Raw genomic sequence first — 144179 nt, forward strand, 5'->3', positions numbered from 1 at the left:
CCCAAGTTAGGTTATCGGGTTAACCTAAGCTAGGGGAAGAATGTCAAGGAATGTTCGAGGAAGAACATTGGAATTCTTTTTGATGTGTGTCAAAAAGGGAGAGAATTATTGGAGAACCCAAGTTAGGTTATCGGGTTAACCTAAGGGGAGAATGTCCAGAGAATGTTCAAGGAAAGAACATTGGACATTGGAAGATGCCTAACTTGATTATGGGTTTTGTCAAACATCAAAAAGGGGGAGATTGTTGGTGCAACCTTAGGTCAAGGTTGACCTGGTTGACCCGACTCGAGGTGACTTGACTCGAGTTGTATTTTGATGTTTGACTTGGGAAGATTGTCGGTGCAACCTTAGGTCAAAGTTGACCTAGTTGTGTTGCATGTTGATGTTTGACACTCGTGAGAGAGTTCTATTTTTGATGTGAGACAAGAATAGATGTTTGGGAGATTATTGGTGCAACCGTAGGTCAAGGTTGACCTGGTTGACCTGATTCGGGAAAAAGTCCAAGTATGGAGACTTGGCACGGAGAAGTCCAAGCAGGGAGCTTGGCACGAGGAAAAGACCTAACTGGGATGTTAGGCAGTGTGGAAAAGTCCTGGTGAGTGAAGCCAGGCAGTGGAAAGTCCTAACTGGGATGTTAGGCAGTTGGAAAGTCCTGGTGAGTGAAGTCAGGCAGTGAGAAAGTCCTAACTGGGATGTTAGGCAGTGTGGAAATCCTGGTGAGGCCGGTGGAAAGTCCCGTGAGTGAAGCCGCAAGGAAAATCCAGATAGATCAAGGATGATCGGACATCCGTGTTGAGGAAAGTCCAAGTAGGTCAAAGGATTGGGACACTTGGCGAGGAATTCTAGCAGGTCACCGGATGCTAGGGATGAGATACCAATAGGTCGAGGTTGATCGGATATTGGTGTGGAAGGCGGGGGAATTGGTTTGGACAAAAGAGTGCTGGATCGATCGATGGATCGATCCGTCATCTGATCGTGGGGACCGATCAAGGAAGTCTGATCGGTCCCGGACCGATCAGAGGTCGATCAGTGAGAACAGAGAGGTGGAACTCCTGATCGGTCGTAGAGACCGATCAATATCATATCGGTCTCCACGATCGATCAGAGACGCAGCCACCTCTCTGTAGGAGAGGTGGGATCGGTCCGGGGACCGATCAGACTGGGGCCTGATCGGTCTCTCGGACCGATCAGGATAGCTCCAGACCGATCAGGGCGATGCCTGATCGGTCTGTTGCCTGATCGGTCTGGCCCTAGCCGTTGAGAGACAACGGCTATGCTATTTTTGGCTCCTGTGTTTCTGGCCTTTTTGCTTGCAGGTTCGCAGGTTCGCAGGTTTTATAAGGGTTCGAGTGACTCTACAGAAGAACTAACACTCTCTCTGAACCTTCTTCTTCTTTCTGCTGCTGAGCTCTGCTGAGTTCTTGAAGCGTTGAAGCTTCGCGTGAGCTTCCCTTTGGCTGGGTCACCTGCTGTTGTAGGCGCTTGGAGCTGCTGCTTCTTCCAGTCGAAGAGAAGGCAAGCAAGAGTTTTCTTACTGTTGTATTTCTTGCTGTCTTTCCTTGTATTTCTGTACTCTCCTTACTTGCTGTTGCAAGAGTGTGTTGTGACGAGGTTTCTCCACCCAGAAGGAGATTATATTAGCCGGTTCTCCGGGGACTCATCCACCGACGGATTGACTGGACTCGTCCACCTTACGGACACGCCGAGGAGTAGGAGCCCTAATCTCCGAACCTCGTTACATCCTTGTGTTAAGGTTTGGTTTTCTTCTCTTTCGTTTCTTTGTATTTTCCGCTGCGCTAACACGTTTTGTAGAAAGAAACGACGATTTGGGGTCGGCTATTCACACCCCCCTCTCTAGCCGAGTACGAACGATCCTAACAAATTGGATGGCTGACGTCATGGTCCATGCGCCCGGAACTACCTATATAAGCAGTCTTCCACTAGGAGCACAAGACACAACTTCTCTCTGCAACTGCTTTCGTATGCGTTGCTCCAAAGACGCTCCTGTGACGCTATGAAGCTTCTCCGACAACCTGCGACTCAGTTTTTAATTTTCTTGTTGTCAGTAACTTTATTTTATAGTTCTTGTACTTATTGTGTAACTCTTTTGTGAATTATTAGTGGATTTCCCAAAGAAAGGACTCTCACGTACGGACCTTGGAGTAGGAGTCGACAAAGGCTTGGAACCAAATAAAACTTGGTGTGTTAACGTTGTTTTCGTTATTATTTTCCGCTGCGTACTTTGACTCGATAACGATTTTTTAACGATCGCTATTCACCCTCCCCCCCCCCCCCCCCCCCCTAGCGTTCTTTTCAATCCAACAGTGTGGACATATGAGAATGGACAAAATAAGAAATTAGAGCATTAGAGAGAGTCAGAGTTACATCTATTGAGGGAAAACTTTCAGAGACACGTTTAAGATGGGGGCATGTACTTAGACGATCAATAAATACTCAAACTAAACGATGTAAGACTACAACAAATATACATATCAAATAAGAAAGACCAAAAAGGACTTGATTAGCAATAATAAAATAAGATAAAATTTATTTAAGTATAGATGTTGATATAGTAAGAAATAGAGCTCAATGACGTAAAAAGATACATATAGTCAACCCCACCTCATGGATAAAGCTTGATTATTGTTGTTATTGAATACATTTACTATCAAATAGTTCCTCATTTGCTGCATGTTTGGTGATGTGGATGTCTCCCAAATTTGAACATTTGTTCATGTTATTTTCAAATTCTTGTTCTTTTGTCTTCTAGTGTGAGCAGGGTGGAGACACATGGTTCATGAATTCATTCGAGCAGCCACTAGGTTTCATCCTTGCAGATAGTGGTTTTGACGGTTGGGTCGGGAATGTTCACGGCACAAGATGGAGCCAAGGTCATACCAGTTTATCTGTTCATGAGAAGGTTCGTCTCCTATTTTTCATTTTCAATAACTTAATAATACATAGTTGAAGGGGAGCATTGACGCAATGATAAAATTATTACCGTGTGACCTTGAGGTTACGGATTCGAATCGTAGAAGCAACCTCTTACAATATAAGATAAAATTACATAGAATAGACCAACCCTTCCTCGAGATCCTATATTGACAGAAGTTTTATGTATCAGACCTTGATAATATATAATTATGTTCTCTTGTACCCTTTATATGAGTATTTTGATCCAAATGTTATGTAATCCTTTGACTATTTTTCTAGGCATTTTGGGATTGGAGTTGGCAAGAATGAGTGCAGTACAAGTAGCAAACTATATATATCCTCTGTTAAAAATTCTGAAGTTTTCTACCTAGGCCATTCATCTCATTAACCATTTACTTCCTCCAGTAGGATGTTTCAAATGTTTATTAGTCGACGAAAGAGGCAACGACTCGTAAATTGCATTGTTCTACAATTGACAGGGAACTATTGTGGGTTTAGCTGCCTTCACGGTGCCGGATTTTGTTAAGATGGTTGAGGCTGCTGCTCTTCATTGTCCAATTTCATATTTAGATCATATCACTTCAAGCTTTGTCCTTTGAGCAGTGTCTCGTCATCTCGATCAGGTAACCTTGTGAATCCAGAGCCTTTGAGGGAAGCATGGAATGCATTCAATTTGAACTGTTCCTTTGTTTCTACATTGTAGATGCTTCTAAGCATGGGCATTCACCAACTAAATTCCCGAAGGTAGAGTTTTGATTCGTCGTATTCTTTTGTGTCAAAAAACGAGTAATTTTTATTGTATCTTTTTTTTTTTTAAGTTCCTGAGGATTCTTAGTGGTTGGAACTTCCGTTATCTAATTCTGTATTTCCATCTCAACAAATTATTTTTTTTCCTCCCAGGTTGTAATGTCTTTTTATGGGATCGCAGATATGTCTATTAGCTCACTCATTTATAAGAAATGTTGGCCACGTGTATTGCAAACATTTGGTGGCCTCAATAACAGGTTGGCTACTTAAATTCACCAATAGGAATCACATAGAAGAAATTGGTTGTGTCAGCATATAATAAATGGAAAAGAAGAAACTAGGAAAAGTTAAATGCATGGTTATCGAGAGAAATTGTTCGAAAATGCATAAGTAGGAAGCAACAAGAAGCAGCATACAGTTTACAGTTAATATCTTTACACACAGTTTACAGTTAATATCCTTACAATTTGTTATATCGAATATACTTATACCTAACTTTACAAAGGGTCAAACAACCCCCATGCACTACAAAAAAACATATATTTGGGGACAAATATTTGGAACGAAAATTATTCGTCCCAAAATTGCGACAAATTTTGGGTCGAAAAAAAATTTCGACCCAAATAACCAACGAAAATTGCAACAAAAAAGTTTTGTTTCAAATTTGCAACAATAGAACATTTCGTTGCTAAATTCGTCGCCAAATCTGGAACGAATTCAGAATTCGTCCCAGATTTTGGGACAAATACTGGATTCGTCCCAAATTCTGGGACGAATCCAGGATTCGTCCCAAAATCTGGGACGAATCCAGGATTTGTTCCAAAAATGACATTATTTTTAAAAAAAGACAATCAAATATCGAAGGCTTATATCTTGACCTAGAGACATCGAAATTTGATAAAACAAGTTTCTATGCATTCGTATCATTAATTTGATCGTAAATATGTCACCATCCATATTTTTTAAATAATATTTTAAGTAATTCAAATTTATAATACCAAATTAGGTCAAATTGGAATTAAAAAATGCCAAAAATAAATATATTTGGTAATAAATATTTTTATGGATATATTTACAATTAGGACAATGATACGAACACATAGAAATTTATTTCATCAAATTCCGATGTCTCTAGGTCAAGATATAAGCTTTCGGTCTTTGATTTAATGTAATTTAAATTAAATTTAGTTTTGGGACGAATCCAGGATTCGTCCCAAAAATTTAATTATCTTAAAAAAAAAAAAATGGGACGCCTCATATACGGACCTAGAGACATCGGAATTTAATGAAATAAATTTCTATGCGTTCATATCATTGTCCCGATCGTAAATATATACATAAAAATATTTTTTAACAAATATATTTATTTTTGGAATTTTTAATTCTAATTTTACCTAATTTGGTATACAAAATTTAAATAAATTAAATTATTAATTAAAAATTATGGATGGTGACATATTTATGATCAGGGCAATGATATGAAATTTATTTCATCAAATTCCGATGTCTCTAGGTCAAGATATAAGCTTTTGGTCTTTGATTTAATTTATTTTAAATTAATTTAAGTTTTGGGACGAATCCAGAGATTCGTCCCAAATATAACTAAATTTAAAAAAAAAAATATTTGTTCCTAAAAACCTAGATCTAATTTGAAATACAATTCTTTTTCCATTCTCTGGGTAAATACATTATACAAAATATTTTTTAACAAATATATTTATTTTTGGAATTTTTAATTCTAATTTGACCTAATTTGATATGAAAAATTTAAATAAATTAAATTATTAATTAAAAATATGGATGGTGACATATTAACGATACGAACGCATAGAAACTTGTTTCATCAAATTCCGATGTCTTTAGGTCAAGATATAAGCTTTCGGTCTTTGATTTAATTTATTTTAAATTAATTTAAGTTTTGGGACGAATCCTGGATTCGTCCCAAAATTTGGGACGAATCCAGGAATTCGTCCCAAAGTTTGGGACGAATCTCTGGATTCGTCCCAAAATTTGGGAAGAATCCAGAGATTCGTCCCAAAAATTTAAATATCTTTAAAAAAAAATAAAATGGGACGCCTTATATACGGACCTAGAGACATCAGAATTTGATGAAATAAATTTCTATGCGTTCGTATCATTGTCCTTATCGTAAATATATCCATAAAAATACTTTTTACCAAATATATTTATTTTTGGAATTTTTTAATTCCAATTTGACCTAATTTGGTATTAAAAATTTGAATCACTTAAAATAATATTTAAAAAATATGGATGGTGACATATTTACGATCAAGGCAACGATACGAACGCATAGAAACTTTTTTCATCAAATTCCGATGTCTCTAGGTCCATATTTAAGTTTTCAGACACTAATTTACAACCGTTCATTGCACAACACCTTTTTAGTTAATAGCAACCTATATATGTATTAAAAAATATCTACCTAGAGACATCGGAATTTGATGAAACAAATTTCTATGCGTTTGTATCGTTATCCTGATCGTAAATATATACATAAAATTTTTTTTTCACAAATATATTTATTTTTGGAATTTTTTTTTCCAATTTAACCTAATTTGGTATGAAAAATTTAAATAAATTAAATTATTAATTAAAAAATATGGATGGTGACATATTTACGATCAGGGCAACGATACGAACGCATAGAAACTTGTTTCATCAAATTCCGATGTCTCTAGGTCAAGATTTAAGCTTTCGGTCTTTGATTTAATTTATTTTAAATTAATTTAAGTTTTGGGACGAATCCTGGATTCGTCCCAAAATTTGGGACGAATCCAGGAATTCGTCCCAAAGTTTGGGACGAATATCTGGATTCGTCCCAAATTTTGGGACGAATCCAGAGATTCGTCCCAAAAATTTAATTATCTTAAAAAAAATAAAATAAAATGGGACGCCTCATATACGGACCTAGAGACATCGGAATTTGATGAAATAAATTTCTATGCGTTCGTATCGTTGTCCTGATCGTAAATATATCCATAAAAATATTTTTTACCAAATATATTTATTTTTGGAATTTTTTAATTCCAATTTGACCTAATTTGGTATTAAAAATTTGAATCACTTAAAATAATATTTAAAAAATATGGATGGTGACATATTTACGATCAAGGCAACGATACGAACGCATAGAAACTTTTTTCATCAAATTCCGATGTCTCTAGGTCCATATTTAAGTTTTCAGACACTAATTTACAACCGTTCACTGCACAACACCTTTTTAGTTAATAGCAACCTATATATGTATTAAAAAATATCTACCTAGAGACATCGGAATTTGATGAAACAAATTTCTATGCGTTTGTATCGTTGTCCTGATCATAAATATATACATAAAAAAATTTTTTCACAAATATATTTATTTTTGGAATTTTTTATTCCAATTTGACCTAATTTGGTATGAAAAATTTAAATAAATTAAATTATTAATTAAAAAATATGGATGGTGACATATTTACGATCAGGGCAACGATACGAATGCATAGAAACTTGTTTCATCAAATTCCGATGTCTCTAGGTCAAGATTTAAGCTTTCGGTCTTTGATTTAATTTATTTTAAATTAATTTAAGTTTTGGGACGAATCCTGGATTCGTCCCAAAATTTGGGACGAATCCAGGAATTCGTCCCAAAGTTTGGGACGAATATCTGGATTCGTCCCAAATTTTGGGAAGAATCAGATTCGTCCCAAAAATTTAATTATCTTAAAAAATAAAATAAAATGGGACGCCTTATATACCTAGAGACATGAATTTGATGAAATAAATTTCTATGCGTTCGTATCGTTGTCCTGATCGTAAATATATCCATAAAAATATTTTTTACCAAATATATTTATTTTTGGAATTTTTTAATTCCAATTTGACCTAATTTGGTATTAAAAATTTGAATCACTTAAAATAATATTTAAAAAATATGGATGGTGACATATTTACGATCAAGGCAACGATACGAACGCATAGAAACTTTTTTCATCAAATTCCGATGTCTCTAGGTCCATATTTAAGTTTTCAGACACTAATTTACAACCGTTCACTGCACAACACCTTTTTAGTTAATAGCAACCTATATATGTATTAAAAAATATCTACCTAGAGACATCGGAATTTGATGAAACAAATTTCTATGCGTTTGTATCGTTGTCCTGATCGTAAATATATACATAAAATTTTTTTTTCACAAATATATTTATTTTTGGAATTTTTTATTCCAATTTGACCTAATTTGGTATGAAAAATTTAAATAAATTAAATTATTAATTAAAAAATATGGATGGTGACATATTTACGATCAGAGCAACGATACGAACGCATAGAAACTTGTTTCATCAAATTCCGATGTCTCTAGGTCAAGATTTAAGCTTTCGGTCTTTGATTTAATTTATTTTAAATTAATTTAAGTTTTGGGACGAATCCTGGATTCGTCCCAAAATTTGGGACGAATCCAGGAATTCGTCCCAAAGTTTGGGACGAATATCGGATTCGTCCCCAAATCTGGGAATCGAGATTCGTCCCAAAATTTAATTATCTTAAAAAATAAAATAAAATGGGACGCCTAATATGGACCTAGAGACATGAATTTGATGAAATAAATTTCTATGCGTTCATATCGTTGTCGATCAAATATATCCATAAAAATATTTTTACCAAATATATTTATTTTGGAATTTTTTAATTCCAATTTGACCTAATTTGGTATTAAAAATTTGAATCACTTAAAATAATATTTAAAAAATATGGATGGTGACATATTTACGATCAAGGCAATGATACGAACGCATAGAAACTTTTTTCATCAAATTCCGATGTCTCTAGGTCCATATTTAAGTTTTCAGACACTAATTTACAACCGTTCACTGCACAACACCTTTTTAGTTAATAGCAACCTATATATGTATTAAAAAATATCTACCTAGAGACATCGGAATTTGATGAAACAAATTTCTATGCGTTTGTATCGTTGTCCTGATCGTAAATATATACATAAAATTTTTTTTTCACAAATATATTTATTTTTGGAATTTTTTATTCCAATTTGACCTAATTTGGTATGAAAAATTTAAATAAATTAAATTATTAATTAAAAAATATGGATGGTGACATATTTACGATCAGGGCAACGATACGAACGCATAGAAACTTGTTTCATCAAATTCTGATGTCTCTAGGTCAAGATTTAAGCTTTCGGTCTTTGATTTAATTTATTTTAAATTAATTTAAGTTTTGGGACGAATCCAGGAATTCGTTCCAAAATTTGGGACGAATCCAGGAATTCGTCCCAAAGTTTGGGACGAATATCTGGATTCGTCCCAAATTTTGGGACGAATCCAGAGATTCGTCCCAAAAATTTAATTATCTTAAAAAAAATAAAATAAAATGGGACGCCTCATATACGGACCTAGAGACATCGGAATTTGATGAAATAAATTTCTATGCGTTCGTATCGTTGTCCTGATCGTAAATATATCCATAAAAATATTTTTTACCAAATATATTTATTTTTGGAATTTTTTAATTCCAATTTGACCTAATTTGGTATTAAAAATTTGAATCACTTAAAATAATATTTAAAAAATATGGATGGTGACATATTTACGATCAAGGCAACGATACGAACGCATAGAAACTTTTTTCATCAAATTCCGATGTCTCTAGGTCCATATTTAAGTTTTCAGACACTAATTTACAACCGTTCACTGCACAACACCTTTTTAGTTAATAGCAACCTATATATGTATTAAAAAATATCTACCTAGAGACATCGGAATTTGATGAAACAAATTTCTATGCGTTTGTATCGTTGTCCTGATCGTAAATATATACATAAAATTTTTTTTTTCACAAATATATTTATTTTTGGAATTTTTTATTCCAATTTGACCTAATTTGGTATGAAAAATTTAAATAAATTAAATTATTAATTAAAAAATATGGATGGTGACATATTTACGATCAGGGCAACGATACGAACGCATAGAAACTTGTTTCATCAAATTCCGATGTCTCTAGGTCAAGATTTAAGCTTTCGGTCTTTGATTTAATTTATTTTAAATTAATTTAAGTTTTGGGACGAATCCTGGATTCGTCCCAAAATTTGGGACGAATCCAGGAATTCGTCCCAAAGTTTGGGACGAATATCTGGATTCGTCCCAAATTTTGGGACGAATCCAGAGATTCGTCCCAAAAATTTAATTATCTTAAAAAAAATAAAATAAAATGGGACGCCTCATATACGGACCTAGAGACATCGGAATTTGATGAAATAAATTTCTATGCGTTCGTATCATTGTCCTGATCGTAAATATATCCATAAAAATATTTTTTACCAAATATATTTATTTTTGAAAATTTTTAATTCCAATTTGACCTAATTTGGTATTAAAAATTTGAATAAATTAAATTATTAATTAAAAATTATGGATGGTGACATATTTATGATCAGGGCAATGATACGAACGCATAGAAATTTGTTTCATCAAATTCCGATGTATCTAGGTCAAGATATAAGCTTTCGGTCTTTGATTTAATTTATTTTAAATTAATTTAAGTTTTGGGACGAATCCTGGATTCGTCCCAAAGTTTGGGACGAATCTTGGATTCGTCCCAAAATTTGGGACGAATCCAGAAATTTGTCCCAAATATAGGGACGAAATTGGGAACAAAAAATATTTGTTCCTAAAAACCCTAGATCTAATTCCCAACCCGATTCTTTTTCCCTTCTCTCTTTTCTTTCCTCTCTCTCCCCCGTTCCCCCTTCTTCCCATCTGCGATTTCCAGGTTTCGGCCACATCTCCGACCGACGACGGCGTGATCTACGACGATCGGCGGTGGAAGGTTTTCGTTTGGTAAGCAAAACGCTCTCGGATCTCTCTCTCTCGCCGTCGCGGGACTCCCTGCCGGCGCGGGCTGGCCGCGGGCAGGCGCTGCCTGGCCGCGGGCTGGCCGCAGCCAGGCGCTGCCTGCCGCCGCCAGGCGCTGGCCAGCGGCGGCAGCCACTGCCTGGCCTCCGGCAGGGGCTGCCTTGCCTCCGGCAGCCTCTGCCTTGCCTCCGGTAGCCTCTGCCTGGCCTCCGGCAGTCCGCTGCCTGGCCGGCGTGTGGCTGCCCGCTGCTAGGCGATGGCTGGACGGCGTATGGCTGCCGCTGTGCACCATTTTGGCAGTTGGCTGGACTGTTTATGCCTGTCGCCGTGCACCATTTTATCAGTTGTTTAAGTTAATATTCAAAAATTACTGTCTGAATTGATAATGTTCTTTTGTGCAGGTCTCATTTTGGCGTGATCTCAGTGTAGTTGAAGACCTGTATTTGTTGACTTCTTTTCGGTATTCTTAAGTTCGTTATTATGCATTTACTTTGTATATAAAGTTAGCTTTAAATAATTTTATTATAGTTGATTAATTGCGTTCCGTCTTTTTAATTAGCTGTTGTTTTTTGTTTTGTCTTCAATGATAAGATTTATGTATAGTAACTTTTAATAATGTTTAACTAAACAGTTGAATTCAGGTAAAATGCAGAATGAGCGAAGTTGGATGTATAACAAAAATTTGCCTAATCGTCAGGGGTTAACTCCTGAGTTTATCACTGGGGGTTAACTCCCGAGACGCTTGGTGCAAGTTCTAGTTTTCCTCCAACAAGTGAACAAATGTTTGCCACTAATACATTGCCGTTGGAGGAGCCTGATGTACCAGGTCTGGATGAAATATATTACAAATTTCAAAAAGTATTGAGTGCTGCAAATGAACCATTATATTCCGGTTGTGACAGTCAGACTAAATTATCTCTCACATCCAGATTATTAAATATAAAGGCAGATCATAATATGTCGCAAGATTGTTTTAATGATGTTGTTCAAGCGTTTGACGATACATTGCCACGTGATCACAGTTTGCCTCTTGATTTTTACAGTATGAAAAAACTGGTGAAAGATTTAGGTCTTCCAGTTGAAAGAATTGATGTTTGCAGAGATGGTTGTATGCTATATTGGGGAGATGATGCAGAAGAGGTTTGTAAATTACGTAATCAAGATAGGTATAAGACAACCAGAGTCAACAACGACGTAAAGCACACAATTATTTTATTTACCTTTAACTCCTAGGTTACAAAGATTGTATGCATCAAAGGCAATCGCGGAACACATGACTTGGCATGCAACTCATCAAATGTAAGAGGGTTTAATGTGTCATCCATCGATGCGGATGCTTGGAAAAATTTTGATAGAACATATCCAGTTTTGCAAAGGAGACTAGAAATATTAGATTATGTCTATGTGTTGATGGATTTGCTCCGTTTGGTAAATCAGAAGAAATTATTCTTGTTGGCCAGATTATTTTAACGCCGTATAATCTTCCGCCTGGGATGTGCATGAAAACACCTTATATGTTTTTAACATTGGTTGTACCAGGTCCGCAAAATCCAAAAAAGTTAATAGATATTTATATGCAACCTCTGATAGCAGAACTTAAACAACTATGGGATGAAGGTGTTCCTACATACGATGTTCATTCTAACCAGATGTTTATACTGAAGGCTGCTCTTCTTTGGACCATAAATGACTTTCCAACTTATGGTATGCTATCAGGTTGGAGTACTGCTGGGATCTTGGGATGCCCAATATGTATGGAGAGATCAAAGTCATTCAGATTGAAACACGGAAAGAAACCAAGTTATTTTGATTGTCATAGGCAATTCTTACCAACAAATCATAAGTTCAGAAAGAATAAAGATGAATTCACTAAAAATAGGATCGAAAGAACACACTTCCGCCATTGAGATTGACTGGTCAAGATATTTGGTACAGAGTGCATCACTTTCCCTCTGTTATTGAACAACCATATGGTACAAATTATGAATATGGGAGTACACATAAATGGACTAAACGAAGTATATTTTGGGATTTACCGTATTGGTTTAGTCATTTGATACATCATAATCTCGATATAATGCATATTGAGAAGAATGTTTTTGATAATCTGATAAATACTGTGATGGATATCACCGGAAAAACAAAAGACAATCTCAATGCAAGAAAAGATATGCGACTCATATGTAAAAGACTCACTCTTGATGTCGATGAAAATAGTAGAGGACCAAAGCCAAAGGCAATTTATACATTAAATAAGGATCAAAGACGTGTCCTATGTGAATGGTTGAAATCTTTGAAATTTCCAGATGGGTATGTCTCTAATCTTGGAAGATGTGTTGATATGAAAGAATGGAAGTTAATTGGTATGAAAAGTCATGATTGTCATATCATAATGCAAAGACTGATTCCTATTGCTTTTAAGGAACTCTTACCACAATTTGTATGGGGAGCGATTACGGAGTTAAGTATTTTCCTACATGATATTTGCTCAACAGTTTTGAAACGTTCACACATGGAGAAGTTAGAGAGAGATATTCCAATCATTTTGTGCAATTTGGAAAGAATATTTCCACCCTCTTTTTTTGACTCCATGGAGCATCTTTTGGTTCACTTGCCATATGAGGCCAAAGTTGGAGGACCCGTTCATTTTCGGTGGATGTATCCATTTGAAAGGTAGAGTGTGTTATTTGTATAATTCGAATGTTTGAATGAAAAAAAAATATTTCTACTCCTGGATTATTTATATATATATATATATATATATTTAATATAATTTTATATATCTTCAACATATTCTTATATCATTTGAAGAAAAAGGTGAAAAATAAAACACGAGTTGAAGCCTCTATTGTTAATGTATACATTGTGGAGGAAGTCACCACTTTTGCATCATATTATTTTGAACCTCATGTTCAATGCAAAAGGCGAAGAGCGGGCAGAAATGATGAGGGTCCTATTGATCCAAATGTTACCTCATTTTCAATTTTTAACTACCTTGGTCGACCAAGTGGACCATGTAAACAAAGATACTTAACTGGTAAAGAATGGCGAGCAGCCCAAACATATATTTTACTAAATTGTCCAGAAGTATCATCATATTACGAGTAAGTATATATTTTTATTTTTATTTCTTTATTTTTTCAATTATTTGTGTAACAATATGTTTTTTTGAGTAGGATATTTACCAACTTATATTCTGAATTATCGGCACAAGAGTTCGATCGATTTTGTGAAGAAGAATTTGCTGCATGGTTCAAATCATATGTAAGTAAAAAATCTATATTTGTGTGATACATATGCATACTTTTAACAATTTGTGTTTTGACCTTAGGTTCAAGCTAATCAATCTCACCTTGAACAAGAATGGCTAATCCATCTGTCATGGGGTCCAAATTCATGCGTACGCACTTGGCCAGCATATTTCATAAATGGATATAATTTTCATACTCAAGACTATGGAATGGGCAAGAATACCATGAATAGTGGGGTGTGCGTATCGTCATCCAATGAAGGAGGTCCAAGTAATGATTTTTATGGTTTGTTGGATGAAATTATAGAAGTAGAATACCCAGAACCACAAATGCAAGTTATATTATTTATGTGTCGCTGGTTTGACCCTGTTAGAGGGATGAAAGTGCATCCACATTATAATTTAGTTGAAATAAATCATAAGAGATTTTATAAGAGATATGAACCATTTGTGTTGGCACAACAAGCAATTCAAGTATTCTATTCTTCATATCCGAGTTTGAAACGCGATAAGATTGATTGGTGGGCTGTTTGTAAAACTAAAGCACGAAAAAAAATTGAGGCACGTTGGGAAAACATTGCATATCAACAAGAGGAAGTTTCAAACACCTTTCAGACTGAGGAATATATTATTCCAACTTTACGAGATCCCAACGGTGTAGTAATCAACGTAGATAGAAGTGAAATTGATGATGATGATGAGGAGGAGGAGGAAGAGGAAGAGGAAGAGGAAGAGGAAGAGGAAGAGGAGGATGAGGATGATAATGACAATGATGACTTTGATTTTTGATGATGGGTAAGTTTTGTTAGCTTATTTAAAGAAATTTCCCATATTTTATTGTATATACTGTCTCTTTTATAATTTGATTTACTTTATCTGTTAACACATTGTATTTATTCCTACAGGTCATCAGAGGTCACATTTCATAAATTTCCCCTCCATCCTTTTCCATAATCTTTACATAAAAATGGTAAGTTTTTAATTATCCTTTGTTATGTATTAGATCTGTAATTAACTTTATTAAATTGTTGAAATTTCCAGCATATATTTCGACGTGGTGGACGTAGACGGCGACCACAGGACCAGACACATCCATCACCTGCCAGTGAACCTAATCCACCCCCTACTCAAGCAGGCCCATCCCATGTGTCTTCTCCACCGGCATCATATTCTCCTGCCAGTGTACCTATGCCACCCCTTCATCAGCCGGGCCCTTCTCATGTACCTTCTGCACCGGTTTCATATTCGCCGCCACAAGTACCTTACCCAGAACAGTTACCTGTCCACTCAGATCCTCTTGACTCAGCAAGAAATTCATTTGCCGAGTTTAGGAATGATAGAGCCCCTTTAGTCCCCATCGGTGATTCGTAAGTACTATAAAATATTTTATTTGTTAGATCTATCTTAATTATATAATATCATTATTTTGTAATTTAATGCAGCTTTGAAAATCCGGTACAAGTTGTTCGAGAAATAAATAGGATCGTGAACAACCATTGGGGAGGGGATTCTTTGACATATTCAAGCACTCCACCAGCCACAAAACAACTTTGGTGGAGCGAGTTCAAAGTAAATTTTCTTAACTTTACTTCAATTTTACAGTGATTATATAATAAAATAAATTTCTATTTCAGCGCTTAAATAATTGGGACCCGAATGACGAAATGGAGATACGAAGAATATTTAAAAAGAAATGTGGCGATCACATTAGACATGTATTAAGTCACGCAAAGAGTCGGCGGAAAAAACCAAACTTCATCACTGAAGAAAATTGGGAGAGGATCACTCTATTTTGGGCAACGGAGGAAAGTAAACAAAGGAGTGACCTGAATAGAATGAATCAATCTCACAATTCTGGTGACTCAAGTGCTATATATGCGAGAGGCTCCATCAACATAGATGAGCATAGACGGAGAATGGTAATAGTTTCACTCTTTCACAAATTTTTAATATATATCAAATTATTTCGTTATTTGAAATAATGTTTTTTTAGACCAAGGAGACAGGGAAGGAGCCTTCTTTCATTGATGCTTTCACTCGCACTTTTAAAAAAAAAGATAACACATGGAGTGGGGCGAGAGCAAAAGCAGTCAAGGTTGGAATTAATTTTTATTTTACCTTAATATATGGTTTAAATTTAATTATTTACCTACCATTATTGTCTTAATATTATATGTGTTTCTATTATATCTAATCAATATCGTATGTGTTTTACAAAACAGGAAAAATATGATCAACTCGAGCTAGCTCAAACATGCTCCAAGTGGCATCGATAGTCGGGTCCGAGGAGTCCGTTGGCAATAATTTGAGTTTATGGTTAGAGGCCATGGAGGACCAAAAGGGGAAGGATATTGGGGATGGGTTCCTTGAGTAGAACCCAAAGATTAGTTGGAACTTCTTCCTCCACATCAGCACTACGACCCAAGTAAATACCTTGGTGATGAGGTTAGTCATCCGAAGGAAATAATTTGCAAAGAGACCAAGAAAGGGTGCAAAGAGACCTAGAACGGGCTAATTTGGAGAAAGATATTAGAGAAATGTGCCGACAACAAGAATTTATTATGCAACACCTTCAGTTGAGCTCCGCTCAATGTCAGAATCCTCCCAATGATGACGATGATGATGCCTACGATGATAACGATGATGGCGGTGATGATTTTTGATAATTTTAATAATGTATGATGATTTTTTTTTCTTATGTTTACTGCTTTACACATTAATCAATGGTTTTTTAACTTTTCAACTCTGCCATTTGTAGGTTAAGTCTGTTGTCTTCTTGCACTGTTCCACTGTCAATGTATGAGATGACTTATCTTTGACGTAGACTAATCTATATGATTCTTAGTTGTGTACCAGTAACAAAATTAAAGCATAATTAGGCAATATGAATGAAGTCTCTAATACTCTGACTTTATTTTTTTCCTGATTTGATAATGTTGTTTGTGCAGGTCTCAAGTTGGTCTGATCTCAGTGTAGTTGAAGACAGCTGTATTTGTTCACCTCTTTTCGGTATTCCTAAGTTCTTTAATATGCATTGACTGATCTATATATAAAGTTAGCTTTAAATAATTATGTTATAGTTGTTTAATTATATAAAGTTAACTTTAAATAATTATGTTAAAATTAACTTTAAATAGTTGTTTAATTGTGTTCATTCTTTTTGATAAGTTACTCTTTCTTGTTTTGTCTTCAATGATAATGATGCATAAAAGTTCTGAATTTGATCTATGTATAATTTCAAAACTATATAGATACATAAAAGTTTTATATTTCATCTAGAATTACATTACACTATTCTAAAATTCTTTACTAGATAACGATGCATCCTCCTACCTTAATATTTTGTAAAGAGTTGTTAAAAATGTGCTAAAGTTATTCATATGAAATTGTCAACTAGTTAACACAATGAAATGAACAATTATTTTAAACATCCTTTAGTTTACATTAAATATCAACCAAAGACAAACCTATAAATTCAGCAAATTAAAATGAAAAATAAAGTTAACTAAGTGAGAAAATTTAAACCCTAATATCATACTTCACAATATCTCTCTCTTTTTCTCTATATGATGTGTCAATTATATTAGGTTGTATCGTAGTTACGATACATGTACTTAGCTTCAAAATAATTCTTATAATTTTCTTTACCGTTGTTATGACATAGATGATTCATATCGTTGGTAAATATGACTTTTATTATATTTAGGGCTTTTATTAGAATGTTTAAGCAATTTCATATTTATGTTTTGTTTCCAATTATTCTTTTTACATGGTCATATCGTATAATATTTACAATCTTTCTTGTTAGACATGATCTAGTTTATTTGTTTGTTGTTATGTAGGCAAAAGAGATTTGATGGGGATCAAAGATTTTGTGGCTCATGAAGATGACTATATGTATTCTTAGTGTTGTTGGTTGGATGATGGATTTATAAAACATTGGGTTGTTGAACTTTGTATCATATTTTCTAGTAGCTTGAACAAGATGGATATTGTAAACTTTGTTTCAAACTTTATACTTCTTGAATTATGAGTTGATCGATGTGTTGAATGTTAAATTTGTATGTGTTGAATGTTAAATTAGGATGTGTTGAATGCATATTATTTGTTATTTGAATTTGGTTTGTATGTATTTGGATTGTATTGCAGAAAGAGATTGAAGCTGGAAAAAATTATTTGAAATAGGGACGAATTTGGCAATGAAAATTATTTGTCCCAATTCTATCGTAATTTGGGACAAAATTATTTTCGTCCCAGAATTCGTTCCAGATTTTGGGACGAATCCACAAAATTCGTCCCAAATTTCGTCCCAGAATCTGGGACGGATTGTGGATTCGTCCCAAAATTCGTCCCAGATTCTGGGACGAATTTTGGGACGAATCCACAAATTTCGTCCCAAATTTCGTCCCAGAATTTGGGACGAATTCTGGGATGAAAATTTATCTGGTGTGCAATGAACTTGGCAAGTTTTTGTTGCGAAATTCGTTGCCAGTTTTGCAACAAATTTATTATTCGTTGCAAAATTAGGAACAAAGATGGCAACAAAAATAATTTTGTCATCGAATTTGTCCCCAAATTCGTTGCAATATTAGGGACAAACTTGGCAACAAAATATAATTTGTCACCGAATTCGTCCCCAAATTTGTTGCAAAAATCAAGACAATTTTGGCGGATAATTTATGTAAATTCGTCCCTAAATTTGTTCCTAGGTTTGCAACAAAAACAGTTTTCGTTGCAAATTTCTATACTTTTTTGCAACGAATTTGGGGACGAAAATTTTTTTCGTCCCCAAATTCGTCCCCAAATTTGCAACAATCCATAATTCGTTCCAAAAGTTGGCATCAACCATTTTGGGACGAAAAAATTTTCGTCCCAAATTTTGTCGCAAAAATTTTTGCAACGAATTTTTTTTCAAAATTCGTCCCCAATTTTGTCCCGAAATCCTTTATTTTTTGTAGTGATGAGTTTGGCTCTGCTACTGCCTGTAGAATAGGATCTTCACGCTCTCCATTTGGTTCGATCTGTTCAAGCTATGAAGACTCCCTGTTTCGCGCTAATGGTTAAATTTGCTCCTATTTTGCAGGCGATATTTGCTGCTTCAACTTGTCCTGCATGGACTCTTACTTGGAGTTTGAACCTAATCCATCTTCAACAAAGACAACTATGGCCACATCGACTTCATCCTAAGCGTGAAGACGGAAGATGATGTCTATGGAGAACTCATACGGTTCTTAAAATCGTGGAAACTTTATAGGAGTTATTGAAAGGCAACGGACGATACATGGTGACAAAAAATCACAAGTATTATCAGTAAATATGTGTATGTAAATTTATGTGGTTGATCATATTAGATTAAATTGCTACAAAAGGATGGTAAGATGTGTATTTGTATAAGCTTGTCCATAAAATGTGATTATGAGTGTAATTGTACATAACTATTCTAACAACTCGGTCTAATGAAGTGCGGAGTGATCAACAAGGTGGATGACTCAAATGAGGTGTAACTCTTGATATACATTTAGAATGATGAGTAGGAATGAGTTGAATAACATGGACTACATCTCCATTGATGGCGTCTACCTTGCTACGGTCTTCATTGGATGTTGTCAAAGCTTAACGCCTTGATTGTTGTCCCTTGCTCTCTTGAGTAATCCTTCCGCGAGAAGCTTATTTAGTTGGAAATGCTTAAATCCAAATTATAGTAACTTATCCATAACTTACTGTTATTGGGAACTCACGAGAGTGTTAATCTCCCCGCTTAAGACTTGATGTTCCATAACAACCTAAAGTTTAACTCGTAACTTTAAATAATTCCTATTTGATGGTATATAAGGTGAAATAGTGGTTATACCATCATCTAGACTACATTTAGAATTAAATCTTTTTGCTATCATTTTTCATAACTCACTTGATCATAAGAGCTTATCCATTCACTTGTAGACTTAGACCATTAATCTAAAATACCCTCAAATTAATAGTAGCTCATTTGTCTAATTTATATCAACTCACTTAATAAAAAAATAAATTATAATTTATTTTGCTTACTAGGAATCCTTCTTTTCAAATTGTTTTGACAATTGTAAAATTGTCAAAACACTTTATAATAATAAAAAGATTTCATTTTAGCAATTAGCATGCTTAAGGGTGAAATAAGTACTGCTAGTTGTTAATACATACACACACACTGACCTGCTGTCAAGCCAGTGTCCTCAACCAGCCAAGTAAGCGAAGAAGAGCAGCATCCAGCACTGGAGATCTTTTCTCAAGACCTGGCATGATACATCAAAATTAGCTGATATAGATGCCCGCATCTAGGACCAACGAAAGAAATACAATCAATCTTACGAGAACCTCCTATGTTCTATGAGGAGCTTATCGCTTTGCATGTAACTTAATGGAAGAATAAGATTTATATAGTCAATCCTAAATAATTAGGGCAAACACGGCTTGATGATGACTACGACAATGACGATAGACAAGGACATCCATACAAGTACTTAAAGAATTATAATGATCATTTTGTTGTTCACATTTCTAATCATTGCAAGATGGTGAAATGTGAAATTCCTGCTTACCTATATCAGCAGCAACTCTGTGAGCGCACATGATTCCAGAAAAGGCAACAGCGATAACTCCTTGTCCAGGAAAACAGCTATCGCCAACACAGTAGAGACCGTCGATTGCCTGTAAATCCAACACTCTTACTTTAGCAAATCGATACTCTATTAACAAAATAACCAATCTGAAAATGTCAAAAGGTGACTTCTCGCATACAGTAGTGTTGAAGGGCATCCCAAGTAATCCTTTTGGAATATGGCGTGGCATTGGCCCATATGTACCACTGTCTCGAGCAAGAAATCTTCTGTGGGTCTTTGGAGTACCCACCTGCCATGAGAATAGAAAGAGATTCTAATTGAGAAGTTGAAAAAAAAAGAATCTGTGGCACAACAAGCATAGGTATGAGTAACCTATCACTGATCAGATGTTTGCAAGAAGCTCATTGAATACTTGGAAATAGTCGATCAAAGGTCCACCTGTGTCAGCTTTTAGAATGGGAACTGATGTGGATTAATGGACTGGGCCATTTGTCGAAAGACACGTGTAACAAAGCACAAAGAATCAATGGGAACAAGAGTCTATCTAAAAAATCATCCTAGAGCTTAACCGTCAATTGAGGGAACAGAAAACAGCTAGACATGTCAGCCGACACCTAGTATAAGGTTCTTGGATGTGGACCTTACTCCTATGACCTATAAAAGGCTAAGGACTCTGACCATGAGCGGCATCCTGGACAACACGCAAGACGATTAAGTTTCTCTCCAACTCGGACTTTCTCTAACCTCACTTCACACCACCGTGAATATGTAACTCATTTAGCCCCACTTCATCCCCTTCATCAAGTCATTTACACCAAACTTCATCACCGTCTAAACTTTTCACCTCATCCAAACCTTCACCATTCTCAAACAATTCAGCTGAACTCCTGAGCACATTGGACAGATTAAACAAACGCCTCCCTTTCATTCATTTACCTTGACCAAAGTCCTTCCAGTTAGGTCAAGCCTGCTCGACTTCAATCTTAACTCGTCCAAACTCAACCGACTAGACCTCCCTTGGCCACATTCCTGAATAGATGTCCGAGCCAATCTCTGAAATTTGGTGTGTTTGCTGTTTGAAAGGAGGGAATGGGCTTCCAGAGGAACGATAAATGTTTTTCCATCTACATGCTTTCAGTTGGATGAATCAGTAGCAGTTTCAGTGTACGGTACAAACATCATCTGAATTAGCAACGAAATGATAGGACATCTATAGGATGGTGTTCATACGCTAAGTACATGCCAAATCCACAAAACAAAATGCAGTCCACGAACAGATGCCTTATACCTCTTTAAGCACTATAGAGTTTTTGAGACCAGGGAAGAGTTTATTTTCAAGCCTTGATATAATTTCATCAGCCACAAGTTCTTTTTTCTTTTCATAGTCCTTTGAATTGAGGCCCTGGAAAATAGTACATGTTTTTATTCCAAAAATTACAATGAATCGCCAGGCCACTAAACAAGACTAAATTTTACAAACAAATGACTGAATCACGTACCTTCCAGTCATCCATGGAAGATGTGGTAAAAATGTGGAGAATGTGATGTCCCTCTGGGGCCAAAGATGAATCAAGAACAGTAGGAATGCTCAAAAATATGCTTCCATAAGGCCTCTCTAAATTTGCCCAATCATCCTGCATTCTTGATAATCGCCAAAATATGAGCACCGGCAGCATCTTAAATGGTAGTATTTTATCCAAAAATTTGAAACAGAAAAGCATTAATTACCTCAAGAATGAAATGATGGCAATCTGTTTCAGGAGGCAAAACTGTAGCTTTGACTCCCATGTGAATGGAAAGAAAAGACGGTGCCTTGACATAAACTCTTTGAAAGTTTTTCTCCTCTTCCGGTATTTCATCCGTTTTCACAAGTTTACCTATAAATCAAAGGAGTAAGGAGTGCTAAATTAAAGTTTGAGCTTGGAGCATACAAAGGTTGACGATGTCAGATCGTAGGCACTAGGTAGAATTCAGAAGAAATCTTGTCAATACACAGGGATAAAGAACATATACCAATTGATGAATGCAAAGCACCACAAGAAATAAATCTAGAAAATTGACAAAAAAGTGTAAAAGAAGAAAGAATTACAATATTGTAAATTCTATTTTGTGGAAGAAACAGAAAACTAATGATGAAGCAGATACTTGATTTATGTTATACTAGATGGGTTTAAAAGGCGACTGCAGAAGACATGGCCCATTGTCATTATTAGCATAATTTGGATAGAACGAAAGATAATGAATGCTATAATTCCATCGATTATTTGCCACATTTCTTCTTGCCTCATTATAACCTTTCATTGGAAGTTCATATCAGCATTACCATTGCCTTTCTGAAAAAGAAAATAAAAATTAAATATTTTTACACCTAATATGATTCAGTTGTCTTGAGAAATAGGCACGTCATGGATGGAAAAATCAACTATTTAATATGTTCCTGACAGTATTAAAGTAAGCAAAGGAATAATGTTCAAGATTTACATCTGGTGATAACTAAAGAAAGTTAGATGGATCATCACCCATTAAGATTCCACTGTCTGATTAATTTTTTTTTATTTATTTATCAAAGCAATGGTTCATTTCTGTCCGTCTGATTATTCTAAGTAGTAACCAAAGTTTTGATGACTTGCTCTTTAATTATTAGATTATGACAGTGATCCAAGTAAACTCGGAATCAAGGATACCACCAGGTACAAATGCAAATTGCAGGTATGAATTGAGGTTGGAAGTTGAAAGTATTAGTTCAACTCAACCATTTTACAATAGAAGGAACTTACCGAAGGTATCCCATCTTGTTGCATTTGAGATAACTGTAGTAGCGAAAAATTCCCTTCCATCTGAGAGCCTCACTCCCACCTAATACAAACCGACAACACAAATCTGTGAAGTTGAGATAGCCTATCTCATACAGCAAAGTCATTGACTATGGAGCCTCATTAGTCATTACTCACAGCCTTTCCATCTTTCAGTATTATATTGGTCACATTTGCCTTGTAAAGTATGTTGCTTCCCTTAGTAACTAGCCCATCTGCCAAAGCCCTAGCAATACCACCAACACCGCCGACTGGATAATTAATCCCTCCAAAGTGTCTGTCGCACAAGACCTTGCATGGCAAATGAAAAATAACAGTGGCCAATAAAGAAAACTATGACGATTACATGCAATTATCTTCAAATGAAACATACCATGCTGGCATTGATCATTGGTGTCTGCAACGCATTTACTGTACTCACAATGAAACACTGCAAACACGCCACAAAGGATTTTGGTCTTCAAATGAAGTTCACAGAGTTTTATGAGATGTAGCTTATATTGAAACTGAAAAGAACAAAGGTTAACTTTGCACCTCAGCGTCAATGAATGATAATAACTGAGAATCCTTTATATATTTCCGAGCGATATCCCCCGCATTTTGTGGCAAGTAATAAGCTGGGAAAAAAATGAAGCCACTTTAAAATAAATGTAGAGACACATGCTTTGGTGTCCATCACATAGAATACATTGAAATCTTCACGTAAACATTATGCTTTGTTCTACTTATTCACAAGCATAAGGGAATATGATTACCAAGAGTCAAGCATTCGACTGGCTTCTTGAAGAACTGTCCAAAGAGATATATAGGCTCTTCCAGTGACTTCAGTTCCAATGAATTCAGTGCATTGAAGATCTATCCACGAATACGATTAAACATGATTATAGTGGCCAATAGAAGAATCAATCTGTCAAATAAAGAACTATAAACTACCTTCCAGCACTCATCGTAAAACTTATTTATTCCCACTTTTTCATGCGGGAATTTACTGATTAGTTCCTCGATGAAGTCATTATACTCACGATGCACACGAACAGACAGTTCACCAGGAAGGTGGAAGTGAACGGTGGTAGGATCAGGTATGACCTGCATCTTATGACCAACTGCTGCTAATGCTCGTGTGATTAGGTTCAGGTTGCCCTACAAGTGAACGTAACCAAAATGTGAAAGTTTGAAAAGATGATCGTAATTGAAAGAATTTAGCTTTGATAGAACAAATATTTCCATTGAAACCGAACTAATTAGTTAAAAAATTCTGACTTTTTTTTTTACCTCTTAAGAGTGCACAGAGATCTCACCTTATCGCTAAAACCAAACATCACGGACGAACCGACGTCGAAAGTAAATTCATCCCTCTCGTAGTACCCAGAGCTTCCCCCAGGGATGACATACTTCTCCAGAACCAGAACCCTAGCTCCCTTGGCCGCCAGCTGCGTCGCCGCCACGAGCCCGCCGATCCCGGACCCGATCACAATCGCGTCGTACTCCTCTCCCGCCTCTCCCTTCTCGCTCGCACCTCTCTGGATCGCCCTCTCGGGGCTCAGGACGGCGACTGGGGGCATCCGAAGGATCCCGGACGCTGACCTCAAGGCCCGGCTTGAGCTCCGCCTAGATGCTAAAGGGAGCAAAGCTAGAATTCGCCTCCGGAGGGGGAACCCATCGGTGTTGACGGCCGGACAGGTGGCTGCGACAAGCAGCGGCGGGGCCAAACGGAGCATGGCGGAGCGGAACGCGACGCGGGCCTCACGGGAGAGAATCCGAGGAGGGATCGATAGAATTTGCTAGAGGATTGGGAAGGAGTGCCGGTAAAGTACTACATGGCGGAATCTCGGGAAGGCATGGCCAGGGATTTTGCGATGGGAACCAGACAAGGCGAAGTGGGGCGGAAAGTGTAGTGGAGAAGAGCCCGATAGGGTTTAAATATTTGGTGGAAGGGACGAGTTTGGAACATTAAAAAAAGTTAAAAACTTTCAACGCCATTGCCGGGGATCGAACCCGGGTCACCCGCGTGACAGGCGGGAATACTTACCACTATACTACAACGACTCGATTGATTTACTATAACACAAACATTATTATATATACATATATACACCACTGACAAACATAGCTCAGAGTACTCTGTTCATATTTTCGCCCTCTGCGATTTCGAGCTCTCTCCATGACACACAACTTCATCTTCCCCAAAGAGTACTGAACCAATCAAGGGCACTTGCGTTGGCCTCCATGGGTGGTCATCTGTCCATAGCAAGGGCAGCTGTCGTAGTTCCCGTACGTCCCCGGCGGCACGCAGCTGCACCGCGTACAGCACGTCCCGCACGCCCTCTTGCACAGGTTCGGCCTCGACGACAACTTGCACCTCTCTCCGCACAGCCCCACGCAGTCTATCATCCATCAACTAGGTAGTCAAGCACAAATCACTTCACACATTAAAATAACAATGAATTCAGTTACCAATGGCCGTGTAGGCGAACAGAGCTCTCCCTGTCCTTCCGTTCGATATTCCTGGTTCCGCCGCAAAACAGACACACAGCAGCAAGGAGGCGAGAAGAGGAGAAAGCAGCAGAAGCAGCAGCCGCCTCGGAGCCATGACTTGAGCAGGTATGTGTGCAGCAGCAGCAGCAGCAGCAAGCAAGACACGGCCGATTTATAGGAGGTGGCAATCGAGTCGGTGGAGTTTCAGATTGTAAATACACGTGTGGTGAAGCAGGTTGATGCATGGAAGTGAGGGATAAGGATGAAGCAGTCTGGAGTGAATTCGATCGTGAATTGAATAATGTCGATAATTGAGCGACGATGGAGGACAGCTAAGGGGAGAGGGGGATTGTTCGACGCTTTCTCTTCTTTGGAGGCATCATCCATCATTGATAGATTCGGTGACCGACTCCCAACTTTTATCCTGCGAAAGAGAACAGGGCGACGCACCTTGACTTCATTGGCCAAGGCCGAATTAAAGTCGGCCCAACCTTTGGTACTAAATAGGACCGGCCTGATTAGGGTGACCTGTAGGACTGACTCGGCCTGTCAAGAGGTAACCCGCCCAGCCTAAAATATTAATACTATTAAAATACTAATATTTAAACTTTATTTTTATAATTTAAAATTAATGAACATGGAAAATAATTTTAATCAAAATTATTTTTTTTATAATCTACATTTTCAATTCTTTAAATCAATTAATCCGGATTGGTTTGGTCCTTTTATGGATAAATCTAACAAAAAAAAAAAATACTCGCAGGCACAACTTCTCTGGTAGGAGTCACCCGGTCTCACCTGAATAATATATTATTTTGTATATTTTTTTCAAATAGAAAATGTATATATTTCATCAGTTAAGTGTTTTTATTATCCATGAAATATCTTACCGTTGCAAGCCGCAGGGATAAATTATTGTTTGCTCACGGCATTCAGCATAATAAAAAAAAATGATAATATTAATTAATCTCATTGATTATTTCTGGGGTGATCGGTCTAGTCTTATGGAAGTTTTCTATCGATCATCAGGATAAATCGGGAAATACACGTGACGACTAATCCAGAAACCCAACATCCTTTGATTATACCCCCCATTTGACATTAAGCATAATAAGCTTATCATGATATTTGACTAATGCTACATCATTGAACAACATATTTAATTAAATTTATACGACTTTAGTGCAGTTTTAATCAAAGTTCTATCACTTTAATAAAATTAAGGTAGAGTGTGGACGATATAGATTTTGAATAGAAGACTTTTAGTAAATTTTGAAAACGAAAACTTTTTTTAATAAAAAATGGACGCCTTTTAATTTTGTCCATTTAATAATTATTTTCGAACTAATTGGATATGGTATAAAAAACATGATCAATTTCTAGTTAATAGAATCATAGAATATTAGACTTTTTGACCGCCTATCACAGAGATTCGATAGAAAATTTTTTAAAGCTCAACTATTTCAAATTTGGTGCTATTAGTTCAACATTTGTTTATATAAAAAAAAAAGATAAGTAGTAGTATCTTATGCATAATAGTCTTGACCATTTAATTCTTGGTTCGTGCAGGATTGAGTCAAATAAAAAAAATAGGAAGGGTCATCCCTTCATTTCTAACATTTATTTTAAGAAAAAAATCCGGCGTCTTAAATTTTATAAATTATTAAAGAGCATCTATTGTTTAAAAATAAACAATAAAAGGACATTCTTTTAATAATTTTATTTCAAAAATACTCTTTGAACCAGTACTATTATAATAGCTATCGAAGGTTGCTATAATGTGCATAAGTCTATCAAGTAGTTATTCTAATGTCTTTAAGTGAGTTTATGATTTAAAAGTCATGATTTATATCGTATAAAATATACCTAATAGCTACTACAAAACATTTAGGGTGAATTTTGAATTTACACTGTGTAAAAATTATCGAGTAGTTGCTATTATATGTAAAAATTACTGAATAATTACTACAATGTGTTTATTGTGAGTTTAGAATTTAGGATTTAAAATTTAGAATTTATGATCTCTAAACCCAATTATATCAAAATAATATTTGTCAATTTAATCAAAATTATTTAAATTTTATTAAAATCATTTTAAAATATTTTAAATCACTTAAAAATAGTTGTACAAGCTATTTTATAACTGTTATAGTCTTAAATCCTAAACTCATCTTAAATACATTGTAACAGTTACTATGTATCTTCTACATATTGTAATAGTTACTCAATAACTTTTACACGTAATAGTTATTTGGTAGCTTCTATATATTGTAATAGTTATTCAATAACTTCTACACGATATAAATACTAAATGCTTAATTTATCCTAAACACATTACAATGGCTACTAGTAATGTAGGAAATGGGAAAGTGGGAAACGTGAAAACATGACCCACATTTCCCACTACTTATAATGGCAAGTCCATTATGCCCCTGGGTTATTTCCCTATATAAAGTGGAACATCCAATGATCATTCAAGAAAAGAAAAAAAAAAGAACGAAGAAGAAAACGAAGGCAATGAGAGCTAGAGAAGGACATCTGAGGCGGTGGAATTTGGTTCGTGAAATCGTGGAGGGCTTTCCGATCCTGTGATCGCTCTTCCGACAACGAGTTTCGTCATTGCCGATTGTGGATCTGCGGGAGATCGCTATAAGTTTTTACTGCTTTAATTTATCATCTTTCATGCATTTAGAATAATCAACAAGTAGTTTATAATAACAACTACTAGATAACTTCTTAAACAAATTGTAACAGCAAGTTATATCAGTTAACTAATAGATGAAGATGTATTTTTTAGAATAAAATTACTAATTGGAATAGCCATTTATTTTTTCTTAAAAGACACTCATTGAATATATTTTTTTCTTAACCTAGGACGTTCTCTTAGTCTACCCTCCCCTCCATGTCTTGTATTAGGCATTCTTTTCTATATCAAAGGCTACAAGGGACAGAGCTAAAGGGGAGCGATGGCGGTGGTCACCTCCCTCAATTTTTAAATATAAAAAATGTACGAGGTATAAAAATAGAGGATAAAGAGATGTAAATGGGAGACAACAATAATGATCGCCTATCTTCAATATAAACACATATATTTTATTCCCTCGATATAAAATTCCTAGCTCCAGACTAACGGTAGGTGTTGTTTGATAAAAGAATAACAATTTGCCCATCTAGATTGCGACTTATTCTTTGTTAAACGTAATGGTGTTGATTGTCCCAATGGTGTAAGACAAGCAATGCAAGGAGAATCGTGATATTTCCACGAAATCCAGTTTCCATCCGCTAAAGTAAACATGTTTGCTTCTCTCCGTTCCCTTCGTTTCATCTTCTTCTCCGAGAAGTCCACGTACGTGTCGTGGAACCTCATCCGTATCTGACAATTAAATAGATTTGATCAAAATGATTAGATTAGTTCTAATCAGTCTGACTTAAACCAATGGACATTGGTTTGATCAAACGGACCTGAGTTTGATCAATAAAGTTTGAAATTAGTAGAAATGGACTTAGATCAAACAGTAACAGAACATAGGTACAAAAATCTCTGTCCAATTAGATTAGTTCTAATTAAGGACAATGAACCAAGTTGAGGATTTGGATTCCTATTCATCCGATCCGATGGGTCAGTCGACTTAGACTCCTGAAAATCGAGAAGATTTATTTTTCTCGATTTATTATGTTGGTACTATACTTGTATAAATTGAAATAAATTGATTTTGTACTGGTTAGTCGATTTTGTACTGACTTATTTAATTTCAATTTTTCATATGGCTAGTCACGATTTACGACAACATGATCTTTGGGAGGAGATTAAGGAGCTTGATTTCGACCCGGTTCTAGGACTCGGATGGCTTATTGGTCGGCTCGATCGGTTGTTCTAGAAACTTGAGCGAGAAGAGTTTTCAGTCCAAGACGCACACAGAAGATGGGCTCTAGTCTATTCACTGCCACAAAATCTCAGACAGATAGCATTCCAACTATGGGATGATTATGATGGGAACATCTCGTATTCAGAGATGTGCAGTCAATTTCATTTTAATTGGAGTCCTGAAGATCCAGAGGAGGATCCAGATGAATCTGAGGAGGATTCAGAAGATCCTAAAGATCCAATAGAGAATCCTGAAGCTGTCCTGCCTGAGCTTACCCCAAATGAGTCCAGGCTGAAAGGGATAATATTGGCCACTACACTAGTGTCTACCCTAGTTGGGGTGGTAGTAGCCTATCTAATTTACTAGAGTTATGTTATTGTCGTTATGTATGAACAATATTTAGTCCATTTTCATTCATGTCAATTAGTTATATGTTAACATTATGCAGTATAATTTTATGTTAATGGTATGTTCATTTATTTATGTTGTTTACTTGACATGATGCATGATTAGTTCATGATGTATTAAATGATTAATTCATTTAATTAAAGAAATCATGATATATTAAATGATTAGTTTATTTAATTAAAGAATTCATGATATTAAAAATGATCAGTTCATTTGTTGGGATGTATGTAATAGAATTGATTAATATTAATTTGATTGATCATACGAATGATGAGTGAAAACATAGTTATCACTTGATTTTGTAAACCAACTCAAAGTAATATTGAGTCAATCATAAATTGCATGCATATGATTTACACTGAATACTAAATAATATGTTTATTTATGATAGATTATGACAACAAAAAACATAATAGCTAAACTCAACAAAGGTGAAAAACTTAATGGAGATAACTATAAGATCTGACACCTCATGATACAGTATGTACTTAAGGAACAAGAAGTTCTATAGACTATAAATCAGGTTATGGAAGAACCTGTAGATGGTCCTACTGCACAACACAGATGAGATCTTGATGCCTATAAGGCATGGAAGAAAAAGGACTCCACTACAAAAAGCATATTGATTAGTTTAATGGTAGACGACCTAGCTTTTGAGTATAAGTCATATCTTACGGCTCATGCAGTCTGGGCAGCCCTTAAAGAAAAATACAATGGAGCAAGTCTGAGCAAGCTTCGACAGCTGACAATCAAATTTGACAGCTACAAAAAGTGTCCAAATGTATCAATGGTTCAACACCTCAGAGAGATGTCGAACATGATTCGGGAGCTTAAAACTACTGGTCATGAGTTGACTGATGAACAACATATTCAAGCAGTTATTCGTTTACTTCCAGATTCTTAGGAGATCATGAAGCAGACCCTAACTCACAGTGAGAGTATCAAAACTTTCATTGATGTCTCACGCCATGTAGAATTGGAGGTGTAGAATTAGAGGCGGAGAGAGTTGAATCCGCAAGGATTTCTGGACAAGCCTATGTGGCTATAGGTTCTGCTGGATCATCTGGATCCAAGAAAAAGAAGTGGTTCAAGAAAGGGAAGGGAAAGAAGAGGCAAGTTGCTGCTGTGGGACAGAGCCCAATCAAGAAGATAGTAAAGAAGACTGGAAAGAAACCTAAAAATAAGTTGACTTGTTTTAACTATGGCAAGAAGGGTTACTTCGCTCAGGAGTGCACTAAGCCGAAAAAGGTAAATCCAAGTGTGTCTTCTTTTCAAGAGCATTTTGTTGCTAGTTCAGTGTTGTTAGCTGATTCTTATCCTTTGTGGATTATAGATTTGGGAGCAACCAACCATGTAGCTCAGGAATGAGTTACATTTGTTGAGTACCGTCGAGTACCAACTGACAACAAGTGGATCTATGTGGGAAACAATGCAAGTGTTGAATTCAAAGGAGTCGACACTTGCAAACTCAACCTCCGTGGTGGTAGAGTTTTGTTTCTACATGATGTCTTATATGCTCATGAAATTCGACGGAATCTTATTTCCGTTATATGTCTTCTTGATTTAGGGTATTGTATTAATTTTTACAGTCGATCTGTTGAACTTAAGATTGACTCAGTGTCAATCGGACATGGTTTTTTAACAAATAGTTTTATGGTTCTTGATGTAGAACCAGATGCCAATTATGCTATTGACGGTTGTTTTTCAAACATTGTTCTAACTAGTGATGCAGATATAATTGATGAGCTTTGGCATGCTAGATTAGGACACATAGGACAGGAACGTATGAATCGGTTGGCTAAAGAGGGTCTATTAGGCACTCGGGTTAAAATTCAATTGTTTATATGTGAGCATTGTCTTGCTGGAAAAGCAACTAGGAAACCATTTGGTAAAGCTATTAGATCTGAATCAACATTGCAGTTAATTCATTCGGATATTTGTGGTTCAATGAATGTGAATGCTAGATATGGAACTTCCTATTTCATTACATTTATTGATGATTTCTCTAGGTTCGGTCATGTGTATTTGATTTCTCATAAATCTAAAGCATTAGATTGTTTCATTCGTTATATGAACGAAGTTGAGAATCAAACAGAACATAAAGTTAAGACTTTACGCACTGACCGTGGAGGGGAGTATTTGTCTGATATGTTCAAAACAATATGTAATGATAGAGGGATTATTAGACAACTGACAATCCCTGGAACTCCATAGCAAAATGGGGTAGTTGAAAGAAAAAATAAGACTCTTCTTGAAATGGTTAGGTCTATAATGGCGCAAGCTAATTTGCCAATCTCTTATTGGGGAGATGCATTACTAACTACAGCCTATATACTTAACAAAGTGCTTTCAAAGTCAGTTCCATCTACCCCATATGAACGTTGGACAGGTAAAAAAAATCAAATTTGAGTAATCTGAGACTGACTCGGGTTGTCGAGAGGTAACCCGCCCAGCCTAAAATATTAATACTATTAAAATACTAATATTTAAACTTTATTTTTATAATTTAAAATTAATGAACATGGAAAATAATTTTAATCAAAATTATTTTTTTTATAATCTAGATTTTCAATTCTTTAAATCAATTAATCCGGATTGGTTTGGTCCTTTTATGAATAAATCTAACAAAAAAAAAATACTCGCAGGCACAACTTCTCCGGTGGGAGTCATCCGATCTCATTATTATTTTGTATAATTTTTTTTCAAATAGAAAATGTACATATTTCATCAGTTAAGTGTTTTTATTATCCATCAAATATCTTACCGTTGCAAGCCGCCGGGGTAAATTATTGTTTGCTCACGACATTAAGCATAATAAGCTTATCCTGATATTTGACTAATGCTACATCATTGAACAACATATTTAATTAAATTTATACGACTTTAGTGCAGTTTTAATCAAAGTTCTATCACTTTAATAAAATTAAGGTAGAGTGTGGAAGATTTAGATTTTGAATAGAAGGCTTTTAGTAAATTTTGAAAACGAAAACTTTTTTTAATAAAAAAATGGACGCCTTTTAATTTTGTCCATTTAATAGATTATTTTCGAACTAACTGGATATGGTATAAAAAACATGATGAATTTTTAGTTAATAGAAATTTTTTCTCTAAATTGAATATATAATCATAGAATATTAGACTTTTTGACCGCCTATCACAGAGATGTCGATAGAAAATTTTTTAAAGCTGAACTATTTCAAATTTGGTGTTATTAGTTCAACATTTGTTTATATAAAAAAAAGATAAGTAATAGTATCTTATGCATAATAGTCTTGACCATTTAATTTTGGGTTCGTGCAGGATTGAGTCAACCCAGACAGTTTCGGGTACCCCGGAGCCAAAAGTCAACTCAGTTGATTTTTGGTCCGTGCTATTTTCTTCGGTTCAACTCGCCTCTGGTCCGGGTCTTTCTGCTCCGGCTCCACATTACTTGGGTGATCTCTGACATCCGGAATAGGGCTCACCCAAACCCAACTTCCGGTCTTCTCGAGCGGGCTTCCCTCCGGCTTCTCGTCCCTCGGAATCGCCACGTGTTTCCTTCTCGTCCGCCGGCGTACTCATCCGTAGTCTTCGTCCCTCGGACGCACCGCGTGCCGTCCTTCTCGCTAGCTGCGTCTCTTGCTCCGCGAGCAATTTTCCGCTCCGGCTTTCGTCCCTCGGAACCACTGCACGCTTCCTTCTCGTCCACCGATGTACTCTTCCGCAGCATCTCGTCCCTCGGACTGCCGTCCTTCTCGCTAGCTGCGTCTTCCGCTCGACTACCTGTGTTCCTAAGCTCCTGCACACTTAGACACAAGGTTAAAACAAACAGGACCTACCTTAACTTGTTGATCACACCAAAATAACCTTGGGGTTCCAACACAGTTTGTGTCGATCGAGCAACGATGGTGAGCAAAAACATGAACTGAGCATGCTGGGCAGGGCGGCAAGTGAACAGTAAGTGTCGATCGAGCAACGATGGCGAGCGAAAATGCGAACTGAGCATGCCGGGCAGGACGACAAGTGAACAGTAAGTGTCGATCGAGCAACGATGGTGAGCGAAAACGCGAACTGAGCATGCCGGGCAAGGCGGCAAGTGAACCAAATGTGATGAGTGCCAGGTAGAGTTGTGAGCGAGTGATGAGCACCGACCGAAAGGTCGTTGGACGTGAGAGCATGCTCACTTATAACTCGTACTGAGGCAAGAGTCTGGAACCCGACCTGCCGGTCGTTGGACATGAGAGCATGCTCACTTATAACTTGCATTGAGGTGAGAGTCTAGAGGCGTGAGAGCATGCTCACTTATAACTCGCACTGGGGCGAGAGTCTGGGATCCGACCTACCGGTCGTTGGGCGTGAGAGCATGCTCACTTATAACTCGCACTGAAGCGAGAGTCTGGAGGCGTGAGAGCATGCTCGCTTATAACTCGCACTAGGGCAAGAGTCTGGAGGGCAAATATCGTCAAGTGACTCAAATATCGTCAAGTGACTCAAATATCGTCAAGTGACGATGCCAAGCAAGTGACTCAAATATCGTCAAGTGACGAGAAATAATGCGAAGCGCATACCGAGCAAGCGATCGATCAGATGCTGAGGGAGACCAAGTGATATCGGAAAGACGCTTGAGTGGCATTGAGCAGGGTGATCGGGTGATTATGCAAATGACAAGTGTAAAACCAAGTGTCGACCGGGGCGACAAAGCGATGAGTGAGACACGAGCAGCGAGTGCATGATAAGGCTACGAACGAGACGTGGGCGACGAGTGCAAAGCTAAACGGCGAGTCAGGAACTATGAATGTTGACCAAGCTAAGAGTGTCGAATAGAATGGCAACCGACTTAGAATTTGATCGAATGTTGAATGGTACCCGGGCGATAGGGAGACTGTCGTGCGGGCCGGAAGACGATGGGCGAACGATGTCAAGCGTGCAACAAAGAAAATGTTGTCCGAGCGACAGTAAATCGCGACCAGGCAATAGAAAGAGTGATGGACGAGGGCAGCCGTGAGTGCGACCGAAAAAATACCGACCGAGCAACGATAAATCGCGACCGAGCAAATAGAGAGAAGGATGAACTAGCAAAGTCATGAGCGCGACCGAGAAAATGCTGACCGAGCGACCGTAAATCGCGACCGAGTAATAAAGAGAATGATTGACGAGCGAAAGTCGTGAGCTCGACCGAGAAAGTACTGATCGAGCGACAATAAATCGCGACCTGGCAATAAAGAGAGTGATGGACTAGCAAAGCTATGATCGTGACCGAGCAACAATAAATCGTGATCGGGAAATCGAAAAATGTCGATCCGGAAATAGAGAGAATGCCTACCGAGCATAATAAGAACGGGCGAGCGATGTCTAGTGCACAACCGAGAAAGCCTTTAAGCGATAGGTTGATCGGCGTAAAGCGAGTAGCCGAGTGGTACCAATGAGGGCTTGACCAAGCAACAGCGATGAGCGAAACGTGAATGACGAGCGTTGGGCAGAGTGGCAAGCGTGGCGAGTATGATGAGTGCCAGGCAGAGCGGCAAGTGAGCGGTGAGTGACGACCAAGCAACAGCAGTGAGCAAAAACACGAACTGAGAGTGCCAGGCAGGGCGGCAAGTGAACAGTAATTGTCGATCGAGCAACGACGGTGAGCGAAAACGCGAACTGAGAATACCGGGCAGGGCGGCAAGTGAACAGTAAGTATCGATCGAGCAACGACAGTGAGCGAAAACGCGAACTGAGAATGCCGGGCAGGGCGGCAAGTGAACAGTAAGTGCCGATTGAGCAACGATGGTGAGCGAAAACGCGAACTGAGCATTCCGGGTAGGGCGGCAAATGAACAGTAAGTGCCGATTGAGCAATGATGGTGAGCGAAAACGCGAACTGAGAATGCCGGGGCAGGGCGGCCAATGAATAGTAAGTGTCGATTGAGCTATGATGGTGAGCGAAAACGCGAACTGAGCATGCCGGGCAGGGCGGCAAGTGAATAGTATGTTGGTTAGTCCTAGGAAAATCGTACCGGTTCCACTGTACAAAAATTTTGTACAAGTGTCGAACCTTTCCTTAAATAACCTATTGTGTTCTTTAGAAGTTAAATTAGGAATCGCAAACGAAACTTAACATTATTGATTCCAAATTTAACTTATCTGTTCTTAATGGTTTAGACTTGGATCGCAAACGGAACTTAACACTATTGATCCAAATCCACCTACGTTATAAATTCAATTAAATATTAGTTTCTAAAATTGGCTTCCAGGACTGCATGGCGAGGCATACGACCTTCTTGGGTATGGGAGCATCTATCACCGCCTAGACAAAGCCTTTTAAGGAAAGTTAATATTTAATTTTCTTATATAACTCTAAATTTAACCAAAAAGAACAATCGAATCAGAAATTTGAAAAATAAAGAAAAACACAAACACGAATTACTAATTCGAAAAACTAGATCTATTGCCTCTTGTGTTTAGATTTCATACAAAGAAAAAAACCAGCATGATGCGGAAAACAGTTGCTAATTATACCTTTTCTTTGCAAGCTAATGACCTCAAGATCTTCTGCCGTATTCCTTGTATCGCCTTGGACATTGTGTGGGCGACGATCCTCCAAGATGAACACCACCCAAAGTCTTCTTCCTCCTCCTCTAGAATTCGGCCACCAACACCACCAAGGAGCAAAAGAGAGCAAAGGGAAAAGAGAGGGAGAGAGGAGCCGACCACTTGAGGATCACCAAGCAAGAGAATAAGAATTGATCTCTCATGAGGCCTCTTTACCCCTTCTTTTATATTACTTGTCCAAGGCAAATAAGGGAAGAATTTTTACAAAAATTAAAATCTTCCTCTAGTTCTTCCTTTTCCCTTTTATTTTTCCTTTTCTTTTCTCTTGATTGAATCAATCACCAAATCAATGATTGGCTTGATTTAATCTTGGCCGGCCCCTTGCTTGGGCACAAGCAAGGGTGGCCGGTCAATTATAGGAAGGAATAAATTTTTTTTTTAATAAAATTTCACAAGAAGAAATTCTCTTATAAAATTTTACAAGCTCTCTTTCCTAAAATGGATGTTAAAAAGGAAAGTTTTAAAAAATTAAAACCATGTTTTAAAATTTAAAACTTCTCTTCTAAAAATTTTCTTTTTTAACATGGTTACAAAAAATAGAAAATTTTAATTTTAAAACTTCTCTTCCTTTTTTCTAAGACCATGAGGATGGTTAAAAAGGGGAAGTTTTAAAACTTTTAAAACTCTCTATTAAACTATGTGGTCTAATTCAAATAAGGAAAGTTTTTAAAATTAAAATCTGTCTTTTAAAACTTATAGTTTTCTACAAAGAGAAGATTTTAAAAATTCAAAACGCCCCTCCTTGTTTGAATTAATGTGGTCGGCCCAAGCAAGGGACCGACCCCTTAAGAGGATATGGTGGCCGGCCCTTGGCTTGGTCACCAAGCCTTGGGCCGGCCCTCTCTTGGACATCAAGATAGGCTTTTAATGAGTGGTTTATAAGGCACTAATGAGGCTACGGCAGGGACCTAGAGGAGAAATTGGTTTTGGTCTTCCGATGAGCTTGAGTATCCCGTGTTCGCCCCGAACACACAACTCAAGTTCATCAACAATAACTCATTTCACTAGAGAGTTATTGTTGCACAATCGCACCAATCTCAAATTACATTATGAGCTCCTTCTTACCATGAGTGTATTAGTCTCCCTGTGTTTAAGATAACGAATGTCTACTAATTAAGAAAGTTACTGATAACTTAATTAATATCTAGCTCCAAGAGTAGTATCACTCAACTTCATTGTCATGTCGGACTAAGTCCACATGCAGGGTTTAACATGACAATCCTTATGAGCTCCTTTTGGGGGCATTCTCAACCTAGATAACTAGGGCACAGTTTCCTTCTATAATCAACAACACACACTATAAGTAATATCATTTCCCAACTTATCGGGCCTATTGATTTATCAAGCTAAATCTCACCCTTTGATAAGTTAAAGAAATAGATACCAAATATATATGCTTGTTATTATATTAAGATTAAGAGTACATACTTTCATAATAACTAAGGTCTAGTTCTTTTATTAAGTCAGTATAAAAAGAACTTACCTAAAATGGTCCTACTCAATACACTTAGAGTGTACTAGTGTAATTTATTAGTCAAGATAAACTAATACATAATTACACTACGACTATACCAATGGTTTGTTCCTTTCCATCTTAGTCGTGAGCAACTGTTTATAATTTATAAAGAGCTGATAACATAATTTTCTGTGTGTGACACTACACACCATGTTATCTACTTTATAAATTAATTGAACAACTATATTCAACAAATAAATATAGACATTTGACCAATGTGATTCTATTATTTCAAAAATAAATGTTTACAAAAGATAGACTTTTAGTATACACTCTAACACAGTAAGTGCCGATCGAGCAACGATGGTGAGCGAAAACGCGAACTGAGAATGTCGAGCAGGGCGGCCAATGAACAGTAAGTGCCGATCGAGCAACGATGGTGAGCAAAAACGTGAACTGAGCATGCCGGGCAGGGCGGCCAGTGAACAGTAAGTGTCGATCGAGCAACGATGGTGAGTGAAAACGTGAATTGAGCATGCCGAGCAGGGCGGCCAGTGAACAGTAAGTGTCGATCGAGCAATGATGGTGAGCGAAAGCGTGAACTGATCATGCCGGGCAGGGCGACGAGTGAACAGTAAGTGCCGATCAAGCAACGATGGTGAGCGAAACCGTGAACTGAGCATGTCGGGCAGGGCGGCAAGTCAACCAAGTGTGATGAGTGTCAGGTAGAGCTGTGAGCGAGCGATGAGCACCGACCGAAAGGTCGTTGGGCGTGAGAGCATGCTTACTTATAACTCGTACTGAGGTGAGAGTCTGGAACCCGACCCGTCGGTCGTTGGGCGTGAGAGCATGCTCACTTATAACTCGCACTGAGGCGAGAGTTTGGAGACGTGAGAGCATGCTCACTTATAACTGGCACTGGGGCGAGAGTTTGGGACCCGACCTGCCGGTCGTTGGGCGTGAGAGCATGCTCACTTATAACTCGCACTAAGGCGAGAGTCTGGAGGCGTGAGAGCATGCTCACTTATAACTCGCACTGGGGCAAGTGTTTGGGACCCTACCTACCGGTCGTTGGGCGTGAGAGCATGCTCACTTATAACTCGCACTAAGACGAGAGTCTGGAGGCATGAGAGCATGCTCACTTATAACTCGCACTGAGGCGAGAGTTTGGAGGTGTGAGAGCATGCTCACTTATAACTCACACTGGGGCGAGAGTCTGGGACCCGACCTGCCGGTCGTTGGGCATGAGAGCATGCTCACTTATAACTCGCACTGAGACGAGAGTCTGGAGGTGTTAGAGCATTCTCACTTATAACTCGCACTGAGGCGAGAGTTTGGGACCCGACAAAGAGGTGTTCTGGAGACCTGACCAGGAAATGATCTGGAAGCCTGACCAGGAAATGATCTGGAAGCCTGACCAAGAAATGCTCTGGAGGCCTAACCAAGAAATGCTCTGGAGGCCTGACCAGGAAATGCTCTGGAGGCCTAACCAAGAAATGCTCTGGAGGCCTGACCAGGAAATGTTCTGGAGGTCTGACCAAGAAATGCTCGGGTGGCCTGACCAGGAAATGTTCTGGAAGCCTGACCAAGAAATGCTCTGGTGACCTAACTAAGAAATGCTTGGAGGTCTGACCAGGAAATGATCTGGAAGCCTGACCAAGAAATGCTTTGGAGGCCTGACCAAGAAATGCTTTGGAGGCCTGACCAGGAAATGTTCTGGAAGCCTGACCAAGAAATGCTCTGGAGGCCTAACTAAGAAATGCTCTGGAGGCCTAACCAGGAAATGTTCTGGAGGCATGACCAAGAAATGCTCGGGAGGCCTGACCAGGAAATGTTCTGGAGGCCTGACCAAGAAATGCTCGAGAGGCCTGACCAGGAAATGTTCTGGAGGTCTGACCCAGAATTGATCTGGAGGTCTGACCCAGAATTGATCTGGAGGTTTGAACAAGACTTGATCTGGAGTCCTGACCAGGGATTAGTCTGGAAGCTCAGCCGAGAGTTGGTCTGGAAGCTTGACCGAGAGATCGTTAGCGATACTCCGATCCGAAACCGGTGGTGATACTCTAGTCCGGGACCAGTGGCGATAACTCGACCCCGACCGGGGGAGGATAAGCCTTGAAATCCATAGAAGCGGAGCCCATAGTAATATGAGATAACAGAGCCTTTATCATACCTGATGGCGAAGTGATGTCAATCGGCTGACTCGAATCCCAAATGTTCGTACAGCTAGTAAGAGAAATAGTGTTGATCCCTTGACTCCCAAATATCCGTGGAGTCAAGGAGAAGAATAAGCTGAGCCCCGACCGTCAAAGGGAGTGAAGTTCATAGCCATATAAGGGAGCAGAGTCCGTAACAATAGAAGCAGAGCACCGCGGGTGAAGGGAATAGAGCTTGTAAATGTAAAAGAACGCAAAACAAGTGGAGAATACAGAGCATATAGTAATAATAGAGTGAAGTGCCTATAGCAGTAAAAGAATGCAGAACCCCATGGTGAAGGATGCAGAGCCTATAGCAGTAAGAGGATGCAGACCCTCATGGTGAAGGGTGCAGAACCTGTAGTTCACCTGATCAGTTCACCCGATCGGGGAGTTGGGCCCTTGGTCCCTGATTGGAGAGTAAGACCCCTAGCATGTAATCAAAGAGTGAGACCCCTAGATCCTGATCGGGAAGTCGTACTACGAGTCAATGATCGGGGAGCTGTGTCCCTAATGTAAGAGTGGGGAGCTGTGCCCCTAGTGTATGAGTGGGGAGCTGGGCCCCAAGTGTCCGATCAAAAATCGAAGACTCTACTCTTTGATCAAGGAACTAGGATCATACTCTCTTATCAGGGCAGTATAACAGATCCTATAACCGTAAAAAGAGAGCAGCGCCCGTAGCGTACCTGACCGAGGAGTCCCGCCAATCGGTTGAGGGTTGGTCTCGATCCCTTGACTCCCAAATACCCATGGAGTCAGGGAAAAAATGTAATGGAAAAACTAACCTGTCGATCAACTGCTGCTCCAACTCAATTCCTCGACTCCCGAATACCCGTGGAGTGAGAGTAGAAGATAATATGTTCGTCGAGATCCTCCGAGACTTTGATAATGGCAGAGAACTTCTCAACGTCGTCCATCTTCATGTTCCAGAACAGGTGAAGGAGATTCCCACAGACGGCGCCAAATTTCATCTTGTCCGAAATCTGAGTCGGATGGACCGTCGGGTGAGGTGGATGGAATGTTGACTGAGTTGCGACGTCTCGGAGGGGGGGGGGGGTGTGCTGAGATGACTTTTGTATTGACCAAGTCTTCAGAAGTCCTCTGGTCAACGCTACCTGCAGCCAACGACCGAGTCCCCCCGGTCCCTGGTACCCCGAGGCTCGAGGCGGATCCAACGAACATATGAGTAACAGACTAATAATATAATAATGAAATAAATAAGGGGTGAGTACGGAGAACGTACCCTAGCCCAGGGGGCACCCTTGGATGGGACGCTGGTCGAGTTATTGTGTCCCGGAAGAATAGATGGATAAGCCGAATGAAGAGCTGGATCTGATGAAGCGGAGCTGGACGTGACACGAAACCGAAAGACGAGCTACAGGTCGGGATAAAACACCGACATGCAGGCCGGGAGGTACTAGCGGCACGCAGGCCGAGATACAAATATCGGCACACAGGTCGGGATAAAAATATCGACGCGCAGGCCGGGACATAAAACATCACACATGTCGAGTTGAAACATAATGACAGTGAGGGCCAGGGGGCCCGATCAACATCGAAGGCATATGACAATGCGGTTCGAGAGCGGGATCGTCGTCGGGCCTAAAGAAAAGGACCCTAGATGATCGAATCTGGCTGTAAGGCTGCCGATAGCGGTAATGACGCTGTGAGGTCAGTCAAGACTGCTGGTCGGCCAACAGTTGTCGTCGACGGCCTGGCAGTGGACATAAGTGAGGTGGTGACCTCGGAGGACAGCGTTAGACACTAGCTGTGGTCGGCGGAGAATGGCGTTGGGCTGCCAGTGGGCGTCGGAAGCGGCTGCGGACCCCGGCATACCGAGGATGGTCGGTGGCCTGTTGAGGTGTACGCCGGGGACGACATGGGCGACGACGAGTGGTAGGGAGAAGGGAGAGCGTAGAGGTGGTGTCAACATCCTAGAGAGGGAGCAGGGGGAGCCACGGGCGACCAACGTACATGAGGGAAGGAGGCGGCCGGAGGTGGTCGTCGGCGGCGGCGAGTCGGAGGCAGCGAAGGTGGCCTCTCCCACAAGGTCTTCGCGGTGACGGCCGATGAGAGGAGGAAAGGGAGGAGAGAGGAGGGAGAGACCGTGTGGCGACGGCAGCAAGAAGAAGAGGGAGAGGAACGAAAACGGCGGCCAGAGGTCGGCGTCAGGCCGACTTCCACGAGGAAAGGGAAGAAGGCCCCTTTTCTTTTTTTGTTGGCGGCGGCGTAGAAAAATCCAAAAAAAAACTCTTCCTCCTTGATGAACAGTGCCATAACAAAATCCCAAAACCCCTTCAAATGTGAAAAGACCAAATTACCCCTCCTTCCTCCTTTAATTCCTTCACTACCCTATATCCATATCCGTATCATCTTATATTAGACATTCTTTTCTATATCAAAGGCTACAAGGGACGGAGCTAAAGGGGGTGATGGCGGCGATCACCCCCTTAATTTTTAAATATAAAAAATATATGAGATATAAAAATAAAGGATAAAAGAGATGTAAATGAAAGATAATGATAATGATCGTCTATCTTTAATATAAACACATATATTTTATTATCTCGATATAAAATTTCTAACTCCAGACTAACAGTAGGTGTTGTTTGATAAAGAATAACAATTTGCCCAACTCGATTGCGACTTATTCTTTGTTAAACGCAATGGCGTTGATTGCCCCAATGGTGTAAGACCAGCAATGCAAGGAGAACCGTGATATTTCCACGAAATCCAGTTTCCATCCGCTAAAGTAAACATGTCTGTTTCTCTCCGTTCCCTTCGTTTCATCTTCTTCTCCGGGAAGTCCACGTACGCGTCGTGGAACCTCATCCGTATCTGACAATTAAATAGTTTTTTATGTAAAAAAATAAAAGAAATATATTCTTCCCTTGTGAAGCGATTCCCCGTTCACTTCTTTCTCTATAATTGAACTGCGAATGGGTTAAACACCATTTTGGTCGCCGTTGCCGCCGCAGCCAGCCGCAGCAGCAGCAGCAAAGAAAGGTGAGCGGCTATGGATCAGTTGGCCCCGACCTCCGCCAACAGCAGCCCTCTGACGCCCCTCGGCTTTCTCGAGCGCACCGCTACCGTCTACGGCGACCGCCGCTCCGTCGTCTACAACCGCACCGTCTACACCTGGTCGGACACGCACCGCCGCTGCCTCCGCCTCGCCTCCGCCCTGAGCTCCCTCGGCATCTCCCGCGGCGATGTGGTACGCGCGATCGCCGCCGTCACCGAAAGTTTCCCCCTTTTTCGCGTTTTTGTTCTCAAAATCTGATCTTGCTTTGCTTTCGGCCGTAAAAATTTGATCTTGGACCGTTAGGTGTCTGTGCTCTCGCCCAACGTGCCGGCGATGTACGAGATGCACTTTGGAGTGCCGATGAGCGGCGCCGTGCTCAACACCGTCAACCTCCGGCTCGACGCCCGCACCATCTCCATCCTCCTTCGCCACAGCGAATCCAAGCTCGTCTTTGTCGACGTGGCGTCCGTTCCCCTTCTCGATGAGGCCTTCCGCCTCTTCCCCGCCACCGTTCCCTGCCCTCGCGTCGTCGTCATCGAGGACGCCTACGAGGAACTGCCGCCGGCTCCGAGTTCCGCACTCACCTACGAAAAGCTCATCGAGATGGGGGACCCGGAATTCCGGTGGGTTGGACCACAGAGCGAGTGGGATCCGATGGTCCTCAACTACACCTCCGGCACCACATCCTCCCCCAAGGGCGTCGTCCACTGCCACCGCGGTCTCTTCCTTGTCGTTCTCAGCTCCCTCATGGATTGGTCCGTTCCCCTAAATCCCACCTACCTGTGGACCCTCCCCATGTTCCACGCCAACGGCTGGAGCTTCCCCTGGGGAGTCGCCGCCGCCGGCGGTACAAACATCTGCCTCCGCCGTTTCGACGCCGCCGCCGTCTACGCCGCCATCGAGACGCACCGCGTGACCCACCTCTGCGGCGCGCCCGTGGTTCTCAACATGATAGCCAACGCCACCGATTCCGCCCGCCGCCCACTACCGGGTCCAGTCCACATCCTCACCGCCGGGGCGCCGCCGCCAGCGGCGGTGCTGCACCGCACCGAGGCCATCGGCTTCACGGTCAGCCACGGGTACGGCCTCACCGAGACCGCGGGGCTGGTGGTGTCCTGCGCGTGGAAGGGTGGGCCGTGGGACCGCCTCCCGGCGTCGGAGCGCGCGCGGCTCAAAGCCCGGCAGGGCGTGCGCACGCTCCCTATGGCAGCCGTCGACGTCATCGACGACGCCACGGGGCAGAGCGTGAACAGGGACGGGGAGACCATGGGCGAGGTCGTGCTCCGCGGCGGCTGCCTTATGCTTGGCTACCTCAAGGACCCAGAGACCACGGCAAAGGCTATGCGCGCCGACGGGTGGTTCTACACCGGCGACGTCGGGGTGATGCACGCCGACGGCTATCTGGAGATCAAGGACCGGTCAAAGGACGTGATCATCAGCGGCGGAGAGAACTTGAGCAGCGTCGAGGTGGAGTCCATCCTCTACGGCCACCCAGCGGTGAACGAGGCGGCGGTGGTGGCGCGGCCGGACGACTTCTGGGGCGAGACGCCATGTGCGTTCGTGAGCCTGAAGGAAGGGGCAACCGTCGCGTCGCCACCGCCCACGGAGGCGGAGCTCATCGCTTGGTGCCGCGAGAGGATGCCGCGGTACATGGTCCCGAAGACGGTGGTGTTCACGGCAGACCTGCCGAAGACGTCCACAGGGAAGATCCAGAAGTTCGTACTCCGGGAGATGGCCAAGAAGATGGGCGCCGCCTCGTCGGCTCGGCCGAGCCGCATGTAGGCGGGTGGGTCCACTCGGGCCGGGCCGGGTCCTTAGGAAAAACTCATTATTGGTGATAATAATAATCATTCATGACGATGACTCAGCTGTGGGGATAAAAACTTGCGATTTGATATCTGGATTATCATTAAAAAAAAATTGTGATTTGTCTCAATTTTTTTTTAAACTTCAATGAATTTTCATGAATTAACCGGTAATTTTTTAAGAAAATTTTTGTAGAACCGATGACTTTTAAAATTAATCAGCATATTATTTCACTCTTCTTGCTTCTTCAAAAGCTCAGATATAAGCATGTAAGATCAGAGTTGGAAGATCTTCATTACCCGTTCATGTGATGATCTATTGCCTGTAGCACACGATAAATGTCGATTATTCTAGGATGTGAATTCACTCCTATAACAAATTCATGTACAGTTCCATCCAGCTCGAACCAACTCCATCCGCATCGATTTTGAACTCCTCTTTCTTTCATGATCTTTCGAATCTCCTGCACTTCCCTCCACTTACTAGCAGAGGCAAGCATGCTCGATAGCTGCACGAACGCTCCGCTGTGATAAGGTTCCAACTCCAGTATCTTTCGAGCAATGACATCTCCAAGTTCGACATAGCCATGTCGTCTACAAGAGCTCAACAGGGCGCCCCAAGTGGCCGCGTCGGGATCGTGAGGGGAGTCCCTTACAAGCTGAAATGCCTCGGATATGAGCCCTGCCCTGCCCAACAAGTGCACCATGCAACACAGATGCTCAGGACTAGGACTTATTCGATACAACTTGGTCATCTTTTCGAAGTAGTGTTTCCCTACTTCTAACCATCCAACATGCGCACAAGCCGATAGAACCCCGGTGAATGTCGTGCTAGTCGGTTTCATGCCTACCTTCAGCATCTCGGAGAAGAGCTCCAGGCACTCAGCTGCTTGCCCATGAATGGCCAACCCCATGATCATCACATTCCAAGAGACCTCACTCTTTTGCACAATCCTACCAAACAAAGCACAAGCAGAACTGATACAACCGCACTTGGCATACATATCTACCAGCGCAGTGCTCAGAACAGTATCGACACAAAGCTTAGTCTCGTCCAAGTTCATGTGGATTTTTCGCCCCAAATCGAGAGCACCGAGATGAGCACAAGCCGCAACCGTGCAGGTGATTGCAGCTGCATTTGGCACTACACGGCCGTGGTCGATCATCTCAGTATACGCATTCAAAACCTCCCTGAAGCAGTCGTTCTGCAGATACCCATTAATTAGCGAGCTCCAGGACACTTCGTTCTTGTTCGGTATTCGATGGAAAAGCCTCTTTGCCGTCTCCATGTCGCCGTTCCTTGCAAATCCAGCAACCATGGAGTTATATGATACTACATCTTTCTGCGGCAATCCGTCGAACAATTCCCAAGCGTCGCTGACGCTCCCACACTTGCCGTGCATGTCGATTAACGCATTAACCACGTAAGAGTTGTCCATGGCCCCGAGCTTGCAAGCTAATCCCTCTGCCATCCTCGCTAAACTTGCGCTGCCAAACTGGGAAAAAGCAGTGCATACAGCAACGATGCTGAACTCATCAGGCCTCACATCTGATTCCATCATTCGCAAGAACAAGTCCAATGCTGCCTCAGCACAGCCGCTGCGAGCGTAACCATTGATGAGCTCGGTCCAAGCAATGCAATCTCTGTCAGGCAATTCATCGAACACTTCATGAGCGGCTCCTACAAGCTCACAGGCAACGTACCCATGGATCAACGAGTTGAGCACAAGCGAATCATATCGAAAACCGAGTGCGAGAGACTGCGCGTGGATTCCCATCACCAAGCCCGGAGCTTTGAGGTGCGAACACGCTTTCAGAACGAGAGAGAAGGTGACGCCGCTGGGCGTGGCACCGCATTGCAGCAGTTGCTTGTAAAGGCCGAAACTGGTGCCGCTTTCCTTGGATCTGGAAGCGGACTGCGATCGGAGAAGCTTGTGGCAAACATGGAGGATCACGCTTGAGGTGCGCTTGTCTCCGGAGAGCCCCTGGGCGATGACCTGGGCGTGGATTTGGTCGAGATGGGACGCTTTGGAGCAGGTGTCGAGCCAGGAGAAGCACTGGCTCAATGCCCTGCAACTCATCATCAATCGCTTCGAAAGCTAATGACGGCGTTGAAGCTTTTCCTCCACTTCTTATTTATCCTGTTAATATGTAACCAAAACAGTAAATTGTATAAAAATCTAAATCTGTTTGAAAGAATCTAGTTGGATTTTGTAGGGCGATGAAAAATTCTTTTATCAGGAGACAGTGACCAAAGATCTTTCTTCCACGGCAATCCTACATTATATCGAATAGGAGAGCAAAAAGCAAAGGATCCAAGTAAAAAAAAATGGCCTCTGTTCCACTATCTCACGCAAATCTTCTTCCTCCTCCATCGAAGGCGATTAAGAAGAATTACTACGAGGGCAATCTGTCGAACAGGTCGCGGACAAGACACAGAGCAGCTGCCTCTTGTTCTTCGACGAATGTTTCTTGGGCGAGTGAGTTGGACCTGTACGAGCTTCTCGGGGTGAAGAGCTCGTCGGACCAGGCGGAGATAAAGAAGGCGTACCGAGCGCTCCAGAAGCGGTGCCACCCGGACATCGCCGGACCGGCCGGCCACGACATGGCCATCCTCCTCAACGATGTCTACTCTGTCCTCTCCGACCCCGTGGCTCGCTATGGCTACGACAAGGTACCAGTTCTAGCTCTTCACGTCCATGGTTTTGGAGCGCTGACGGATGATCGTATCAAAACGCAGGAGCAAGCGAAAATCTCAGAGTTCCAGGGCTACACCGGGAAGCCAATTTACTCGACTTGGTTTGGGTCTGAGAACGAGCAGCGCGCCGTCTTCGTGGACGAGCTCAAGTGCGTCGGCTGCTTGAAATGCGCGCTGTTCGCCAAGAAGACCTTCGCCGTCGAGTCGGCGTTCGGACGAGCTCGAGTGGTGGCGCAGTGGGCAGATCCCGAAGACAAGATCCTCGACGCCATCCAGACCTGCCCTGTCGATTGCATATCGTAACACTTTCCCAAATCTCAAACCCAATGGATTTGGAGTTGGATTAAGAGAAATGACGTTTGATTGCTTGCTTGCCGTGCACAGGATCGTTGAGAGATCGAACCTCGCAGCTCTGGAATTCCTGATGTCGAAGCAGCCCAGAGGAACAGTGAGGATATCAGGCGCAAGAGCTTCCAACATTTTTGCTGCGGTGACCAAATTCCAGAACAGATACCGAGAAATCCAAGAAAGAACATCCACGAAACAGTCAAAGGTACGCCATTTTTTTTTTGATAAAACTTTGAAAATTAAGACAATCGACTCAGCTATGTCGATTCTCTTTGAAATTTAGGATTCGGATCTACGAAGAGAATCCAGGTTTTCGGCCTTTCAAGGGATACGATCGATCTCTTCGAAGTGGTGGTACTGGCGACCTCCTGGTGCAGAAACATCCGAGGAAGAGACCTCCATAGTCCTCAGCTCTGCCAACTCCACAATCACCGACGTAGAAAGACTTCGAAAAGCTGCTGCGAGGTACAAAAACAAGACAATCGAGCGACTCGAGGGAGAGGATTCAACTACCTCAGAACGCAGCGATGAGTACTGGAAACCCATGACCTTTCTCCCGCCGCCAAGTGGCCCCGAAACGCCAAATTCAACCTGGAAGCCACCGTCCGATGCAGTCTTCGAGAAGGAGGAGGAGGAGGAGAACACTGCTGGGGGTGGTGGAAACACAGTCGATCTGAGGACACCGTTGGTGATGGCAGCGATCTCTGCGGCATCTGTAGCATTCAGAGGAAGAGAGGTGGTGGAAACGCAGGGCGGTGGTGTGCTTCAAGAACACATAGCCGGTAGCATGGCCTTGGAGGTTGTTAATAGCTTCGAGTTGCAGATTGCGTTGGCCGGAGCAACTTGGTTTGTCATCGGAATGGGAGTTCATCTGATGGTCGATGCTATCGTAAACAAAAAGGATTTAGAAGATGAAAAAGCTTGATTGTAAAAAATTTAAGAAAAAAACACAGATTGCTACACTCTAGTAACAGATAATCTTATTGATTATAGACAGAGAAACACCATGTTTGCATGAATTGGTCTTGGAGTTTAGGGCATCTGCCCTATGTCAAGTAAACACCTTATACATCTCACAATTTTCATTATATATAATTATCTTGTCTAACTCTTTTCGTCCTCTCAGATAGATCTAGTGGCTAGCGCATGAAATATTATCATAATAAGATATGAGGTTCGGATCTCGACAAAATCGAGACAAATACCTCTCTTATGTGCTAGTCACTATTCCAAATGCTAATAGCCGCCCGTGATTTACCTCCTCCGTATTGACCTTGGGACGAATTGGCGGGAGCGCTGGGCGAGCGTATTCATTTTTTTTTTTTTGCCACAATGTCAAACTCTTTTCTATTTGACATTATATACTATTAAATTTTTATAAAATTTAAATTTATAAAAAAGACATAAATTATAATAATATATAAAGATAAATTTAAACATATCTACACCGGGTCATGTCTCTGTTTAATTTTTCCAACCATTTTCTTATGTAAATGAAGTTATCTTGGTATCAACTCATTAATATTCTTCGTAAGAATTTCATAATCCTTATGAAAGATCTCGGCTTCCCGCAAATTTATTTTTTATATTTGATATTCTTTAATATCTTGTTTGATGTGGATACGGTTTAGGGCAGAGGAGAGATTAGTGGAAAAGTGAGGGCAATTTGGTAAAACATGCAAAGGGGAGGCTTCGTTCGTGTGTTGTTTTCCGCCGCCAAGGGAGTTCTTCCTCTCTCTTGCGCTCCTCGTCGGCGCCGGTTGCCGGTTGCCGGTCGGCAGGCTGACACCTCTTTCCTCTCCCTCTTCTCCTTGACGCCAAACATAGCCTTCCTTTCTTTTCCCGCTGGACACCGCACCGCCAATAGGAACTAGGCATCTTCCTTCCTCTCCCTCTCACGCTCTTCGCTGACGCCCACTCCGACGCCGACCACCACCTCGGTTCCTCTCATTCTCCTCCTCTCGCCGCGTCCGCCACGACCAGGAGGAGGGGAAGCTTAGTGTTTCCTCACGATGCCACCGTCGGACAAACTCGGCACCGCCCTCCCAGCCACCTGAGCCCACCTGCCGGCACCGGCAGCCGCCCCCTTTTCCTCTCCACGCCACCATCACACGCCGGAAAGAGCTGCCACCACTGGACCGACCTCGCTGCCCCCGAGCGCTTCTCGCCGGAGCTGGCTCAGAGCCGTCCCTCTCTCTCTCCCCTTCTTCTCGTCGGAGCTGCTGCAAAGATGTCCTCCTTCCTCTCGCGGGAGCCGCCTCAGAGCCATCCCCTTCTCCTCCTCTCGCCGGCGACTTCTCTAGCGGCCGCCTTTGCCAGGGAGGCTGACATCGCCTCCCTCTCCTTACACGTGACGGCACAGCATACATTTCTCTGTTCCGATGTCCACAGCCCTTCGCAGCAGCCTTTACACGCTATCGGCAGTGCATGCGCCGACTCCGTTCCGGTTATGATTTTGTGTCGTTGTATGCCGACCCATGTGTCGATCCAATTGGTGTGTTGTGTTCCGGCCTTTGTGTTGTCATTGTGTTCCAGCTTACGATCCACGGTCGTATGTCGGACAGTGTGTTCTGGGTCTAGTCTTCTTGTTGTTTTATCCCGGTCTGTGTGCCAGTGTTTTATCCCGGTCTGTGTACTGGTATTTTATTTCTGCTTGCGTGCCGGTGTTTTATCCCGACCTGTAGCTCGACTTCCAGCTCCATAATGCATCCGACTCCGCTTCGTCAGATCCAACCCTTTATCCGAATCGGGCATCATCTACTCTTCCCAGTCGCGACCACTCGAGCAGCGTCCCTTCCGAGGGCGCCCCTATGGGCCAGGGTACGTTCTCCGTTCATATTCTATACATATTTCATTATTTTATGGCTTAGTCTTGTACTCATATATTCGTTGGATCTGCCTCGAGCATCGGGGTATCGGGGGCCGGGTCAACCCGGTCGTTGGCTGTAGGTAGCGTTGACCAGAGGACTTTTGAAGACTTGGTCAATATAGAAGCCATCTCAGCACACTTCCCTCCGGGACACCGCGACTCGGTCAACATTCCATCCACCTCACCCGACGGTCCATCCGACTCAGCTTCCGGACGAGATCAAATTTGGTGCCGTCTGTGGGAATCTCCTTCACCCGTTCTGGAACGTGAAGATGGACGACGTTGGGAGGTTCTCTGCCATTATCAAAGTCTCGAAGGATCCTGACGAACGTATTATCTTCTACACTCACTCCATGGGTATTCGGGAGGCCAAGAATTGAGTTGGAGCATCAGCTGGCCGACAGGTTAGTTTTTCCATTACAATTTTTCCCTGACTCCACGGGTATTCAGGAGTCAAGGGATCGAGACCAACCCTCAATTGGTTGGCGCGACTCCTCGATCATGTACGCTATGGGCTCTTCTCTCTTTTTACGGTTATAGGATCTGTTATACTGCCCTGATAAGAGAGTAAGATCCTAGTTTCTTGATCAAAGACTAGGGTCTTCGATTTTTGATCGGACACTAAGGGCCCAGCTCCCCGCTCATACACTTGGGACACAGCTCCCCGCTCATACACTTGGGACACAGCTCCCCGCTCATACACTTGGGACACAACTCCATGCCCATACACTTGGGACACAACTCCCCACTCATGCACTAGGGACACAGCTCCCCGATCATTGACTCGCAGTATAACTTCTCGATCAAGATCTAAGGGCCTCGCTCTTTTATTACAGGCTAGGGGCCTTACTCTTTAATCAGGGACCAGGGGCTCAGCTCCCCGATCAAGTGTGTTATAGGCTCTGCATCCTCTTATTACTACAGGCTCTACACCCTTCACCATGGAGCTCAGCATTCTCTTACTGCTATAGGCACTCTATTATTATTATATAGTCTGCATCCTCCACCGGTTTTGCATCCTCTTACCTCTACAGGCTCTGCTACCTATACCTGCGGTGTTCTGCTTCCTTCTATGGTTACGGACTCTGCTCCCTCATATTGCTATGGGCTTCACTCCCTTTGACAGCCGGGGCTCAGATTATTCTTCTCCCTGACTCCGCGGACATTTGGGAGTCAAGAGATCGACACTATTTCTCTTACTAGCTGTACGGGCATTTGGGATTCGAGCTAGTCGGTTAACATCACTTCGTCATCATGTATGATAAAGGCTCTGTCCTCTCATATTGCTATGGGCTCCGCTTCTATGAATTTCAAGGTTTATCCTCCCCCGGACGGGGTCGAGTTATCGCCACTGGTCTCTGACCAGAGTATCACCACCGGTCTCGGATCGAAGTATCGCTAACGATCTCTCGGTCGAGCTTCTAGACCAACGCTCGGTCGAGTTTCCAGACCAATTCCTAGTCAGACCTCTAGATCAAGTCTGGGTTAGACCTCTAGATCAATTCTTGGCCAGACCTCCAGATCAAGTTTGGGTTAGACCTCCAGATCAATTCTTAGTCAGACCTCCAGATCAATTCCTAGTCAGATCTCCAGAACATTTCCTGGTCAGGCCTCCAGAGCATTTATTGGTCAGGCCTCCAGAACATTTCCTGGTCAGGCCTCCAGAGCATTTCTTGATCAGGCCTCCAGAACACCTCCCCGGTCGGGATTCCAGACTCTCTCCCTAGTGCGAGTTATAAGTGAGCATGCTCTCACGCCCAACGACCGGTAGGTCAGGTCCCAGACTCTCGCCCCAGTGCGAGTTATAAGTGAGCATGATCTCACGCTTCCAGATTCTCGCCTTAGTGCGAGTTATAAGTGAGCATGATCTCACGCTTCCAGATTCTCGCCTTAGTGCGAGTTATAAGTGAGCATGCTCTTACGGCCAACGACCGGTAGGTCGGGTCCCAGACTCTCGTCCCAGTGCGAGTTATAAGTGAGCATGCTCTCACGCCTCCAGACTCTCGCCTCAGTGCGAGTTATAAGTGAGCATGCTCTCACACCCAACGACCGTTAGGTCGGGTCCCAGACTCTTGCCTCAGTGTGAGTTATAAGTGAGCATGCTCTCACGCTTCCAGACTCTCACCTCAGTGCGAGTTATAAGTGAGCATGCTCTCACGCCCAACGACCGGCAGGTTGGGTCCCAGACTCTCACCCCAGTGCGAGTTATAAGTGAGCATGCTCTCACGCTTCCAGACTCTCGCTTCAGTGCGAGTTATAAGTGAGCATGCTCTCACGCCCAATGACCGGCAGATCGGGTCCTAGACTCTCGCCCCAGTGCGAGTTATAAGTGAGCATGCTCTCACGCCCAACAACCTCTCGGTCGGCACTGACTCACTCACCGCTTTGCCCGGCACGCATCACACTTGATTCACTTGCCACTCTGCCCGGCACTCTCAGCTCACGTTTTCGCTCACTGCTGTTGCTCGGTCGGCACTCACTCCTCACTCGCCGTTTTACCCGGCACTCATTACGCTTGATTCACTTGCCGCTCTGCCCGACACTCTAAGTTCACGTTTTCGCTCACCGCTGTTGCTTGGTCGGCACTCACCGCTCACTTACAGCTCTGTCTGACACTCATCACACTTGATCCACTTGTCGCTTGGACCGGCATTCTCAGTTCGCGTTTTTGCTCACCACTTTTGCTCGGTCGGCACTTACTGCTCACTTGTCGTTCTGCCCAGCACTCATCATTCGTATTTCGATCACTGTTGTTGTTAGCTGCTGCTCGTTCGATACCCACTTTCCTCCTTGCTTAGAATTCACATAACCGCCTGATTGTTCTACTCCCGTTCGCGCTCCATCCACATGCTCTACTCACGCTTGCGCCTGACTCACATGCTTTGCTCTCGGTCGCTTTCGGTCTCTCGGGATATGCACCTGGCTTGGCTCACAGAGCCTTCGCTCCCATTCGCGCTCGATCCACGGGCTCTTCCCCTATTTTCATTTGGTCTCAGGCTCTATGTCTACCCAGCGCACAGACTTTGCACCCACTTGACATTTTTTCAATCACACGACCGACCTTCTCTTGTCAACAGACCAGTATTGCTTGGCCATCTGCTCGAGCGTTCGTTTTGTAGCACTCGGCATTGTTCGATTGCCTGGTCGCGATTTATTGATGCTTGGTCGCACTCACGACTTTGTGCGTCCATCATTCTCTTTATTACCCGATCATGATTTACGATCGTTTGGTCAGCGCTCGCTCGGTCGCGCTCACGACTTTGTGCGTCCATCATTCTCTTTATTGCCTGGTCATGATTTACGGTCGTTCGATCAGCACTCGCTCGGTCACGCTCATGACTTTGCGCGTCCATCATTCTCTTTATTGCCTGGTCATGATTTATGATCGCTCGGTCGACACTCGCTCAGTTGCGCTCACGACTCTGCGCGTCCATCATTCTCTTTATTGCCCGGTCATCATTTACGGTCGTTCGGTCAGGGTTCGCTCGGTCGCGCTCACGACTTTGGGCGTCCATCCTTCTCTTTGTGGCCCGATTATGATTTACGACCGCTCGGTCAGCACTTTCTCGGTCGCGTGCACGGCTTTGCTAGTTCATCCTTCTCTCCATTTGTCTGGTCGCGATTTATCGTCGCTCGGTATGCATTTTTTCGAGCGTGCTCACGGCTTGGCTCATCCATCACTCTCTCCATTTGCCAGGTCACAATTTATCGCCGCTAGGTCGGTATTCTCTCGGTCGACATTTTCTCGGTCGCGTTTACGGCTCTGCTCGCCCATCATTCTCTTTATTGCTCGGTTGCGATTTATTGACGCTCGGGCAGTATTTTTCTCGGTCGTGTTCACGGCTCTGCTCTCCCATCGTTCTCTTTATTGCGTGGTCACGAGTTATTGACGCTCGGTCAGTATTATTCTCGGTCGCGTTCACGGCTCTGCACGTCCATCATTCTCTCTATTGCTCGGTCATGATTTATTATCTCTCGGTCGATATTTTTTAGGTCGCCTAGTATTGATTTATTGTCGCCCAATCGTTTTACTCAGCATCTCTCGACCGTCTGCTCGATATCGCTCGACATTCGCCAGATCGCTCTTTTGACACTTGCTTGATATGTCTTTTGTCGCTCGGTCGGCGCTTATTCTTTTCGTCGCTCTGCCAGGTACCCGTCGTCCACAGCTACTCGTTCGACGTTATGTGACTGACCCGCGATATGACTCTGCATTCGGTAGTGATTCTGTATTTCATTTGGATGGGTCTAGTCAATTGGACTTGCGCCTCCTTCGACTAGACTTGAGGGGGAGGCTTGTGATGTGGATACGGTTTAAGGCAGAGGAGAGATTAGTGGAAAAGTGAGGGGCAATTTGGTAAAAGCATGGGGTAGGGTTTTAAGAAGAGGACACTGTAGCATGCAAAGGGGGGGGGGGGGGCTTCGTTCGTGTGTTGTTTTCCGCCACCAAGGGAGATCATCTTCTTCCTCTCTCTCGCGCTCCTCGCCGACGCCGGTTGCCAGTCGGCAGGCCGACACCTCTTTCCTCTCCCTCTTCTCCTTGACGCCAGCCATAGCCTTCCTTTCTTCTCCCGCTGGACACCACGCCGCCAACAGGAACTAGGTGTCTTCCTTCCTCTCCCTCTCACGCTCTTCGCCGGCGCCCACTCCGACGCCGGCCACCACCTCGGTTCCTCTCATTCTCCTCCTCTCGTTGCGTCCGCCACGACCAGGAGGAGGGGAAGCTTAGTGCTTCCTCATGATGCCGCCGTCGGACGAACTCGGCGCCGCCCTCCCAGCCACCTGAGCCCACCTGCCGGCATCGGCAGCCGCCCCCTTTTCCTCTCCACGCCACCATCACACGCCAGAAAGAGTTGCCACCACTGGGCCGACCTCGCTGCCCCCGAGCGCTTCTCGCCGGAGCTGGCTCAGAGCCGTCCCTCTCTCTCTCCCCTTCTTCTCGTCGGAGGTGTTGCAAAGATGTCCTCCTTCCTCTCGCGGAGCCGCCTCAGAGCCATCCCCTTCTCCTCCTCTCGCCGGCGACTTCTCTAGCGACCGCCTTTGCCAGGGAGGCTGACGTCGCCTCCCTCTCCTTATACGTGACGTCACAACATACATTTCTCTGTTTCGATGTCCACAGCCCTTCGCAGCAGCCTTTACACGCTACTGCTAGTCCATGCGCCGACTCAGTTCCGGTTCTGATTTTGTGTTGTTGTATGCCGACCCATGTGTTGATCCAATTGGTGTGTTGTGTTCCAGCCTTTGTGTTGTCATTGTGTTCCAGCTTGTAATCCGTGGTCGTATGTCGGACGGTGTGTTCTGGGTCTAGTCTTCTTGTTGTTTTATCCCGGTCTGCGTGCTGGTGTTTTATCCCGGTCTGTGTGCTAGTATTCTATCCCGGTCTGTGTGCTAGTATTCTATCCCGGCTTACATGCCGATGTTTTATCCCGGCCTGCATGCCGGTGTTTTATCCCGACTTGCAGCTCGACTTCCAGCTCCATGACGCATCCGACTCCGCTTCGTCAGATCCAGGCCTTTATCCGAATCGAGCATCATCTACTCTTCCCAGTCGCTACCACTCGAGCAACGTCCCTTTCGAGGGTGCCCCCTGGGGCGAGCGTACGTTCTCCGTTCATATTCTATGCATATTTCATTATTTTATGGCTTAGTCTTGTACTCATATATTCGTTGGATCTGTCTCGAGCATCGGGGTATCGGGGGTTGGATCAACCCGGTCGCTGGCTGCAGGTAGCGTTGACCAGAGGACTTTTGAAGACTTGGTCAATATAGAAGCCATCTCAGCACACTCCCCTCCGGGACACCGCGACTCGGTCAACATTCCATCCACCTCACCCGACGGTCCATCCGACTTAGCTTCCGGACGGGATCATTGTTATTCTTTATCGATACTTTGTTCCATTGTGTCGTCTTCTCTGACTTTGAATTTGCCTTTCCTCTTTGCTTCCTTTTGTCTTATCGGACGAATGTGGACTTCAGAATCATCCAAATCAATAGTTGTATGATGTTGAAGTGTTACTCCCGATTCAGATGTCCTTGTTTTCTTATTAGAGTAATGAGCAACTGATTGTGAAGTGTATTTCTCAGACTTTTTGAGAACCCTCCATACATGCATATACTTAAAATCCTTGTTATTGTTGTTGGCTTTCCACATATTCAATGCATTCTCTAATACATTCTCGTCACTCTAATCACTTGGACGATGAGTATAAAATTATTATAGATGGCAGAAAATTCATTTATCATCCGTGTAAACCTTTAATAATGTGATGTCAGTCGCTGATAGCTTCTCGTCATAGATCCAATGGGGCGATGTTTGTTATAATAATCAACTATACATTTCCAAAAAGCTTGATCCTTCTAATCATTACCAATGAGTGCATTGGTGTTGATAGTTGCTAATGATTTCACAAGGAGCACGTCTTCATTGAGAGATCAAAATATGTTGTGGCAATTTCCCTTGGTCAAGTTTGACCAGTTTGACTAAGCTTGAGTTGAGTTAAGCTTGAGTCGGGATTTGAGTTTTGATGTTTGACAATATATGGAGATTGTTAGGGCAATCGTCCGGTTGTGGAGATGGTCAAAGGGTTGACCAGGTTGATGAAAATACAAGTCAAGTAGGTCAGGGATGACAGGAGACTTGACTGGATAAGTCCTAACTGGAGGTTAGGCGTCTGTAAGTCCTAACTGGAGGTTAGGCGTCCGTAAGTCCTAAACTAGAGGTTAGGCAGTGGTGAAGTCCTAACTGGAGTTTAGGCAGTGGTGGAAGTCCTAACTGGAGGTTAGGCAAAGGAGAAAGTCCTGGTGAGGAGCCAGACAATTGGGAAGTCCTAGTGAGAAGCCAGGCAATTAGAAATTCCAAGTGTGATCTTGGCAAGGGAGAAAGTCCTAGTGAGGAGCCAGACATTTGGAAAGTCCAAGTGTGATCTTGGCAAGGGAGAAAGTCTTGGTAAGGAGCCAGGCAATTGGGAAGTCCAAGAGTGATCTTGGCAAAGGTTGTAAGTCCAAGCATGTGGTCTTGGCAAGGTAAGTCCTAGTGTGACTTGGCAAGGATAATTCGATAACTAGGATGAGGCCGAAGGAAGCTCTTGAAGGCAAGGCGTGAAGGATGGGGAGATATCTGAGGGACGCAAGCCTCATGGAGGAGGCTAGAAGGCTAGTTCGAGGTTGGTCAAGTGCGGTGGTATAATCCGACAACTAGGATGAGACCGAAGGAATCTCATGAAGGCAAGACGTGAAGGATGGGAGATATCCGAGGGATGTAAAGTTGATGGAGGAGTCTAGAAGGCTATAGGTTGGTCGAGTATGGCCAAATGCTAGGCATGGAGACCCAACAGGTCATGGTTGACCAAGAGTTGGGTTGGAGACTTTGGACTTGAGTTTGAGTCAAGCCTAGGTTGGTTAATTGATCTAGCGATCGATTGAACCAGGGTCCAATCGATCAGCCGATCGATTGGAGTGTGCTGCGATTATGGGAAGGCCCAATTGATCGGTCGATCGATTGGGATGTGAAATCGCGAGCACAAGGGCTTTCCCAATCGATCGGACGATCGATTGGGAGCTGCCAATCGATCGGTCGATCGATTGGGTAGCAGAAGCTCTCGAGTGGACGCGAGAGCATAGAAAGACTCTGAATCCATCGGGCGATCGATTCAGGCAGTCCCAATCGATCGATCGATCGATTGGGAAGTGACCGTTGCACAGGAAACGAGCGATGGACGGTTGGGATGGAGTAGTGCTGACATGTCAATCGATTGGGGATGGATTGGATCGATTGGAAGCACTGTTTAAAGTCTGTGCGATCTTGTCCTATGAGCTCACAGCAATTTTTCGGCGATCTTCTCCGAGCTTCTCCGCCAGTTCTTGAAGGCTCTTGGGGTGCATCCCCAAGGTTCAAGAGGCAATAACAATCAACAAGTAAGCAAGAAGAAGGGTGTATTTTAGTTGTATTTTTGTATCTTCTTATTGTGTGAGTGTTGTAGTGTTGTGTGTGTTTGTATGAGGCTTCTCCGCCTCCTGCTGCGACTGAGAAGGAGTTGTTTACTAGTGGAGAGTGCTCGAGTGTGTGGATCCTTAGATTAGTCACCTCTTCTTGAGATGAATACCAAGTAAATCCGAGTGTTAGCATTGTGGTTGTTTTTGTCTTTGTATTCCGCTGCACATCATCAAGACGAAGCAAACGACGCAAGGAGCACGACGAAACGCTATTCACCCCCCTCTAGCGGGCATATCGGTCCCAACAAAATCTTCATTTCAATTCATTTTCTCCGATTCAACTTCATGCTCTTCTTGTGATGAGTGTGGTGACCACTGAGTTACTAAAACAGATGGTAGTGTTCGAGATTCTTTGTAGTTGATAGATAGATCAATAGTAGTCATTCTTAGGGGTGATCGCAGATCGGGTTGGTTCGATTATTAGGATAAAAAACTATCCAGCCCTACTAGATCAGATAATATAATATCAGGACCTACATCTGGTCTTATATCCGACGGTTATTATATATCAGATATCCGATGGGTTATCAATCATTTGAATATCCGACCCTGTACCAATGAAATATAAAATATAAATATAAAACAAAAAAAAAAATTTTAAAACGATAATAGACATTATTCATTACTCGTTGTAGCAGCTAATCGTCAGTAGCTACTACAACGTGTAGCAGTTTATCGACAGTAACTACTATAACGTGTAACAACTTATTGACAGTAGTTGCTACAAGTAGGGGTGATCACGGATCGGGTTGATTCGGTTATTGGGATAAAAAACTATCCGACCCTACTATATCGGATAATGCAATATCAGGACCCTACATCCGACATGATATCAGGCGATTTTTTTTTTCAGTTTGATTCGGGTCGGTATAAACGGGTTGGTCAGTTTGGCGGATTGACTGCTCACCCCTAGTCCTTCTTGATTCATTTCAAAGTATGACTGCTGGTTGAGTAGGAGAAAATACGTAAGAATAAGACATCCCAAGTTGGTTACTCATGGCTGACTAATTTTAGAGTTGATACATACCAAAGCTTTGGGAATTTGGAGGATATTATGGAATATATGAAATATTTAAAAAATTTGGAGGGTATTATGTGAGAGAAAGAAAATATGAGGATATTAGATATTTGGAGAAATGCAAGTATAAATGAAAGGAAGAAATAATAAATAGAGAGCAAAGATAACGATGAGAAGAATGAAACAAATGAAATCGATCGTTTATTTATAGATTTTTTTAAAAATTAAAAAAATTAAATTTTAACGGTTGAACAACGTCTAAAAATTAACCGTTGTTCAACGACAGACAATGGCTAAAAATTAGCCGTTGTTCGACGACAGACAACGGCTAATTTTTATTAGTCGTATGTTCTCTATTTTTTTTTACAAATATCAAAAATATTTTAATATAAAAAAATATAAATAGATTGAAGAAGCGGATCCGTAACCATAAAGCCGTTTTTAAAATTAAACCGAAAAACCTTCCTCCACTATGAGACTCCACTACGAGAGGGAGGTTTTTCGGCCTTGCCAGCTTACCGGAGTTTTTAGTATGGATGCTCTTAATTACAAACAAAAAGAATTCTTGTTTTTTTTCTTCTTAAGACCAGGTAATGCCTGGAAAGTTTATATTCAAAGACACTAGTTTTCATTTGCTTTCGAGAGAACTTCTTGGAGGTTATAGAACAATCAGCATCATTGTGCACCAAATTGGATGACCGCTTGTTGCTCCGGAGTATTCAATTAGCTCCTTTTCCGAGACAGTAAATTAATAATCTATTTATCTATTTTCATGAGTATAAAAAAGAACACGTATCAAGAAACTTTCTCTATGAATCTTTTCATTTAACCTGAACAACAAGAATCTTAAGATCTCTTCCTGCATAAATTTACAAACTGAAACAATTTCTAGCAGCATTAGATTTCAGGAAAAGAACACTTGATCAGATATTTAACAGCAAGATAGTCTCTTTTCCCTTGTTCCACCTTCCAAGTAAAGGAAGAACAGCACGGAGAGGTCAGACCAAACAATAAAAAAACACAGAAGAAAATGTCTGCAAAATCAATGCAATCTGTCAACATGACACCCCTTATATACACTTGCTGTAAAAGCTTCATAATTCTGAACTTTGTTTGTCATCAAAGAAAATCAATTAAGTTGAGCATACAAGTAATACCAAGGCTTGTAATAGCTGCTCTTTTTCCTAACTCCTAAAACCACTAACCAAGCAATCAATGATCAGCTCTGAGACTACGCTAGTAAAAACGATAGCAGGCTTCTGCTTATTTGAGTAGACGATAGCAATGCAAAACATGAAATTGGCACCTTCTTCTTGCTCAGTTGGCACGCACTGTTGCTATCGATCAGTTGGAGGAAATGGATATCTCGGCTGAAGGGTTTGGCTGACCGTCGGCGCGGCTGCAATTGGTACCCGAGTAGCCGATGAGGCTCCACCGCTTGCACTGGTGATATCGTGGATGCTGGTCCTTCGCCGTTCTTTGTTCGACGAATTCAACCGATTGAAGAACTTCTGTGCGTGGCTTGCAACCTGTGTAGGAGTCCTGGATATGACAAAGTTGCGCGAAATGCTCCTCCAATCTCCTTTGCCAAAAGTTTCGAGTCCAAGAAGAAACAATCTGCAGGACATACGATAAAAGAAGCTATCGCTTAACCTCTTCATTGATGGAAAGATTTGAGTAGGAATTCACCTGTGCTCCTCCTCAGTCCATGTGATTCCTTTCCGGCGTTCTTGATCTTTAAATGCTCTGCGACGACGAATCCAAGAATCGCCATGCGACTGCCCCACATGTTGGTCCGGCGAATATGGGTAGCAAGGGAGAGGAACTAGGCCAGCTTCAATATTCTGGACGTCGTGTAGTAAAATCTGATAGTGGTGTATCAACTCATCGTTGGTTTTGCCAGGCACAGCCATGGCAATTCTCTTCAACTGGTCGCTGCAACCCTCGGGCAAAGTCGCCAAGGCATTCTCAAATGCCTTGTCCTGCTCCCTAGTCCATGAAAGACTATATCTTTCATTTTCGGCCATAATCGTCGCTGACTTTCGAATTTAATGCATCAATAACATCAATAAGAACACAGAGGGAAACGAAGAAGATGCATTCAGATGAACAACTAATACCAGTACAAACTACATAGAGTAATCAATCTGTTCTTGCGTACCAGAAAACTGCGATTGCGGCGGAGAGAGAGAGAGAGAGAGAGAGAGAGAGAGAGAGAGAGAGAGAGGCGATTGTCTGGAAGCCTCGGTGAAGAAGGACAAAACCCAACGGTGGAGAGTTCCTTCGCGTCTTATGGGAGAGCGCGTCTTATGGGAGAGCGCTAGTTGTCGCCGAAAAGGAGAAAAACCCTATTTTTAATACTCCAATCCCTCGCCCCAACCGGTTCGGCCGGCTTGAACCGCAAATATTTTCTTTTTAGGAAAAAAAACAAACCCTACACCGAATACAGAAAGCACTCAAGACTCGGTCTTGGAACAAGCAACAAAAGCAATCAGCGATTTGAATATACTCCAAATCTTGCTCACTGAATCACTGCGATTCATTGAAACCGAGGCCGCGGCCTAGGCCATGGCTTTGTCCATAGCTTTTTGTCTCTTCCCTTTGCTTTAGGGGATTCGCATAGGAATTGAATCACTGTCCGCCATTGCTGCGGCTTGAGCAAAGGACAAAGAGGAATTCCATCTTGTGCCAAAAACCATAATTCAGTGATCTCGGAAGAACTCGTGATGTATCTACAATGTTCATTGCGATTGATTCGAAGACGTTCTGAAAGTAGTGTTTAGCACGTGTTTGGTCCGAAGCCTACGAAGCCGTTTGCGGCGTCGAAGGTGATCTGGATTCCCTCCTGCTGTATGTTTCCCATGATCGACAGCCCCGACGTCGACGGCGCGAAGGCGAAGCAGAACCTCCCGGCGTCGTCCACTGGGATCAGGAAGTTCCGCGCCGGCAGCGTCAGTATCGCCCCCCCGGCGAAGTAGAAGGACACGGTCGGGACCCGCACGCTCTCGTACCCGCTCAGGTCGTAGCACGTGTCGAAGATTGAGGTCGCCGGCGCCCGTGGTAGCCCCGCCGTGGCGCTGGCGAAGGCGTCCCGCAGCGTGGCGTAGGCCGTGGGCGGCAGGCGGGTGACTGCTGTTCCGGTGTCCATCACGACCCCGCCCTCGCCCTCTTCGGAGAGACGGAAGACGTCCTCCCGCACCGGCAGCCGCCAGCCACCGACGCCGAGGCCGACGAGGCGAACGTAGTAGAAGCTCGGCGCACGGAGGTTGCGGGTTAGGGGGACCCAAACGGCCCCCACCGGCACGGCTGACGTCCGGCCGAAGATTAATGACCCGGCGGCGGCGCCGCCGCCGCCACGGCTGGAGAGGCAGTAGCTGAAGGCGCCGCCAGCCTGGCCGCCGAGCTGGCCGACGAAGGACATCGGCCCCCAGCCAAGCCCCAGCAAGCCGGCGGCGCCGACGAAGAGGCCGCGGTTACTGTGGCCACACCCGATGGCCACGTCACGCACCGCGACGTTGCCGAACGTCAGCGTCTCCAGGGCGAGGGTGCCCCTCGTGTAGGACCCGTCGCTGTAGGACACCTCATAGCGGCAGTCGCCGGCGTAGCAGCCGGAGTCACCGGAGACGAGGAAGCCGCAGATGGGGGAGCTGCAGGCGACCCTCGCGAAGGAGGCTGACTCTGCAGGGTCGAACACCGGGTCGGACTGAGCGTAGCATTGCGCGCAGGGGCGGCATTGGATCCACACGATGTCGCTACCGGAGTCGACCACCATGTACTGGTCCCGTGGCGGGACGCCGACGCCGACCCGGACAAAAAACTCACCGCTCCCCTGCTCAAGACCGGAGACCACCTCCGAGCCGAAGTCGTCAACATGGTATCCTCCGAGACGTCGATAGAGGAAGGCAAGGCGGAGGGCGTCTCGCTGCAAGCGGTGGTCTAGGCGGTGGCGCCGATCAGAGAAGTTGCGGCCGGAGAATGCGTCTCGGTGAAGCAAGTCCAGCGAAAGCTTACCGTTGTTGGCCGGGTTGGGAAGGCGGTGGTGGTGCCCGGCGGCGGCGAGGTCTCGGAGATGAACGAGATGGAATTCAGTGGCGCCGGCGATGAAGAGACCCAAGTGAAGTAATACTAAAAACAGAGGCGTAGCAGAGGACGCGACCATGGCTGTGCTCAGTGGCGCAGTGAAGACAGAAACAGAGGCAGAAGCTGAATTTATTATTGCTGGCGTGCTTCTGTAACCTAATATTTCTGCACGACTTCCATTTAAAATAATATTTCGATCGAAATCCAACATTTGAATCATCGTTGTGGACTTGTAGCTTTCAGTGACCTACTTTCCAGCAAAAGACAGAGGGAGAACGAGCTCTTCGTTCGAAGCAGATTACAACTTGGATTGGAGATGGTAAAAGATGATTTAAACCTGAAAACAATGAATCACTAAATCAAATGAACTAATCGGTGGAGAAGGCGCCAAAGGAGTTGAAATATAAAAAGAGGGGACAGATTGAGCGAAGCAGAGGACCACTCTACAACCTACTTTGGATTCATGCTGAACTAGTGCACTTGCGTGTGTGTTTGTGCAAGGCCTTGTTCTTAATGGCTTCACACTCAGCATGCTCTAAACAGACAAAGCAATGCCATAAAGATGACCAAGAAACAGATTTTCTTCTGATTTATCGCTTAAAAGAAAGAACTTGCCTTTTTACCATTCCCTTCAAATGAGTGTTCCTTTTGTTTAAGTATTTTGCAGAGATGATGTAGCCATTAAAATAACTCAAGCTTTTAGGTAATTGAGTGACCTTCTTAGTTGAAAAGCCTAGCTAGTTCACAGATCAGTGAAGTGTATATGATGCATCCACTTGTTTGTCCTGTTCATCTTTTTGTTTGTCTAGAATTTGGTCAAAAAGTTGCAAGTTGAAAGTATGAGAAGTTGTTCAGAATGCAACAAGAAATCAACTGTTGAATTTTATTTCTTTGTTAGATTATTAGATGATGGACTTAACACACGATCTTTATCATTAAGAATTAAATCTGATATTTTTTGATTGGATGTGCTTACATGTTAGGTTATACACACACCATCTTTGTCATTAAGGATTAAACCCAATATATGTTTAATTATGAATTTGATTTAATGGACGCGGAGTATGTGTGTAAAAACTAGTTAATCCATTTTTTATTATTATGAATTGGTCTGATAATGAAAATGAGTTCTAAGGTTCTGACCTCTAACTCTGAGATCATCCACCTCCCACTATGAATTGGCAAGGCCAAAAACTCTCAGGGAGGTTTTTCGATTTAATTAAAAAAGCGACTTTATGATTATGGAGTTGTTTCTTCACTTTTGTATGTTAAAATACTTTTTTAATATTTATTTAAAAAACGGACAACGGCTAATAAAATTAGTCGTTGTAAGTCGTTGAACAACGGCTAAAAAGTCATTGTTTAACGGTTAAATTTAATTTTTTTAATTAAAAAAATTCTAAATATATGATCAATTTTATTTTTTTCATTCATCTCATCGTTATCTTCAATTTCTACTTCTTATTCCTAACTCTCTATTTCTTTCAACCACAAAAATATCTTGATTTATTCCAAATGGTTGAAAATCTAGATTAATCCATGCTCCATGAATTCTGGAGAAATGAATTGATGGAAGATGTGGAGGATATAGATGAAGAAAGAATGCTTTGGCTATATGAGCAGCGACAAACAGTACGTTAAAGAGCTCAAAGTTCTTCCGATAGAATACAAAGGAGAAGATATTTGAATCAGGATTGTGAAGTTGGACATACTCGTCTTTTCAATGATTTCTTCTCTATGATCCAATATATCCTGATGATATATTATGACGTTGATTCCAAATGTAAAAAGAGTTATTCGTTCGTATAGTCGATGCTCTGAAAAATTATTCAGAATATTTTTAATGGAAGGTCGATGCAACGGGAAAAAAGATTTGTCGCCACTTCAGAAATGTACAGTGACTATCCGTCAATTGGCGTATGGAGCCCTACTGATCATTATAATGAGTACCTACGGATTGCTGAAACAACTGTCATCTAATGTTTATTCAACTTCTATCGCTGTGTAATTGAAGTATTCAAGGCCTAATATTTGAGAAAACCTAATGCTACTGATATCCAATACTAGCTTGAAATGCATGAATAGAAATACAGCTTCCTTGGCATGTTGGGTAGTCATGATTGTATACATTGAAAATGGAAAAATTATCCCGTCACTTAGAAATGCCAGTTTACTTGAGGAGATCATGACGTTCCAACAATTGTACTTAAAAGCCGTTGCATCTTTGGACTTGTGGATATTGCACGTCTTTTTTGGGATTTTAGGGTCACGTAATGATATCAATGTGGTTAATCACCTTTATCTAACAATGTCTTACAAGTAAATGCACCGAGGTAATTTTACGATTAATAATACACAATATATAAAAGGATACTATCTGACCAATGGAATCTATCCATAATGGATTACTTTCGTCAAGAGTTTTCCGTGTTCCCAGGATCCCAAGAGAAAAATGTTTAAGGAACGACAGGAGACCACGGGAAAGGATGTCGAGAGGGAATTTGGGATGCTCCAATCGCGATGGGCAATGATAAGAGGTCTAGGATGATTTTGGTACAAGGATAATTTGAAAGGCATCATGTATACCTGTATTATTTTGTACAACATGATTATTGAGAATGAGGGAGATACAGTAATCAATTGGTCAGACGATGAAGGAGATCCTCCATCACAAATATTTCAAGACTCCACCCAAGAATTCCAAAAATACATCCGAAGAAATTATGAGCTACGTGACAATCAACTACGTCATCAACTTCGAGCCGACTTGATTGAGTATATCTAATTACACGATACAATTGTAATCAGTAAAAAATAATTTATTAATTGTGATATATGTATTATAATATTTATGTATTTTTTAATTATTAATGTTATTTCATGTTAGTAATTTATGAATTTAAAATTTATAAAAATTTAATTATATAAAATGTAAATATGAAGAAGAGATAAGAAATATATAGAATGAAAAGTGTGAGACCCATACAGGAGTTGTTGAGAGATTTTTTAATAGTGTAGAGATGTGTGAGATTTTTTTACTTTTGATGTGGCGTGGATGTGGTAATGAAAGAGCTCTCCAAGAGCTCAAACTATTGTGGATGCTTATGCTCTTACAGAAGATAAACCTCGTTGGGGTTTCTTTTTGGTGACCATCAGGTTGATCTAAAAACATTGAGAAGATGACAATGAACATTAATTCAAAATGCCCCCACCAAAGTTTTTTATGGTGATTTTTTTCTTGACCTTGTAATTGATCCTATTGTATATTGTAATATGATATTTCTTGAAATCGGAGAATATGGTGTGCTATTTAGGTGGCGTCAAGGTTGACCATGGGAAGACTCCTAGCAAGAAGAACTTGGTGCAACGATCAAGCCTGCATATCAAAGAGGAGACTTAGAAGGAGAAATCGTCAATAACCAGGTTAGGGAGGAATCCCCAACGTAGACACTCCGACACTCAAATTAGGCACAGGGTGGAGGAAGAGAAAATGAAGACAGGGATAATGAACACTAAGATCTGAGAGCCTAGCGTTATGTAGCGTAGCTGTACCTTTAAGAGAAGACCCCTTATATAGTGCTAGTTTTTCTCTGTGCACGAACGTCGATGCATTTCCAAAAAAAGACCTTCCTAAAATTGACCCACAATTTCTATATTTTGTAGGGTAGAAGTTTCCGCTGTATGGATTACACAAAGAATATTCCCTTGATTCTTTGACAACAGTTACACAAAATACTAAAAAGGAATATTAGGCCTTTGAGTTGATGGACCATTAATACACTTTGATGGTAGGTCGACCGAGTTCTCTCTAACATCCGGTCGGACCTCGTTCTCATACGAGGTTGGGTCAGCTAAAGAATGTTGATCATTTTGGGGGCTCGGCCTCTTTGAGGGTTCGACATCCGCTCAGACAAGGAGTCCGGTCGAGCCAAATGTCTAGCATATTCTGTCAGGCCGAGACGATTTGGTTCTAAATTGAACTAAGACGGCTCAAGATTTCATTGAACTGGGGGAACTCAGGATCCGATCGAACAAAAGGTCTGATCGGTTGGGTGTCCAGTATATTAAGTGAGGCCGAGAGGACTCGATTCTGACTTGAACAAAGACGGCTTAGGATTCCGTCGAACCAGGGGGACTCAGGATCCGATCAGACAAATGGTCTGATTAGTTGGACTATTCGATCGAGCCCTACGATTGTATGCTAGCTCAGAGTATCGACCCTCCTTGACTTTGACTACCACATCAACTAGCTTTCTTGACTTCGATTCCAACTTAGGAGATCCTACCTTATTTTTCGTATCATAGTAAAAGATGATTACGCTCATCTCAAGTGGCCTTCAAAATCCGTTCCTATGTTGTATGAAGGAAGATAATTTATAATCGATCGTCAAATTAATTAAAGGGCGGAAGGGAAGGTTTTTTTTGGTTCCATTAGCCACTGAGATAAAGGGCAAGTGTTTCATGCCTAGTAGTCAACATCCTCCATTTGCCATCCCACTAGAAGATATGTTATAATTGATAAATGAACCATGAGTATTTGGAAACTACTAGAACATTGTTGCCGATGGTGTGTCTGAATCTTTTATGATTCATATGCAATAGCCCAATTCATTTTAGATTCTCCATCACTTACTTTATCCTCCTTTGTTAGGAGATATCATTGCCTTTGTTTTTTTATTATTGTTTTTATTACTAATAATAGGTATTCTTGCCTTCAAGCCTATTAATCATAGGATGATCGATCTGGGCTCATAAAAAATTTTCATCAGCCATCAATTTGAAAATACTCGTAACGGGTGATTTAACAATCCAATATCTTAAGTTTGTCATCTCACTACGGTACATCATAGTTGAAAATTAAATATTTTGAAGACTACATGAGCACCCTATCATTGTATCATAAACCATGGATACTATTATCGATGACTTAAGCAGCGTCAAATGTTGAAATTGTTAGGACACAAGCGAACAAAGAAAAAACAGGGCGAGGACAAGATCAAGTGGACGAAGAAAACTCATGAAAGTGGAGATGTCACTGAGGATAAGAGACTGGGATTAAGTGGGCAAAGCATAACTCAATAATTGAGCCATTATGAGCATAATAGCTTCATTTATGTTAATTTAAAGAACCTATTAATTAGGTTAATCTTGTAAAAAGAGGATTGAGTGATTGTGATTTTGTTTAGAAGCATGCATCATGTGCTATTATAATAATAAGTCATCTTTTTGATGAATCTTGGAGTATCTCTTGGATAGAAAAAGTTGACGGCGAGAAGGTTCATAAATGTTATCGTGTTTGATATGAGATGATTTATAATACTAAAGGGAATGTTTTTTTTCTATTTATTTTTAAAATTAAGGTAAAAAAAGAGAAGGGTTTAGGTGGATGTGCCCAAAAGAAATACCATTTGTTACGGTGAAAGTTGGATGTTGGTTATGTCGAGTGCTCATTGTTGGTCCTGAGTCCAACGAATAGGTTCCTTTCTAAGGACACAATGTCATCAGAGGGTGTCAATCTTGCTCCGACATGGCCCTTCGATAATTAAATGAGACTTTGTGAAAGAGGGAAATAGAAATGTTGTAGAACAAAAGAGATTAGAACAATTATATTTGAATCTTCTTTTATAACTTTCACCCGTTGATATCTCTTTTGCAAGAGTAGCCTACCTTTATTAATGACCACTTTCTCATAAATATAAATAATTGCTTCGTCATTCGTTTTATCAAGCCTATGTATATATAATATCAAAATAATATATGAAAACTATTATAATAAAAATGATAATAATAGATATAGTTTACGACGTCAATTATTATAGAAACAATAATAAATATGATTGTACCAATCCATACATAATAAGTTATCATCAATTATCTTATATTGTTATTGATCCTGCTCCAAAAAACTTGAGGATGACTTTGCTAGTGCACTTGGATAGAGAGCTGACATGACTGTAACGATATATGAAGAAATAATGATGGAGAGAAAGAAAAAGAGGACATAAAAAGTAGGCATGGTATTTTAATTTTCGGATTCCTTTTTCTTTTCTTATTACTATCCTTTTATACAATTTTTTTTATGGACTTTTCATTTTCCTCCTTGCTCAATGAGGCTACATTTAATACAATTGAGTTAATAAACTGATGATTGATACATTAATTACAAAGAATCTTCGTTTTATCTTCCTCGAGCTTTGAATGCAGCCTCATTAATGAGATCATCCTAACTAAAGTAAACTACTAGTTTAGTTCCCCTGATAGTTCCTATTTTCCACGCATTTATGTATCTATGATGAGCATTTAATAAGGGTGACATTAAGTGTTTAATAATACGGACAGCTTAAATGTCCATTGAAGTGTTCCTCCCGAGTGGTAACTCAGTAGTTCATACACCTGAGCGGTTATGTACTTAAGTGGAGATATTGTTTGCTATAAGCTATAAAAGGTACCCGAGCGGTAGCCCGGAGGGTTGCCCGAGCAACGACTATAACCGATTAGGAAGGTTTAGGAACCGTACGGGTTGGCCAGGCGAGTGAGTTCCTGTTCCCGATCAGCTTGGTCATACCCCAACCGACATAGAGATTTGTGCATTTATGAGTCGTGGTGCCCGTTAATGATGCATGCTATCTTCGATGACGTGTACCCATCGTTGAATCAATAGCATAACGGGCCGCCTCGTATTTGAGTTTTTGGTCATATTGCTTGTTACATCAAGTGATGTAATCGACTAATGCACCTGCCACTCGGTGATCGTGCTAGATCTAACGGTTCAAACTAAATCTCCCTTTCATACCATCTTAGATTGAACAGCTATTATAGAGGACTTAAAGGTATATTAGGGGTTTTTCCTTCTTCCTCCAACGCCCACCTTTGCATGTCTTTGCTTGAATTTCCATCGCACTCAACTTCTCTTTGCCTTCTGCCTTGTGCATTTTGTGCATCCTCCCTCTCATGTAAGTCCTCTTTTCTATTTGCACTTTTCTACCTACCTCCTAGGATTTAGATTCCTCCTCATCCCCTCTCTATAATTCTCATAGCTTATGCTCCTTGGTATGAAACCATTCACTCGACTTTCACTGGAGAGCTTATAAAAGAACTTAGGATGGACTACGGTATCTCAGATGATCATACAATCCAAATACCCAAGAGAGATCAAGCGCCTTCGATGCGGCCTCTTGATTTTACCACTTTTTTTCACAGCCAAATCAAGAGTGGTCTTTGATTCCCTGTTCTTGAGTTCTTCGGGGGTATTTGTACCTATTTTGGGATTTTTCTATACCAACTAGTACCGAATTCCATTAGGATCCTGTGTGGGGTGGTTGTCGTTTTCTGCTTATATAATATTCCTCTTACCCCCATTTTCTTTCACTACTTCTTTCATCCCAAGAGGGTCAAGCTAAGAGCCTTTCACTTCATGTCCCGAGTGGGATGCAAGTTTTTGGAAGACAACCCTATTGGTGCAAGAAGCATAAGACGATCAAACTTGTGTTTTGATTATGGTAAAGGGTTCAAAGTTAAGTTGACTTGTTATCTAACTGTTTGTGCAATAGGACCGACAAGAGGAGTGGAAGGGGGGGGTGAATTACCTGTAAGAAAATTATAGTCTTTCTCGATCTTTTAACCCAGATTAGTAGCACAATTAAATTAACGAAATTAAACAACTAAAAATTAAAAGAGGTGGAAGAATTACTTGGTTACAACCTAGGTGGCTGTTAATCCAAGGCAAATGAAAGTACTGACAAAATCTCCTTTGTTGAAGGCAGAGAAGCCTCTTACACTCTTTGAATGCTTAGAAATAAGATAGGAAATGAATATTAGAGTTGTTGAATATTTTCTAGCTCTAAGGGTCTTTTTATAGCCCCTGGAAAACTCTATCTATAGCTTGAAAGCGCCTTCAAGATGATCCAAGGTGTCTTTGTTGGTAGTTTTGAGAGCATGAAAACTAAAACGAAGTAATTAAAATAATAATGCGGAAACCATAAACACTCACATTGATCTCCCGAAGAACCGCAACTGAAGACGCCGATCAATGAAGAGATTGCCGCTGTCGGAAGCATGATCATGGAGTTGCCGGAAAGCGCTTCAAGGTTCACGAGCCAAATCCCGATCTACAGATGTTCTCCCTTTGCTCACACACGATTACCTCCGCTGCTCCTCTGATCACCTCGATCGCTTGCTCGCTGTTCACCTTCGCATCAACCTCTTCCTCTCTCTGATTGCCTTGGACGCCTCTTATAAGAAGGCTGAGGAAGACGAAGGGGAAAGGACGCCCCTTCATCTCCTTGGCGTTTCCAGCAAACTGCCGTTTGCGGCAGCGAAAGGGACGAACCCTTTCGTCTCTTGTGTAACGCACAACAGTCTTTCATTAGATAAGTTTTATCCGTTGAGGATAAATCTCTATCTGCGGTTAATGACTACTGGAAGGCGCCTTTTATAGCTGGAAGGCACCTTTGCACTATTCATCAAAGGCACCTTCTAAGCCATAAAAGGCGCCTTCCAAGAGGTAGATCAGCTCCTTAGTAGCTGATCTCTTCACATAGGTGAATTTCGACTAACTGGAGTTGAGCTCACTCGAATCCAACTCTGACCTTCTCCTCAAGTAGACTTCCTCTCCAGCTTCTCATCCCTTGAATGCCGCACACGTCCTTCTCATCCACCGGTGTGCTCTTCCGTAGTATCTCGTCCTTCAGATGTAACGAGCTCGTCGACTCCTTTCCATGCCATCTTTTTCGTTAGCTACGTCTTCCGCTCAACTCTTTGTTCTTAAGCTCCTGCACAGACACAAGGATCAAATACAATATGACCTAACTTAATTTAGTTGACCACATCAAAACTACCATGGGGTACTTACAATCTCCCCATTTTTGATATGTATCAACCCAAGTTAATGTTAGGGTTAAACAAAAGGTAATAACATGATAAATGAATTAAGGAATATCACAATTAGAGTAAAATATTGCAATGAATTAAGTAAGTCAATAAAATTACAAAATCAGTACAAAGAAAAATGTCTTACTACTCCCTCTTAACTTGTATTTATTTCTTCCCCTTTGATCACATAAAAACTTAGAAAAAATAAAATTAATTGTTATAAAAATTTGTAATATTTTTCTAGGGATACATAACAAGAATTATCAGTAAGATAATATATTTTTTTAAAAAATAAATTTCAAAATAGTTTATTTTTTTAATTAATCTTCTATTTCGATAAAAATAATTTAAAAATTAGTTATCTATTTCAAAAAATCTTGAAAATCTTTGTCAAATTTAAACAGAGTGATCTAATATGTAGAAAAAATTTTATAGAAAAAAATTAGTTTAATGAATAGAATTGATTTATTTTATTAGAACAACCAATCTTGTGAAGTTAAATCTTAAAATATTTTTTCAAATCTGAAAATTCGTCTAAAATTTATGGATATGAAAAACAGATTGTTGAATACTAGAAAAATTAAAGATCCCAAATATCTATTTTTCTGAATTTTTAATATTAAAAATTAACTTTTTAGAAAATAATTAGTAATAATTCAAATAAAATTTAAAAATGTTCAAAATTTTTTATTATGATAGAACATATTTAGTTTTATCACGGAAAGACATAATTTTGTTAAAATAAGTCTATAGAGACATATTATGACAGAGAAAGCTCTTATTCAATGAGCATCGACGGAGGGAGAGAATCTTCGGAAGAAAGTAATTCAACAGGAGGAGAACCAACGGCCGACGAGCTAAGTCAAGTATGACCTCCACCTTCTAAACAATTGGTTCAATCAATCGAAAAATTACTTTAAGATTTTTGTGAATTAAAAATTGAATCATCGAAAGAGTTTTTCGGATTAGAAAATCAACTGTCGAACACTTCTTGCAAATTAGAAATATTATCGAAAGAATTTTTCGAATTACAAAATGTTTTGACGAAAGATTCTTGTAAACTAGAAATATTATCGAAAGAGTTTCTCAAATTGCAAAAAGCTTTGACGAAAGATTCTTACGAATTACAAATTATTTTGTCAAAAGAATATTGTAAATCAGAAATATTGGCAAAAGATTTTTGTAAATTACAAAATATTTTGACAAAAGAATTTTGCAAGTTAGAAATATTGCCGAAAGAACTTTATTAAGTTAGAATTTATACTATCAAAATATTTTTATGAATTAAGAATTCAAAATACAATAGAAATGACATGTTACAATTTGTACAAATTTCTACATGTTCAAATTTTCTTGCTTCAAAGTTAAGAAATTATGATAAATTAAAATGGAAATTTAAAATTTTCTGATAAAAGCATTAGAATAAAATAAATAAATAAATGCATAGAAATTTTTTTAATGTTATCAATTTTCTTAAATTTTCTTGCATAAAGTTTTGGGCTTAGAAAGATTTTTTCTTGATGGCGAAAACTAAGAAATTTTTTCAAAAGTTTTTTTTGACTTAGAAATTTTTTCTTGAATTGGAAATATTTTTTTTTTCTTGAAAATCATTGAAATAGACTTTCATAATTTTTCTAAGTGTCAACCCTTAGATTCTTTGTGTACCCCATTTTTTATGTGATCAAAGGGGGAGAAGAAAGTATAAGTTTAGGGGGAGGTAGAAATTTTTTGAAATTTAATTTTTCTATCTTGTTACACATTATTTCAATATAAATTGTTTAATTTTCATGTCTATTTTGACCCTATCTTAACTTGGGTTGATCACATCAAAAAGGGGGAGATTGTTGGAACCCCAAGGTTGTTTTGGTGTGATCAACAAGTTAAGTTAGGTCCTGTGGGTTTCTAACCTTGTGTCTAAGTGTGTAGGAGCTTAGAAGCACAAGTACTTGAGCGGAAGACAAAGCTAGCGAGAAGGACGGCACGCGGTGCGTTCGAGGGATGAGGTGCTGCGGAAGAGTACACCGGCGGACGAGAAGGAAGCGTGCGGTGGTTCCGAGGGACGAGAAGCCGGAGCGGAAGATTGCTCGGGGAGCAAGAGACGTAGCTAGCGAGAAGGTCGGCACGGGGTGCGACCGAGGGACGAAGACTGCGGATGAGTACACTGGTGGATGAGAAGGAAGCACGCGGCGATTCCAAGGGACGAGAAGCCGGAGGGAAGCCTGCTCGAGAAGATTGAAAGTTGGGTTCGGGTGAGCCCTATTCCGGATGGCAGAGATCACCCAAGCGAGTGGATCCGGAGCAGAAGACCCGGACGGAAGCGGGACTGAACCAGAGAAGAGGTCCCGAACAAAAAGTCAACTACTGTTGACATTTTGCTCCGGGGCGCCCGAAACCATTCCGGGCGCCCGGAGCAGTCCAGGGCTCTCGGAATGCTTCCGGGCGCCCGAACCCGACTTTTGACCAAGATCGAGATTTGACTCGATCTGATCATTGGGGGATAAAGTTTATCCCCCCAGGGCGCCCGGAACCCTTCGGTGCCCCCGACCAAGGCTATAAATATAGCCTTGGTCCAGAAGCTTTTCAACGAACTCACGAATTGTAATTCCAACGCTTGTACGCTTTAGTTTAGAGTTAAGCTTCTGTTTTTGCGCTTCAACATTGTAAGAGGCTTCTCCATTTAAAGGAGTATTCAGTACTACATTTGCCTTGGATTAACAACCTCCCCGATTGTAACCAAGTAAATATTGTGTGCCTCGTTTTTATGATTTACTTTCTGCTTACTTTATGTTATAAGTGTTAGCTTAAAGAGTTCGAGAAGGGTTGTCTTTCTGTTTATTTTTGCAGGATATCCAACCCCCTTCCAAGACGGTCGCAACGGTCCTACAGGTCCGACCTAGAGTTTCAGCGAAACTCAAAGTCAAGAATGGGCAATCCGAAGGCTATCAAAAGTTAATTTTTATACTATTTTCCTATTATTCTAGTTATGTTTTGTAGGAAGACTAACATTTTGCATGTTAGTATTTTACCTTAATCGGTCAACCTAACATTGGGATCAGTCGACCAAACCCAGTGATCAGATCAGCTCATGGCTAGTCTCGACTAAGGGATCGAAGATCGAACATCGGGTTCAGACGACTGAATAGTGGATAAGTAGCGAACTGATCTAACCAAGTTGATCAGATCAGATAAGCCAAGGATCATCGGCAGATCGGTCGACGGAACGAAGACTCATCTGAAGTGGCAGCATCTGGACGGGAAGCTGGGCTAATTCAAGTAAGATCAATCGATTGATCAGGGGGATTGGTCGACTGATCAGTGTCGAGTCAAACACTGATCCTGAGATTAGTGGATCTGGATCAAGTATAACTCGGTTATAAAAGGAGGTCTCGACCAACACTTCGGGATAACACATTTAGAACATCTACTACTCCTACGCGTTGTTCCAAAGATAATTCTACGAATCCGTAACGCAACTCCGACGATCGAAAGCACGCCTCTCTGAATTCTAAAGTTGTTGGTATAAGTGTTCATAGTACTTCAATAATTTTGTCATTGTATTTCATCTCTATATTTTAATTTATGGATTGATAGTGAATTGCATAAAGTAAACACTCAATGAGTATAAGCCTTGGAGTAGGAGTTGTCACAAGCTCTGAATCAAGTAAAACCAACTTATGTCGTTTTGTTTATTTCTTTATTTTCGCTGCATACTCTCGAAAAATTTTACGAAAAGCTTGAAAATCACGAGCGCTATTCACCCTCCCCCCCTCCTAGCGCTTTCGATCCTACAAACCTGTCATCCCATAAAGGTTGAAAAAGTAAGTTTTTCTATTTGAAGTCGTTGGTGCCCTTCACGTTCCTGACCGATTGGATAGGAGAGCTTCTAGATCCACCGCCGCTCAAGAAGTACAAAAAGAAGCCCGAGTATCTGCAAGCCTTAGAGATACTCATCGTCATGTGCTTCAATTGCATCGCTATCCTTCAAAATGAGGGCCTTCTATATCGGGCCCGTTTAAGCCCTATCATCGTCAAGCTGGAAAAGTTACTCGGTAAGTCCTTCCTTTTCTTCTTCTTCTGTGAGAGCTGACTTACCTTTATTGCTTATTAGCAGAGGACACTATGTTGGGTGCTTCATTGAGCAAACTTCTGAAGATGAATCGAGCAACCTTTCAGGCTTTGGCCACTCGTGAAATTTCTTTAAATGTCGCCGGGGCAGCTTCTATCGAAGCTGATATGCCCCCCTAGAGTCTTTAGGTGCCGAGATAGAAATAAGTTCCTCCAGTCGAGTGATGCCAGCAACTAAAGGAGCATCCAGAGCGACCTCTACTACTATAGCAGCCGAGCAGGTTAACGATCCTGCTACCACTGAGGATATGTCTACTACACCGGTCGAGGAGGTGACCAATAAATCGATCGAGGAGACAACCAATGACCCGATTGAGGAAGAAGAACTCAAGCTGCCAACATCTCCTTTATGGATAAGGAGGCGTAAATGCCCCAAACCGCCTATACCAGCAGGCCTTTTGCCTGAAAGACCCATCTCTCACCCAAGAACAGGAGTTCTAATAACTAAGTCTCCAAGAGTGAAGCTAGTAGGTTCCCCATTTGCCTTTAAAACAACATCGAGCATTCTGATGGCTCCTACTAGAGGGGAATCTACACTCGAATTGGAGGCTTCCATGGGTTTTACCTTCCCTCATATTCCTCCCAGTCCCAGCCAATCAGAGGAGACCACCCGCCAAGCTGGCTTACTACAACTAATAAAGTCCAATGATTATGCTAAGTCACTAAATAGTTTAGACGTGTTGGAAGTTAGCCGATGCACCAACACCTCTATGCTTAAGGTATGTACTTTTATGCTTGCTACCTTTGCCTTACCACTAGAGAAATTAGATTTATATAGAAATTTTTTATGTAGCTATGGACGAAGCATATGCATGTCCATTATCGAATCCCCACTCTGGTGAAGTAGATCGGGCAACTACTACAACAGGTCTTCGATATGTAGGTGTGTATATCAGAGGCAAAAGAGGCTAAAGCAGAAGTTACTCGGTCTAAGGAGGAAAGCTTCCTTCAAGTAAAGTTGGCAGCTAGTTTGCGCAAAGAATTGGAACTCTCCGAGGCACAAGTATCCTCTATCCAAACTAACCTGAATAAAGCCATACAACAATAAAAATCTTCACAGCCCTAGGTCAACTCATTGGAAGTCATTCGAAATGAAATTACCTCCTGTCTCACAGCACAGGAGATTTGACTTACTGCTCTGAGTCAACAAGTCGCGAATCTTCAAGGCTAACATACACAAGATAAGGGAGAGACTGCCACCTTTCGTGAGCAGACAACTATCACTATCCAAAGCGAGATGAAGGCAGTGACACAACTTGAGGAAAGTCAACTCAAGCTTACTTCGTATAAAGCTCAAGAGGAGGTGAGTCGAGCGGCTTTCAAGGCAAATTTCTTAAAGTCTAAAGAATACTCTCACCTACTAGCTACTCAAGTTTTTAAGAGGTTGAAGTAAGGTTTTGAAGGAGCTTCTCAACAATTCACCCAAGCGGGACTGGTCCCCCAGGCACCAATTCAGATTTCTTACATATACAAAAAGTGTGGGATGAATTACCCGATTCTGAGAAGACTTTGTAAGGTAAGATATGGGTAGCCTCTTTGATCTTGTTTAGTCACTGCCAATCACTAATATTTTTGGGATCTGCTGAACTTTTTTGTAAATATAGATTCCTGCCTTGCTGCTGTCTGTAAACTTGTGATTCTCTATTTTTACATGTGTTAAATAACGCCTGACCAGTAAGTTGATTATAATTGTCCTCCCAAGAACATAATACTTAAGGCAATTCTATGATATAATTTGTATAACTTTAATTAGCTTTCGCTCGGGAAGATTGAACCCTCACTATAAGGAGGATGACTTTCGTTAGCTTGTGCTCGGGAAGGTTAAGCCCTCTCTTTAGGAGGATAACTTTGGTTAGTTTCTGCTCAGGAAGGTTGAACCCTCTCTTTAGGAGAATAACTTTCATTAGGTTCAGCTCGGGAAAGTTGAACCATCTCTTTAGAAGGATAGCTTTAGTTAGCTTCCGTTTGGGAAGGTTGAACCCTCTCTTTAGAAGGGTAACTTTGGTTAACTTCTGCTTGGAAAGGTTGAACCCTCTTTTTAGGAGGATAACTTTCGTTAGCTTCCACTCGGGAAGATTGAACTCTCTCTTTAGGAGGATAACTTTGGTTAGTTTTCGCTCGGGAAGGTTGAACCCTCTCTTTAGAAGGATAACTTTCATAATGCGTAAAAAGAAGGCTAACTTTATTTTCAAACATGAACATACACTTATTACAAAATATGAATGATATAAGCTTCATTGACTCCGATAGAGCTATAAATGGTTAGCATTCTAGGGTCGGGGTAGTTTTTTCCCATTAAGCTCTTCCAGATAGTAGCTCCCTGTGCTTAATTTGGCGATCACCCGATAAAGGCCCCCCACTGAGGGTCAACTTTGCTGACACCCCTGACCAATTTGACTTTTCGCTATACTAGATCTCTGACTTGAAAGGATCTAGGAATTACCTTTTTATCATATGCCTTCTTCATTCTTTGTCTGCATGCGATGAGTTGAGCGACAACTTTTTCTCTTACCTCTATTCCCAAGTCAAGGTCAATGAGGCATTGTTCAGCATTTTTCTCTTCATCATAATTTTGCTGCCAAACTGACTTCTCCTACCTTGACCGACACCACTGCTTCGGCTCCATAAACTAAATGAAAGGGAGTTTCACTAGTGCTTTCTCTAGGAGTTGTTCGATAAGCCTACAAAATGCTAAGTAGTTCTTCAACCCAATTGCATTTCACATGGTCTAGCTTGATCTTGAGACCTAGAATAATTTCCCGATTGACAACTTCTGCTTGTCCATTACTCTGAGGATAAGCTACAGAGGTGAAAGCTTGTTGAATACCAAGTCCTTCACACCATTCTCGTAGCTTGCGTCTTTGAAATTGTCAACTGTTATCTGATACTATTTTATGAGGAATCTAATACCGGTAAATAATATTTTACCATAAAACTTTTATAACTACGTCTTCTATGATTAGAACAAGAGCTTTAGCTTCTACCTACTTGGAAAATAGTAAATGATAACTAATAGGAATTTCTTCTGCCTTGGACCGATTAGGAAGGGGCCCACTATGCCCATTCTCTATTAATCAAATGGATATGACACAGTGGAGGTTTTAAGTTGCTTGATAGGGCGGTGTGATAGGGGTTAATGCTTTTGGTAGTACATACAAGAGGCTACAAATTTAGTCATGTCTGCCAGTAATGTAGGCCAATAATATCCAACTAGTAATGGCTTCCAAGCCATTGATCTTCCTCCTATATAATTTCCATAGATGCCTTTATGGATTTCCCTCATGACATAATCAATGTCATCGAGCCCAAGGCATTTGAATAAAGGATAAGCAAAAGCTCAGCGATATAATTTTATTGGGACACTTCGGAGCTCGCTCGCTTGCTTTGTAGATGTTGATTTTGCAGCAGATAAACTCCAAGCAAGCTTCCAATGCTAACAAGAGGATTTACTTGGTATCCACCTCAAGAAGAGATGACTAATCTAAGGATCCACACATGAACACTCACTCCACTAAGAAAAATACTTCTCAGAAGAATTCAAAGGTATGGAGAAACCTCGTACAACTCACACACAAGATACAAGTAGAAGCAAGAAGTAAATATAGAAATACAAAATGAAAAACCTTCCTGCTTGATCTCTTATTGCCCGTGAACACCTCTTGTAAGCTTGGAAGTGTAGCAACACCTTAGCCCTAAGCTTCCAAGAACTGGCAGAGAAGATGGAGTGAAAATTGTATTTGTTTGAACTCGTTATCACCTTTATATCTTAGCTTTTTAGGGCTCCCAATCGATTGGATTTGCTCCCAATAGATTGGGCTTTCTCTCAATTGATTACCATGTTAGATCTGTGTGATCCCAACCGTCCAAACCTCGTAACCTACATAACAGTCATATCCCAATCAATTGGGGAGGCTTTGATCAATCAATTGATCGATTCAAAGTGCCTCTGTGTTCTCGCAGACTTTCCCAAAATTGATTGACCTATCGATTCTGACTGCCTAGCATCTTTACGAAAAAACCTATTCTAATCGATCAATTGATCGATTGGAGTGCCTCAATCGATTGGTCGATCGATTGGGAAGCCTTATGTTCTTATGTGATTTCCTCTCAATCGATCACCTGATTGATTGAGCTCTTCGCATCAATTAACATTGCCCAATTGATCCTGGGCTCTGGTTCAATCGATCACTTGATCGATTGAACAACCTAAGGTTGCTTAAACTCAAGTTTAGGGTTCCTAAATCCAATATTTGGGCAATCGTGACCTATTAGAACTCCTCATGCCTAGCATCCGGTCAACCTTGACTTGTTGAGACTTCGTCACCAAGTGTCTGGTCAATTCTTTGACCCACTTGGATATTTCTCCTCATGCTAAGTGTTCGGTCAACCATGACCCACTTGGACTTTCAAACACCAGATGTCCGGTCAACCTTGACCCACTTGGATTTTCACATGCCTGACTTCACTTACCAAGACTTCTTCACTGCTTAGCTTCGCTCACTACGGCTTTCACCTGACTTCACTCACCTGGATTTTCCTTCTGCTTACCTTTACTCAGCAGAATTTTCCTTCTGCCAAGCTTCACTCATTAGGACTTTTACCTGACTTTACTCACCAGAATTTTTTTTTCTGCCTAGCTTCATTCATTAGGGCTTTCACCTAGCTTCATCCACCAGGATTTTTTCCAACTGTCTAGTTTCACTCATTAGGCCTTTTACATCAAGTGTCCAATTAACACTGATCCACTTGGATTTTATTTTCTGCCAACCTTTCCGTTAGACTTACCCTTGCCTAATTTCCAGTTAGGGCTTCCCAGTCAAGTATCCGGTCAACCTCGACCTACCTGACTTCTTTCTCTCATATTGTCAAATATCAAAGCCTAAACATCACGACTCAAGCTTGAGCCAACTTAAGGTTAGTCAACCTGGTTAACCATGACCAAGAGGAAATTGTTTAAATAATTTTTTCCTTTTTTATGTTTGATAGTAAGTTTAAGTTAAGCTAATCTCATAGCCTTAACTTCTTCTTCATGCCAAAGCATGAATGAGGATTTTCTTCATTCTCTCCCTTTCCAAGAGGGCAAACTCTCCCTTTGAGTAATGAAGACCTAACTTAAACCCTACATTCTTCCCCTTTGGCATACATCAAAAATTATCTCCCTGAAGAGTTATCCACATGTTATTCATAACCTCATAATAAAGGTCTCATACTCTTCATTGTATCCAAATGCTCATCCTAGAGAATACACATCATTGTTTGGAAATAAATTTAAATTATGTCTTTAAAGAGTAGCTCCCCCTCAAAACATGCTTTAATATTTTCTCATTGTACCAAAAATGACTTGGAGTCCCTAAAACTTTAGAAAATTCAAAACTTTGAAGTTTTGAGGTTCAAGAATCAAGATTTAATGCAAACCTCATCCTAAACTTCAAATTAGTCTCCTTAACCATTGCATTCTTGTTTTCATCAAGAAAATGATCCTTAAAAGTTCATAAATGAGTTTTATAGGGTTAAGAATAGTTAACACGACTAAATATAGCTTAAATAAATGAGATCAGATATTTATAGCCAAAATTATCTTTTCCAATCGATTGAAGTTGGGACTCAATCGATCAAAGCTATTCAATTGATCAACTAATTGTTTCCGCGAGCTTCTGTTCGTGGGAAATGCACATGAATCGATCAACTGATTGATCTAGGCAGGGGTCAATCAATCGACTGATCGATTCCGTGAGATTCTGCTCATGAAAATCTAAGTTCAATCGATCAACGGATCGATTGACACCCCCCGCCCCCAATCGATTGATCGATTGGGTTTCTAATTTTTCTGAAATCAGCTTTTGGCTAAATTTCAGAAATCCCTAAATAATTCCATGATTTTCAAAAAATCATAAAATTTTACGTAGATATTATTTAAATCATATACTATCAAGAAAAAAATAGTTTTCTAAGAAAATAACCTCTATTTTTAATGATTTAAATAAAACTTAAAACTATTGAAAACTTCAATATTTATTTCTAGTTTGTGTCTAACTATATAATGGCGAGTCCTATCAAAACATAGCCTTTATCAAGGTTTTTCAAAAGTATTTTGAAATAATTTTTAAAATCAATTTTCAACCATGTTTCTTGGGCCAAATACACATGACTTGTACACTAGCTTTTCCAATAAGTGGATAACACATAATCTATATGTTTTGATGAAATCAAAATTCAAAAAGATGCACTAAATCAACATCTTGAGTTTTGTTCATTCTCCTAAGATCTCACTTATATCTAATGTACACTAAAACACATACAAGTCAAGTTATGGTTTTTGTGAGATGTATATATTGGTTTTGCCCTAATATATGGGATTATGCATATCTATTTATGTAGTTTAAAAATTGGTCATCCACCTAGGATGTCACTTATTGATTAACATCATTATCATTAATTACAAGAAATTTAAAATAATGCATAATGATTTATGACATACATCAAAATGAATAAGTTTAAAAAATAAACATACTATAGCCACATGATGTATGTACGACATCATGCCCTCCCCCATGCCTTAGCCACTTGCACTAATGGCTAATAGTCACCCGTGATTTATCTCCTCCGTGTTGGCCTAAAGACAGGTTGCGGGGGAATTGGGGGAGAGTGAATTGCCTTTTTACCATATGATGTATGTATGACATGACATGATATTTTTATTTTGCATAACAAATATGAATACAAACTATAATGTCATGACATATGATGGCAAACAAAGCATGACAATTTAGCATAAATAATATACCTTCATTATCTATCAAAGTATCCCTAATTGATTGTTAGATTAAAAATAATCCTAGATTTCCCCTTTTTCTCCTAAGAATATGTCAAAATCCCAACTTGACATTTTTTTTTTATTTTTCTCAATTGTGCCAATTTAGTTAAGTTCAAATCTTTAAATTTTGGCACATTTTACTCTTCCAAAGAGTAAACATACAATCATTCTCATTTTCAAGGAGTATAACTACCTTGAAAATGTCCTCCAAGTGTCAACCTCTTCAAGGTTGGGTTAGCTACCCTTCTAATCAGAGTTGACACTTTCTAAACTCATCTAGAGTATGGAGAACACACTCCTAGGAACTCTAAACCTATTGATGCTCCTTGGGTGTTCTAGGTATTCATTAGGAATAACTTCTCTTGATACTTTCCCAATGACCTTCCTAGGCTTCTTAGAAGCCTTGGTCACACTCAATTCCTTTAGATCAACTCTAGGGATAGCTTCCCTTATAACCTTCCTAGTAACTTTATTAGGCTTCTTTGAAGCCTTAGTCACATTAGTCTTTGAAAGATTAGTTCTAGGGATGGCATCCCTTGTAACCTTGGCTTGACCACTTGACCTAGGGTTAGTTCCATAACTATATGGAACTCTATGATATGAAATCACATCCTTCTTGGCTTTAGGTTTTGTGTCCCAAACCTCCATATCCATTGGATGACTCTTACTTCCCTAAATCTAGGTTTGACTTCTTTGACCCTTTGACACTAATTGTTAATTTTTCTATGGTCCTCTCTAATTTTTTAAGTCTTGACCTCAAAACTTGATTTTTCTTCCATAAGTCCTCAAATTTAGATTTTCCCTTAAATCCTTGAGTTTTCTTTTTTTTAGGCATATATCTAAAGTCCTTAAAGTTATTGCCTAATTTATTATCTACCTTCCTAGCCTTAGATACGATAGTTTTAGCATGATACTCTACTTGTTTTTCTTTAATTCTATCATGCTTCCTATTTTCATGATAAATTACATTAAAATGATAAAGATTTGAACTAGCATGTTTTTTATCATGACTTAAAGGAATTGGTTCAATAAATGATACCTTGGGTTTACTTTTGAGAGCTCCCCCTTGAGTTGAGCTTCCTCCTTTGTTCTTGGTAGGTTTCTTTCCCTTAAGACATTGACTTCGATAATAACCTTTTTGATTACAAGAGAAGTACACAATGTGCTCCTTGCTTTTGTGTACTACAAAATCGATCTCCTTTGGCTTCTCCTTAGCCTTGGATGTCACTTAACCCGTCTTCTTGGTCAACTTAGGGCACTTATTTTTGTAATGTCCTCTTTCCCTACACTCAAAGCATATAATGTGATTTTTATTATTACAATTTAAAATTTTTATAACTTCACATGTAGGGATGACACTTAATCCTCCATTTGATTTTGGTTGACTTGTGGAGGTGGCATCATCTTCCTCTCCATTTGATCTAGAAGTAGAAGCCTCTTCTTGCTCCGGTGTCAATGAATGACGCTCCCCCTCAATCCTAGAGGTGGAGTCTTCTTCATCTACATCCTCATGCACATGAAATAAGGAGTACACTCCTTTGTCTTTATCTTCGTGCTCTCTTGAGGATGACTCTTTTTAACTTTCTTCCTCTTCGGATGTTGAGAATCTCTCAACCTCCGAATCTCCTTCCTCTTCTTCTTGATCCAATGAGTTGTTCTCTTTAGATTTTCTTAATTTGGTGTAGTGGAGGATTCTTCATGGATTCTCGCTAGCTTACTCCAAAGCTCCTTAGTATCTTGATAATCCCAATTTTACATGTGATGTTGCTCGACAATAAGTTGACCAATAATTTGGTCTCTTTGTTGTTAGCCTCACTTCTTAGCATTTACTCCTTGCTCCAATTGCTTTTCTTGAGAATTTTGCTTTTGAATCCTTTGGAGTTTCGAAACCTTCCATTAGAGCAAATTATTGCTCTATCTCCATCATGAAGAACTTTTCAATTCTTGATTTCCAAGAATCGAATCTTGTAGATGTGAATGGTGGAGACATCCTTGTGTCGAATCCGAGTCCATCTTAAAAATCCATCTTAAAGTTGAACCTTTTGATGAAGTCTTTGACTTGATGAAATTGGGGGTTCAACTTCTTCTTCCTCTAGCTCGTTGCCCTTTCTAGTGATGAGTCAGATGAAGAACAACCTTACTCTAATGCCACTTGTTGGGATACTTCAGAGCTAGGGGGTGAAAAGCTGGTCTCGCTCGCTCACTTGCTTTGTAGATGTTGATTTTACAGCGGATAAACTCCAAGCAAGCTCCCAATACTAACAAGAGAATTTACTTACTATCCACCTCAAGAAGAGGTGACTAATTCAAGAATCCACACATGAGCACTCACTCCACCAAGAAAAACACTGATTCTTGAAATAATCCGGAGGTGGAGAAACCTCATGCAACTCACACACAAGATACAGCTAGAAGCAAGAAGGAAATACTTATACAAAATGAAAAACCTTCTTGCATAATCTCTTGTTGCTTGTGAACGCCTCTTGTAAACTTGGAAGTGTAGCAACAACTCAGCCTTAAGCTTCCAAGAACTATCGGAGAAGATGGAGTGAAGAATTGTATTTATTTGAACTCGCTGACACCTTTATATCTATATTTTTAGGGCTCCCAATCGATTTGGCTTGCTCTCAATTGATTACCACATCAGATCCGCACAATCATAGCCATCCAAAACTCTACAACCTGCACAATGATCATATCCTAATCGATTGACCAATCGATTAGGGAGACTTTGATCGATCGACCGATCGATTTAGAGAGCCTCTGTGCTCTCACAGACTTTTCCAAAATTGATTGACCAATCAATTCTGGTTGTCTCGCATCTTTGTGCGAAAACCTGCTCCAATTGATCGGTTGATCCATTAGAGTGTCTTAATCGATCAGCTGATCGATTGGAAAACCTGTCGTGCTTATGTGATTTCTTCTCAATAGATCACCTGATCGATTGAGCTCTTTGCATCAATCAACACTACCTAATTGATCCACTGATCGACTGCGCTCTGTTTCAATCGATCACTTGATTGATTGAGCAACCCAAGCTTGCTTAAACTCAAGTTTAGTGTTCCTACATCCAACATCCGATCAATCGTGACATGTTGGAACTCCTCATGCCTAGCATCCAGTCAACCTTAACCTGCTGGGACTTCGTCACCAAGTGTCTAATCAATTCTTGACTCACTTGGACTTTTCTCCTTATACCAAGTGTCTAGTCAATCATGACCCAATTAGACTTCCAAACACCAGATGTCCAGTCAATCTTGACCCACTTGGATTTTCATATGCCTGGCTTCACTTACCAAGACTTCCTCACTGCCTAGCTTCACTCACTAGGGCTTTCACCTAGCTTTGCTCACCAGGATTTTTCTTTTATATGGCTTCATTCACTAAGGCTTTCACTTGGCTTCACTCACCAGAATTTTCCTTCTGCTTAGCTTCACTCACTAGGACTTTCACTTGGCTTCACTCACTAGGATTTTCTATCTACCTATCTTCACTCACTAGGGTTTTCACCTTGCTTAACTCACCAGGACTTTTCACACCAAGTGTCCAGTCAACACTGATCGACTTAGATTTTATCTTCTACCAACATTCCCGTTGGACTTGTCTTTGCCTAACCTCCAGTTAGGACTTCCCAGTCAAGTATCTAGTCAACCTCGACCTATTTGACTTCTTCCTCTCATATGTCAAATATTGAAACCTAAACATCATGACTCAATCTTGAGTCAACTCAAGCTTAGTCAACCTTGACCAAGGGGAAATTGCACCAATAAATTTTTCCCCGATCAAGGTAAATCGAGTAGCTCTTCTTTTCAATAGCCGGGCTTTTATAGAGTCAGTCGATAATGTTCCGCTTTGGAGGAAAGAAATCATAGGAATTCACCAATCTTCCTCCCGCTTGGTATTGCCTATTTGAGCTATGTATAAAGTCTGAGAGCTCAGACTATCCAATGTCCACGGGGCCAAGGCACTTGCCATCTTTACTAGCTCATCTACTCTCATATTTTCTGCTCGAGATATCTTTTGAAGACTCACTTCTTGGAAGTTAATTTTTAACTGCTCAAACGCCTCCACATATCTTCTCAACCACTCGTTCTGAACTTCAAAAGTACCGTGCAACTGTTGTGCCACGAACTATGAGTCAGAATATATAATTACCCGAGTGACTCCTACTATTCTTGCAGCCTAGAGACTAGAAAACAGAGCTTCATACTTAGCTTCATTATTAGATGTTCGGAAGTAAAGCTGAACGGTCAACTCTATAACTTCTCCCCGAGGTGAAATTAACAAACCCCACTAACCAACCAATTGGAAGAACTGTCCACATATACCTTTCAGGTTTCTTCATAATCTAGACTAGATACTTCCGTCATAAAGTCTACCAGGGCTTGAGCCTTAATTACCATACAAGGTTGATATTGAATGTCATTTCTTCTAACTCCATTGTCCATTTTACAAGTCACCCAGAGATTTCAGGGTTAATAAGACCTTTCACGGGCTCTTGAGCTACTGCTTTCCCTTTTCTTGCCTACTTTGTTTCTCTTCTCCCGAAGATGGGGAAGGCTCTCTTGATCGGTTGGAGGGCTCCCACTCTGGTTGGTCCTTCCATACCAATCGACTATTACCCCAAGTAGGTCGAGTATGTTAGAATTTGAGGGATGCCATAAGGCAATCGCCTTACGATTTTATCTATTTATTTGACAAGTATAGATTCACTATTTGAGTGAATATTATATGTTTGATTATCTTAAAGTCATTTACTGAATGCCCATGATATAATTTATAGAATAAGAGAATTTGTGATTGGATCGCAACTAGTGATTATCTCTACATATGTAATTATGAATATATTTAAATTTCCCTAGTCGTCGAATTGATACATTTGGACATCATCAATTCTATAAGATTAGCACATGTTATATTCCTTGATTCGGCCAAGCAGCTATTTTCTCACTGACTAGAGACATTGGGATGTCAAGAGTTAAACGTGGATGCTGGTTATGGTAACTAGTTCATTGGAGTGACTCTCTGTAAGCCTTCATATGGTTCTCTATATATATATACATATGTCTGTGAAGTTCTTACTGCAGCACGAGTGTAAGTTTTCTTCGACTTAAGGTATACAAGTCATCTTGGTTATGGAGACTTATACTTTGACATCTTAAGCAAACATCTCATTGAGGTGTGGACCTGAGATAATTGAGTATAAGTTGAAGTGCCTGAAGGTGTTTGGATAGCCCACAGAGGATTCACCGCTCCTTGCGAAGAGGCGTATACCCAATGACCACTCGTTAAGATTATTACTCAAAGTCTTTGGCCAAAACATCATATGTTAAGAGTGCGAGACTCTTGTACACATGTATGAGTACTTTGAATCTGCAGAACAAGGAAATATTGCTTGGGCTAAGTGTGACGTAGTCAGCCTAGTGGGGATAAGACACATAGACCATGTCTTAAAATAAGTGGGTATAAGACGAGTAAAAGGAATGATGCATGATTCATTATAGCTGCTGAAGGGTTTAGAATTAATTCTAAGATCAACTATGATTTTTCAACTAATTGGAGATCATGATGTACTACTAGGTGCCACTCATGATCATTTTATAATTAAATAGTTAATTATGGACGACCAAGATAAACCGGGAACCTATTGAGTCACACGTATTAATGAGTCTCTAAAAGATGTAAAATAAGTTAAAGAATAGGATTCTTAGATCAAGAGATAAATGTTTGGTTGGACCATACATAAGACAAATATAGAAATATTTGTCGCAATGGAAGCGTGGATGGGTTACATCTCTTATAGAAGAGTTGGACCATATTTGGTTTAATCATGAATTAGTCATGAACAACTTGGTTTAGTTGTGAACCAAACCAAGGGGTTAATAGACTAATTTTTGGTTAAGAGATAATGGGTTAGATTTGGACTTTCTAATCAAACTCATTAATGAGGGCTATATATTGATATGGTTAAGAGAAAATTATACACATGAGATCATTAATTGGATTGTAAGATTTTTAGAAAACCTTAACCCAATTTCTCTTCCTCTCTCCCTCTCCCCTCTCTCTATGCCACTGCCAACAAGGGGAAGCCCTTCCCTCCTTGTTGTCGTGACCACCACAAGGAAGAAAACTCTCCCTTGTGTGCTTCTCTTCCTCTTCCTCTTGATGCCTCTTCTTCGCTCGTGGCTAGTAACTTCTGAAGGAGAGGCTTGCACTCAAGGAGTTGTTTTGAGGAGCTCGGCGTTGATATGAATAGAGGTGAGGTTTGACAACGTCGCTACGGTTGATGCCTTTCTCATTATAGGTCATTCGTAAGGTACACCTAGTGTAAATTTACTTTTCGTAAAAATTTAATTATACGATCATGTTTGACATGTTGTATCCTTGTATGTGTGTGGTGTGTGTGATATAATAATTTAGAAATTATTATTATTTTATTTTTCACTGCACATGTTTATAAAACATGTTTTAAAATACATCGCATCGGGCATATCTCAACAGAGTAGACCAGGAGGAAATATACGACGCATTTCTATGCCATGTCCGAGTGACAACTCATTTTTGCTGCTTCTTGTGAGTGTAATAGTCTTCGATGACATGGCTCTGAGACTGATGGTAAGTGCAAAAACGTTCTTGCTTGGGGGCTAGAGGAGTTGTCTCTACATTTTGAATTGCTCCTTCTACTCGATGATCCTTCAGTTTGTACAAGTAAACCTCTTTAGCTTTCAACGAGGGAGGAGGCACTTTCCTCTCAGGCTGAATATCTTATTGGCTCGACATACCAGGACTTTTTCTTTGAGCTAATTGAACTTCCTCCACATTCACGTACTTGACCGAGCGGCCAAGTAGCTCATCAAAATTGATTGGAGGCTTTCTTACAAGAGATTTGAAAAAATTCCCCTCTAGAAGGACTTGTGAGAAGACACTCATCAGTATTTCCAAGGCGACCAAGGGAACGTCTTGCACCATATTGTTAAATCTTTGAATATAATCCTTCAGTGCTTCCTTCGATTTTTGTTTCAAGGCGAATAGGTTCATGAAGATTTTGTGATACCTCCTACTATTGGAGAAATGGTGTAGGAATACAATCCTAAATTCCTTGAATGAATGAATCGAGTTTGTCGGGAGCCGGAAGAACCATCTTTGAGCAGGTCCTAATAGTGTTGTTAAGAATACTTTGCACTTTATCCCTTCTGAGTATCGATGCAGCAATGTCATATGCTCAAACTTGTAGATATGATCTTCCAAATCGGTTGAGCCATTATATTCCACCTTAGTCGGTGGTCTATAATGGAGAGGTAATGGATCTTCGAGAATCCCCACGCTGAACAGAGAAATCACCAAAGTTCTTGCTCTATTTTTTGGTGGTAACTATTGTTGAGCGGTGTCGGGAGGAGGATTGTTTCTAGCTGATGACTCGGTCGATCAAGCATGTTCAATATTCCCAACCGGAGGATGCCTCGTGCCTCCCATGTGCCTCACCGTGTTGAGATAGATGGGGATGCTCTAGTTGCACAGCAGGCAAGGCTCCATGGGAGGGGTGATGAGCCGACTCTTTCCATATTGTCGCTGGAGGTGGCTCTTGACTCACTTGCTACTGTCATACTTGATTTACTTGATGTTGTTCTAAGGCATTCTTTACAGCATCTGATACAATCTTTGCTAACTCTGCGTGTATCAAAGTAATATTGTCGGTGTCTCCCATGAGTCTCGGTTCAGGTGAATAGGATTCCCATAGATGATGCCAATTTGACCTTACTCTGAAAAACTCAAGGACAACTTCACCGATGCACTTGGCAAGAGAGTTGACACAACTGCAATGATACGTGAAGAAGTAACGATGGAGAGGAAGAAGAAGAAGACACAAGGAGTAGGCTTAGTATTCTAATTTTTGGATCCCCCTTTTATTTTCTTATTACTATCCTTTTATACATTTTTTTTGGACTTTTCATTTTCCTCCTTATTCAATGAGGCTATATTTAATACAATTGAGTTAATGAACTGATGATTGATACATTAATTACAAAGAATCTTCATTTTGTCTTCCTCCAGCTTTGAATGCAGTCTCATTAATGAGATCATCCTAATTGAAGTAAACTGCTAGTTTACTTCTCTTGACAGTTCCTATTTGCCATGCATTTATATATCTATGATGGGCATTAATAAGGGTGACATTAAGTGTTTAATAATACAGGCAGCTGAAATGTCTGTTGAAGTGTTCCTCCCGAGCGGTAACTCGGTAGTTCATACACTTGAGTGGTTATGTACTTAAATGGGAATACTATTTGCTATAACCTATAAAGGATAACCAAGTGGTAGCTCGAAGAGTTGCTTGAGCAGTGACTATACCTAATCGGGAAGGTTCAGGAACCCTAAGGGTGGGATGTCGAGAGTTAAACGTGGATGCTAGTTATGGTAACTGTTCATTAGAGTAAATTTCTATAAGACTTCATATGGTTCTCTACATATATAGATATGTCTATGAAGTTCTTACTACAGTTGAAGTGAAAATTTCCTTTGACTTGAGATATTCATGTCATCTTGATTAGGGAGACTTATACTTTGACATCTTAAGCAAACATCTCTTGGAAGTGTAGACTGAGATTATTGGGTATAAGTCAAAGTGCCCAAAGGTGTTTGGATATCCCACAGAGGATTCACCGCTCCTTGCGAAGAGACATATAACCTATGGCCACTCGTTAGGATTATTACTCAAAGTCTTTGGCCAAAACATCACATGTTAAGAGTGCAAGACTCTTGTACACATGTACGAGTAATTTGAATCCACAGAACGAGGAAGTTTACTTGGGCTAGGTGTGACGTAGTCAACCTAGTGGGGACAAGACACATAGACCATGTCCTAAACCAAGTGGGTATAAAACGAGTAAAAGGAACGATGCATGACTCACTGTAGCTGCTGAAGGATTTAGAATTAATTCTAAGATCAACTATGATTTTTCGACTGATTGGGGATCATGAAGTACTACTAGGTGTCACTCATGATCGTTCTATAATTAAGTAGTTAATTATGGACGGCTGATAACTATGATTTTACTACATTATTTTGATTCATAATGCATATTTTTTATGGTCTATTCATAGCTTAATTTCACATTTACATCATATTTCATAATTGCATGTGATATTGGACTTAATTACAAATTAGCATATTATCATGGTATTTGATGCTAATATTTTATTATTATTTTATAGGCATCAAAAGGATCATGGACCCGATCAGATCAGACCATATTTGTGATGGATCGAAAGCGCTAGAGGGGGGGGTGAATAGCGCTCGTGGCTATTTCGTTTTACGATTTAAAATACAGAATAAAAATGCAGCGGAAAGTAAAATCAACTCCTACTCGAAGGCCCGCGATCCTTGATCGCTTCTGATGGGCAACAACTATAATTCGTAAAAGCTATTACAAGCTACGTACAAGTTAAGCAATAAAGAATATTGTACCGACAATAAAAAGATTAAAACTGAAGCTCCGGGTTGTCGTTGCAGCACTTCTGAGTTGAAACGTTAGCAGCTTGTCGCAAGGAGATTGCTTAGAAGATTGTTATTTTGAAAGCTGCACCTCATAGGGTTACCACCCCCTAGGACCTAAGGTTACCGCCCCTTAGGGTTTTCCCTCACCTAGGGTTACCGCCCCCTAGGACCTAAGGTTACCACCCCTTAGGGTTTTCCTCCACCTAGGGTTACCACCCCCTAGGACCTAAGGTTACCACCCCTTAGGGTTTTCCCTCACCTAGGGTTACCGCCCCCTAGGACCTAAGGTTACCACCCCTTAGGATTTTCCCTTTGCCTAACCACAGCTAGGACTTTCCTGAAACACTTATTCAACACGTTAGATCACCACAAACTTAACTTTGAATCCTTTGTCATTATCAAAACTAAGGTTCGATCGTCGGATGCTTCCCGCACCAACAATTTGGGCTTAAATCAAGGGCTAAACAAGCTGATCAAGCCTTCGAGCGATTTGGACCGTCCATAGAAGATCAGAGAGATCTGAGCCATCCGTCGAAGATTTGGTCCATCCAAGCTACGAGGAAGCACATCACAGCCGTAGATGAAGATCCAAGGGTTTTGATCCAGATCTGAGTTCATCCAGCCGTTGATTAAGCCCGAAACAATCTGGACCGTCCGATCAGATTTGGGAGAGTTTAAAAGCTTTGAGAAGCTACAGTGTACTGGGGCTCGGCGTTTTCGTGACATTGTTTCTTCTTCGACGCGACGCCGAAGCTCCCATTCCCAACTTCCAGATCCATGAGCAATCCTTCTTCATCGCCGGCGATCTCCTAGCTTCCGGCGTCATCGTCCGAGTCCAGAGAGTGGCGAGAGGCATTCCCAGTCCGCGAGTTGAAATTCTGATCCACACTCACAGAATCGAGAGGTGCTCCTCAATCTGTGATTTCCATTAACCAATGAAGCTCAAGAGGTGTTCCCAGTAGCTTTAGAATCCATTCTGACTTCCTCTTCATTTGCTGCACTTAAGTTGATATGATCAATCGGTCGAGTAACGCAATCTTCAGAATTTAGCATCTGTCTTCGTGCGATGAGAGTGCTAGCTGATCGGAGCTCAAAAGGCATTCCCAGTAGCTGTGGTTGTAAGCTAGCACTAGCCGAGAATTTGGATCTTCACCAGTGATTGCCCAAGAGGCGTTCCCAGTGGCATCTCTGTTTTTACAGCAGAGTGGAGAGTTTTGATCCAGATTTGGGTTGTGGAATGCTTAGGGTTTAGTTTTCTTGATCTTGTCTTTGAATTGTTCTTAAATTTGCTTAGATATGATAATCTGATTTCTTTCTTTATCAATTCATTTTGTTTGAATTTACTTTTTGGCAATTCTAGACTTGATTTCTTTCTTGCAATTTTGATCTATTTGAGCTTTTGCAATTTAAATTTCATTTAAGCTACATACTGAATTTGCATTCCATGTTCTATTGTGAATTTGTAGTTTAGGTTACTTCTAGCTTGTTAATTTCGGTTCATTAGTTAGGAAGTATAAATCTATTCACTGAATCCATTATTGCGGTGATTGAGCTTAATTGTTGAATGCTCAACATGAGGTTTTGATTGTTTATCTCTGTTCATTGTTATTGTGAATGAGCTCTTGAGTTTAATTGTTAATTGTGATTGAGTATAGAAGACTTGGTGATTGAGTTAAGTTTTAAACTTGATTGTGATGGTGATAAATGTTAGGCTCGGTTCTTAAAATTGGGATGAGATTTTGAATGTAATTGTTACCGTGGTTGCGAATTGTGGAGATAGAAATTGATTCATGTAATTAAATGATGCATTAGATCTTGAATTTAATTGAGGCTAATTTGGTTAGAAGGAAGTGGATCATGTTTAGATGAGAGTTATCTTTCTTTGATGCTATTCTTGACCTAGTTGAAATTAAATTTTGATTGGAATCAATTCTAGAATTCACACACATTTACTAGCTATCATTGGAAAAATACGACTTGGGATTCCTTACTACACGTGTTATCTTTAGTTTAAGTGAGTTTCCAATTTTAATTAATTTGATGTGCCACGTGACATGCAAAAAGGTCGACACCAAATTTTGGCGTCATTGCCGGGGATATAACTAGTAGTGTGTGTTTATTTCAGATTTGATTTGATTGATTTTATTATTAGCATCTTGATTGATTTGATTGCTATTCTTTTTATATTTTCATGTTGGTTTATTTTTGAATTGTTAAGTGCTTTAAATGTTCATATTTTCATGTGTTTGAAATTTTATGCTCTTGAATCTTCTAACATTGATTGTTAGTGTGTAGTGTAAGAATAGGAGATTTTAGAAGCATGGATCCATATTTTCAGAATTTTGGAGGTGGAATGGAGAATCAGTATTTTCAGCCTGAGTATCAAATTTACCCAAACATGGATCAACAAAATAGGTATGAGTCATTTTCTAATGGTTTTAATGCTAATTGGGTGGATAATTCATGTTTCAGGTGTGAAAATGAACAAGGACAATTTATTGAACCATATCTAACCTACCAGAATTCATATGGGTTTCAAGAGGTTTCAACATCTTTTTCGTCATATCTTTTTCAACAAAATGATCCTCAGATGGATAAGTCAACATGAAAACTCAGGGAGATTATGCAACAAATGAGCGAGCATCAAGAGCAACAATTCTCAAGGATACAGAACATACAGTTACAATTGGATCAAATTGCATCATCCATCAGTCAGTTACAAACACAAAACGCCAGTGAGGAGTTGGATTGTGGAGCTCTTGTCAGGCCTGACACTATATCTACTGTTTCACTAGATTCTTTAAGTACTTTTTATTATTGTGATGATGTAGTTGATCATACTTTTGATTCTACTAATATGGTTGCTTTAGATGGTGGAAATGATGCATGTATTGATGCAGAAGATGATTTAAGTGTAGGGGAATGCTTACTGGAAGCATTACCTCAAGAATCACCAAGAATTGAGGATGTGAGTGTAGGGACTTGTGCTATGGAGTCAAGTACCCTAGAATCACTACATGAAGTTGAGCATTCACCAGAACCAGAGCGTGAGCATTTACTTGATGAAGAGGAGGTAACAATCACCACTCTAGGTACCTTTCAACATGACAAGGTGAGTATTTCTTGTGATTCATCAGAAAATTTCATAGAGGTACCAATTGTTGATTTTATTAGATGTGATTCATTTCTTGATATATTTTCGACCCATACTAATATTCTCCTATTTTCTTTTCATCTCATATGTGTGTGGGAGGTGTTTTCCTTTATTGATTATGTAGGAGAATTTAAGCTTTTGGAGTGGATGCTTACACTGAACCGTCTCCGTCCTCCTAAAAGAATTTGAATGGAATTACAATTACTCCACTACCGGCATGGATACTTCTTTTAAATCTTCTTCAACCACCGGGGAATTAAAGGGGAGTTGGTTTCAATTTCGCTTCCTTTTGCATTTTAATTCATGCTTTATGTCTAATAAATTTTTTATACGTTTCTTTAGTTTCATACTTTACAATTGCATTTTGTTTCCACATTTACTTTCATAGTTTGCATTTTGTTTAGTATACATAGCATGTCATTTGAATAAAATTCTCCATGAATTGTTTAGTAATATTTTTAAGATGGTAAAAGTTTCTTAAATTTGATCATCAATTTTAGGTCATGTGCCATGATTGGATGCTCTACTTACATGATGTTAGTTAGTATGGTGGTAGATTCCAATTTCGATTAATTGAGCATGATAGCATGAAAATTACCTAGAGAGGACCACTTTAAACCTATCTTCTATTATATTTTTGTGTGGCATGTACTCATAACAATTGAACTCTAGAACTTGCTTAATTTCTTTTCAAGGTCACAATATCATTTGTGTGCATGGAGATAAAGGATATTTCTTATTCTTGTTCCATCATAAATTCAATTTCTTTCCCCACAATTTTCTTTAAGCATTCTCATCTAGTATTCTAACTCTTGATCTCTTTGCTTGTTATTCTTTCATTGAGAGTGTGGATAATATCCTTGATGAGTTAGCTTTACCAAGATGTGGACAAAGAATTAAGTGTGGGGGAGGTGAGTAGTATTTTTGAAGGTCTTGATACACTTGTTAATGGTCGGGATTTAAAGTCAAGCCAATGATGGAGTTTCTACTATTCAAAATAAAAAAAATACTGAAAATGTTGTTAAGAATGAAGTGCTTTTAAGATTGTGTGCTAAATGTATCCATTTCTTGAGTTTTATCATGTCAAGAGCAAGCCACAATTGCTTTGGATTTAGAGACTTGATACTATGTTGATACATTTAAAGCTCACATGTTGAGTTTATGGAGGTTCTCTATTTCAATTGATTGGAAATTCTAAAATGGTGGAATAAATTCAAGGGATGTATTGATGGAGATTAATGATGTTGAGCATTGGTTGTGGAAGAATTTCATGGAGCTATTTCATTTCAGTTTGGTTTGAATTACGAATCCAGAATTTAAATGCAGAAGTTGTTGATTTTTGGAATTTGGAAGATGCAATTTGATTATACTTGCTCTTGTTGAAGTAAAGAAATGATTAGAAATACTTTTTGATGAATGGACAGTAGAGGAAGTTAAGAAAATGGAATGAAAAAAATTTGATAATTGAGTGTGTCATTTGGGAATTGATTGTGCCAAGATATTGATTGAAGTTTTGGGATGGTGATTGAATTAATTCGGAGTGCCCATCTTGGAGTGTCATTTGATGTTACAATCTTCTTTGAAGACTACATTTGGATTACAATAAGAAAAAGTGAATGATGAACTTGTTGAGGGTTGTAAATTTTTGTATTGCTGTATTTTCAGATTCAGAAACAATTGTCTAAGTTTATGTATCAATTCTTATTAAAGCTGTTTGCCAAAAGCAACCTTGATTGTTCAGAAATTAGTGTTATTTTCGAATTCTGAATTTGATTTCTTGGTGCTAGAAGGAGGGTTTTTGAAATTCAAAACTTGGAGAAGCTAACATATCATGTATGTACAACAACAGCAATAAATCCAGCAACTTAAATTCTGCATTAATTTCAGAAAGCTGCATAAAGAAGTAAGCATTCTATAAATTGAAATTGGCACAAGCAGTGTCTAAATCCAATTCACAGAATCTGCAATAGTTGTGGCCTTCAAATCAGTTATGAATTCAAGTGAAACATTGTTAATTTCAGTAACAGATTGTGTTTATTTTATTTCTATGTCTTCTACAAACTGCATGGATAGATTTATAAAATCTGTTGCTGGAAATAGGAATAGGAAGCTGATTTCTATAATTTGTTGATGGAATTCTGGAGCAAGAGCAACAGAACAGTGATACAAAGAATATGTATCAAGACAAATCTAAGTCAGTTCATTGGGAATTTCAAGCTGAAATCTATATTCCTTATCTGAAACAACCATGAATTCCAATTACTGAAACTTAAATCTGCAAAGTAGTATTCCGGAATAAACTATGTTTCTGAATTTTTCAGTGGATAAGTTCTTGGAACTGGTTAAGAGTTGAATGTTGTTTATAACTGAAGAAACAAAGCTTAATTTTAATGGCTTAAGTACAAATTATGTGCAGATGAATTGCTTTTATGGTGTTTTTCATTCTCTAGTTACTTGGCTGGAATTAGAAGTGTGCAGTAGTGGAACTCTACAGTAGTAAGGAGTTTGAAATTATGTATCACTGCCAGGTTGGCCGAGCTTCCTGTGAAATTTTCTAACTAGTGAAAAGTTCAAGTTAATTCTTGTTTATTCATAGATAAATGGTGTTCTATTGGCTAAAATGTTCCACAGATCAAAATTAGAATTAATCAAAATCTTGAAATCTGGAAACTACAACTGAATCAGAGTGCTAGAGTTGGATTTCAGAAGGCAACTAAATATCATTGCAATCTCTGATATCAAAAATTACAATCAGATTGTTGAGTTAGAGAGGAATTGAAGAAATGCAGAAAAGAAAAGCAAGGAATGGTAAACAACTAGTTACAAGTGTATGAAGTTTGATTTGAAGTTGAGGAACTTGACTTCAGAGTTATTTGGAGCTGATGATGTTGAGTACGAGAGCTGTGTGAACAGATTAACCAAGTTGTTATTCTTCCTTATTATGCAAGAGAGCAGTTATCAGAAAGAAATTTATTTCTACAGTAATTAAATTTTTAAGGAATTTCAAGTTGTTTCAATTCATGAATGGATTTTGAGCTCAACCAATTAGTGGAGGATCTGGAGCAGAAATAATTTGAATTCCAATTCATAACTCTCTATTACCCAAACTAAGATTACCTTGAATTCCAAAAACAAAAAAAATGTTAAAATGGAAATCTCGAAAACTGAATTGTTTAAGGCTGCTATTGGAGTTTATTAGTGTGCCAATTCTCTTGGATCAGAGTCCTATTGTAAACTTAGTTTCTGATTTAAAAGAATGAAAAGAATAGAAATGAAATCCAGGTCATGTTTTGCTGGAAATGAAGTTGTAAATGCTGAACAGAACTACTGGATTTGGAATGCTAGGAATGGAATCAGAGCCTAGTAGTGTGCCAACTCTAAATGCTGATTATGAAAAAAAAAATTCAAATTCAAACTTCAACCATTGCAGTGCTAAATTAATTCTTTGTCTGAGCTGAATTCTTCATTGTTTTAAGTTGGAAGTGTTTTGAATTCCAATTCTGAAACTTTATGCGAAATTTTGATTTCTGGTTTTATAAGCTGAAATTCTGCAATCTCATATTATGGAGGCAAGGAAGACATATGGAATACAAATAGGAAACATAAATTGGCAGGAATTCCGAATAACTTCATGTGATTTCTGATCATTTGCTGGAATTGGAATTTGAATCAAAAATTCTGAAATTCAGAGTGTTAATGACATATTTAACACCTTGTCTTTGAATTTTGAATGTTTAACCAAGATCTGACAATTTCTGAAATTGATTTGCTGAGGTACATTGCTGTGGACCAGGGAATGCTTCAAATTTTTGAAATCTTTGAATTTCAAGAAAAAAATAGAATAGAAATAATAGAGTGCTGAAATGGTTGCAGCTTTGTGAAATATGCAGTAGTGATGTATCAGTTGTTATAAGCTATGTACCAAACTCTTTATGCAGATTCGTGGTCAATGAAATATGCAGTCTCATTGCTAATTTTAAATGTGCATAGAAACAAAAGAAAAAAATCTGGAAGAAGGAGAAATACGTCTCTGTTAGTTGAGTGCAGAGTTTGAGATGCTGAATTATGGATGTTGCTGCTGCTGGGTGTATATGTTGTTTGGGATTTAAATCACACGAAGTGAGTGTGCTATACCAGCTAAGAAAGGGCTAGGAACCATTTACAATTGAGGAGATGCAGCTGAATAACAACTAATCGGAAAAAAAAAACTGTGCTTATAAATTGCAGTTACAGATTTTGTGCCACTTGTGACAGTGCTAATTGATGTTTGTTTCCAAGCTTAATTCTTCATGAATATTAGGCTAATTGAATCAATACGGAAACTGGGCCAGCAAAACTTGTCAAGTAGAATTTGTTGGTGAATTTGAATCCTTAAATTTGTGAATTTATGTGCTACAATTTTAGAACTAGTCCTGAAATTCAATCTGAGGAATTGAAATATGTAGCTACTGAAGACTAGAATTACTGATTTATGAAGTTTATGAATGCTAAAATGCTTGAGCAGTGGAGATTTATATCAAGTTAATAAGGTTTTGGAAAAAAAAATATGTGATTGAAACCTGAAGTAACTCAATTCAGTGAGTTCTCTGTTATTCTTATTTCTATACACAGGAATTCTGCAGCAAGTTGGAAAAGTGGAATTGTGAATTGGAATTTAAATGTTGTTTGCCATTATTTCTCTTGGCAAACATCAGGACAGTATTTTGAAGAAGTAATATTGTGAAATATAATTGAGAAGTTTAACTTTAAATGGGTGCTACTAGTCTGCATGAATTTGATTTGGATCTTCACCAATACAGATCTGGAAATTGCAGTATTAAAGCTGTGTGTTGGCTCACAATTTCTGTGATTAGAATCTGTGGCTGCAGATGTTAGAAACCAGATTCCATTTACTGAATACAATAACACCTTACAACTTTGATTATTTTGTTGGATTGCATGATTTGTTGCATTGTCCGAGACGACCAAGGTTTTAAGTGTGGGGGAGGGAATTATTCTTCTTAAAGTCGATTGAGATTATTTGAGTTTTGTGCTGGAATTTAAGTGAAAAAAATAGTAACAATGAAGAGTATCAAGTGTGGAGGAAATGTATCAAGGTTTTTGGATAGCTCTCCAATTGAAGAAGAGTTTGGCTTAATTTCTTGCTTATTCATCGACAAATGGTGTGCTTTATTCCCCATGATAAATTCTTTGATACATTTTAAATTGGTCAAGTCATCAAGTGTATTCCTCCAATACTCTCATCTTCTCACTTTCTTCATTAAATACTTTTCTTTTGCCTATTTCATCCACTTAAATTGTTCTTCTTGCTTTCATTTCAATTCTTGATGATAAATCCTTTTGATTCATGTATGCTATGTTTATAGTGGTGGAGAATTAGAAAATAAGCAAGCTTATGGTAGTGAAATGTTGTGAGTTACATTGAGTGAGCTTTACTTTTACACATGTTTGAGTGTGAGAGCTAGAATAGGTAAATACCTTGTGAGATTGCAACTTGCTTAATTTTTCAATTGGATTGAAACCATTATACCTACTGATTATTGTTTGGATTGTATTCATGAATGTTTGTGATTTTTCTAGATGACCTTAGTTAATTACTTATTACCATCTTGTAAAATACCGGAAATAGGCGAATATGAATAAGGAAATTTTCCAGAATTTTTGGACGTTTTTCGGGAATTTTTCGGAGCTCGTATGGACGAGTTAACGGGGATAAAAACGGGGCCCGAAAAAGCTTGTTTAGGCTACCCCATTTAAGTGAGGAAAAGTTGATTTTTCCTTTTCTTTTTTTAAATTCTTTTTCTTTTCTCTCTCGCCGAACCCGCGCGTGCCGTGCCCTAACCATCCGACGGTTCCTTCCTTCCCCTCTTCTTTTCCTCTTCGTCACCAAGCACTTCACCTCCTCCATCGACGACGGCCTTCCCTTGTGCCCTAGCCGCCGGCGACGCACGGAGCAGCGCCGACAGCCGATGCCCTTTCTGCCACTGAGATAAGGAGCGCACCTTCTTTTCCTCCTTCCTCGCGTCGGCCACAGCCGACGCCGCTACCAACCACCCGATCGCCGGGCAACGATGCTGACAGCCAACCCTAGTTCTCCTTTGGCGTGCCACTGTTGAGTCCTCTTCCGGCACGAGGCCAGCACAGTGACGCCAGCCGACCACCGGCCACAACTCACAGAGCCGACCTTTTCTTCTGTGCTCAGCCGCGACACTCATCTCACGGCGCCACCCCGCAGTACACTGCCGAGCCTTCTGCCGATCCTTAGAGAGGAAGGGATTTGGCACAGAATTGGGTATGTATGGTTGAGATCAGTGAGGTGAGTTTTGGTTACTATGATGTTCTGTGGTGTTCTTGATCTCACCTTGATCCGAATGGTAGGGAAGAATCCAGCAGAGAGGAGGTTCTGTTCCATTCTGTTGAGATATGTGGATTTGCTTGGTTCCAGCATCAACAGTAGGTTGTTTGCTGTGGAAAGTAGCTGTGGTCGATCACCACTTCCTCCTTCTTGATCCGGTTGATTTGAGGTAAGGTGTAGAGCATTTTATACATGCTATAGATTATGGTTTTGATTCGATTGTTTAGATGGATGATTATGAGTAGATTGAGGTTGTGTATATTGATTAGGGTTTGTCCTAATTTAGGGTTAGAGATTTCATTTAGCTATTTATGAGAATTGTAGCTAAATAAAAATATACACATTGATCTCACAGGACTTTGACGCGAGACGAGTATCTCGACGTCCGGATCTGGATTGATTGGACCATTTCTTTTGGAGGCGGGTACTTTTGACTTATTGTCTTTGATATGCTTAGTAATGAAATTAACATGTTGCATTAATTGTGTTTCTTATTTGTTTCGGTTAATCACTGCCCAATACATGTTACCTGTTTGATTGGTTGTTAGTTTGCATCTCGTATTGATCTCGTACCTGATTTTTCATGCTCATGGGTAGTTATATAACCATGTTTCACATGTTCAGGACCTAGATTTGATACCTTATTGATCAGTATATCTTGATATGATTTATTTACTATGGTGCCCATTGTTATATGTCCAGAGGTTGGTTTAGTATATTACTATGCTTAGTGACATGCACCATTTGCATGATCGCATGCTGTGCGATAGATTGCTCCATTATTGTTGAGCACATCGGCCCATCATCGCTCGATGTTCGTTGTGATGCCCGTGGGTAGCGTGACAGAAGACGTCGCAGCTCTTCCTCGTTGGTCCGCCACGGCAGTGTAGCACGTTAGAGATCCTCCCGTCATAGCGCACGGAGATGAGGCGTTCGCTCCCCATTTATGATTTGGGGTGAGCACGTGTACTCGACAAGATCCGCCCACTCGGCCACCATCGTGGTAGTGATGCGAGTGCCGGTTGCCTCACCCACTCGGTCCCACTTTTGTTATGAGTTCGCTGACTGGCGTCATGACATCATATGCATGACGCATTTATTGTTTGCTGCATTTATATGCTGCATATTGTTTGGATACCTATGTTTGACATGCATACAGGTCTTCTATACCTTTCGGACGGTTTGTCCTTATACCGGGTCCTGGTTAGTACAGATTCTCTCCTGTCTACTTCTGTTTGCATTTATCTTTATTTTTATCAGGAGACTGTACGCATGATTAGTGCTAGGTGTTATTTCTTTATTTTGCATACACCCCGCCTCCATTGTTGTTATTTTCAGGTTGATGCTGTCAGGAGGGAGTTCCAGTCGCTAGTCCTCACTGCACGTAGTGCTAGATCCCTGCAGGCCTCGATGATTTATCCATCATTTAGTTTTGTTCTTATTTGATTATGTGTGGACTTGGTTATTTGGATACTTGGACATTGTATGTTTTTTTTTTTACAATATTGATGGATGTTCTATTCGATATGTTTTTACTACATGCCTGCCTGGACGGCAGAAGAGGTGAGTGATTTCGAGTCAGAGTATTATTTTACGGTTTAATTATCTTAACTGCGTGGTTATGACAGCCAGAGGCTGAATAAATTATAAATATTGCGTGGTGTTTGCTTTTACTTACTGTTATTATTCCAGCCGCATGTGGCTGAGGTATATGAAATGTAGAAAGTTTCAGATTATCCGCTGTACAGGGGAGATGCTGTCGAAATTTCTTCGGACATGGACTCCTCCGGGGCGTGACAATTTAGTGGTGTCACGCCCCAGAGGAGTCCATGTCCGACGCCCCGGAGGAGTCCATGTCCGAAGAAATTTCGACAGCATCTCCCCTGTACGGCGGATAATCTGAAACTTTTACATATCACATATACCTCAGCCACATGCGGCTGGAATAATAACAATAAGTAAAAGCAAACACCACACAGTATTTATAATTTATTCAGCCTCTGGCTGTCACAACCACGCAGTTAAGATAATTAAACAGTAAAATAATACTCTGACTCGAAATCCACCCTATTGAAACTCACCTCTTCTGCCGTCCAGGCAGGCATGTAGTAAAAACATATCGAATAGAACATCCATCAATATCGCAAAAAAAAAAACATACAATGTCCAAGTATCCAAATAACCAAGTCCACACATAATCAAATAAGAACAAAACTAAATGATAGATAAATCATCGAGGCCTGCAGGGATCTAGCACTACGTGCAGTGAGGACTAGCGACTGGAACTCCCTCCTGACAAAGATCAACCCGAAAATAACAACAATGGAGACGGTGAGTTCAACACCAAGCAGTACAATCGATACGCAGTAAAGAAATAACACCCAAGACTAATCACGCAGATACCTCGATAAAAATAAAGATAAATGCAAACCAAAGTAAAACAGAACAGACCCAGATAAGGACAAATAGTCCGAAGGTATGAAGACGATGCACGCCAAACATAGTATCCAACAATCGCAGATATAAACGCAGAAACATAATCACAAACAATAAATGATCACGATACGAAACCAATGTCAGGTCACCCCTAACGCCAACAACCAACTCATAACAAAAGTGGACCGAGTGGGTAGAGTCATGACAACCGCACTCGCATCACTACCCCACGACGTGACGGATGCTTGAGTACACACGCATTCTACCCCAAATCATAAACGGGGGAACGCTCATCCCAGACGCTACGACGGGAGGGATCTCTAACGTACACCGCATCACACTACCCACGAAATGACCAACTGAGCACCTAAGAGCCAAACTGACGTATACCACAGATCACGCTACCCACGGCCACAACTAACATCGAATGTTGATGAAACGCAACGTGTTTCAACAATAACGGAGCATCTATCGACAAGACGCGATCACGCAAACGGTGTACGCTACTAAGTACGGTAATATACTAACCAACCTCTCGACATATAATAATGGGCACTATAGTGAATGAATCATATCAAGATATACTGATCAATAAGGTATCAAACCTAGGTCCTGAACATGTGAAACATGGTTATATCACTACCCATGAGCATGAAAAATCAGGTACGAGATCAATACGAGATGCAAACAAACAACCAATCAAACAGGTAACATGTATTGGGCAGTGATTAACCGAAACAAATAAGAAACACAATTAATGCAACATGTTAATTTCATTACTAAGCATATCAAAGACAATAAGTCAAAAGTACGCCTCCGAAAAAAGAAAGGTCCAATACCAGAGTCCTGTGTAAACAATACATTTACTTTATTTAGCTAGAATACAAACAAATAGCTAAATAAATCCTAAATAGAAAATTTAGGAATAAACCTTAAACTCTATCCCTCAACCTTTCTAACAGTTAATTAGGGTTAATTACCTTAACCCCAAACAACCCTTTTGATAGAAAAATCCAAAACCTAAATCCATATAACCTAATTAATTTACACAACCTAATGATAAATAGATTATCAATAGGTACCAAGATCATAATCAATCATGGATTAATCCAATGTATTCCTAATCATCTAACAAGATCTAATACACATGATCGTCCAACTACAAAACATATCAAATTCCTGTGTCAACCAACATAAATATATTTTATTTAGCTACATTCCTATAAATGGCTAAATAAAATCTTACACTAAATTAGGGCAAAACCCTAACAATTCCACTATTCGGTTTCAATTGAAACCTACATATGAATCCAAATTAACATTTAATCCTAACACAGGTAGAAATCACCTACAACAAAAATTCAAAACCCTAAACCATACCTCAATTCACCGCCGCTGTTACTACCAAAGAAGGGCGGTCTCGCTGCTAGAACTAAAACAAGCCCACTGCAAGTCTGTCTTCTCCTCACGGCCGGAATCACTGCTAGAATCAAAACTGATCAAACAGAATCTCAAGCAATGAAGATCACATATCATACAACCCCAACTCACTTCAACAGGTTCCAAATTCTTCAGCCGAGACCTCCAAACATAGACTCAAATCTAATCTTACCCAAAGATGAAGTGGTTGATGGTGGCTACAATGGGTAGAGCTAGGCACAACCCGGGAAGTCTTCGACAGATTTAGGACAGATCCGGTGAAGACTCGGCTATACCAGGAGATGTCGAAGGGCTAGGGCACAAGGCTAAGGTAGAGAAGAGGTGGCGCCGTGAGATGAGTGTCGCGGCTGAGCACAGAAGAAAAGGTCGGCTCTGTGAGTTGTGGTCGGTGGTCGGCTGGCCTCACTGTGCTGGCCTCGTGCGGGAAGAGGACTCAACAGTGGCACGCCAAAGGAGAACTAGGGTTGGCTGTCAGCATCGTTGCCCGGCGATCGGGTGGCTGGTGGCGGCGTCGGCTGTGGCTAACGCGAGGAAGGAGGAAAAGAAGGTGCGCTCCTTATCTCAGTGGGAGAAAGGGCATCAGCTGTTGGCGCTGCTCCGTGCGTCGCCGGCAGCTAGGGCACAGGGGAAGGAGGTCGGCGTCGGCAGAGGAGAAGAAGAGATAGGAGAAGATCGCCGGTTTGGGGGCGGTTAGGGCAGAAGAGAGAGTCAGGTGCAAGAGAAGAAGAGAAAAGGGTGCATGATTTTTTTTTTTTCGGCAAGGAAGAGAATAAAGGAAAAGTAATAAGAAAAGGAAAAAAAAAAATTTATAAAATAAACAATTCCTCGCTTAAATGGGTAGCCTAAACAGGCTTTCCCGGGGCCCAATATTTATCCCCGTAAACTCGTTCATACGAGTTCCGAAAAATTCTCGAAAAATTTCCAAAAATTCCAGAAAATTCCCTTATTAATATTCGCCTATTTTCCGGTATTTTACATTCTCCCCCACTAATAAAAATTTGGTCCCCAAATTTCGTTATCTACCATCAGCAAGTACTAACAACAGATATAGAGTATAAATGCTGAACGGTAAATAAATCACATACCTCAAGTGAAAAGATGGGGATATCGAGCTCGGATCGTATCCTCGAGCTCCCAAGTAGCCTCCTCGTCTGAATGATGCTACCATCCGACTTTAACCAGCTGGATAGTCTTGTTCCGCAACTGACGCTCCTTCCGGTCGAGAATCCGTACCAGAACCTCCTCATAAGTAATGTCCGGCAGAACTGGAACGGGAATATCAGCCAGCACATGTGTCGGGTCAGGAATGTATCTCCTCAGCATGGATACGTGAAATACATCATGGATGCCTGACAGGGACGGTGGTAGTGCCAGTCTGTAAGCTACCGCTCCGATCCTCTCCAAGATCTCGAAAGGACCAATGTACCGCGGAGCTAGCTTACCTCTGAGGCCAAATCTCTTCACCCCTTTCGTGGGTGAAACTCGTAGAAATACATGGTCGCCAACAGAAAACTCCAAAGGTCTGCGTCTCTGATCTGCATAACTCTTCTGACGGTCCTGCGCCTCTGACATCCACTACAAAAAAAACACCCATATAGAAGCGGTTTATTAGGAGTGGTTGTAACACCGCTCTTGGAAATCCAACAATAGAATCAATTTGAACTAAACCGTTTCTATTGTCCTACCTTTTCAGAACGGTTTTGCAACCACTCTTGTTGAATAGCTTTAGCACTAATTTGATTAAACCGCCGCTATAAACCACTCTTAATGATATAACTTTTATAAGCAATCTTGAAACTACTGATATTGGGTATCTTTAACAATGGTTCTATGTCAAACACTGTTACTAACCGTTTCTATTGCTCTAACTTCTAAGAACAATTATCAAACTATTCCTACTAAATACTTTTAATATCATGTTGTGTAAAGTCCCATTATAAAAGGCTTCTATTGCTCCATTGTTTTAGAATTAATTTTCAAAGTGCTCCTATTATATAGTTTTAGCATCAATTTGAATAAACCATCGCTGTAAACCGCTCTTAATGATATAAATATTAAAAATAATCTTGAAACTACTGATATTAGGTAATTTTAGTAATGGTTCTATGTCAAATGTTGCTACTAATCGTTTTTATTGCTCTAACTTCTAAGAACAATTATCAAAGCATTCATACTTAATACTTTTAATATCATTTTGTGTAAAATGTTGCTATAAACCGCTATCAAATCATTCAAACTTTGGTCGGTAATATTTAATTTGTTTTTATAATCAAAGTTAAATTTAACAGGTAATATATAATTTTTTACTAACCAAATTTATTTTTTTGGTAATATTTAATTTATTATTTATCAAAATTAGATTTGAACTGTAATATTTAATTTTTTTTACTAGTGTAAGTTAGGTTTTACTAATAAATTAAAATATTTATTGGTTATACTTATTATTAATTTTTATAATTTTTTTTAAAAATTTGGACATAGCATTTTTATGTTTAATTTTTTAAATAAAAATATATTTAATATTAAAATAGATTATTTCATTGTTTTCATATTCTCATTTATCCACTAATTATTATAAATATTTTTTTATCTGGATGCTAAAAAAGAATTAATTACTAATTAAATATTTTTGACCAGATAAATTTAGTTAACTTCGATAAAATTGATCAATATTATTTTTAAAAAATAACAATTAAAGTATATCAATCCGACGAACTCAACTTAACGGACCCAACTTAAATCAATAGCTCTATCCCAAGGAAATGGTGTAATGGATCACAAGACATTGAAATTATCTACATAGCAACAGTTTAGTGTCAAATATTGCTACTCACCGTTTTTATTGCTTAACTTCTAGGAATAATTTTCAAATCGCTAACAACATTTTATATAAAATGCTGCTATAAACCATTCTCTCTTCTAATGGATAAGAATTAGTGCGGCAATAAACCACTTATATTCTCTCCTCTAATGGGTAATGCCCCTAGGGCATAACATAGATGGTGGACGCATGACATCTCTAGTGTAATGGTCATGAGTCGATTACCAGGAACTAATGACCTGTGGTCACTCACCATACGTTTAACACCTGTGTATCTATATTTAGCTTCTTTCATATCCATGGGGTCGACACGAGAGACTCGCTAAGGTAACGGATCTATTTGTTTTCTAATGGATAAGAATTGATTTGTAAACTATACCTGTTTCAAACGACACTCGTCTAAATTATAGTAGTACATAAATAAATAATATAAAAAAACTTGTAAAAAATTAAAAAAGAAAACGTGTAATTTTTTTTTAAAAAAATAGAAAAGCGTGTAAAAAATTAAAAATAAAAATCGTGTAAATAATAAAAAAGGAAATATATTTAAAAATATAAAAGGGAAAACGTGTAAAAATTTAAAATAGGAAAAATGTGTAAAAAAAAAGGAATAGTGTGTAAAAAATTAAAAAAGGAAAACCGTGTAAATAATAAAAAAGGGAATACGTGTAAAAAATATTAAAAAAATAAAAACATTTAAAAAATAAAAAAGGAAAAAAAAATCAATGATTGACTGCATCGTACTATTGTCATTTATTCAGTATTATTGATAATGGAAGATTTGTAGAGCATATTTTGCTTAATTGGAAAGGGGATTATCGCCATGTGAAAGCTAATTGTGACAGTCGAATATCTAAATTTCTCACATCATCTAACACCTTTAGTTGTTCCACGCTGGCAATCCGAGTGACGACCCATTCAATAAAATCATGTGAAAATCCTACCCATCTAGCATCCATCGTTGCTGCTATTTTTTTCCCCCGTCGAATAGCTTCGATCTCTTGTGATGAGTTTGACGATAGTGGGTGCGACAACGACTAAGAGTGGCCATAGCAAGGCCAAGGGGACGAAGGTTGTTTCTTGGTTGCAGAAGGTTGGCCTCCAGTTCCCGATGGGGTGCATCACTCACTACCTTGGGGTCGATTGATACTCTTAGCACGTTGGTTCCGGTGCATCGGTCTCTCTCTTCGTTGTTTTGTTCTTTCACTAGGGATCCCCTTCTCTAACTAAATTTATATTTCTTTATTGTTCAAGGTGTTAGAGTTGGCCAAAAATGACGCGTCATCCCAAAACACATTCAATTGCTCATGAAAAACAATGAGGAGTTTGGCAGGCTCCTAGCGTGTGCGACGATTTCCAATGATGGGGCGTGCCCAACATCCATCGGGCTTTACTGCCCAAGAAGCAAGGTGGAGGGAAGAGTAAACCAGAGATCAAATCACCCTCACAAGAATTCTAGGCTTTTTTTTGTTCATCTTCATGTTTTGATTGTAAAAGAATCTTTAGACTTGTAATTAAAAACATCTTTTAATTGTAGTATTCGCACATATGTAATCTCAAATCATATTGATTTATTCATCATCAGACACGATTAACATGATAATTTCGATTTACATAATTGATCAGGTAGATTAATCCATAAAATTATTTAGATCACTTTTAATCAATCAATAGGTTGTACTTTTAAGCATAGTTTAAAACAAATCTAAAATTTCTAACATCAATTTTGAAATTACTCTTATTTTCATGACATGTAAGAGCACGGGTTCAAGAGTGATTTGTAGTGCTCTTAAAGCATTTAATAATGCTCCTTTATCCATGACATTTAGAAGTGGTTTGAAATCACTCATATATTGTGAAAACTGTTATTAAACCTTATGAGTTCTAGAGCAATTTGAACCGCTCCTATATTTCTAGCTTTAATAACGTTTTGAAGTGCTCCTATACCCATGACATTTAGAAGTGGTTTGAACCGCTCCTATACCCATGACATTTAGAAGTGGTTTGAACCGCTCCTAAATTTCTAGCATCAATAGTGTTTGGAAATCGCTCTTATATTCATCGCGTGTAGGAGCAGTTTAAAATTGTTCTTACACCTAAAAGGTTGTAGAGCGGTTTAAACCGCTCCTGGATTTATACCTATAGAAGCGGTTTGAAACCGTTGTTATATGCACAACGTGTAAGACTGGTTTCAAACCGTACCTACATAGAATAATAGGAGCGGTTTTTTACCTTGTACCAACGGTTACAAAAACCGCTACTATAGAATATAGGGACGGCAACAAGAGGAGCGGTTTTACAACCGTTGGTAAAAGTGTAGGAGCACTTGAAAACCGCTTTTAAAAGTAAAAAAAAACCGCTCTTATATGGGTGTTTTTTTTGTAGTGATCCTCCGTATGATAGTAAGGATAACTCTGCCTCACGCTGAGCTCTATGAGGTCCCAACAACTGGGCCTCTCGGATTCTCGTCCTGATCGACGACTGAGCAATTATGGTAACAAGACTACCCTGCTCGGTCTGTCCCTGCTCCTCAAGGTCTAACTCGGAGAAACCCTGAATCAATTCTGTGACCACAATTCGATGGCAAGCTAAAGTCCCTCTGGACTTCTGGCTAAGTGAATCGGCAACCATATTAACTTTTCCCGGGTGATAGCTAATGGTATAATCATAATCCTTCAGGAACTCCATCCATCTCCTCTGTCGAATATTAAGTTCCTTCCAAGTAAACAGATATTTGAGATTCTGATTATCAGTGAGAATCTCAATGTAATATCATACAGCCAATGCCGCCAAATCTTCAGGGCAAAAATAATAGCGGCCAACTCCAGATCATGAACTGGGTTCTCATACTCCTTCCACTACCGAGAAGCATATGAGAATACTCTACCGTGCTGCATTAGAACAGCACCCATACCCTGTAGAAACGCGTCGGTGTAGAGGACAAATCCGTCCTCTCCAGAAGGTAAAAACCAAAAATCGAAGCCGACACTAGTCTCCGCTTCAGCTCCTAGAAGCTGATCTTGCAATCCTCAATCCAAGTAAACTTCATGCATTTCATGGTCAGGCGTGTAGGTAGCATAGCAACCCGTGAGAAACCCTCAACGTATCTCAAGAAATATCAGCCAAACAAAGGAGGTTGCAAGCCTCTTCTATTGACTCCGTCTACTCCTGACGGTAACAACCTCGATCTCATGTGGAACCACGGTATACTTCTATTGGTGACCGTGTGGCTCAAACATCTCACATAAGACAAACCCAAAACGCACTACTGAACTTCGCATATAGATGTTCCCATCGAAACATCTCTAGACTATGCAAAGATGATGTGTGCGACTCACCGCGGATCCGAAATAGATCACAACATCGTCCACAAAGACAATGGAAACCTATCCAAACATCCTGGAAATACCAAAATCACCAAGTCTCTAAAAACCTCTAAGGCACTGTAAGCCTATATGGCAAAACCCAAGACACAAAATGTCCGTGATCCGGATATAGTTGAGTGGCAGAGAGGAAATTAGGAGGAAAAGACAGGGGCACTTGGGTCTTTTTACAAGCTAGGGCTTTAAAGGGAGAGGCGGCTCGTGTTTTAGAGGGGGATCGGGTTTTGGGGGATCGGGTTTTGGGGGAACGCCGCCAGCCGAGGAGGATGGTTCTCCTTTTGGTGCCCGTCGCCGGCGATGACGGAGACGCCGGCGCTTTCTTTCCTTTCTCCTCTATCCTCTTCCCTTTAGCTTCGTCATTCTAGTGTCGCCGCAAAGAAGAGGAGGATGTCTTTTGGCCGCCGTCAACTTTGTAAACGGGAGATCTCCCCCTCCACGCCCACGGTCGCCGCTTTCTCTTCTCGCCGGCAGATACCTCCAGTTGACATCTCTGCCGGTCGTCGCCTGCCGGAACTGAGATGGTACCTTCGTTACTGCCGACGCCGGCCATGTTTGCTGCCTCAGCATGTGTTGCCTAAGGCAACCGCAGTCGCCTTCCCCAGCTGCCAGCGGCATCTTCTCGTAGCCACCTCTGTCACCCACGGGATAGCCGCCATCAGGCGGACTCAGGTTTGCTTCTTCCGGCCATCGCTTCCGAGATTATGTCCGGCCATCGAGCCGTGGTATTTCATTCGTCACACCATTATCATGCTTGTGAGTCATCTGCACTATCCGACCTGCGTGCTGTACGACGGCCTATGAGCCGTTGTGATATTCCCGCCGAGGTGATGTTACCATATCCGGCCTACGAGCCGTCTCTTGGGACCCTTGCTGCATTAGATCCCATGTCGCCACACGATGATTCGATCAGCACCACGACCAGCTCACCGATCCATCCGAGGGCGCCCCCTGGGCCAGGGTATGTCATTGCACTCGTTTCATGCTTATTTTATTATCATGTTATTATGCGGCTGCTTATGCATTTGTGGGATCCGCCTCGAGCACCGAGGTACCAGAGACCGGGGCAACCCGGTCACTGGCTGCAGGTACAGTTGCCCGGAGGACTTCAGACGACTTGGTCAACGCAGTGGACAGATCATCAACCGGGTCATGGGGATGCGGTCAACCTTCCAGACACGTCATCCCGGCAGGTTCGTCTTCTCAGCTTCCCGACAGGATTAGTCCGTATAACAGACATTCCTATCCATAAGATCTCCGATAATAAATCGAAATATCTTATCATCAACAACATAAATCACCAAAGAATAAATCCTCCAGTGTGAGAGCAACGCTCCATCACAGGAAACACCATATATGTGGGAGCAACGCTCTACCACAAGAAATCCTCAATATGTGGGAGCAACGCTCCACTACAAAAAAAATCTGAAATATGTATCCCAATAAATATAGGAGCAATGCTCCGCTACCAGCAATCTGTAATATGTGGGAGCAACGCTCCACCACAAAATAATACATAAGTACCCCAAGGCACCTAACTATCCAGCTAGAGACTGTACGAGATCTCTCTACCACAAATCACTGTGGTTAGCCTAGGCTATAACAACCTAGTAAACTAATCAAATCCATCATCAACTCTATCAGCATCCTAGTGGGTCATCCACTGATAGGAGAATTAGTTGATGGGTAAATCCAACAAATAACATAATGCAGACACTCCACATCCTGCATTCAGCATAAGTAGAATCATCATGCTGCTACCAATATATACCTGACACACGTGCTCACACAACATATGTATGATCAACATAATCCTCCAATTAGTACACACCAAACATACTCACAACATAGGTATAAATCATCGTGATATCTCCAACAATGCATACCAAACCCATGTGCAAAATCAACATAGGTAAAATCAACAATGCACCTCAAACAACACTCACATGACATATAGTATAACCAACATATACCTCCAATAAAACATACTAAACTCAGGTGCACTCACAAATCAAACATAATAAAAAAGATACCTCAGATACCACACCAAACACATATGTACATATCACAACCCAGATTAAATCGACAAAATACCTCCATCAAAACACCATCGATGTACTTATACTACAACTCGGATTTAATCGACAAAATATCTTCAATAATACATTCAGATACATACACTGAACCACATAGCTATGATCCACAAGGAACCTACAAACCATATCAGAACATGGATACATATACTACTTGCAAATGGACAGTCTACCACAGGACTCCTACAACACATAACAATCATAATATACATGCAACATAGACATGCAAAATTAGCATACCAGCAATTAAAGAGACCAACCTTATTCAACCAACACTCATAGGTTACGGGTATACCTAAACAAAATCATGTATAGGTATCAAGCAGGAATACATCAATCATAGACACCCCAAAATAAAGCAGCCTAATCATCTAGTAACAACCCTGCTCTAGTTCAAAGGAAATCACCAAATTATCAAATAACTAAATTAGTTCATGGGTCAATTCAACACTAAATACATCAACTCAAACTAGAAAATGTCAACCCACATAATATCATATATATTAATGTGTACGACCCAAAAGAAAAAGTCAGAATTCAAGAACATCAGACACTCTCATTTTTATCCTCAAAAATATCAGCCCACATACTATCAGATGAATAAATCTCTACTCCCCATGAGAGCTAGTTAGCATTCAAAACATCAAATCATTATTTATCCATATAGTTCAATATCAGAGGAAGCAAATATCAATTTTTATCATCCTGTTAACTAACCACAACTAACCAGATTTATTAAAATCTCATAGGCACACTCAACCGTAAACTCTCTAGCACCCGATTATAATCTGATCACCAACTAAAATCATCAAACCTGTGAAAGGTAGAATAGGTAAACTCTCTGAGTGTGAGAGCTAGAATAGGTAAATACCTTGTGAGATTGCAACTTGCTTAATTTTTCAATTGGATTGAAACCACTATACCTACTGATTATTGTTTGGATTGTATTCATGAATGTTTGTGATTTTTCTAGATGACCATAGTTAATTACTTATTACCATCTTCTAGGTATTGCTAGAGAATTTGTGTGGAGATGATTTTTAGTTTTTCTTGACTTGAACGGGACGTCCAAGATTAAGTGTGGGGGATTTGATAACTATGATTTTGCTACATTATTTTGATTCATAATGTATGTTTTTTTTATGGTCTATTCATAGCTTAATTTCACATTTACATCATATTTCATAATTGCATGTGATATTGGACTTAATTATAAATTAGCATATTATCATAGTATTTGATGTTCATATTTGATTATTATTTTGTAAGCATCAAAAGAATCATGGACCCGATCAGATTAGACCACATTTGGGCTCAAATCAAGGGCTAAACAAGTTGATCAAGCATTCGAGCGATTTGGACCGTCCATTAAAGATCAAAGAGATCTGAGCCATCCGTCGAGGATCTGGTCCATCCAAGATACGAGGAAGCACATCATAAGCGTAGATGAAGATCCAAGGGTTTTGATCCATATCTGAGTTCATCCAGCCATTGATCAAGCCTGAAACAATCTGGACCATCCGATCAGATTTGGGAGAGTTTAAAAGCTTTAAGAAGCTACAGTGTACTGGGGCTTGGTGTTTTCGTGACACTATTTCTTCTTCTTCGACACGACGCCGAAGCTCCCATTCCCAACTTCCAAATCCGTGAGCAATCCTTCTTCATCGTCGGCGATCTCCTAGCTTCCGGCGTCGTTGTCCGAGTCCAGAGAGTGGCGAGAGGTGTTCCCAGTCCGCGAGTTGAAATTCTGATCCACACTCACAGAATCGAGAGGTGTTCCCCGATCTGTGATTTCCATTAACCGACGAAGCTCAAGAGGTGTTCCCAGTAGCTTGAGAATCCATTCTGACTTCCTCTTCATCTGCTGTACTTGAGTTGATCTGATCAATCGGCCGAGTAACATAATCTTCAGAATTCAGCATTTGTCTTCATGCGATGAGAGTGCCAGCTGATCGGAGCTCAAAAGGCATTCCCAGTAGCTGTAGTCATAAGCTAGCACTAGTCGGGAATTTGGATCTTCACCAGTGATTGCCCAAGAGGCGTTCCCAGTGGCATCTCTATTTTTACAGCAGAGTGGAGAGTTTTGATCTAGATTTGGGTTGTGGAATGCTTAGGGTTTAGTTTTCTTGATCTTGTCTTTGAATTGTTCTTAAATCTACTCAGATCTGATAATCTGATTTCTTTCTTTATCAATTCATTTTGTTTGAATTTACTTTTCGACAATTCCAGACTTGATTTCTTTCTTGCAATTTTGATCTATTTGACCTTTTGCAATTTAAATTTCGTTTAAGCTACATACTAAATTTGCATTCCATGTTCTATTGTGAATTTGTAGTTTAGGTTACTTCTAGCTTGTTAATTTCGGTTCATTAGTTAGGAAGTATAAATCTATTCACTGAATTCATTATTGCGGTGATTGAGCTTAATTGTTGAATGCTCAACATGAGGTTTTGATTGTTTATCTCTGTTCATTGTTATTGTGAATGAGCTCTTGAGTTTAATTGTTAATTGTGATTGAGTATAGAAGACTTGGTGATTGAGTTAAGTTTTAAACTTGATTGTGATGGTGATAAATGTTAGGCTTGGTTCTTAAAATTGGGATTAGATTTTGAATGTAATTGTTACCGTGGTTGCGAATTGTGGAGATAGAAATTGATTCATGTAATTAAATGATGCATTAGATCTTGAATTTAATTGAGGCTAATTTGGTTAGAAGGAAGTGGATCATGTTTAGATGAGAGTTATCTTTCTTTGATGCTATTCTTGACCTAGTTGAAATTAAATTTTGATTGGAATCAATTCTAGAATTCACACACATTTACTAGCTATCATTGGAAAAATACGACTTGAGACTCCTTACTACACGTGTTATCTTTAGTTTAAGCGAGTTTCCAATTTTAATTAATTTGATGTGCCACATGACATGAAAAAAGGTCGACACCAACGACCAAGATAAATCGGGAACCTATTGGGTCACACGCACTAACGAGTCTCTAAAAGATGTAAAATAAGTTAAAGAATAAGATTCTTAGATCAAGAGATAAATGTTTGGTTGGATCATACATAAGACAAATATAGAAATATTTGTTGCAATGGAAGCGCGGATGGGTCACATCTCTTATGGAAGAGTTGGACCATATTTGGTTTAATCATGAATTAAGCATAAACTAACTTGGTTTAGTTGAGAATCAAACCAAAGGGTCAATGGATTTATTTTTAGTTAAGGGATAATGAGTTAGATTTGGGATTTCTAATCCAACTCATTAATGAGGGCTATATATTGATATGGTTAAGAGAAAATTATACACATGAGATTATTAATTGACTTGTAAGGTTTTTGGAAAACCCTAACCTAATTTCTCTTCTCCTCTCCCTCTTCCCTCTCTCTTTGCCGCCGCCAACAAGGGGAAGCCCTTCTCCTTGTTGTCGTAACCACCACAAGGGAGAAAACTCTCCCTTGTGTGCTTCTCTTCCTCTTCCTCTTGATACCTCTTCTTCGCACGTGGCTAATAACTTCCGAAGTGTTAGGATGTATACTAAAAGCCTAGCTTTTAGTATAAACATTTATCTAGAAATAAGAATCACATTGGTCAAATGTCTACATTTACGATAAATGTAGTTGTTCAATTAATTTATATTGTAGATAACATAGTATGTGGTGTCACATACAGAAGATGATGTTATCGACTTATAAATTATAAAAGAATCACCACCAAAACGGAAAGGAACAAGTCATCGAAGGTCGTAGTAATTAGGTATTAGTTTATCTTAACTATATAATTACACTAAGACACTTAGAGTGTATTGAGTAGACCATCGTAGTTTCTTTTATACCGACTTTATAAAGGAACAAAGACCTCGCTTATTACTAAGTGCCTTAATCCTAATATAATAAGCACATATATTTGATATTTATTTTTTAATTTATCAACGGGTGAGATTTAGTTGATGAATCAATAAGCCCGATAAGTGGAAACGATATCACTTATAGTGTGGTTGATTATGTAGGAAACCGTCCCAGTGATCTAGGTTGAGAATGTCCCCAAGAGGAGCTCATAAGGATCATGTAAACCCTGCAGTGGACTTTGCCCGATATGAGTGGTACTACTCGAGCTAGATATTAATTAAGTGAGTCATCAATTACCAATTAGTGGACATTTATTATCTTAAACACGGGAGACTAACACACTCATAAGAAGGAGCCTAAAATGTAATTTGGGATTGGTGTGCAATAATAGTTCTCTAGTGGAATGAATTATTATCGATAAAATAAGTCTGTCAAGAACACGGGATGCTTAATTTTATCTGGAGACCAAAACCAATTCCTCCTCCTGTCCCTCTCGTAGCCTCTTATTATATAAAGTACTATACCCACCTTCACCCATCCATTGGGGCTGCTAGCTGGAGACCAAGCTAGGGCCTACCAAAGTTCGTCTACGGTTATTCTAGCTCAGGTTCAAGTCATGTTTACCAAATTAAAATAAAAGGATTTTTATTTTTAAAATTTTTCTTATGTGGAACATGATTTAAAAGAGAGTTTAAAATTTAAATGTTTCCTTTTATAAGATTTTACAAAAGATTAAGAGAAGAGCTAAATCTCTTTCCTTATTCGTAGATTAAAGGTTGATTTTAATTTTGTAAAACTTTCCTTTTAACCACGTTCACGATTTAAAAGAAAGTTTAAAAAATTAATTATTCTCTTTTATTAGTTCTACAAAAGATTAAGAAAAGATTTGATATCTTTCCTTATTTAGATCGAAAGGAGATTTTAATTTTGTAGATAACTTTCCGAAAATTATCCACATGTTTAAAGAAAGATTTAATTTATAAAATTTCCTTTTAACCAATCATGAAGGGATAAAAATTATTGGAGAAATTTTTATAAATTTCTAGAAACAAAGTAGTTTTAATTTGTGTTTAAAATTTTATGGGGTGGCCGGCCATTGTAAATTGAAAAGAAAAATTATTTTTAATTAAATAAATTTTCCTTTTCAATGGAAAAAGAATTAAGGAAGTTTTTATTAAATTTTCCTTATTTGCCAAGACCAAGGATTATAAAAGAGAGGGTAGAGAAGGCTTCTTGGCATATAACTCTATTATTCTCTCCCTCTTTTTCTTCCTTGGTGTGGCCGGCCATCCTCTCCTCCTCTCTTCTCTTTGATGGCCGAACCTCATCCTTCTTGTGGAGACTCATATGGTGGCCGGATCAAGTTTAGAGAAGAAGAAGAAGAAGGAGAGAAAGAAAGTTTTGTTTCTAGCATCCCTTGGAGCATGGTGGTGGTGGCCGAACTTCTTCATCCTTGGTGAAGCTTTTGATTTGGCCAAACTTAGCAACGAGGAGAAGAAGGTGCTTTGGTGGTTTCTCATCTTGGAAGATCGTTGCCCACACAACGTCCGAGGTTAGAAGAGGAATACGGTAGAAGATCAAGAGGTTTTTCTAAAAGGTATAACTAGTATTTTTCTTTTCCGCATCATACTAGTTATTTTTGGAAATAAATACCAAATACAAGAGGCATACGATTCTATATTTCGAACTTGTTTTCGATATTGTGTTCTTTATTTTTATTTTCCTTGTGATTTGATTGTTCTTTTTGGTTAACCTAAAGTTATTTTAGGAAATTAAATATTAGCTTTCCTTAAAAGGTTTTGTCTAGTCGGTGGTGATTGCTCCCATATTCAAGAAGGTCATGTGCCTCGCCACGTCAGTACTGAGAACCAATTATGGAAATTTATATTTAATGGAATTAATAACTTAGGTGATTTGGATCGAACGTGTTAAGTTCCGCAGGAGATCCAAGTCAAAACCTAAAAGAACAAATAGATTAAACTTTAGATCAAACTGTTAGGATGTATACTAAAAGCCTAGCTTTTGGTATAAACATTTATCTAGAAATAAGAATCACATTGGTCAAATATCTATATTTATGATAAATGTAGTTGTTCAATTAATTTATATTGTAGATAACATGGTGTGTGGTGTCGCACACAGAAGATCATGTTATCGGTTCCTTATAAATTATAAACAGTAGCTCACGACCAAGATGGAAAGGAACAAACCATTGGAAGGTCATAGTGTAATTAGGTATTAGTTTATCTTAACTATATAATTACACTAGTACACTTAGAGTGTATTGAGTAGGATCATTTGAGGTCGTTCCTTTTATACTGACTTTATGAAGGAACAAAGACCTCAGTTATTATGGAAGTGTGTGCTCTTAATCCTAATATAATAACAAGCACATATATTTGATATTTATTTCTTTAATTTATCAATGGGTGAGATTTAGTTCGATGAATCAATAAGCCCGATAAGTCGGAAATGATATCACGTGTGTTGTTGATTATATAAGGAAACCGTGTCCTAGTGATCTAGGTTGAGAATGTCCCCAAGAGGAGCTCATAAGGATCACTGTTAAACCCCGCAGTGGACTTAATCCCATACGACTTAAGTCGAGTACTACTCTGGCTAGATATTAATTGAGTCAAGAACTTTACTTAATTAATGGACATTCTTATCTTAAACACGTGGAGACTCACACACCATAATAAAGGAGCCCAAATGTAATTGGGATTGCGCGATAGTCAATAATAGTTCTTTAGTGAACGAATTATTATCAAATTAAGTCAGGTGTCTCAAGCAACACGGACGCTTAATTTTATCTGAGACCAAAACCAATTCCTCCTCATGGTCCCTATCATTGCCTCTTAATTATAGAGTACTATACCCACCTATACCCACCTTCACACCCATCCTATAGGGGGCCAAGATAGCTTGGAGACAGCAAAACCATGTGGGATGTTGTATGGGTTCAATGTGGCCACTATTAAAATAAAAAGAAATTTTAATTTTAAAATTTTTCTTATGTGGATAATATAATTTAAAAGAGAGTTTAAAATTTAAATCCTTCCTTTTATAAGATTCTACAAAAGATTAAGAGAAGAGTTAAATCTCTTTCCTTATTTGTAGATTAAAAGGTTGATTTTAATTTTGTTAAAAACTTTCTTTATTAGTTTCTACAAAAGATTAAGAAAAATTTAATATCTTTCCTTATTTAGATCGAAAGGAGATTTTAATTTTGTAGATAACTTTCCTTTTCGAAATTATCCACATGTTTAAAAGAAAGATTTTAATTTATAAAATTTCTTTTATTAACCAATCATGAAGGAATTAAAATTATTGGAGAAATTTTTATAAATTTCTAGAAACAAATTAGAAGTTTTAATTTTGTTTTAATTAAAACTCTCCTTGTTTGGGGAGAAGAGTGGCGCCATTATAATTTGAAAAGAGAAAATTATTTTAATTAAATAAATTTTCCTTTTCAACGGCAAAAGAATTAAGGAAGTTTTTATTAAATTTTCCTTATTTGCCAAGATCAAGGATTATAAAAGAGGGGAAGAGGAGGCCTCAATGCTAACGACTCTATTCTATGTTTCCTCTCTTTTCTCCTTGGGTGCGACCACCCTTTCTTCTTTGTGTGGCCGAAACCTTCTCACGGTGGAGATAGCTTTGGTCGAACCAAGGAGAAGAAGGAGAGAAAAGAAGCTCTTTCTAGCATCCCTTGGCATGGTGGTGGTGGTCGAACCTCTTCATCCTAGAGAAGTTTTGATGGCCGAAACAGAAGAAGGTGTTTGGTGGTTCTCATCTCTAAGATCGTTGCCCACACAACGTCCGAGGTTAGAAGAGGAATACGGTAGAAGATCAAGAGGTCTTTCTAAAAGGTATAACTAGTAATTTTTGTTTCCGCATCATACTAGTTATTTTTGGAAATAATACTAAATACAAGAGGCATACGATTCTAGAGTTTCGAATTTGTTTTCGATATAGTGTTCTTTTGTTTTTTTTTCCCTTGTGATTTGATTGTTCTTTTCGGTTAACCTAAAGTTATTTTAGGAAATTAAATATTAGCTTTCCATAAAAGGTTTTGTCTGGTCGGTGATGGTTGCTCCCATATCCAAGAAGTCCATGTGCCTCGCCACGTCAGTACTGGGAACCAATTATAGAAATTAATATTTAATGGAATTAATAACTTAAGGTGATTTGGGTCGAACGTGTTAAGTTCCGCAGGAGACCCAAGTCAAAACCTAAAAGAACGAATAGATTAAGTTTTGGATCAAACGTGTTAAGTTCCGCAGGTAATCCAAAATTTAATTTAAAAGAACACATGGTAGCTAGGAAAAGGTTCAGACCTTTGTACAAAAATTTTGTACAGTGGAACCTCTAGGTTTTCCGAGTAGCAACCAACAATTGGTATCAGAGCTAGGGTTTTGCCTCTGTGTATTTGGTATTAGTTTAATTATGCACATGTCATACATAATTTAGGCAGGATAATAGTAGGATGTGCTAAGGAATTTAAACAAACAAACATGCTGTGAATGATAAGGAATGAAATCAAATTCCGAAATCAAAAGGAAAAGGAGATCAATGTCGCGGAACTACTCCTACTGCAGGTGAGAAGCAACTCACCTTGGATTTCTTGGACTTACAACCGACGGAAAGTGGCTGCTAGGGCTTCGGGAGAAACTTGCTTTCGGCTTCTTCTTGCGTCTTCGAGTTCTCCTCGTCGAGGTGATCACGTACGGTGAAGACCAGCGGGAAAAACCCTTCGCCGGCACCGGAGATCGAGCCCTACCGCCTGTTTCTTCGTTTCCGCCGCGAGAGAAAAACGCCGTCGCGAGAGAAGGAGAGGAGAAGATTTTCTCACGGGGAAAACCTAAGTTCTCTTCTTATAACTTTAATATTCTGTTAACTAACTATTGCTTAAATACAACTTGATTCGGGTTTTATTAACAAACCCGCGGCTGGTCTGTTGGTGGGCTGCGTTCTGCTTAAAGCCCAACACGAGGGATCGAATCCCAGCTGCAACCATTTTATTTCCTATTATTTTACTGTTCCTAACTATTACTTAAATATATATCGCTCCATATATAATTAACAAACGAGGTCTTAGACCGGTTGGTTGGGTGGTCTCCCCGAGGTCGTGGTTCGAATCTCACCTTCAACGCTTTTTATCAAAATTCTTTCTTTTGTAACCCTATTAAACGACCTCCAAAATTACATAAAATATTCTAAAATTCCTAAAAATCTCTAGAATATTTTAAAAGTATTTTCAAATATTTTTATGGACATTTGGAACTCGAAATAGAAAATGGGTCGTTACAATTCTCCCTCCTTATAAAAAGTTCGCCCTCGAACTTAGACTAACTCTGACATTTCGTCTCATGCCGCTCCACGCCCCCTAGTAACTTTCTCGCTTCTAGTTCTACCTGTACGACTTTTACTAACGACACTTCTCCGCTTCCTAGTCTCGTCGCCTGGCCCACTATCTCGCTCGCTCTTATAGCTAAGATCCTCTCGATCCGCATCGCTCGAGGTCGAATCACTGCTAAGATCGCGAATACACTTCTTTAGCACGGAGACATGAATACATCATGTATCACGACATATCTCGAGATAAGTCTAGCTTCAGAAGCTACCTTCCCACCTCTCTCGCGATCGGGTAGGTCCCACGATCGAGGACTTAACTCGCCTTTTTCTCGGGTTCTCCGATGCATCGAACCGCGTTTCGCCTGTGCCGAATACGACTTTCTGCTTACGACTCTACGGAGGCACCGATCCGATCGTGAAGTTCATTCCAAATACGACATCGTATTCACCACGTTCAGCACTATCGATCACAAAAGAGTTCTCTCGTCTGCTATTACGACCGCATCGCTCTAAACCAAGGCTGGATGCCATAACTTCTCCCGAAGGTAATGTCGTCAGCAACTACCTCTGGGGTATTGCTAACTTTTCTACGAACGCCCTGCTATATAAGAACGGGTCAGCTTCAAGATCAAATGTAACAAGAAGACTATATCAGAAATGTTAATCCGACCTACGACAACCGCCGAGGTATTTGCCACGCCCTCTCCGTGAGTGAGTAGATCCTCGATTCGCCATAGCTTGAGGGGCTTTAATCTCGGCCGAGATGGACCTTCAGAGCGCCCGATCCGATATAACCGAGCCGGCTGGCCCGCACGAATCACGCGCCGAGGAAGACCGGTCTTGTTCGGCCACCGCTTGGCCCCTTGTCCACATTCAGCATCTCGTACGCCTCGCGACAAACCCCGTGGAATTTCCCAAGTAGCACACTTCGATAACCGGGTCGCCACAGATGGTCCTCCTTCCGGTCACTCCCCGATTAAGGCCAGCTGGAGTTCCTTCCACCAGAGCCGGCCTCATTGCTGGAGTGAGAGCCTCGCCTCGACTCGAGGAGACTTGCTCGCCGCTGATGTCTGCTCGCAGTTTCGTGATCGAGCACCACCACTAGTTCTTCGTAGTTCAGGGCTCATGGATGCCACCCGCCACATTCATCGCTATTTCCTACCAACATTTCGAGCATCACCAACTCGCTCCTTTCTCGTGGCCGACTAATTCGGACATGACGAGCCGCCTGTCAATTTCTTCACGGCTTCCTCAATCGATAGGTCCCTCGACGAAACTCCGTGAACTCGTCGTAGTGGCGGTTGACCCGCATGTGAAAGAACTCCTCGAAGAATTCTTTCTCAAGTCGCCCCACGTCATCCTGTTCACCGCGCCGCCCGACTCTCCCACCACATACGCTGCCTCCGCCGTGCGTAAGGAGGCACACTTCACCTTCTCCTATTTCGCCACCCGTAAGCTCCATCGCGTTTCCAGTTTCAACTGTGCCGAGCATCCCACGGTTCACCGGTGCCCGAGAAGTTCTCGCTTGATTCACGCCACCGGATCGTAAGTCTCTCGCTCGCCGCCGAGCTACTGTGCCTGGTCGGACGGTGGAACTCTACAAACGCCGGGGTCGCTAGGTTAGGTTCCAGGGTGAGTATTCTACCGACTAGCCTTTAAGGTGGCTATCTCGTCATTGCTCGCCTAGTCAGCCAGAATCGAGCCACTAACGCCAGAAGGTCCGAGGGGCACCGAACCGCCCGCCTGGGCTGATTGTGCGCTCATGAATAAGGCCCTCGCCATTTCTAAAGACATGAGGATGTACATAACTAATCTAATCACGTTAACTAGCTACTATAAACATGTTAGAGGCTATCTCACATAAGCATGCTATAATTATTCCTAAACACGAAAGCAAGAAACATAAATAGAGTAAAGGTATTCTTACTGAAGACTGCAATACGATGTGGATGAGAACGGGAACTGCCTGATACTAATCAGAACCACCCACCTTCTACACTACTACTATTCTCAGGTGGACGCTACTTGACTACTAACTCTACTTAACCCAGATGATTAAAATCTTAGGAAAACCCCACCAAAATTTTGTGAGAGTCTCCTGCACTTGACCCCAAACCGATACATAATACGATACTCACCACAAAGCTACGGAATGATATTTTCACAACCACGCAATGATAATAAAGACAATAAAATATGAAACTACTCTAGCAATGGCAAACAACCATATCACTCCAACAATAGAGGTATCAAACTACAAACGCGGAAATAAACTCAATTACAATCTCAACTTCATCATAACATTAAGGAGAAAAGAAAATGAAACATAACAAATCTTAAACTAAGTGAGTTCTTTAGCTAAGTCTCAAGGATCTCCATAGTCCACACATCACACACCGTCACAGATCTCCTTGTCAGCTTCTTCCTTATATTTTAGCTTTTCCTTTATCTGCAGTAGGAGGAAATGCATCTATAAGCATAAAGCTTAGTGAGCGCTATCTACTCACAAAACTCGATATGCATGTATACAAATAAAGACATGCTAAAACTGAATGCTAACATGTAAAGCTACTCATGCTCATAAATAGCAAAGAAACAACTAACTGAAAAGCTAACATGTATAGCTAATCATGTTCATAAATAGCAAAGGAATCATACTAACTGAAATACTAAACATGTACAACTCATCATGCTCATAAGTAGCGAAGAAACTAACTGAAAAGCTAACATGTAAATCTAATCATAGAACTATCATGTGTATCAATAAGAAACTGAATTGATACCTAAGCTAAACTAATTAATGCTAAACTGAGTCTAACTTGTATTCACATAACTAATTTGTGAAGTTTTGAAAACTATTTACATAATAGATTAAAATAATAATCATGCTGCTGATGGGCCCGGCAACTGTACTTGCTGTGCGCGCATCCCTAACTAAACCCGGGATTGCAAGTTCCGAGTCTAGTAGGGTTTACTAGGTTATCTAAACCTAGGGACGACTGTGGGAGCCCAACCCAATGGATATCTAATCCAGTACAGTGCCATTGCTGAAAATAAAATACTGATTTCATAGCTAATTTTCTTATCTTGCTTTTAATAGGTTATCTGAACCTAGAACTAGGTTATATAAACCTAGAGGCGACTGTGGGAGCCCACCCATTGGACCGTAGTCCCATATAAGCTGAAGCAAGACTAAATAAGTTATTTTAAATGCTTCTACTGCATTTACTGAGCTATTAAAATGCCTACTGTAGCATTATATTGAGCTAAGCATTTTATCAAGCACTTGGGGTGCACCAGAACACACTCTACGTACTGAAAATCTGTATACAAAGCTTAACATAAATCTGCATGTAAAGCTTAATAAAAATCTGCATAATAAGTTTATCAAAATCTGCATACTAAGCTTATCTAAAATCTGCATGCTATAAAAATAGGACTGCTCATGTCATTCCAATAGCAAATAAGAAACTAGAACAACTTAAGCATGCTGTGATTGTAAAACCAATTCAACTACTAGGCATGCAATAGAATCTAGAAAATAAAGGAATCATTGCTGCATAGAATTAACAGTATATCATGCTTCATCAGGAAATACTAAACAGCAATGAAAGGAACTCAACTAAGTTCTGCATTTGCTAATAAAAGCATGCTTATTCATATCCAGCAAATAGCACAAAACAAAACTAATACATGCTGGAATTAAAACCTTTATAATGCTTGTTTCAATGATATAAATGAAATATCAATCTGCACATGTACAAGACTAAATTCAGGACATGCATGCTATAACAGAACACAAGCATCAAGCAAATAAATACCTTTAAGCATGCTATAACAGAACATAAGCATCAAGCAAATAGGTCCCTAGCTACCCTATTCTATAAAGCATGATCCAAAACATGAAAGGAAACTAAAGCTCTATCAATTTCCTCAATTCTGTACAGTATAATCCAAGGCAAAGAAACTCATGCTCTGATTTAACAAACGAACTTCTGAAATTGAAGCTACAACACAACTAATGGAGCAAAATCGAAATCCAAAACCTTCCTGAACTAGCTATCCATGTTATTCCGAATCTCTCCTCATCTTCTTAAAACTCACGGCAGCAAAGAATATACGGATCAATCCGAATCAAAGAAGGAAACTAGAACAACTTATTCCTTACAGCATGTTTCAAAATAAACATCAAGAAGCTAACAAGAATTTGAAACCGACAACCACCAGCTAAACAAACAAACATGCTGTGAATGATAAGGAATGAAATCAAATTCCGAAATCAAAAGGAAAAGGAGATCAATGTCGCGGAACTACTCCTACTGCAGGTGAGAAGCAACTCACCGCGTGTTCTTGGATTCAAACCGAGGAAAAGGGGTTCTAGGGTTCGGAGACGGTGAAGATCTCGGCGGCTTCTTGGTGTTTCCGAGCTCCCCTCATCGAGGTGCTCATGCACGGGTGGAGACCGGCCGGAAAAACCCTTCGCCGGCACCGGAGATCGAGCCCTACCGCCTGTTTCTTCGTTTCCGCCGCGAGAGAAAAACGCCGTCGCGAGAGGAGGAGAGGAGAAGATTTTCTCACGGGGAAAACCTAAGTTCTCTTCTTATAACTTTAATATTCTGCTAACTAACTATTGCTTAAATACAACTTGATTCGGGTTTTATTAACAAACCCGCGGCTGGTCTGTTGGTGGGCTGCGTTCTGCTTAAAGCCCAACACGAGGGATCGAATCCCAGCTGCAACCATTTTATTTCCTATTATTTTACTGTTCCTAACTATTACTTAAATATATATCGCTCCATATATAATTAACAAAATGAGCGTAGCTCAGCTGGTTGGGCCGGTTTTGCTTGGGTCAGTCCGACCCGAGGTCGTGGGTTCGAATCTCACCTTCAACGTTTTTTATCAAAACTTCTTTCTTTTTGTAACCCTATTAAACGACCTCCAAAAATTACATAAAAATATTCTAAAAATTCCTAAAAATCTCTAGAATATTTTAAAAGTATTTCCAAATATTTTTATGGACATTTGGAACTTGAAATAAGGAAAATTGGGTCGTTACAACATGGGCACTATTATAAAAATGGTAGCTATTGCAATGGGAGATGTTTATCTTTTGATAAGAATAAAACATGGATTTTTGAGTAATTGTCTTTACGCACCAAGTTTAGAAAGAACTAGTTTTCAGTTTCTAAACTATTCAAAGAACTTGATATTCTGTCTCTTTTAATAACAAAGTTGTTATTAAGAAAAAGAGGGAAGTTATCTGTTCTGGTACGTTGGTTGACAATTTATAAATCCAATAACTCTCACGATGCAACAAATGGAAATTAGTAACACATCTTCTAATTTTAAGAGAAAGCAACCTTCGGAAATGAACCAATTATATCTTTGGCATCTAAAGCTAGGTTATACTTGAGTAGGATTCATTGGTGGCTGATGAACTTTTGGGTTCATTGGTAGTGGAAATCTTTCCAACCTACTGAAGGAAAATAACCAAGAAGCTTTTAAGTCTAAGGGTATGGAGTCAAAGATATGTTGAAATTGGTTCATTCTGATTAGTGATCCATCCAGACAAGAGGTAGTATTGAATATTTCGTCTATTTTATAGACAACTATTCAAGATACAAATAAATTTACTTAATGTACCGCAAGACTAAGTACTTTGATTAGTTCAAAAAAGTACTAGGCTGATGTAGAGAAACGACAAAGTAAAAAGACACTATGGTGAGATCATAGTGGCAAGTACCTCTTGGGAGAATTTAGGAGTCACCTATCAGAAGTAGGAATTCAATCCAAACTAACTGCACCTGGTACACCTCAACAGAATGGTGTAGTAGAAAGAAGGTAAAGGACTCTTATGGAATAATTAGATAGATGATGAGTTATTCAGAAAATTACCAAATTTGTTTTAAGGATAAACTCGAAAACGAAAGTGAACATAGTACCTTCCAAGTTGTAACTCTCTACTCATATAAAATCTGAATAGTGAAACCTATTTTGAAGCATATTCGGATTCGTAATCTAGCACATATGTTAAAGAGAGACAATGATAGTTGGATAGAGTTCACTTGTTTGTAAGTTATCCTAGATAAACAAAAGTAGGATTATAGTCTTAAAATCGGAAGGTCATTGTTAGCATCAATGACTGATTTTTAGAAAACGACTATATAATGAACCACGTGCTCATAAGTAAATTTGTTCTTAAGGAAATAATAAAGGACATGCCTAACCTAGTACCAACTGCAAGATGAGATACAAAAGAAACGCAACACGATCACAAATGATACACAATCGCAGAAAGTGCCTTGTCAGTGGGAGGGTTGTTAGCAACCTAAATAGGTTCATGCTTTGGGAGAATTTTGATTCGATCCCTAGAGGACATGAACCCGATCTCCCATATGATGAAGTACTCCAAGATAAAGATGCAAGATTCTGGCAAAGAGTAATGAATAACGTAATTAGAATATACGATTCTAATAAAATCGAAGTCAGAATCACCAAACGGTGTAAAAGCCGTTAGTGTAAAAGGTTCATAATAGAAAAGAGGATGATGTAAAGGTAGTAACTTTCAAAGCAAGGCTTGATGAGGAAAACTTTTCACCGGTAGTCATGCTTAAGTCTATCCTGATTCTTTTATCTATTCGCAAGTGGATGACAAGACAGATTCCTTAAAGGAAGTCTCAAGAAAGCATCCATATAAAGCAACCAAGGGTTCACAGGGCTAAGAGCATCTTCTGTGCAAGCTCAATCATCCATGGACTGAGGCAAAGCTTCAAGGTCTGGAACATCCGGTTTATCAAAGTAATCCAGATCTATGGATTTAGTAACCTGATAAGTCTCTGTATACAAAAGGTGTGATGGAAGTGGTGGTATTTCTTGTACTATAGATAACATTTTTGGTAGTTGGAAACAATATCAAAATGTTGTCAGAAGTAAGAGTATGGTTGTCCAAACAATTCGATATAAAAGACTTGGGAGAATGTATATATTCTTGAGATCAAAGTAATAAGTGATCGCAAGAAAAGAATATTTTACTTATCCCAAGCTTCATATATCAGAAAAATCCTTGCTCGTTTTAAGCATGCAAAACTCCAAGAAAGGTTTCTTACCTTTTCAGGATGGAGTAACTTTATCTAAAGATATGTCTCTGTAGACATCAAAGGAGATAAAGGAAATAAAGGCGGCTTTCAAATAGCTGTTGGAAGCCTAATGTATGCTATGCACGAGATCAGAAATCTGTTTTGCCAAGGGCATAGTTAGCAGATATCAAAGTAACCCTGGACAAGGATAGTGGATTGTAGTAAAGAATATATTGAAGTACCTTAGAGGCACTAGAGATTATATGCTTATTTACAAGGCAGTTAATTTGGTCCTTATGGGTTGCATGGATTTTGATTTCCAATCGGATAGGGACAATAATAAGTTAACCTTGGGGTTTTGTGTTTATTTTAGGAGGTAAAGTCATAACTATGGAAGAGTGATAAGCATAGGTGTTTTTCTGGACTCCCATGAGCTTAGTATACGGCAAGCTCGAGGTAGCCATAAAAGTCGAAAGACTCAATAACCTCAAGATAGACTTAGATATGATTTCGGTTTGTCCAAAGCTTATTACAATTTATTGTAATAATGTTGGTGCAGAAGCAAACTCAAGAAACCATAAGTCTATAAGGCAAGTAAACACAATAGCTAAGTACCACCTAATACGAGAAATCGTATAACGAGGAGAAGTTGCCGCCTAGATTGCATAAGATGATGACCTATAGATCCTTTTATCGAGGTCCAAGGCAAGAGCTTTTACGGCATGTTGAAGGGTTAGAATCGATGTATGGCACAGATATATAGCCTTAGTCTTTAGTATAAGTGGGAGATTGTTAGATGTATACTAAAAGCCTGCTGTATAAACATTTATCTAGAAATAAGAATCACATGGTCAAATGTCTACATTTATGATAAATGTAGTTGTTCAATTAATTTATATTGTAGATAACATGGTGTGTGGTGTCACAGAAGATCATGTTATCGGTTCCTTATAAATTATAAAATGTAGCTCACGACCAAGACGGAAAGGAACAAACCATTGGAAGGTCATAGTGTAATTAGTATTAGTTTATCTTAACTATATAATTACACTAGTACACTTAGAGTGTATTGAGTAGGACCATTTGAGGTCGTTTTATACTGACTTTATAAAGGAACAAAGACCCAGCTATTATGGAAGTGTGTGCTTTAATCCTAATATAATAACAAGCACATATATTTGATATTTATTTCTTTAATTTATCAATGGGTGAGATTTAGTTCGATGAATCAATAAGCCCGATAAGTTGGGAAACGATATCACTTATAGTGTGTTGTTGATTATATAAGGAAACCGTGTCCTAGTGATCTAGGTTGAGAATGTCCCCAAGAGGAGCTCATAAGGATCATGTAAACCCGCAGTGGACTTAGTCCGACATACGATGAAGTTGAGTGCTCTTGGGCTAGATATTAATTAAGTGAGTTGTCAAGAACTTACTTAATTAGTGGACATTTGTTATCTTAAACACGTGGAGACTAACACACTCATAATAAGAAGGAGCCCAAAATGTAATTGGGATTGTGCGTAGTTCAATAATAGTTCTTTAGTGGAATGAATTATTATCGATGAAATTAAGTTGTGTGTTCAGGGCAACACGAGATGCTTAATTTTATCGGGAGACCAAAACCAATTCCTCCTCTCGGTCCCTATCGTAGCCTCTTAATTATAGAGCACTATACCCACCTATACCCACCTTCTTACCCATCCCATAGGGGTCGGCCAAGATAGCTTGGAGACCAAGCTAGGGCCTGCCATGGCTGGTTCATGGGTGAATTCATGTGGCCGTCCCTATTAAAATAAAAAGAATTTTAATTTTAAAATTTTTCTTATGTGGATAATATAATTTAAAGAGAGTTTAAAATTTAAATCCTTCCTTTTATAAGATTCTACAAAAGATTAAGAGAAGAGTTAAAATCTCTTTCCTTATTTGTAGATTAAAAGGTTGATTTTAATTTTGGTAAAAACTTTCCTTTTAATTATATTCATGATTTAAAAGAAAGTTTAAAAATTAAAAATTCTCTTTTATTAGTTTCTACAAAAGATTAAGAAAAGATTTAATATCTTTCCTTATTTGTAGATTGAAAGGAGATTTTAATTTTTAGAGATAACTTTCCTTTTTGGAAATTATCCACATGTTTAAAAGAAAGATTTTAATTTATAAAATTAACCAATCATGAAGGGATTAAAATTATTGGAGAAATTTTTATAAATTTCTAGAAATAAATTAGGAAGTTTTAATTTTTATTTTAATTAAAACTCTCCTTGTTTTGGGGAGAAGAGTGGCCGGCCATTATAATTTGAAAAGAGAAAATTATTTTAATTAAATAAATTTTCCTTTTCAATGGCAAAAGAATTAAGGAAGTTTTTATTAAATTTTCCTTATTTGCCAAGATCAAGGATTATAAAAGAGAGGGTAGAGGAGGCTTCAATGCTAACGACTCTATTCTATTTTTCCTCTCTTTTCTCCTTGGGTGTGGCCGGCCCTTTCTTTCCTCTCCTCTCCTTTGTGTGGCCGAAACCTTCTCATGGTGGAGATAGCTTTGGTGGCCGGATCTAAGAAGGAGAAGAAGGAGAGAAAAGAAGCCTCTTTTCTAGCATCCCTTGGAGCATGGTGGTGGTGGCCGAACCTCTTCATCCTAGGAGAAGTTTTGATGGCCGAAACTTGTAAGGAAGAAGAAGGTGCTTGGTGGTTCTCATCTCGGAAGATCGTTTCCCACACAACGTCCGAGGTTAGAAGAGGAATACGGTAGAAGATCAAGAGGTCTTTCTAAAAGGTATAACTAGTAATTTTTGTTTCCGCATCATACTAGTTATTTTTGGAAATAATACTAAATACAAGAGGCATACGATTCTAGAGTTTCGAATTTGTTTTCGATATAGTGTTCTTTTGTTTTTTTTTTCCCTTGTGATTTGATTGTTCTTTTCGGTTAACCTAAATTTATTTTAGGAAATTAAATATTAGCCTTCCATAAAAGGTTTTGTCTGGTCGGTGGTGGTTGCTCCCATATCCAAGAAGACCATGTGCCTCGCCACGTCAGTACTGGGAACCAATTATGGAAATTAATATTTAATAGAATTAATAACTTAAGGTGATTTGGGTCGAACGTGTTAAGTTCCGCAGGAGACCCAAGTCAAAACCTAAAAGAACGAATAGATGGTGTGCTATCTAGGTGACATCAAGGTTGATTGTGGGAAGACTCCTAGCAAGAAGAACTTGGTGCAGCGATCAAGCCTGTGTATCAAAGAGGAGACCTAGAAGGAGAAATCGTCAGTAACCAAGCTAGGCAGGAATCCCCGATGCAGAGACTTCGATGCTCAAATTAGGCACAGGGCGGAAGAAGAGAAAATGAAGAACAGGGATGATGAACAGTGAGATCTGAGAGCCTAGCATTATGTAGCGTAGCTGTGCCTTTAAGAGAAGACCCCTTATATAGTGCTAGTTTTCCTTTGTGCACGAACGTCGATGCATTTCCAAAAAAATGACCAACTATTTTGACAACTTTCCTAAAATTGACCCATAATTTCTGTATTTTGTGTTGGGGTTGCAAGATTGCAAACATAGTCCCATATTAGAAACACATAGGAAAGATCATGGGTTTATAAGAGAAAAGATATCTTCATTGGCATGAGGCCTTTTGGGTAAAGCCCAAGAGCAAAACCATGAGGGCTTAGGCTCAAAGTGGACAATATCATGCAATTGTGGAGATATCTAAATTCTTTTCGATCCTACATTTTGCAGGATAGAAGCTTCCGCCATATGGATTGCGCAAAGAATATTCCCTTGATTCATTAACAATAATTACACAAAATGCTAAAAAAGAATATTAGGCCTTTGTGCCGATGGACCATTAATACACTTTGATGGTAGATCGACCGAGTTCTCTCTAACATCCGGTCGGACCTCGTTCTCGGACGAGGTTGGGTTGACTAAAGAATGTTGACCATTTTGGGGGCTCGACCTCTTTGAGGGTTCGACATCCGCTTTGACAAGGAGTCCGGTCAAGCCAAATGTCCAGTATATTCAATCAAGTCGAGATGACTTGGTTCTAAATTGAACTAAGACGGCTCATGATTCTTTCGAACTGGGGGGAATTAGGATCCAATTGGACAAAAGGTCTGATCGATTGGATGTCTAATATATTCAGTCAGGTCGAGAGGACTCGATTCTGAATTGAACAAAGATGGCTCGGGATTCCATCGAACCAGGGGGACTCGGGATCTGATCAGACAAATGGTCTGATTAGTTGGACTATTCAGGTGAGCCCTGCGATTGTATGCTAGCCCCGAGTGTTGACCCTCCTTGACTTTGACTGTCACATCAACAGTTTTCTTGACTCCGATCCCAACTTAGGAGACCATGCCTTATTTGTCATATTATAGTAAAAGGTGATTACGCTCATCTCAGATGTCTCTTATAGTCCACCCCCATATTATGTGAAGGGAGATAAATTACATGGTCAACTTATAATCGACCGTCAAATTGATTAAAGGGTGAAAGGAAAAGTTTTTTTTTTATTCCACTAGCCACTAAGATAAACCATCTAAAAGTGCAAGTGTTTCATGCCTAGCCATCAACCTCCTACATTTGCCATCCCACCAGAAGATATGTTATAATTGAGAAATGAACCATGGGTACTTGGAAACTACTAGAACATTGTTGCCGGTGTCTGAATGTTTTATGATTCATATGCAATAGCCCAATTCATTTTAGATTCTCCATCACTTACTTTATTCACCTTTGTTAGGAGATACCATTGTCTTTGTTTTTTTATTATTGTTTTTTTACTAATAATAGGTTTTCTTACCTTCAAGCCTATTAATCATGGAATGATCGATCTTATAGAAAATTTTCATCAGCCATCAATATGAAAATACTTGTAATTGGTGGTTTAACAATCCAACATCCTAAATTTGTCATCTCATTTTAAAAAAATGTCTTACGGTATATCATACTTGAAAATTAAATCGTGCATATTTTGAAGACTACATGAATATCCTATCATTGTATCATAAACCGGGGATATTATTATCGATGACTTAAGTAGCATCAAATGTTGAAATTGTTAGGACACAAGCGAACAAAGAAAAAACAGGGCGAGGACAAGATCAAGTGGACGAAGAAAACTCATGAAAGTGGAGATGTCACTGAGGATAAGAGACTGGGATTAAGTGGGCAAAGCATAACTCAATAATTGAGCCATTATGAGCATAATAGCTTCATTTATGTTAATTTAAAGAGCCTATTAATTAGTTAATCTTCTAAAAAGAGGATTGAGTGATTGTGATTTTGTTTAGAAGCATGCATCATGTGCTATTATAATAATAAGTCATCTTTTTGATAAATCTTGGAGTATCTCTTGGAGAGAAAAAGTTGACGGCGAGAAGGTTCATAAATGTTATCGTGTTTGATATGAGATGATTCATAATACTAAAGGGAATGTTTTTTTTTCTATTTATTTTTAAAAATAAGGTAAAAAAAGAGAAGGGTTTAGGTGGATGTGTCCAAAAGAAATACCATTTGTTACGGTGAAAGTTGGATGTTGGTTGTCGAGTGCTCATTGTTGGTCCTGAGTCCAACGAATAGGTTCCTTTCTAAGGACACAATGTCATCAGAGGGTGTCAATCTTGCTCCGACATGGCCCTTCGATAATTAAATGAGACTTTGTGAAAGAGGGAAATAGAAATGTTGTAGAACAAAAGAGATTAGAACAATTATATTTGAATCTTCTTTTATAACTTTCACCCGTTGATATCTCTTTTGCAAGAGTAGCCTACCTTAATTAATGACCACTTTCTCATAAATATAAATAATTGCTTCGTCATTCGTTTTATCAAGCCTATGTATATATAATATCAAAATAATATATGAAAAATATTATAATAAAAATGATAATAATAGATATAGTTTACGACGTCAATTATTATAGAAACAACAATAAATATGATTGTACCAATCCATACATAATAAGTTATCATCAATTATCTTAGATTGTTATTGATCCTGCTCCAAAAAACTTGAGGATGACTTCGCTAGTGCACTTGGTAAGAGAGCTGACACGATTGTAACGATATATGAAGAAATAATGATGGAGAGGAAGAAGAAGACGACATAAAAAGTAGGCATAGTATTCTAATTTTCGGATTCCCTTTTCTTTTCTTAATACTATTCTTTTATACAATTTTTTTATGGACTTTTCATTTTCCTCCTTGCTCAATGAGGCTATATTTAATACAATTGAGTTAATAAATTGATGATTGATACATTAATTACAAAGGATCTTCGTTTTGTCTTCCTTGAGCTTTGAATGCAGCCTAGCTCATTAATGAGATCATCCTAACTAAAGTAAACTACTAGTTTAGTTCCCCTGATGGTTCCTATTTTCCATGCATTTATGTATCTACGATGAGTATTTAATAAGGGTGACATTAAGTGTTTAATAATACGGACAGCTTAAATATCCATTGAAGTGTTCCTCCCGAGTGGTAACTCAGTAGTTCATACACCTGAGCGGTTATGTACTTAAGTGGAGATATTGTTTGCTATAAGCTATAAAAGGTACCCGAGCGATAGCCCGGAGGGTTGCCCGAGCAACGACTATAACCGATTAGGAAGGTTTAGGAACCGTACGGGTTGGCCAGGCGAGTGAGTTCCCGTTCCCGATCGGCTTGGTCATACCCCAACCGACACAGAGATTTGTGCATTTATGAGTCGTGGTGCCCATTAATGATGCATGCTATCTTCGATGACGTGTACCCATCGTTGAATCAATAGCATAACGGGCCGCCTCGTATTTGAGTTTTTGGTCATATTGCTTGTTACATCAAGTGATGTAATCGACTAATGCACCTGCCACTCGGTGATCGTGCTAGATCTAACGGTTCAAACTAAATCTCCCTTTCATACCATCTTAGATTGAACATCTATTATAGAGGACTTAAAGGTATATTAGGGGTTTTTCCTTCTTCCTCCAACGCCCACCTTTGCATGTCTTTGCTTGAATTTCCATCGCGCTCAACTTCTCTTTGCCTTCTGCCTTGTGCATTTTGTGCATCCTCCCTCTCATGTAAGTCCTCTTTTCTATTTGCACTTTTCTACCTACCTCCTAGGATTTAGATTCCTCCTCATCCCCTCTCCATAATTCTCATAGCTTATGCTCCTTGGTATGAAACCATTCACTCGACTTTCACTGGAGAGCTTATAAAAGAACTTAGGATGGACTACGGTATCTCAGATGATCATACAATCCAAATACCCAAGAGAGATCAGGCACCTTCGATGCGGCCTCTTGATTTTACCATTTTTTTTCACAGCCAAATCAAGAGTGGTCTCTGATTCCCTGTTCCTGAGTTCTTCAGGGGTATTTGTACCTATTTTGGGATTTTTCTATACCAACTAGTACCGAATTCCATTAGGATCCTGTGTGGGGTGGTTGTCGTTTTCTGCTTATATAATATTCCTCTTACCCCCATTTTCTTTAACTACTTCTTTCATCCCAAGAGGGTCAAGCTAAGAGCCTTTCACTTCATGTCTCGAGTGGGATGCAAGTTTTTGGAAGACAACCCTATTGGTGCAAGAAGCATAAGACGATCAAACTTGTGTTTTGATAATGGTAAAGGGTTCAAAGTTAAGTTGACTTGTTATCTAACTGTTTGTGCAACAGGACTGACAAGAGGAGTGGAAGGGGGGGGGGGTGAATTACCTGTAAGAAAATTATAGTCTTTCTCGATCTTTTAACCTAGATTAGTAGCACAATTAAATTAACGAAATTAAACAACTAAAAATTAAAAGAGGTGGAAGAATTACTTGGTTACAACCTAGGTGGCTGTTAATCCAAGGCAAATGAAAGTACTGACAAAATCTCCTTTGTTGAAGGCAGAGAAGCCTCTTACACTCTTTGAATGCTTAGAAATAAGATAGGAAATGAATATTAGAGTTGTTGAATATTTTCTAGCTCTAAGGGTCTTTTTATAGCCCCTGGAAAACTCTATCTATAGCTTGAAAGCGCCTTCAAGATGATCCAAGGTGTCTTTCATTAGATAAGTTTTATCCGTTGAGGATAAATCTCTATCTGCGGTTAATGACTACTGGAAGGCGCCTTTTATAGCTGGAAGTCACCTTTGCACTATTCATCGAAGGCACCTTCTAAGCCATAAAAGGCGCCTTCCAAGAGGCAGATCAACTCCTTAGTAGCTGATCTCTTCACATAGGTGAATCTCGACTAACTGGAGTTGAGCTCACTCGAATCCAACTCTGACCTTCTCCTCAAGTAGACTTCCTCTCCAGCTTCTCATCCCTTGAATGCCGCACACGTCCTTCTCATCCACCGGTGTGCTCTTCCGTAGTATCTCGTCCTTCAGATGTAACGAGCTCGTCGACTCCTTTCCATGCCATCTTTTTCGTTAGCTACGTCTTCCGCTCAACTTTTTGTTCTTAAGCTCCTGCACAAACACAAGGATCAAATACAATATGACCTAACTTAATTTAGTTGACCACATCAAAACTACCATGGGGTACTTACAATCTCCCCATTTTTGATATGTATCAACCCAAGTTAATGTTAGGGTTAAACAAAAGGTAATAACATGATAAATGAATATCACAATTAGAGTAAAATATTGCAATGAATTAAGTAAGTCAATAAAATTACAAAATCAGTACAAAGAAAAATGTCTTACTACTCCCTCTTAACTTGTATTTATTTCTTCCCCTTTGATCACATAAAAACTTAGAAAAAATAAAATTAATTGTTATAAAAATTTATAATATTTTTCTAGGGATACATAACAAGAATTATCAGTAAGATAATATATTTTTTAAAAAAATAAATTTCAAAATAGTTTATTTTTTTAATTAATCTTCTATTTCGATAAAAATAATTTAAAAATTAGTTATCTATTTCAAAAATCTTGAAATTTTTTGTCAAATTTAAACAGAGTGATCTAATATGTATAAAAAATTTTATAGAAAAAAATTAGTTTAATGAATAGAATTGATTTATTTTATTAGAACAACCAATCTTGTGAAGTTAAATCTTAAAATATTTTTTCAAATCTGAAAATTCGTCTAAAATTTATGGATATGAAAAACAGACTGTTGAATACTAGAAAAATTAAAGATCCCAAATATCTATTTTTCTGAATTTTTAATATTAAAAATTAACTTTTTAGAAAATAATTAGTAATAATTCAAATAAAATTTAAAAATGTTCAAAATTTTTCATTATGATAGAACATATTTAGTTTTATCACGGAAAGACATAATTTTGTTAAAATAAGTCTATAGAGACATATTATGACAGAGAAAGCTCTTCTTCAATCAGCATCGACGGAGGGAGAGAATCTTCGGAAGAAAGTAATTCAACAGGAGGAGAACCAACGGCCGACGAGCTAAGTCAGGTATGACCTCCACCTTCTAAACAATTGGTTCAATCAATCGAAAAATTACTTGAAGATTTTTGCGAATTAAAAATTGAATCATCGAAAGAGTTTTTCGGATTAGAAAATCAACTGTCGAACACTTCTTGCAAATTAGAAATATTATCGAAAGAATTTTTCGAATTACAAAATGTTTTGACGAAAGATTCTTGCAAACTAGAAATATTATCGAAAGAGTTTCTCGAATTGCAAAAAGCTTTGACGAAAGATTCTTACGAATTACAAATTATTTTGTCAAAAGAATATTGCAAATCAGAAATATTGCCAAAAGATTTTTGTAAATTACAAAATATTTTGACAAAAGAATTTTGCAAGTTAGAAATATTGCTGAAAGAACTTTTACAAATTATATTGTTGAAAAACTTTATTAAGTTAGAATTTATACTATCAAAATATTTTTATGAATTAAGAATTCAAAATACAATAGAAAATGACATGTTACAATTTGTACAAATTTCTACATGTTCAAATTTTCTTGCTTCAAAGTTAAGAAATTATGATAAATTAAAATAAAAATTTAAAATTTTCTGATAAAAGCATTAGAATAAAATAAATAAATAAATGCATAGAAATTTTTTTAATGTTATCAATTTTCTTAAATTTTCTTGCATAAAGTTTTGGGCTTAGAAAGATTTTTTCTTGATGGCGAAAACTAAGAAATTTTTCAAAAGTTTTTTTTGACTTAGAAATTTTTCCTTTAATTGGAAATATTTTTTTTTCTTGAAAATCATTGAAATAGACTTTCATAATTTTTCTAAGTGTCAACCCTTAGATTCTTTGTGTACCCCATTTTTTATGTGATCAAAGGGGGAGAAGAAAGTATAAGTCTAGGGGGAGGTAGAAATTTTTTGAAATTTAATTTTTCTATCTTGTTACACATTATTTCAATATAAATTGTTTAATTTTCATGTCTATTTTGACCCTATCTTAACTTGGGTTGATCACATCAAAAAGGGGGAGATTGTTGGAACCCCAAGGTTGTTTTGGTGTGATCAACAAGTTAAGTTAGGTCCTGTGTGTTTCTAACCTTGTGTCTAAGTGTGTAGGAGCTTTGGAGCACAAGTACTTGAGCGGAAGACGCAGCTAGCGAGAAGGACGGCACGCGGTACGTCCGAGGGATGAGGTGCTGCGGAAGAGTACACCGGCGGACGAGAAGGAAGCGTGCGGTGGTTCCGAGGGACGAGAAGCCGGAGCGGAAGATTGCTCGGGGAGCAAGAGACGTAGCTAGCGAGAAGGTCGACACGGGGTGAGACCGAGGGACGAAGACTGCGGATGAGTACACTGGTGGATGAGAAGGAAGCACGCGGCGATTCCGAGGGACGAGAAGCCGGAGGGAAGCCTGCTCGAGAAGATCGGAAGTTGGGTTCGGGTGAGCCCTATTCCGGATGGCAGAGATCACCCAAGCGAGTGGATCCGGAGCAGAAGACTCGGACGGAAGCGGGACTGAACCAGAGAAGAGGTCCCGAACAAAAAGTCAACTACTGTTGACATTTTGCTTCGGGGCGCCCGGAACCATTCCGGGCGCCCGGAGCTGGTTCCGGGCGCCCGGAGTAGTCCAGGGCTCTCGGAATGCTTCCGGGCGCCCGAACCCGACTTTTGACCAAGATCGAGATTTGACTCGATCTGATCATTGGGGGATAAAGTTTATCCCCCCAAGGCGCCCGGAACCCTTCGGTGCCCCCGACCAAGGCTATAAATATAGCCTTGGTCCAGAAGCTTTTCAACGAACTCACGAATTGTAATTCCAACGCTTGTACTCTTTAGTTTAGAGTTAAGCTTCTGTTTTTGCGCTTCAACATTGTAAGAGGCTTCTCCATTTAAAGGAGTATTCAGTACTACATTTACCTTGGATTAACAACCTCCCCGATTGTAACCAAGTAAATATTGTGTACCTCGTTTTTATGATTTACTTTCTGCTTACTTTATGTTATAAGTGTTAGCTTAAAGAGTTCGAGAAGGGTTGTCTTTTTATTTATTTTTGCAGGATATCCAACCCCCTTCCAAGCCGGTCGCAACGGTCCTACAGGTCCGACCTAGAGTTTCAGTGAAACTCAAAGTCAAGAATGGACAATCCGAAGGCTATCAAAAGTTAATTTTTATACTATTTTCCTATTATTCTAGCTATGTTTTGTAGGAAGACTAACATTTTGCATGTTAGTATTTTACCTTAATCGGTCAACCTAACATTGGGATCAGTCGACCAAACCCAGTGATCAGATCAGCTCATGGCTAGTCTCGACTAAGGGATCGAAGATCGAACATCGGGTTCAGACGACTGAATAGTGGATAAGCAGTGAACTGATCTAACCAAGTTGATTAGATCAGATAAGCCAAGGATCATCGGCAGATCGGTCGACGGAACGAAGACTCATCTGAAGCGGCAACATCTGGACGGGAAGCTGGGCTGATTCAAGTAAGATCAATCGATTGATCAGGGGGATTGGTCGACCGATCAGTGTCGAGTCAAACACTGATCCTAAGATTAGTGGATCTGGATCAAGTATAACTTGGTTATAAAAGGAGGTCTCGACCAACACTTCGGGATAACACATTTAGAACATCTACTACTCCTACGCGTTGTTCCAAAGATAATTCTATGAATCCGTAACGCAACTCCGACGATCGAAAGCACGCCTCTCTGAATTCTAAAGTTGTTGGTATAAGTGTTCATAGTACTTCAATAATTTTGTCATTGTATTTCATCTCTATATTTTAATTTATGGATTGATAGTGAATTGCCTAAAGTAAACACTCAATGAGTATAAGCCTTGGAGTAGGAGTCGTCACAAGCTCTGAATCAAGTAAAACCAACTTATGTCGTTTTGTTTATTTCTTTATTTTCGCTGCATACTCTCGAAAAGTTTTACGAAAAGCTTGAAAATCACGAGCGCTATTCACCCCCCCCCTCCTAGCGCTTTCGATCCTACAAACCTGTCATCCCATAAAGGTTGAAAAAGTAAGTTTTTCTATTTGAAGTCGTTGGTGCCCTTCACGTTCCTGACCGATTGGATAGGAGAGCTTCTGGATCCACCGCCGCTCAAGAAGTACAAAAAGAAGCCCGAGTATCTGCAAGCCTTAGAGATACTCATCGTCATGTGCTTCAATTGCATCGCTATCCTTCAAAATGAGGGCCTTCTATATCGGGCCTGTCTAAGCCCTATCATCGTCAAGCTGGAAAAGTTACTCGGTAAGTCCTTCCTTTTCTTCTTCTTCTGTGAGAGCTGACTTACCTTTATTGCTTATTAGCAGAGGACACTATGTTGGGTGCTTCATTGAGCAAACTTCTGAAGATGAATCGAGCAACCTTTCAGGCTTTGGCCACTAGTGAAATTTCTTTAAATGTCGCCGGGGCAGCTTCTATCGAAGCTGATATGCCCCCCTAGAGTCTTTAGGTGCTGAGATAGAAATAAGTTCCTCCAGTCAAGTGATGCCAGCAACTAAAGGAGCATCC

At 39.8% G+C, this 144179-nt stretch overlaps 7 protein-coding genes and 1 non-coding gene across 8 annotated transcripts; 2 read left to right on the forward strand and 6 right to left on the reverse strand.

Moving 5' to 3' along the window:
• Positions 1-19863: 19863 nt before the first annotated feature.
• On the reverse strand, positions 19864-25097 carry LOC122047185 (prolycopene isomerase 1, chloroplastic-like). The gene is made up of 13 exons (XM_042608300.1): positions 24517-25097; positions 24152-24358; positions 23974-24073; positions 23753-23835; positions 23592-23648; positions 23357-23509; positions 23183-23261; positions 22134-22282; positions 21905-22039; positions 21694-21807; positions 20584-20694; positions 20385-20493; positions 19864-20078 (listed from the first exon to the last, which is right to left on the reverse strand). Exons 1-13 carry the CDS (start codon positions 24934-24936, stop codon positions 20005-20007), a joined length of 1791 nt encoding a protein of 596 aa, XP_042464234.1. The 5' UTR covers positions 24937-25097; the 3' UTR covers positions 19864-20004.
• A 95-nt stretch (positions 25098-25192) lies between these two features.
• On the reverse strand, positions 25193-25264 carry TRNAD-GUC. Its single transcript has one exon. It is a non-coding gene; the product is annotated as a tRNA-Asp (tRNA).
• An 8-nt stretch (positions 25265-25272) lies between these two features.
• On the reverse strand, positions 25273-26105 carry LOC122047187 (gibberellin-regulated protein 11-like). The gene is made up of 2 exons (XM_042608303.1): positions 25673-26105; positions 25273-25602 (listed from the first exon to the last, which is right to left on the reverse strand). The coding sequence occupies exons 1-2, from the start codon at positions 25806-25808 to the stop codon at positions 25421-25423; spliced, it is 318 nt and encodes a 105-aa protein (XP_042464237.1). The 5' UTR covers positions 25809-26105; the 3' UTR covers positions 25273-25420.
• Positions 26106-42854: 16749 nt separating this feature from the next.
• On the forward strand, positions 42855-45194 carry LOC122047188 (2-methylpropanoate--CoA ligase CCL4-like). The gene is made up of 2 exons (XM_042608304.1): positions 42855-43407; positions 43519-45194. The coding sequence occupies exons 1-2, from the start codon at positions 43210-43212 to the stop codon at positions 44995-44997; spliced, it is 1677 nt and encodes a 558-aa protein (XP_042464238.1). The 5' UTR covers positions 42855-43209; the 3' UTR covers positions 44998-45194.
• A 122-nt stretch (positions 45195-45316) lies between these two features.
• On the reverse strand, positions 45317-47101 carry LOC122048706 (pentatricopeptide repeat-containing protein At2g22410, mitochondrial-like). Its single transcript, XM_042610240.1, has one exon. The coding sequence runs from the start codon at positions 47099-47101 to the stop codon at positions 45317-45319; it is 1785 nt and encodes a 594-aa protein (XP_042466174.1).
• Positions 47102-47331: 230 nt separating this feature from the next.
• Positions 47332-49156, forward strand: LOC122047189 (chaperone protein dnaJ C76, chloroplastic-like). Its single transcript, XM_042608305.1, has 4 exons — positions 47332-47694; positions 47761-48017; positions 48103-48271; positions 48350-49156. The coding sequence occupies exons 1-4, from the start codon at positions 47350-47352 to the stop codon at positions 48989-48991; spliced, it is 1413 nt and encodes a 470-aa protein (XP_042464239.1). The 5' UTR covers positions 47332-47349; the 3' UTR covers positions 48992-49156.
• An 11864-nt stretch (positions 49157-61020) lies between these two features.
• On the reverse strand, positions 61021-62195 carry LOC122047191 (transcription factor SRM1-like). Its single transcript, XM_042608307.1, has 2 exons — positions 61635-62195; positions 61021-61562 (listed from the first exon to the last, which is right to left on the reverse strand). Exons 1-2 carry the CDS (start codon positions 61970-61972, stop codon positions 61283-61285), a joined length of 618 nt encoding a protein of 205 aa, XP_042464241.1. The 5' UTR covers positions 61973-62195; the 3' UTR covers positions 61021-61282.
• A 436-nt stretch (positions 62196-62631) lies between these two features.
• On the reverse strand, positions 62632-64396 carry LOC122047190 (protein ASPARTIC PROTEASE IN GUARD CELL 2-like). The gene has a single exon (XM_042608306.1). The coding sequence runs from the start codon at positions 64243-64245 to the stop codon at positions 62725-62727; it is 1521 nt and encodes a 506-aa protein (XP_042464240.1). The 5' UTR covers positions 64246-64396; the 3' UTR covers positions 62632-62724.
• Positions 64397-144179: the final 79783 nt, after the last annotated feature.

This window comes from Zingiber officinale, chromosome 2B, assembly GCF_018446385.1.
Source record: "Zingiber officinale cultivar Zhangliang chromosome 2B, Zo_v1.1, whole genome shotgun sequence".
NCBI classification, from domain to species: Eukaryota; Viridiplantae; Streptophyta; class Magnoliopsida; order Zingiberales; family Zingiberaceae; genus Zingiber; species Zingiber officinale.

Bases quoted from the DNA above. Each gene is read 5' to 3' on its own strand.
- LOC122047185 (XM_042608300.1), bottom strand. From the start codon at position 24,936: ATGCTCCGTTTGGCCCCGCCGCTGCTTGTCGCAGCCACCTGTCCGGCC. The intron at 24,359-24,516 runs GTGAGATCTCTG...GTTCACTTGTAG, and splicing joins TGTTTGGTTTTAGCGATAAG to GGCAACCTGAACCTAATCAC. The intron at 23,649-23,752 runs GTGCAAAGTTAA...GCGTGTTTGCAG, and splicing joins TATCATTCATTGACGCTGAG to TGTTTCATTGTGAGTACAGT.
- LOC122047187 (XM_042608303.1), bottom strand. From the start codon at position 25,808: ATGGCTCCGAGGCGGCTGCTGCTTCTGCTGCTTTCTCCTCTTCTCGCC. The intron at 25,603-25,672 runs GTAACTGAATTC...GATGGATGATAG, and splicing joins GTTCGCCTACACGGCCATTG to ACTGCGTGGGGCTGTGCGGA.
- LOC122047188 (XM_042608304.1), top strand. From the start codon at position 43,210: ATGGATCAGTTGGCCCCGACCTCCGCCAACAGCAGCCCTCTGACGCCC. The intron at 43,408-43,518 runs GTACGCGCGATC...TTGGACCGTTAG, and splicing joins GCATCTCCCGCGGCGATGTG to GTGTCTGTGCTCTCGCCCAA.
- LOC122048706 (XM_042610240.1), bottom strand. From the start codon at position 47,101: ATGAGTTGCAGGGCATTGAGCCAGTGCTTCTCCTGGCTCGACACCTGC.
- LOC122047189 (XM_042608305.1), top strand. From the start codon at position 47,350: ATGGCCTCTGTTCCACTATCTCACGCAAATCTTCTTCCTCCTCCATCG. The intron at 47,695-47,760 runs GTACCAGTTCTA...ATCAAAACGCAG, and splicing joins CTCGCTATGGCTACGACAAG to GAGCAAGCGAAAATCTCAGA. The intron at 48,272-48,349 runs GTACGCCATTTT...TTTGAAATTTAG, and splicing joins CATCCACGAAACAGTCAAAG to GATTCGGATCTACGAAGAGA.
- LOC122047191 (XM_042608307.1), bottom strand. From the start codon at position 61,972: ATGGCCGAAAATGAAAGATATAGTCTTTCATGGACTAGGGAGCAGGAC. The intron at 61,563-61,634 runs GTGAATTCCTAC...TATGTCCTGCAG, and splicing joins TGGACTGAGGAGGAGCACAG to ATTGTTTCTTCTTGGACTCG.
- LOC122047190 (XM_042608306.1), bottom strand. From the start codon at position 64,245: ATGATTCAAATGTTGGATTTCGATCGAAATATTATTTTAAATGGAAGT.